Source organism: Oreochromis aureus, linkage group 5 (assembly GCF_013358895.1).
Source record: "Oreochromis aureus strain Israel breed Guangdong linkage group 5, ZZ_aureus, whole genome shotgun sequence".
Taxonomy (NCBI): Eukaryota; Metazoa; Chordata; class Actinopteri; order Cichliformes; family Cichlidae; genus Oreochromis; species Oreochromis aureus.
The window spans coordinates 9,952,895-10,075,023 of NC_052946.1; the positions used below are offsets into that span (position 1 = coordinate 9,952,895).

Consider the following 122,129-nt stretch of genomic DNA (forward strand, 5'->3'; position numbering starts at 1 on the left):
ATTGGTAAAGGGCAGAGAGCTCCAGTCCCACTCAGACGCCAGCAAGGTGGAGGTGGAGTACTGGTTTGGGCTGGTATCATCAAAGGTGAGCTTGTGGGGCCTTTTCGGGTTGAGGATGGCGTCAAGCTCAACTCCCAGTCCTACTGCAAGTTTCTGGAAGACACCTTCTTCAAGCAGTGGTACAGGAAGAAGTCTGCATCCTTCAAGAAAAACATGATTTTCATGCAGGACAATGCTCCATCACATGCGTCCAAGTACTCCACAGCGTGGCTGGCAAGAAAGGGTTTAAAAGAAGAAAAACTAATGACATGGCCTCCTTGTTCACCTGATCTGAACCCCATTGAGAACCTGTGGTCCATCATCAAATGTGAGATTTACAAGGAGGAAAACAGTACACCTCTCTGAACAGTGTCTGGGAGGCTGTGGTTGCTGCTGCACGCAATGTTGATGGTGAACAGATCAAAACACTGACAGAATCCATGGATGGCAGGCTTTTGAGTGTCCTTGCAAAGAAAGGTGGCTATATTGGTCGCTGATTTGTTTTGTTTTGTTTTTGAATGTCAGAAATGTATATTTGTGAATGTGGAGATGTTATATTGGTTTCACTGGTAAAAATAAATAATTGAAATGGGTATATATTTGTTTTTGTTAAGTTGCCTAATAATTATGCACAGTAATAGTCACCTGCACACACAGATATCCCCTAAAATAGCTAAAACTAAACACAAACTAAAAACTACTTCCGAAAACATTCAGCTTTGATATTAATGTGTTTTTGGGTTCATTGAGAACATGGTTGTTGTTCAATAATAAAATTATTCCTCAAAAATACAACTTGCCTAATAATTCTGCACTCCCTGTATGAGAGTAAGAAAGAAAAGTATATCTTTGTGTCCACCTTTCTCTGTTAATGCCCTACCTGGCCCCTGGCAAAAGCTTTGCTAGATCCGCCCCTGCACAGTTACCAGCTGTCAGCTAAATAAAAAAGGAGCTTGGTGTTTATTTCTCTCAGAAACAGTTCATAACTTCCCTTCAACTCATTCATGTCACCTAAAAAAAGGTAAACCTGTTTCTCCACCACCAGTTCAGCTCTGATGATTCAGTAAGGTCATCTCCTGGTTTCGACCAGCCGCTTCTACAGCTGTGGCTCCAGCAAACATCAGCTGATACTAGAAATTAAAATCAAATGAATTCTAACAACAGCTGATCAAGCTTAAACGTGCTGCTGTTGTTTAGCGCGATAAACAAACAAGAGAGAAAAGCCGATCATTGATCAGTTTCATGACTGAAGTTTGAACAGGCGAGAGAATGACAGGGGAGGCTGTCATAAAGTTCAACATCAGTAACTTAGCGGGCACACAGCTGTATAGAAACTCCATCGTGCTAGCTACCACGCAGTACGAGTTATTATAACTGATTGTAAAAAGTCAGCACAACGAAAATAAACTACACCTAAACTCGGTTTATATCTGACCCAAATAGAGTGCAGGTCATAACTTCTTACCTGAAATTCAGTTCACCTCACGCTCCGACCGGCAGCCGCCTGCTTCTCCTGCCTTCGGTTTCCTGATCCACGATCTACCACCGGTCGATCGGCGGTCGCTCGCCGCCTCGTTCCCCGCATGTTCTTTCTGACACACACGGTGGATAGCTGCCCTCGGTTGTAGCTCCGCGTCAGCGACTCACCAAACAACTCAGTTATTTTTTCCACATCGACCAGCATCTGGACAATCCACCGCCTTTCACTGTTTGTACCGTTACTAAAAAAAAAACCCTCATCGGCTCATAAAACGAAAAATAAGTCCAGCTATGACCCTGAGTCAAAAGACAGCCAGCTCGGGTTAGCTAGCTACCTGTCTAGCTCTTTGCAGGCACCGAAAACATCAGAGCTAATATGGGATGTCTTGGTAACACGAGCAGATATTTGAAGTTTACATCTGGCCAATCCACCACCTTTCACTGTTTATACCGTTACTAAAATGAATAAATAAATAAATCATCGGTCCATATAAACGAAAAATAAGTCCAGCTAAAACACATACTGTCGGCGAGCGACCGGTGCTGACACGAGTTTCACCCGCCTCAATATAAGCCAAGCCTGGGTGCTTTTTCACGAAGGGTCGCTAGCGGTGCTAGCTAACTATGCTAGCGGCGCTAGCTAGCTAGCCGCTATCAGCAACACATAAGAGAACTGCTGCTAAATAAACTACACCTAAACTCGGTTTATATCTGACCCAAATAGAGTGCAGGTCATAACTTCTTACCTGAAATTCAGTTCACCTCACGCCCTGCCTTCGCTTTCCCTGATCCACGATTGACCTCGCGTTAGCAAACACCTGTCGATCGGCGGTCGCGGCATGTCCTTTCTGTCATACACCGGTGGATAGCTGCCCACTGTTGTAGCTCCGCGTTATAGCACCACCAAACAACTCAGTTATTTTTTCCACATCCAGCTGTAACTCCGATTCTATGCGAGCATTTGCGAGAGACCGGGAGGTGAAACGACAGAGAGAGTCCCTCGCTATCCATTTGCAGCCAAGCGCGGCAGCTAGCTAGGTAGCCGGCTAGCTGTCAGGCAGGACCGATGTCGTCAGAGCACTGTCGCTAAATATGGGATGTCTTGATAAAACAAGCAGATATTTGAAGTTTACACACCTACATTCTCGCCTGAAAATATCTTAAAAGTTTATTTTGTGACCTAGAAACACGAATAAAAGACATATAAAACGAAGTGGTGGCCGCCATTGTTCACTCTGTAGAGGCGTGCTATGAATTGTGGGATATGGAGTTTTCAACACAAGGATAAAATCTTTTCGGCTGTACTACTCCCGGTATACCACTAGAGAGAGCCAAGACACCACAAATGAAGTCTGTTTCTATGGTGCCAAAAGCAGAATCTTTCTCAGGAGCCTAGAAATTGGCCTAAATTTGCACTAAAATCTAAATATTTCAAAAACTATAAAAGTTATAAACACCAAAAGTCACACCATACTAGCCCAGCTCCAGCCGCACAAAATGATGTAACATATGTACCCCTATTGTCAAAACTGTTTGGCAGAGGAGCTGGAAAATTTTCACTAAAATATTAATATTTAAAAACTATAATAGTCATAAACACCAAAAGTCATAGCACACCATTCCAGATCCAGCCGCACAAAATGAGGTAACATATATGAAGTTTTTCTCAAAACTGCGGGGCGTGATACGTGCCGAAATTTAGGCGGAAGATGGAGAATAATAATAATAATAATAACTAGAAAGCGAAAATTTCAGAAGAAATTTTATGTGTGCCTATGCCGCTGCTAATCACTGTAGTTTGCCATTCATACGGCTACAGAGAGCAAAACTCAGAAGAGCAGCCATTCTCCACCATGAACTATGGTAAAACAAACACCGCTCACGCTTCACAGATGACAGCTTACAGTTTTGTGTAAAGATGAAGTTACTTTGTACAGCGCCGATTTGCAGACGCTGTGCACACAGGTTCATGAGCAGAAGTCCCATTGTACCACGGCAGACCCGACAATGTTTGCATGAACACACTTTGAAGCATTACATTATAGACCACTTTTCACACATGCATTCACTTTTTGTTTTTGTTATTTTTACACAGTGTTCTGAATTATGAACAATGGTCTACAGCCAATCCTGTGTATTATTATACAAACTTTGGTTGTGAGATTCAGATAACTATTTAATAAAAGCTAAATATTTTATATGAGAGTAAGAAAGAAAAGTATATCTTTGTGTCCACCTTTCTCTGTTAATGCCCTAGCTTCCCCCTAAAAGCTTTGCTAGATCCGCCCCTGCACAGTTACCAGCTGTCAGCTACACAAAAAGGAGCTTGGTCTTTGTCTCTCAGAAACAACTCATAACTTCCTTCAACTCATTCATGTCACCTAAAGTGTAAACCTGTTTCTCCATCACCAGTTCAGCTCTGATGATTCAGTAAGGACATCTCCTGATTTCATCTTCATGCTCCAGCAAACATCAGCTGATACTAGAAATTAAAATCAAAAGAATTCTAACAACAGCTGATCAAGCTTAAACGTGCTGCTGTTGTTTAGCGCGATAAATAAGAGCGAACAGCCGATCATTGATCAGTTTCATGATTGACGTTTCAACACGCGAGAGAATGACAGGGAGGCTTCAGAACGACAGAATAAATCATAATGTTTTCTCTGAATGTGGGACGATTCCGTTTGTACGGCACGGCAACTCTATGAACTAACCCTAATGAATAAAATAAAGTCCAACGTCAGTAACTTAGTGCGCACACAGCTGTATATAAACCCGTGGCATTACGATTGTAAAAGGTCAACGAAAATAAATTACACCTAAACTCGGTTTATATCTGACCCAAATAGAGAGCGACCGGTGCTGACACGAGTTTCACCCGCCTCAATATAAGCCAAGCCTGGGTGCTTTTTCACGAAGGGTTGCTAGCGGTGCGAGCTAACTATGCTAGCGGCGCTAGCTAGCTAAGCCGACTATCAGCAACACATAAGAGAACTGCTGCTAAACAAACTACACCTAAACTCGGTTTATATCTGACCCAAATAGAGAGCGACCGGTGCTGACACGAGTTTCACCCGCCTCAATATAAGCCAAGCCTGGGTGCTTTTTCACGAAGGGTTGCTAGCGGCGCGAGCTAACTATGCTAGCGGCGCTAGCTAGCTAGCCGGCTATCAGCAACACATAAGAGAACTGCTGCTAAATAAACTACACCTAAACTCGGTTTATATCTGACCCAAATAGAGTGCAGTTCATAACTTCTTACCTGAAATTCAGTTCACCTCACGCCCTGCCTTTGCTTTCCTGATCCATGATTGACCACCGCGTTAGCAATCGCCTGCCCGGCCTCATATGTCTCGTTGGCGGCATGTCCTTTCTGTCACACACCGGTGGGTAGCTGCCCTCTGTTGTAGCTCCACCACCAAACAACTCAGTTATTTTTTCCACATCCAGCTGTAACTCCGATTCTATGCGAGCATTTGCGAGAGACCAGGAGGTGAAACGACAGAGAGAGTCCCTCGCTATCCATTTGCAGCCAAGTGCGGCAGCTAGCTAGGTAGCCAGCTAGGTAGCCGGCTAGCTGTCAGGCAGGACCGACGTAGTCAGAGCACTGTCGCTAAATATGGGATGTCTTGATAAAACAAGCAGATATTTGAAGTTTACACACCTACATTCTCGCCTGAAAATATCTTAAAAGCTTATTTTGTGACCTAGAAACACGAATAAAAGACATATAAAACGAAGTGGTGGCCGCCATTGTTCACTCTGTAGAGGCGTGCTATGAATTGTGGGATATTGAGTTTTCCACCAAGCATTACCGTAACTTTTGAATGATTTGCGCAACCTTAAAAATTCCAAGGGCTCCTGAAAGCAGCGACGCCAGCGCACCGCTGAAATTGTCATCATTACGGTAATCCAAATAAGGGTACACAGGCTGTACCACTCCCGGCATACCACTAGAGAGAGCCAACACACCACAAATGAAGTCTGTTTATTTGGCGCCAAAAGATGAATTGGCCTAAATTTGCACTAAAATATTAATATTAAAAAACTATAAAAGTTATAAACACCAAAAGTCATAACATAATAGTCCAGCTCCAGCCGCACAAAATGATCTAACATATGTAACCCTAATGTCAAAACTGTTTGGGCAGAGGAGCGAGCGGGAAAATTTTCACTAAAATATTAATATTTAAAAACTATAAAATTCATAAACACCAAAAGTCATAGCACACCATTCCAGATCCGCCGCACAAAATGAGGTAACATATATGAAGCTTGTCTCAAAACTGCGAGGCGAGATTCGCTGCAAAATTTCAGGCGGAAACTGGAGAATAATAATAATAATAACTAGAAAGGGAAAATTTCAGAAGAAATTTTATGTGTGCCTATGCCGCTGGTAATCAGTGTAGTTTGCCATTCATAAAGCTACAGAGAGCAAAACTCAGCAGAGCAGCCATTCTCCACCATGAATTATGATAAAACAAACACCGCTCGCGCCTCACAGATGACAGCTTACAGTTTTGGGTAAAGATGAAGTGACTTTGTACAGCCCGATTTGCAGACGCTGTGCACACAGGTTCATGAGCAGAAGTCCCATTGTACCACGGCAGATCCGACAATGTTTGCATGAACACGCTTTGAAGCATTACGTTATGGACCACTTTTCACACATGGTTGGTGTACCCAAACAGCCGGCTGTAGCTTTTCAACTCACAGCCCGACACACACCCAAAAACAGCCGAGAGAGCACAGACTACGCCTGAGAGGCGTGATTGCAGGTGCCGCTCAGGTGGGTCCACCTCCCTGCAGCGGCACTGCAGACCACGCCCGCCACACACATCAAACACGTAAAATAAATATTTATGCACTTTTGCATTCACTTTTTGTTTTTGTTATTTTTACACAGTGTTCTGAATGATGAACAATGGTCTACAGCCAATCTTGTGTATTATTATACAAACTTTGGTTGTAAGATTCAGATAACTATTTAATAAAAGCTAAATATTTTATATGAGAGTAAGAAAGAAAAGTATATCTTTATGTCCACCTTTCTCTGTTAATGCCCTACCTGGCCCTCTGGCAAAAGCTTTGCTAGATCCGCCCCTGCACAGTTACCAGCTGTCAGCTACACAAAAAAGGAGCTTGGTGTATATTTGTCTGTCAGAAACAGTTCATAACTTCCTTCAACTCATTCATGTCACCTAAGGGTAAACCTGTTTCTCCATCACCAGTTCAGCTCTGATGATTCAGTAAGGACATCTCCTGATTTCATCTTCATGCTCCAGCAAACATCAGCTGATACTAGAAATTAAAATCAAAAGAATTCTAACAACAGCTGATCAAGCTTTAAACGTGCTGCTGTTGTTTAGCGCGATAAACAAACAAGAGAGAAAAGCCGATCATTGATCAGTTTCATGACTGAAGTTTCAACAGGCGAGAGAATGACAGGGAGGCTGTCATAAAGTTCAACATCGGTAACATCGGTAACTTAGCGCGCACACAGCTGTATACAAACTCCGTAGTGCTAGCTAGCACGCAGTACGAGTTATTGTAAGTGATTGAAAAGTCAGCACAACGAAAATAAACTACACCTAAACTCGGTTTATATCTGACCCAAATAGAGTGCAGGTCATAACTTCTTACCTGAAATTCAGTTCACCTCACGCTCCTGCCTTCGCTTTCCCTGATCCACGATTGACCTCCGCGTTAGCAAACACCGGTCGATCGGCGGTACCCTCACCGCCTTGTATGTCTCGTTCGCGGCATGTCCTTTCTGTCACACACCGGTGGATAGCTGCCCTCTGTTGTAGCTCCACCACCAAACAACTCAGTTATTTTTTCCACATCGACCAGCATCATCGGCCCATATAAACGAAAAATAAGTCCAGCTAAGACACAGACCCTTGCCGAGCGATCGGGCGATTAAACAAATTTAGCCACCTCACTATCAGCCAAGCCTGGGTGGTTTTTCACGAAGGGTCGCTAGCCGCGCTAGCTAGCTAAGCTAGCGGCGCTAGCTAGCTAGCCAGCCGGCTATCAGCAACACGTAAGAGAACTGTTGCTAAATAAACTACACCTAAACTCGGTTTATATCTGACCCAAATAGAGTGCAGGTCATAACTTACCTGAAATTCAGTTCACCTCACGCTCCTGCCTTTGCTTTCCTGATCCACGATTGACCTCCGCGTTAGCAAACACCGGACGATCGGCGGTAGCCTCACCGCCTTGTATGTCTCGTTCGCGGCATGTCCTTTCTGTCACACACGGTGGATAGCTGCCCTCTGTTGTAGCTCCACCACCAAACAACTCAGTTATTTTTTCCACATCGACCAGCATCATCGGCCCATATAAACGAAAAATAAGTCCAGCTAAGACACAGACCCTTGCCGAGTGATCGGGCGATTAAACAAATTTTAGCCACCTCACTATCAGCCAAGCCTGGGTGGTTTTTCACGAAGGGTCGCTAGCCGCGCTAGCTAGCTAAGCTAGCGGCGCTAGCTAGCTAGCCAGCCGGCTATCAGCAACACGTAAGAGAACTGTTGCTAAATAAACTACACCTAAACTCGGTTTATATCTGACCCAAATAGAGTGCAGGTCATAACTTCTTACCTGAAATTCAGTTCACCTCACGCTCCTGCCTTCGCTTTCCCTGATCCACGATTGACCTCCGCGTTAGCAAACACCGGACGATCGGCGGTAGCCTCACCGCCTTGTATGTCTCGTTCGCGGCATGTCCTTTCTGTCACACATCGTGGATAGCTGCCCTCTGTTGTAGCTCCACCACCAAACAACTCAGTTATTTTTTCCACATCGACCAGCATCATCACCCCATATAAACGAAAAATAAGTCCAGCTAAGACACAGACCCTTGCCGAGCGATCAGGCGATTAAACACATTTTAGCCACCTCACTATCAGCCAAGCCTGGGTGGTTTTTCACGAAGGGGCGCTAGCTAGCTAAGCTAGCGGCGCTAGCTAGCTAGCCGGCTATCAGCAACACTTAAGAGAATTGTCGCTAATATGGGATGTCTTGATAAAACGAGCAGATATTTGAAGTTTACACACCTACATTCTCGCCTGAAAATATCTTAAAAGTGTATTTTGTGACCTAGAAACACGAATAAAAGACATATAAAAGCGAAGTGGTGTCCGCCATTGTTTAACTCGGCAGAGGGTGCTATGAATTATTGGATATGGAGTTTTGTAACAAGCATACAGATTTTCAGCCGTACTACTCCCGGTATACCACTAGAGAGAGCCAACCCACCACAAATAAAGTCTGTTTCTATGGAAATTGGCCCAAATTTGCACTAAAATCTAAATATTTCAAAAACTATAAAAGTCATGAACACCAAAAGTGTATACCATACTAGTCCAGCTCCAGCCGCACAAAATGATCTAACATATGTAACCCTATTTTCAAAACTGTTTGGCAGAGAAGCGCGGGAAAATTTTCACTAAAATATTAATATTTAAAAAACTATAATAGTTATAAACACCAAAAGTCATAGCACACCATTCCTGATCCAGCCGCACAAAATGAGGTAACATATATGAAGCTTGTCTCAAAACTGCGGGGCGAGTTTCGCTGCAAAATTTCAGGCGGAAACTGAAGAATAATAATAATAATAATAAATCCGACGAATAGTAATATGTGTGCCTCTTGTCATAGGCACACATAATAATAATAATAATAAATCCGAGGAATAGTAATATGTGTGCCTCTTGGCATAGGCACACATAATAAGAATAATAAATCCGACGAATAGTAATAATTTAGGCGGAAGATGGAGAATAATAATAATAATAATAATAAGAATAATAAATCCGACGAATAGTAATATGTGTGCCTCTTGGCATAGGCACACATAATAATAATAATAAATCCGACGAATAGTAATATGTGTGCCTCTTTCCATAGGCACACATAATGATTGAGTGGCGTGCAAAAGGCAGCTTGCACAAATATTTACTCATGTTCCACAGCATGAGAACACAGCTATAAACCAATAAATACTTAATTACACTATCTCATGCACACATCTAGTTAGAAATAAGAGCAATGGGGTGATGTCAGAGTTGTGGTCGATGTTGAGACTTTATAGTTTGATACAAAATATGCAGAGGAATCATTATACAGCAAAAGAATTAAAAGCAGCACTGCTGGATATGGGTTACTCTGCTACCCTTTTAGCCCCAAACTGTGTTTTTTATTTAAAGAATCCCTGGACCGGAAGCGCTTTACTTCGTCCAACCTGGCAAAGCTGTTTTGTGTAATTTGTAGCTAGCTAGCTAACATTAAGGCTAACTTAATGACTCTGTAATAAATTAGCTGCTAACAGACACACAGTTATGGTTGAAGACCGTGCACTCTCTGTCAGTTATAAGGTTTTGTGGAACAGAACTTGCCGGTAGGTCTTAGAATTAGGTAAATACGACCACAGGTGAAAAAGTTTATTAAGATTATGATGTCATTATTCATTAAAAACCAAGCCAAAATACATAAGCAGTGTGTGAAAAAGTAATTACACCCTGTAATTCAGTAGCTTGTAGAGTCATTTTTAGCAACAATAGCTTGAATTGTTTTTGATTTGATGCTGCATCAGTCTTTCACATCATTGTGGAGATATTTTTGGCCTCTGTTCTTCACAATGCTACTTTAGTTCATTCATTCATGCACACCTCTCTTTAGTCACCACCATAACATTACAATCAGAAGTCTGGACTTGAACACCTCGATGATTCTTTTCTTTTTCACACATTCTGTTGCAGATTTGCTGCATGAACCAGTTTGGGCCAAGCTTTAGCTCTCACACATGACCTCACATTTGACTCTACAATACTTTGGTATACAGAGGAGTTTGTATTCAACTCAATGACTCCAAGGTGTCCACGTTCAGTGAGTGTAAAAAAAACCCAAATCTGAATCTGAATCAATTCACAAAACTTTATTTAGCCCACAATAAGCAAATCAATTTGACAGTCCAACATTAGAACAGTAAGCAGTGAATAAAAAATAAAAAACAAATCATCATCCTTCCACCACTGTGCTTGACAGTTGGTATGACGTGTTTGTGCTGATGTGCTGCGTTTGGTGTTTGTCAAACATGCTGCAATGCATCATGGCCACATATGTCCACTTTGTCTCATCTAAATCTAAAGGACTTTGTTCCAGAAGTCTTGTGGTTTGTTCAGATACAACTTTGCAAACCAAAGCCACCCTGTCATGTTCTTTTTAGAGAGAGGAGCTTTTCTCTTGGCAACCCTTAAACAAGCCGTACTCAGTCATTCTTTTTCTAAATGTACTGACATGAACTTTAATATTTAACATGATAACTGAGGCCTGTAAAGATGTAGCTTTCAACTTTAAAATTGGGGTGAATTTGCTGGGACATCCACTCCTGAGCTGATTGGCAGCTGTCTTGAACGCTTTTCGCTTGTAATGATCTTTCTCACTGTAGAATTATATTTACCTTATAATAATCTTATAACCCTTCCCAGACTGATGGACATCAACATCTTTCTTTCGCATTGGGGTAACAAACGCCTGAATGCGCGAGACCGGCATATTGCCAAAACTTTAGTTTTATTGAGGTGCTCACACTCACTGATGATCAGTTAATAAAGTGCTTTTATTTAACAGCACCTGGCTGCTGTTTACCCTCTAAATTTCTATGGAAATAGTCAGGGTGTACTTAGTTTTTCACCAACCGCTTCTGCATTTTGGCTTAATTTTGTTAAATAAATAAAGACATGAGATAATATGTCATGTTTTACACTTAATCTGAGACTGGATTTATTTAATTTCAGGACCAGCTGGAGACCAAATTATTTTTATTATGTCTTGATATGTAAAATTGTAGAATCCAAAAAGAGGTGTGACAATTATGCTATTTTTATCCCATTTGACATTTCCAGTACTATATTTTATATCCGAAAGTGCTTTAGAGAATTGCAGGAATTCAACCAATGTAGAGTCTACTTGCATGCAGTTCCCAAACAAACTAATAGCATATGTCAAATGCTGATTGTTTGAAATGCTGCCTTCAATTGGAAGGAAGACACAAAAGAAAACAAAACTGGACTTTTCCTTCTCCACTGTTAAATCTCCATTAAAGCTAAAGGATTAACGCAAACATGAATGAGAATAGCCTACATGAGTTGTTCCAAATGTTTTTGCACTCATGTGGTGACACACAGCAAGAACATGTGCATCTGCAAAAGCTCTGCGCAGCACCAATCCAGAACTAATGCAGTACCAGCCCCTTAATCCACTGTCAGAAATAAGCACTTGAGCTCCCCTCTCATCAATGCCTCGCTCACCAAAAAGCACACTTTTCTTCTTCAGCGCCCAGCATCTGTGAGCTGTAGTGCCTGCACTTCTGTAGGTGTTCGTAATTTGAAGGTACTTTTTACTCACCTAATGCACTACGATGAAGAATATCTTTCTATCTCTGTCTTTCTTTTTCCTTTGGCTCACAAACCTGAAGCCCACAGTTGGGCCTTCTCACTTTTTCCAACTACTTATGCTGTTCCGGTGAAAAGCAGCATTTCTGATTCAAATCCACTGAGGTAAAAGACACTGGTGTGATGAGACGGAAGTTTGTTTTTTCCCTTTTTTGTGCGCCTGCTATTAGCACCAGAACCAGTTTAAAGTAGGGGGAGGTGAATCAAGAAGACATTGAGCCTGAGTCTTCAACGTCTGTGGAGTCATACTCATCAGCGGATTCAGTCAGGGCAGGATAGGGATGAGGCTGGTCAAGGTTGACGTAGGTGACATTCAGACTGATGTAGTGCTCTCCTTCCAGGCCAGACAGTATGGTGGAGACAGCTGACACCAGTGTAGCAAAGCTGGGCCTCAACTCTGGATCTGGGTCCCAGCACTGGAGCATAATGCTATACCTGGGGAAAAAATACAGGCACAATTAAAATACTGTGTAAGGAATTAGACATTTTCACGGAAATTTTACCAGGCCCTGAAAAATTTCAGACTTACAGCAGACTCACACAGAAGCACTGTGTATGTGTTAATAGCTGCAGCTGGTTAATCCTCTCCTGATGACTGCATGGCATGTAGGAACGATTTTGATTGGCATGCGTCTCATACACTTGTTTTATTGAACCAGGGTTTACAGGGCCGTGAAGCACAACAATTTGAGAAGATGGCATAGATTTGTATGCTGAGAGTTGGATAATGAGACTGATAGCTCTCCTGTGTCTGAACACTAAGCATATATCTGTACCCAGCAGCTCATTAGCACAAAGACTAGAGCGAGTGAAACAGCTTGCCAAGCTGTGTACAGCTGTAAAAGAATCCAGCGCCCAGGAAGCTCACATAGGCAACCAGATGAGATCCCAAGAGGTTCATGGTTCAAGCTGGCAAAAAATATTTTGAAAATATTTAATTAATGACATGTAAATTTTGTTACATTTGGGTCAAGCCAGATTAGGTTTGTTTCACCATCCCAAGAATTTAGCTTCTAAAAGTGAATGGACCACCAAGAAAGTGATTATATAATTAAAAAGTATTGTTCCTCTGATTTGCTCTGATCTAGGTGGTCCAGGTGACTCCCTTCCATGAGTCCTCAGACCACGTTGAATGTGTTGCCAGGCCTCAGTGGACACGGGGCATGCATGGTTACTTTTTAGTTGTTGAGCAAGAGATCACCACCTAAGCAGTTTATCATTGAAAGGCAAAAGTACGGTCACACTAGAGTGTGTGTGGGGGGGGAGATTGTCAGTTTTGTGTTAGTGTATCTGTGTGAGTGCGAAACACATAAACATTAACTCCAAGACAGTGTTGCATAACCATGTTAAAATACAAAGTAGTGGAGAATTTACAGGTATCACTCCACTTGAACATCTTGTCATTATTATCTGGACTTTGAGTCATGATTTTTTTTTTTTTTGTTCTCTTTTACCCTGCAGCTGTTAATTTGTACCAGAACTACTTAAGCATTGGTAGGATCCACATCAACACATACACAACAGTGTATTTTTGCAATAACTTTTGGAGTGAATCAGAAATTTTTAGCCATAAAATGACTTCATTCTTGCTACTTACAAAGGGTCAGGGCAGTACTGTGGCTGAGGAAGCCTCCTGCCCTTCAGTAAATAGTGCGTTATATCGTATGGGTCCACCTCTGGGTAGGGGCTTGCTCCTCTGGTCAGCATTTCCCACATCAGAACACCAAAGGACCACTGTATCCGAAGACACAAAAAATATACACGACATACCAGCAAATGTGTATAAAACACTCAAATACAACTTTTTAATGCAAACAGTGTAATGGAAATCAAGTAAAATACATTTTAAATGCAACTATTAATTTATTTTACTGCAGTAAATCTTTATATGCGTACCACGTCTGACTTGGAGGTAAATTTTTGTGTTTGCAGACTCTCGATGGCCATCCACTTGACAGGCAGTTTAGCCTTCCTGTGGTCCTGAACACTGTAATATTCCTTATCGAAAACATCTCTGGCCATGCCAAAGTCCGCCACCTTCACCGTGTACGACTCATCCAGCCTGAAGAAAGGAAAAGCCAACTGAAGGATTCTCTCGAAACCAAATGCTTTAAGTCTAACAGAGACACTGAAACATTTGCTAAATTCTCTGCATGTCTTGGAAACTCACATGCAGTTGCGTGCAGCGAGATCTCTGTGCACAAACTTCTTCTGGGCCAAATACTCCATCCCCTTGGCAACTTGCAGCCCAAAGCCAATCAGATCCTTTACAGTGGGGTTCTAAAGAAATCCCATAAACACACAACAAGACACACCTCATTAAACAAAAGGAAATGATAGTTCATTAGGTATTTAACAGATGGTTCCTCATAAACGAGGTGATGAATTTTCAATATTTTAATATAGTTATCACACCCTCTTCTCGCAGCGTATGAAATGCCGCAAGTCCCCGTGTTTCATGTATGGCAGAACCACAAGAGGGAGCCCTTCCTGTGGCAGGAGGACGCCCAACAGAGAAAGCACGTTGCTGTGATGGAAGCCCTTCATTATGATGCCTTCCTTCAGAAACTGCTCCACCTCTTCCACATCTGTTATTCCTGATGACACACACATGTAAAGATTTTTTTCTGATGGACTCTGAGAAGACAGTGGAATTACAGAGAGAACCTCTTCTGAAAGGTACTCATAGGACATCATAGATACTCTTAGCACTTTGTTCCACAGCAGAGACGCTCGGGTTCTATCGTCAAACATAAATCAAACCTCAAGAAGCAGACATTACTCAACTATTCAAAGACTTGACAGCACAGTGGATTTCTCTGTTGTTGGAGTCTGTGAAGTAGCCGTGATAGACGGTTCCAAAATGACCTGCAACAAAAATGAGAGACAGAATTACAGAGTTCCTTCAAAATATTATGTAATGCTTGGGTTCCATAGCAAGTTTTTTTGTTTCACGTGCACAATTCCTTACCTTTTCCGATAATCCGATGTTTCTGGACAACAAGCATCTCGGCAGGAATAAGAACATCTTTCACCTCTTCCAGCAGCTCTGGCCTAAAACTGGTGATAGGGATCTTTTCTGTAGGAAGGAGGGGAGTGAGGGTCGGATCTATGCGACCTCCAGCATAGGTCAGGCTGGGGAATGCTACCGGCCCAACCAAGGGGGTGGGAGGACTCAGCGATACTACTAGTAAAAGTTCACAGAGAAAGAAAAAGAGAGGCATGAAGCTATTAAGGTTATGAAGGTGTCTTTGTCAAAGGAAAATTAGCAATAATTAGAGTAAAGAATATTATATATGTGCTTAGATAGCCACCTCTTCTGTAGTCTCCAACAGGTGACATCTCCACATTATTTGTACCACAGCGGTTGGCGCTGTGGGTTAAATGTGACTCTACCATGGAGGCTGAAAAACATTTCACAATAGTGTTCAATCATCAACCCTAACAGCGGAACACATTTACATCCTATACAAAACCTGAGATGTTCTACTTGAAAGACTTTAGTAATTCATCACACTGACATCCGCTAGCAGTTGTATAAACATGACTCATCAAGGTCCACACATGAAAGTGGCGCTCACCTTTCTTCTTCTTCCTTAAGTGTTTCATGACAACAAAGGCCAGCACTGCCCCGGCCACCAGAGCTGCCAGGATCCCCAAAACAATGCCCACCATGTAATGGTTGCTGACCCTCACCACTGTGCCAACGTTGTGAACCTGTCCGTTGATGGAGATCTAAAATAATAAAGTCCATAAATCACAAGTTTAGTATTTCTGTAGATCTGGAGGAAACCATTCATTTATGTAAAAGTTTTTGCCACATATGCTCTAACCCATGTTAGTTAGTAAAAATCTAATTTTGTATGAGCTCAGCTGTAAAAAAAAAAAGAAAAGAAAGAAAGAAAGAAAGAACGAAAGAAAGAAAGAAAGAGAAAGAAAGAAATTAATAATAATATTAATTTGTACGTTAAATGTTGATTTTATGGTGGATGGCTCAACACTTTAAACAAACAGCATGCATCTCTAATAGATCCATAATTTTTCTATAGTATTCTGATTATACATTTTAGAGGATCTGCATGCCTGGTGGACAGCAAGAAGGAGGAGGACAGTGTTGGAGATATGGACACTACTTTTATCTTTAAGAGTCAAAGTGCATCCAAGACAGAAACAGCTGCTGACACAAATACTGCTAACGCTACATCAGCTCAGTACAAGCATCTGTGCTCACAGCATGCTGACGTTAATATTGAGTGCATACAACCCAGCAGCCAAAGCCTTCTGCAGGTGGCTGTGATGAGCATTCAGACATGTAGCATTGTAGCTTCTCTTTTATACCTGCACGTGTTTCTGCAGTAGAATCACTCCGATGATCACTTTTAACTTGCCTTGCTTTGTGTAGTGGTCTTTGTTCATGCGTTAAAAAGAAAGCCATCGTGTATGTCCTCATTAAAGTACTGATTTGTATCAGCGTGTGGAAATGCAGCCGAAGGTTAACATTGTTAACCAGTATTTATGTGGCAATGCATTTTAGGTCATGTTACATGAAAGTAACGAGTAGTGTAAGAAATTACTTTCTACGGGGAGTAATTAAATCACGTACTGCATTAATTTTAAGAAAAGAAGTGAGTAATGTGTGATGCATGAGTTTTTGTTTAGTATTGACCCCAACACTGTATACGACACATTGGTGCAAATTTAAAATGCAGACATTCAAATCCGTTGCCTACTTACAGAAAGATAAGTAATATATTACAGTCAACATATTATTTTAATATTATACTTAGGTTAACTGTTAATAAGCTAACACTAGCTTATTTTGGTGTCTTGACAGTCACTTAATATTTAGTAAGCTAAAAATAGGGTTAGCTTATTCTGAGCTAGCAAATTTAGCAAGTTCAGGGAATCATGAATTATCACAACTCATTATTCCATGTTGTTAATTTTTGTAATTTCTTTCATTTGAATTTCAAAAAAAGCACAGAAAGTGGTCTTTTATATAGATATGGGGTCAGAACCCATAGTTAGAATGCCACAATCAGTATGGTGGAGATGGGATCTGTGTTCATATAAAAAATATTGAATTTATCCAACAGTTACTTGTCTATCCTATCTTGTAGGTACACGAGACAGGACAGACAACTTAGTGATGTACAGTAACGGTTACTAATCAGTGGCCTAGACAGTAAAACCTAGGACCCCAAGTTCCATATTGAATCAATTTCATCAATTTATAACCATCTGACCGACCTTCACTGGTAGTCCCTCACTAGGAATGGTCATGTTTTTGGGGATCCTGCAGGTTATCTCATTATCCAGGACTTTAGCACCACAATCAACACCTGCCACCGTCATAATGATGGTCATGCAGGAGCTCACCAGGTTCAGCTTTTGGTGCTAAGAACAGAATCAAAACGTGTGATATTTAAAATTTCCAATACATTCCACACATTCGAATTGATTTAAGTAAGAATGAAGTTACACAACAGCTTACATGTAGTGACACCTCATCAAACCCAGGGTACAAATTTAGAACATGTCCTTCTGTTTCAAAAGGTATGGGCTCGCCGTAGGGGTGATAGGAGAACTCTTTGCTCCACAGGCTTGATGCTCCATCCATATCAAAAGATAGCGATCCTTCCACAGTTTCATCCCTGTGGAAAACAGGGGTCATGCATTCCATCCGTGTGGGTAAAGACTTGCCGAGGCACTCCTTAAACAAAACAGTGTAATAAAATTTTAATGCTTCTATACAATAAAGTATAAGCACATCACCCAGAGAGGCAATAGAGAAACTCTACAATTTAATACACTGCTTAAAAAAAAATACTAAAATCATATTGGATCTCAAAGGGAGAAAAATCATGTTTGATATTTATAATGACATGTACTGGGTAATGTGTTAGGAATGAAAGGATGTCGCCGCATTTTGTGGGCATGAAAATGATCAGAGTTAAAATACAGAGAGTTGAATTCAAAGACACCCTGAAAAAATGATGCAGCAAAATAGTCCTTTTTGCAAAAGAAATTTCATTGCAGCAACTCAAAATGTTCCTCAGTTGTTTGCGTGGGCCCCACATGCTTTTGCCACCCTGTAGGGTGCAGGGATCACCTCATTCTACTAGTAGTGACACTGAGCCTACCCAAATGGAAAATGAGTTAAAAAAAAAACAGTAAGAAAACCTCAGAAGGGAAAAATATCAGTGAACTCCAGCTGTAAAACCATTCCCGTTTTGATGGTTGCCTCATTGGTGCCATTAGTGCATCTGTTGTTAATTTTTTTGAGCACTGTATATTTACAATGATTGATGATGAAACTGTACCGTTGACACAGATTTCAGGTGGCTCTCATTGGGTTTAAAGTGGATGATGGTGCGGTAAACAGAATCCAAGTTCTCCCCTTCAATGACAATCTTTGAACCTCTGCAACAAAAAGACAGATGTTTAAATTCCATTTTTTTAATGAATCTGCCATTTCAGAAAAATGAGAAATACACAAAAGTGAAGTGCAAATGCAAAATGTTCTGATCATGCCCTCAAAGTATGTACACACAGCAGCTGTTTTTGTGCTGAGGTCTCTGTGGCCCACCTGTCAAAGCTACAGTCAGGCCGGACGTCTGTTATCTTTGGGTTTTCCTTGTAGTAAAACACCTTTGTTGTGAGAACAGGAGACTTGTCAATGAACACACTCAGAGGAACATCTCTCACCTCTGAGATTTCTTTGGACAAACAAATGATGGAAGACACGTTGCCTTTAGGCACTGTGACCCTGCAGAGAGACAAAGCTATGTGTGAGTGACACATCACAACAGACAAACTGGAGCAAATCGAAAGGCTTCATGCTCTAAAATATATTACTGTTATCATCAAGAACTGGAGCAGAAAATAGTTCACTTGTGAGTCAGTCTTTTAACACTTAGCCAGTACTTTTCCACATTGTTCTCCAAACAAGCCTGAACATGTTTACTTAAAACATCATGCCAGTAACAACACTGTCATTTTCTTAACCTCTGAAAACCAAGACAACTTTACGAGCTCTAAGACAAAACACTTGAGAAACTGAGTAAGTGATTGTGCTACAAGGCACGTAAGGTTTTGTATTTGTGTACCTTTTTATGTCGCAGGCCACATCGTTAAGAGTGACTCTCCTGGTCTTTCCAGCATCCAAGTGAGGCCCACTCACTGTGATAAGTGTGCCCCCAACACGAGGGCCATAGTTGGGCTGGATTTCTGTGATGTTGGGAACCTGAAGAAGTCAGTTTATTTTGATATTGTGGTAAAGCAAACCCTCTTCATAGACAAGGGGAAAATGAATTGCAAGATATTAACAAAGGTTACCACAAACGTGAATCCTGGCATTTCTGATTTCCCTTCAATAGAGTAGCGTCCCTCCACTTTGCCCTCATGCACTTCCACTGTAATGTTGACTGGTTTGAACAGCTCAGTGGCCCCAGAGCGAATCTTACACACCAAGCTGAGTATCAGAAGAAAACACTTGCATTAGACATTACCCACAAAACTACTAACAATTTAATTTCATGGTGAATTAAAACTGTCTGACTACAACAGGAGACAAAATTACCTTCGGTGACTTATCTTTGCTGTTTCCAAAGACCATTATAGAATAATGAGCAAGCATTAATATAAATAGGGCATATCACAGTGCAGCAAAGATATAAAAAAAATACTGATGGAATTGCTGATAATGATGACAACACAAACACCTTGTTCTTAGAACCAAAACAAGCCTTGCAAAGTTACTCACTGCGTGTTGTTGCTTTTGGCTGGAATCACAGTGCAGGACGTCTGTCCCAGTCGGATCTGGTGGGTTCTGGAGGTGATAGCGGGTCTCAAAGGCGACTGGAACTCCCACCCAGTCAGCGTTAGCTCTGTTTGACCATCAGGGGGAGCAGTCCGTGGAAAGAACTGTGTTAATAAAAGACAATGTATAGTTCACCATTGAAAATGAATGCTGTCATAGATGTAAATTTCTGATTCAGAGATTGTGGATTATTAGACTAAATCTCACTCCGGAGATCCCAGGTGGGCAGGACTCGTTTCTCCAGCGATTGTGGCACTCGCTCTCCCACGAGCACACTCCAGAGCACCAGCCACAGCCCATGAATTTTGGGGCAGTCAGGCACATGGCACAAGTCAGGAAGTGTTGACAGCCTGGTCCTCTTTGGGGCACCTGGATCATCTAAAACAAAGTAATAACCGTTTTCATCTCACACACTTATTGTTAGGGGAAAAAGAAATCTTCATTTTATTTTTCATATAATGAAGCCTATAACCAGCATAAGAAATGTTCTTTTCAAAACCAAATAATGATTTCTCACATTAAATATGAAAAGTATTCTGCCTGACATGTTTGTCTGCATTATAACTTGTTTCTTGTATTTAAACACCTGAATAGATCATCCCTTTCATAGCATGTTAGCAGGACACGTGTAAAAATCTTAAATGCAGGATTTAAACAAGATGTACGCGATAATGTAAATGAAATAGGTGTGCATAAAATGATGTTTAATCTTCAGTTTTTACACTGGCACTTTGGACACTGCTTATTTCATAAAACTACTGTAGACTACTGTAGAATCATTTTATTTGCTGGTTAATAATTGATCCTGTTCATGGAGAGAGACATGTAAGCTGATACTTGGTCTCAGTCAGCAACAGTCTGTTTAAGAGGTCAGCTGGACAGCTCCTAGTTCTGAAACGACTCTTATCTAGTGTCATTAAAATATTACAAACATGTTCAGAGGAGCTTCATTTTCTAAGGTCCCACGGGAGTGTCACGTGACCAGTTTGATTTACTGATTCAGTTTAAGGCTCTTACCCACTAATTGATTCTCATGATCACAAGGGTGACACCGTGTAGAAAGCGAAAGATATTCGCTGGCCCTAAGGCAAGAGAACACCCGGGCAGGTGCTCTAGATTGTCACAAAAAGACTGCTAAAATTACCCAGCTCTTTTGTAACTGTAATGTGACCAGGTCTCCGTGTCTTTCAATAGTGAGAGGACGATTTACCCATAGAGCCTGCTGAGCTTGGACTGGTATAAGATTGGTTTACTGTGCAAAGGGACTGCAGCTGTACCTTGTCTCCAACCACAAAGAGAAGATATTCTGAAGAATGCACAGCAGCAATGGAGGAGACCCTCTGGTTTTCTACCAAGGAGTAATTGGCAAAGATGACAGGGCTGGATCTTGTCAGCACAAGCTGCCAACACAAAATGAAGTGTTGATAATTAGTAGAGGAGCAAGTAAATGAAGACAAATGCTAAAGATGATAAATTATGGTATACCTGAAGCAGGCGTCCGGTTGAGGTACCAATGTGGGCCACGGTCTTGTTCTCTATAGTTGTGACCAGGAGAGATGTGAGCAGGACGTTTGTCATCTTCCTGTTGAACAGGTCCACTCTGTAGTAGGGCTTTGACACCATCGTAGGATGGTCTCTGCATGTGGCATTATTCTCCATGCTCTAGTACAAAGGTCGTAGACAGCAGAGGGCACAGACAACAGGAAACAGTGAGACAAAAAGCAGTTCAAGTGCAAGCTGCAGCTAAGCAGTATTACACATATATGTGGCAGCAGGGTATCAACAGGTTGTTCGACCTTTATGCTGGAAAAAGAGAGTATGATCTTGTGCAGTGTTGTGCTGTCAATGTGTTTCAGTTTATACTGAGCATTAAAATGATCACTTATTCTTGATATATCATATCACGCTGTGTTCAGCAGCAGATCGGCAGTCATGTAGGTTTAACTGTAGAAGAACTTCATTAAGTATACCCTGAGGTATATTTTCTAAAGTAAATTACTGTATTTGCAGGGATACGTTTAACTTAAAAGGCAGCATGAAACAAATCCATCTCTCTGTACAGTTCCTTGATCTAAAAACACAAGTGCACACTGCAGTAATTGTGTACCTTTATTATCTGTGCATCCTCTATACAGAAATAACAAAGTCAGTATGATAAGAGGGGTACTTTAACTTGTTCGTTACTGTTCTTACTGTCTTGGGGCAACTTTGACCACATAACTTCCTCTGGGATTAATAAAGTATTTCGATTCTGATTCTTTATGACAGTCTGAGAATGTCTGATCTGCTGTATGCTGTGTGATGAATGTTGGTCCTTGAGAATAAACTACTAAGCGGGACTTGCATTTGGACAAATCTGTTAAAGTCACTGTTTAATGGGAAATGTAAACAAATCTACACCATCAATCACATATAAAGGCTTTTTGATGTAAACAAGAACACAGCCATTGTAGTATGTTAAAGAAGATTTATTAGCTGTCCGACCGCATGGGAGCATAGAGTTTGTTTTACATGCCTTGAGCAGTTCCATATTATTAGATTGTAATATTTGATCTCTGGAAAATGTACAGTTGTGATTCGACAGACTGAGCTGCTTTCTTGTGAGATAAGTTGAGCTCGTCACCGAGGTGACAAAGAGAAACAAAGTATCTGGCACACCAGAAGCCCGAGGTGAATCGGTTGTGATAATATGATTATTTAATAATCTAAAGGCCTTGGATAGATGTTTATGCCTTGCATTACTGACAGGAGGACTGCCCTGGAGCTGTAGATACAGAGCAGAGAGGATCACTGTTTGATTTAAGGGAGTATTCTACCAAGGAACAAGAAGCACTATGAGAACACAAACCTCCACCAAGGCAGCAAACTCTGAGCAGCACTTACTTGTAATGGAATAATAGTACTGTCTTTTGTGAATATTCATTTTGGGGTTTTTTGTTCTTTTTAAACATACTTTACAAAGTTTGTTTTTTTTGTTTTTTTTATTTGACCTTTATTTAACCAGGAAGATCCCATTGAGATTAAAAAACCTCTTTTTCAAGGGAGACCTGGCCAAGTTTGTAGTGCAGTAAAAACAAGTGCAAAGTCGATCCTGTTAAAACCCATTTTAATATACTTGACATAATTTTAATTACACTTTTTGGGTGTAGAGCACGTGTGGCATGCATTTTATTTTTAGTAAAATTAATTTAAATGTTTTGCAATAAATATCAAGTGAAAAAATGTTTTGATCATAAGTGTTTTCAAAAGAAAAAATACCAATTCTGGAATATTATGACCTGTTATTATAATTTACATAACATTCATAATAAAATAATGTGATATTTAGAATCCCCATACATCACTGCCTATATGTCGTCAATACAAACAATGTCAGTAAGAATGTCAGTAAGTCATTAAGTTGACCTTGAAGAGCTTAGTGAATGTAGGGACATTTTCATGGATTGTTAACATGAGCCCACTCTGCACCCCTGCAAAGCTTTAATGGAATTTATTTAAAACCTTCCGAGCTGTCGTGTTTACAGACGGGCTTGAATTTGCCGTATTTTTCTAGTCAATGCGTTCTTAGTGTGAAGTCTCCTCCAGTTAACTGAAGGCTGACATTAGTGGCCTAGTGCCACTGGAAGCCATATATGTCTTTGTGTCACATTTCCTCTGTTTTGTTTTTTTTCTCATCACTGATATACGTTGATCCAAGTTTCATCTGTCCAAAACCTGCTTTTCCAGGGGCTATGTGCTGTTTTTAGGTATGTGGTAAAGTCTGATCTGGCCACTCTGAGACAGATCACTGGTTTAAACCCTGGTGTGAACCTCTGATAATGATATGCTTACCTCCTGGAGTTGTCCTAACTTAAATGTTGTGAACAGGTTTTTCTTTACCTTGGAAAGGATCCTGCAGACATCCACCTCTATTGTCTTCGGTAAACATCCAGGCCTTCTTATGTGTTATTTTTTTCACCGACTGTGCCACACTGTTTTCTTTCCTGCTATCTCTCTGACAGATTTGGTTTGTTTTTGAATCCTAAAAATGACCTGTTTCACTTGATGAAACAAGTGAAATGTCTTTACACCGAAGGTTACATTTGTTCACATTCAAATCCCACCCTTAAGTGAACCCATCCAGTTACATTTGAGACCATGCTAATAAGTACCAGTGCAAAAAATGGCAGTAATTTCTCTGTGGTTAATCCAATATACTTGTTCAGCTGCTCAGATTAGACCATATTAATCATATAACTAGATCTTAATTATGTTGTGATATACAGATAAACTAAAAATGAGTCAGTGTCTAAAAATATATGGACTGTATGTGACCTCAGAGCTTAAGAAAAAAACAAAAACAGCACTGCTATTGACTGAAGTCATCCACCTCCTAATCCCAGAGGAGTATAAAACAGTGGTTATGAATTGCTTTCCTAAAGCCTAAATCTCCATTACAGCTACTCTAAATACAAATCATAAATACAAATATAAAACTAATTATCTGAAAAGCTGTAAAAATGAAAACTGTAAGAGTATTATCAAACATTTTATCGTATGCCAGTCTAAAACAATAGTGCATTTGTCATCACAGAAATAGCTAAATAATTCAGTGACGTAGTAACAAGCCAAAAAGCGTGGTATGTATTAAACACAGATGATGTTTTGGCAGCAGTTTTGGCATGTATTGGTCTGCTGTGAAGTGGAAGAACCAAGGTTTCAGTCTACTGGACAGTCCCACTGTCACGTTACTCAATATTCAGACCAGCAGCCAAAAGCAACAACAGAAGATCCATTACAAGAACACTTCACTAGTCCAAGCAAAAAGTGTTCCTCCAAAGGCAGACGAAGGGACAACATAGCTCGAGTTCTGCCAAACTTTATGAAATCACTTTCTCCTGAAGTGCCATCATCTGGGATACCCAGCAGCTGAAATCATACTAATTAAACAGCTTTACCATATCACAGCAACATTACAGTAATAGCAACCAGTCCTTGTGCGAATTCTTATAGTTTCTCAAACTGGAATTTACTTAAAGTAACTGTGGTATCAGATGTCTTACCACAGCTCCCACTACCCAAAACCTACCCCAAAAGACAAAACTGAATAATTTAACACAAAAAAATATGAGAAATATGCATGGGATCTGGGAATAAACGGGCGTTTTCCCATGAGAAACCAGCAGCAACATATTCTACGACCTTTAAAATTAGACATCCTAATGCACACGCATGGCCTGAAAAGGCCACTGACTAAAGTCACACAAAAAGGGATCGGGGCAAACCTTTCCAGTCCCTTCTTGAGAACATTCAGCCTATAGAAAAAAAACTGACCCTCACTCCCACTTGGCTGCCATCCCGGTCCTTCTGGATAATGATGAGTGTGTAGCAAGACTTTTTCCATATCTATTAGCGATCCAAAAAGCTTTCTGCATCCCTGTTTTCTCTGATTTAACAGTGACGTCAATACAACTGACTGCTGATGCAAAAGCTTCTGCTCACATTCCTGATATGACTGAAATGGAAACCTCAATATTGCTTCACAGAAACCACAAAAATTTCCTTTTCATTGGTGTGTCATCTAGAGGAGGTGATACATGATGAATAAAGGATCATTTCTGGTTTAAGAGGAAAATAAATTCAACTGAATGACCATAAAAATTCATACAAAAAGGGTGAAGACAATAGACTGTATATAAAAGATGGTCATTACCACCCAGGCCTCTCCCATTGGTTTTATACTGTGTGCAATGAAGCCAGGAGTAGCCAGAAGTAGGAAAAGCTGGCCAAATATGCCGAGAATCCCAGCTGTGCACAAAACAGCCAGGCAATGATGCATTCAAGAACAACCAGATGTTCTGAAATTTCCAGTGTTTGTTTTCCTAACTGCACTGTCTGTAAATATCTCTCAAAACCATCTCAAAAAATGTGCTCCATTGAAGAGTGTCTGATGCAAAAACTGCAAATAAACCCCAAATCTTCATCCAGCAAACCTCTCGCCTGTGAGTGGAAAATCCCTGCTCAATATAAGGTACGTGTGATCTAGCCATAAAGCCAGGGAGATTTGCCTCGTCAGTGATGCTTTGGCTTGTGTGACAACACTGTGTGGTTGTGTCCGATCAACATTTTCTTGTAAACCTAGTGAAGGTTTTGTCAGAAATGTCATCGTTTACAGATGTGGTATAAGTGTGTATTTATCTAAGTTTTATTTGTCACTAAACCACAATGATTCAAAGACTTGACACCGTCTGACATCTCAAAGTTAAATATTCATAGAAAAGATGGAAGGAGGAACTATAATTCTGGCCAAAACCATTTTTGGTACCAGGCTGTAAATGGGCTTTTTAATTTAGGGTTTAACATGGGAGTCTTTTAGGGATTGATTCACTTTTGGAGCCTGCCACTACAAGAAAAACAATTTTTGGCTTCCCGTGATGGATCCGTTTTCAGCCCTGAGGCTGGCTGAAGATGAGAGACATATTTTAAAGCTCTGCACCCATGTGACAAGATTTTTATCAAGCCACCTGTGTTAGTCCATAAATTATCCAAGTTCAGATAATTTTCTGCTCATCTTATCTCCACATACTTTCCTTTTTGCCAGCTCAGACCAAGCAACTGTAGCATTTAGAAGAAGAAGTAGCATTTTCATAGTTGTGTATTTGCAGACTGATGCGCTCACCTCATGTGGACAGCTCTCACAGGGTTGGAAATGGCAGAGCCCTCTAGAGAGCTGCTCAGGTCCAGACTCACAGCAGTCATCCACCCCATCAGCAATTGCCTTGTTCACATTGTCCATGGGGAAGGCGCACAGGGCAGAGTCATGCTCCGTGACTCCGTTGTCATCAGTGACAGCAAAAACACCGTACAGGATGTCATCCTCCTCCTCCGCTCCTAACTCCTCTGCCAGCTCCCTGCCTGCTTTGCCAAAATGGGCTGCCTGGACCACGTTGTACACAATATCCTTATAAGGTTCACTGGCTACGTTCCTCCTCCTGCGCTTTGGTTCAAAGCGACACTCCAAGATCAACTCGCGATACCGCTTCATTTCCCATTCGTTCCTTGGGAGACGTCCCAGACGAGTCTGAAAAGGTGACGATTCCTGATCTGGGCTCTCTCTCTGGACTGAAAGGAAGTACACAAACTCCTGAGTGAAGAAGCTGTAGACATATTCAATATGGTACGTCTTCCGCAGGCTGGGAAGGACAGTCAGACCACGCACATCACTGAAGAAACCATCTTCTGTGGCCAGTGGTCGGCGAACTGATAAAGACTTCCTGCCATAACGCTGAGTGACACTGTCATTAACACTGGCCGCGACAAAGAAATAGACAGTCTGACCCTCCTCCACCATTGTGACTTTCGTACCAAGAGGGCTAGCCACACAGTCAGGACAGTTAGCAGCAGAGTTTGAGCCCTTTCTGAACAAACACTTTGAAAGAGAGGGTGGCTCTCCATTTGGGTTTAGCTGGTGGAAATAGCATACGCCGTACTGAGAACTTCCACAAGAATATAAATACATAAAGAGTGTATCCAACAGCAACACCTGATTGTCTGTGTCCTCTGGAAAGTTGTGATTCTTGTCAATCTCACACAAATTGCATATGTGACACTCTGAGCCCCCCACTGGCCCAGTGCGGAGCTCCCACACCTTCTCCAGGCTTCTGTTGACTGCTTCGATCACATTCTTAGAGGCCACGTACACTTCTTGGTAAAATGAGTTGTTGACTATGTTTTGGATGGGACCCCCAGCTTGGAAGAAAGGCATTGTGTACACAACAGAGAAGTTGACAGGGTTGGGGGCCAATGACGCACAGTTGGCCAGGGCAAAGGCCAGCACAGTCTGGAACCAGACGCATGCCCACCACTGTCCGGTCCAGTGGACCATCTCCAGTCCGGGTTCCAGGGGGCCAAGGGCACAGGCGATGTGTGGCTACCTCCAGGTCTGCTGCTGGGTCAAAACCATCCTTAAACCACCCTGTGACACCTGATAAAGCAAAAAGAGTAAAGTAACTCATTAAACCGATAAGAAATCATGAGCTGCAACTCAAGAATGACTAAAGCTTTGATATTTTCTTGCTTGAGAGTTAAATAACAAAGATGCCAGTTTAATGAGCTAGATGATCCAGGAAAGCTTCGCATAAAGATGTGAAAGAGAAAAGGGGATCTTAGCTGACTTGACTGCTTTCTCCTGCTTTAAACTAAATGTCCTCTAGGACCAACATTATACTAAATTGGACCTGTATAAGTGTTAGACAGATATTCTCATCTAGCTCAGGCCAAGAAATCAAGTGAGCATATAACTAGCAGTACTTATATTACCTTTATTCAAGGCTTTTAAATGCATATCGCCTATTTCTTATCTAAAGTTCCTTTAGCAGGAATGGATTTTGTTTAAAGAACCACCTTTTGAACAAACAAGGAGCTGCAATTCTGTTTGTATAAAGAGGTAAAAGCTGACAGAAGAGTTTTGTTGTGTCTGAAACCTACTAAAACTGCTCTAAGACCATAAAATGATAAACAGTGGCCTGTTGTTTCATGTTGTCATGATAAATGATGCCTCCTATGGGATTTGCTACTAATGAAAGTGAAAATCAATATAACAATATTTTATTATGTTTTACGTGGAACCCTAAAAGACCTGAGGTAACAATCATCATCACCATCTTGTCTGGGCCTGATAATAAAAGCACATGTGGTCATAAAAATAAAAGCTTTCTCTGACTCACCACAGACACTGACAGGAAATGTTTAGATCATCAGACACAGAGTTGTGGTGGTAGTAGATGTGGATCTAACTATTTTTACTGGGGCTTTGTACATAAGCCATTTATATCTGTCTGGTCATGTTTACTCTGGTTAATCACAGGCAGAGTTCTTCAAATGAATCATCTTCTTTTCTGCAAGGGAGTTGGTGGTAACAAACCAAGATAATGACCTTTGCTCAACATGAACCAACCAAATTTAGCAAATCTACATTTTTCCATTGCTCATCCACCCCAAGCTCTATACAGCATCCGAGCCCTGTCTTCATCCTGAACATACATAAGTGGGTGGATCATTAACTGGAGATACGGTATGACTGTTTTCAAGAAGCCTGGCCTCTCAATTATGCATTCCTGTCACAACCACTACGTGCCTTTCACGGGGAAAAGATGTCCACGGACTGATGGTCGTCAGACGTCGTGTAGCCTTTAAAACTACCAGGTGAGGGCAAAACTGCTCTTCGGCTCGTGTCAGAGAATTTAATCAATTTTGAACATTTTATTTAACAGTCTCAGAAACGGCAGTGTGAGCCAATTGATTTTAAGCACAAAGCACTTGTTTTTGCTAAAAGCAGTCATATGGAAAAGTTCAGAGTCTCAGGTCTTTGCATCAATAATTCATAGAACCCCGCTGATGCTGTTGTTACATTTTAACATTTGCAGCTCCTTGTAAAGCTGAGGTTAAGGTCTGAGGACATGGGTACACATAGTAATGGCACTGATTGACTTTCTCCTTGTTCATGGTTAATAAAGCAAACGGCTGAAACAGAGTTTCCATTCGCTTTGCTATTTTCAGGCCAACCAAGGCTTCATCACTGAACCGGCATGAGTTGCCAGTAAAGCACCTTGCTCACTGGCACTTTGGTGTCCTAATCAAGAGTAGAAGAAGATCGAAGACCTCTCTTATAATAATCAATGCACAGATATCCAGGGGGATTTGCAGAGTTGAGCTGCTGTTTGAACAATCAATAGTGAACACATATTGGACCCCAAGGACTCATTGACTCAGTAGAAGGAAATAATTTCCCAGGCAATACAGACTCACTAGAAATATCCAGTTTAAGGAGGAACTGCGTCTGCATTTCTTTGTTTTGAAAGATCTTTATTCTACTGTGTGATTTTATTCAAAACAATGTGAGATCAGAAATCAGTCCAATTATGAGTATGTTAACACAGAACAGCATAATTTCTTTTCATCCATCTGCCCTCTGCAGTTGATCGCTTGTATTTATGGGTTTGTTGTTGTTGTTGTTGGGGGGGGGGTTGGTGAAGTTTTTCCTTTTACTTTGTCTCCATATTCGTGGTTACAATCTGCCTTCTTTGGAAACACTCCAGTGTAATAGAGTGCACACTGGCTCCAGTCCACGGGTTAAAGATGTTATTTTGATTCCAAAACCCGAGTTTAGATAACGCAACACCGAGTTTATATTTCACAACCCCCACAATAAATATTAATCGCAAATATCTCGCTTTTTCTAAACATTTATAAATGGATGACACCGGCAACCCTTCCTCGCGTTATAAGTGCTGTGAGTGATAATATAAGGAGTGTTTCAGCACAACTTTCTGTACAATCTTTACACTGTAGCCGGTGCTGTAAGTCAAACTTTGGATCATAAACACATATTATTCTTTTTAAAGTCGTCTTCTAGCATTGCCTGTGTTCTGAAGACTAGTTGGTTTCTGTTTTGTATCTAAACATCAGAGCAGACGCTGCTGAAGGAAAGAGCGTGATGAAAAGCTTACCTGTACAGGTCAGTCACAGTCCGCTTGAGGGAAGCAGCCACTGCCAGCTCTGCCCTTACTGTAAAACAGCGCGCGGGGGATGACGGGTTTTTCCTCAGGTAGAGTTAATATCACACAATTAGCTTAACACACAAACACATATATATATTTATATATTTTAAATGTAAGCCCTTCTGTTTTCGTTAAGCGCCCGCTTCGTATTTAACTTTAACTCCCGGTTTGAATCGGTCCTCTGCACCTCAGCTGTCCTCGCTCCTCCCCTCACAGCTCCACACTGACACACACCGGCAGCACGAGCAGAAGCCAATTAGCCCAGCGTCTATAGATGGCCTCAGTCACTTTTTAATGCCATAAACGTTTCCTCTTCATCTCCCCCACCACTACCCTGCCTGTTTCACAGCACCATAAAACTTACTCCTTTTGTTGTGCAAGTGTGCTCCGCGTTTGTGAGACGGAAGTGCTGCTGCTACTGCCATCTACGAAGTGCCTACAGTGTGAGGGGAAAAGAATGACACATCAGCTTGCAGGTCGTTTCTTTATTTACATATAATTTTGCATGGGACTGCCATAAAGCATTACATATTTGTTATGCACAATAACAGTTAAGGCATGATTAGAGGAGGCAAATGTGGCAAAGCTGGATTCCTCAAGCATAGCAGGTTTCCAGGAAACTAAGCTTTAAGAGGCATGCAGAAACGTATCATCTGTTAATGTGAGTATTATGGGTGAAAAGAAACAGATGAACTGGAAAAACAATGGAGTTCATGTGGAATTCCTCTACAGTGGTGTTAAGAGAAGACGTGTTATTACAAACTACTGACAGCAGTAAACAGGTTACAGGCTTTCTGTTTCAGTGTCCGTTACATAAACAAAGTGCATAGAGGTAAAAGGGTGATGCTTCCAACAGGAATGCCGTTAACCCATATTTTGCCAACATGTCTTCTAATTTGAAAATACATTCTACTGCAGTTCGAGGAATTTCCAGTTTATTCTTAATTTCTAAGAACTGAGTTAATACCATAAAAAATACATTTTAAGTTGTGAGATGCATAATAGCCGTTACAGTAAAACCATCCTTCCATGAAAGATCTTTAACAACAGGTAAACACTGCAAGCTTCTGTGTTACCAAAAGTGCGGAGGCTTCTATCTGCTCTTCATTTTTTTTTAATTAAAAGTTATAAAAAATCTCGCCAGCTAAAATACAGCGTTAATTCAATTGCACAGCACACTTCATTACAAATCAGAGAATTAGAACAGAGCATTCCAAAAGCCAAAAAAAAGAAAATGCATAGGCTTTGACAATCATCACACTCTTAAAGACTACTGGTTCATCATGCGTAGCTGCTGTTAGCACCACTCCAGTCTGTGTTCACAATACTGCTTTACGTTTCAGGAGGCTCAGTATGTGAGAGGACTGAGGATGAAGAGGCGATCCTCCTCCTTCCTGATCCACTTCAGCAGTTTGTTGACAGCGGCGAACGCTGAGGCCTTGGTCACCAGCGGACTAAAGCAGAGGTAGAGCTCAAAGCCACTTGTCACCTGCAGAGGAAAGAAGGCACAACGAGACAAACGGGGCATGAAAACGCTGTGTGTAGTAGCAGGATATTTTTCTTCAGTTTCTGTGTGCAAACTCACAGGACCAAACTGACCTGCTGAATTGTTACCTGGAAACAATGAAAAAATGAAAACTGTTTAAACAGTTTTAGCCGTATACTACAAAGTGCACACCAGCAAATCAGTTCTGAATCGCTCATGCTGAGTTTGAAAGAATTACTAACTTTGTGGGGAATTTTATGATACTAATGTTTATGTTGCACTGTATTTGGAAAAAAAAAAAAAACCACAAACTCAAAATTTTAAATGTACTATTTTTCTGTTAAAGTAGTTCAGAAATGTGGTTCAATGAAAGAAATTATTACAGTTGGTAAAATTACTGTAGCTTACTGCATTTGAGATCAATGAAAAAAACTCCGTTGTCATCAGTGACAGCAAAAACACCGTACAGGATGTCATCCTCCTCCTCCGCTCCTAACTCCTCTGCCAGCTCCCTGCCTGCTTTGCCATCAACTACAAACGTTGTAGTTGATGGCAGGAGGTTGAAATCTTGCTTATAATGTGTAATGCCCATTTTTGCACATTACTGTTAATGTTGTGCAATTATCATTAATGGCACATTTAATCAAAAATTTGTAAGTGTTCTATGCACATCTGAAAATGTTACAAAACTAATTATGTAATGACAGCATTTTTTTTGTAACAATATTTGTAAAGCATTGCGCCACATTCAGAATTATGTCCCTTTTTTGATAAGTTTCTTTAAGATATATATTTAACCACACAACATGCGGTTAGAAAGGAAAAAAAAAAAAAAAAGAGTGGTCAACAACTTTCCAGAAGTGTCAATGCAAACATTACTTTTATTGTTATTTTATATGTATGTGATGGTAATGTGTCGACTTATTGCAAGGGTCTGCAAGAGCACAAAGCTGCTAATACAAAGCTGGTAATGAAGAACAAAGGTAATTGCAGTAAACAATAATTAAACTCGTTGTGGGGATAAAAAAAAACAAACAAAAAAAAAACTAACACACTAATTAAAATAGAAATTAAAAAACATAAGCTGGATCTTCCCTATCTTCTTTTAGCTGGAGGACGCAGCATTTTCCAAAAGGAATTATTTACCAGTATGGATCATGTTCACATATGGCTTTTTTACTGTATGATAGAGCTTCAACCTGCATTTGTGCGTGGCACAGTGAACTGGGTTCACGGGCAGTGACAGGAAGTGTTCCTGAGCCCATGCAGTGATTTCCATGACAGAATAATTGCTGTTCACAGCAGCCAATGCTGATTTTTGGCCTTGTCCTTTGTCCACCAAGATTTGTGTTTTGATCATATTAAGTACTACAGATGATGAGAAACTCAGTCTTCACATTTTTATATTGAAGAGTATTATTCTGAAAATTTCCAAGAATTTGTAGAGACTTTTTTCCCTGAAACAAACTCGGTCTCTCTTAGATGCTCTTTTTATACGTAGTCATGTTACTGACCTGTTGCCACCTAACCTATTTGATTGCAAAATGTTCATTCAGCTGTTGATAATACTGCATTATGAATGGAAAAACTGATGTAAAGATTATGCCAGCAATCAAAATTATGTATGACTTTATTAAATGGATTATTGTCCCTAATAAGGCAAATAGTCGTCGTCCCCCCCCCCCCTCCAAAGAAACCCAAAACAGTAAGCCAACTAAATGTGTATGAACAATGTCACCAATCCAGTGTCCAGTATTCATTTTGTACATAGTGGCAGAAAACCAAATGCTTTTAACAGCTGTCAGCTTAAAAGAAAAATTGGTCAAAAACAATAAACCATTTTAAGCACAACACCAGACTCACCTGTGCCAGCAAGTTTTCAGTTTCCCTGCAGCGGTAGTAGTAACGAAGAGGTCTGGTTGGATGGTGCAAGCAGCTGTGAAGTTCCTGATACAAGCTCAGCAGCCTTTCCTGCTCTTCATCAGACTGGTAGACCATCGGAAACTCCGGGCTGAAGGTGGAAAATATCCAAGAACAAGGATTTGCACTCATGACAAAAAAATGTATACATATAAGAATGCAAATCTTTGTATACTGATGATCATTTTACTGGCCCAGACAAAATACAAAATCAAGTGTCATCTGCTCTTATGAAGTTGTCATTTATGTCAATTTTTCATAATACCTAAAACATCTGAGTAGATGTGTATATACAGTGAAAGGAAAAAGTTCTTGAATTAACAGGATTAATGACTGTTAAATTACTCTGATCTTTATCTAAAAATCCCTAAATTTGACAAACACAGTCTAACCACTCACCTGGTGTACAGTCCGGAGCTCTTTGATTTATACAGGAAGTGCCTGAGCTCTGGGATGCCGACCTGCGCCACGGAGTAACTGGGACATTTCACCGCCTCCTTCAGGGCCTGGTAGGCACTACGCTTGCTCAGCCTTTCCATAAACTTCTGCTTGCAGTCGGACATGTTAAAAAAGTCCTCTCGATCAGTTGAGACCAGAATGAGACAGAGCTGGGACGCAGGCTCCAGGTAAGAAATGTGAGCGTGGAAAAATCCTGCGGTGTTGAACTTTGGCAGACAGATCGGCGTCCAGCCTTCACCTTCTCGGAAGGAAGAGGAGGAACCGACGAGGTTGAAGACCAGGTGCAAGTCTATGTGGTGCAGGAACTGGTCCTTCTTCCTGACCAGGGTGACCAGGCGATCGCCGGCCAACAATATGGAGAACACAAGGTTTTTGGATTTAGCAGCCTGTAGGCTCGATGACACTACGTCTCTGGAAGAGCTGGCCAGGGGCAGGCAGGTGACGGCACTGAGCAGCAGGCCGGGGTCTCGTTCCAGCCGGATCAACAGGTTGTCAGTGAGATACTCTGAGCCGGCCAGCAAACGCCGCAAGTCGTAGTTCTGCTTGTGTTGGAAGATGTGGTTGAGCTGGGTGAGGGTGAGCAGGCTGACTATCTGGTAGTAGATGTATTGCAGCTCCCGCAGCATCTCTTTGTCTGATTGACAGGTGCGTGACACTCCCACCAGGACCAGAGGACTCTTGGTGAGGAAAACCACTTTACAGCCATCTGACACAAACATATTAACAGCACTTACATTAAGGTACGACATAACTGTTTAGAGGATTAAATGTTGCCGCCAAAGTATAATCTGACCTGCATGGATGGAGCGGATGATGTTCTTCTCAGCCTCAACAAACGACACGAGAGCCATCATCACCCCCATGGTGCTCGACAGAGCTTCTTCCGTGCCGTAGCGAGTGTAGATTGGTTTCCCCGCCTCACTCAGCACAAACACATGTTTTTTGTGGCTCCGCCATGCCTCACTGGACACATCCTCTTCCTTAGTCCTGCTATCCGACAGGTCATTGCTGTGTTGTTCATCTATATTTTGTTCAGCAACAAGTGCCTTGAGCCCCTCTTCATGCTGCTCTTCTGATCTGCCTGAATCAGCCGTCCTCAGGGCTTCTTCTTCAGCCTCAGCAGTTAAATCCTCAAACGAGTGTGCATGGATGAACATGGCACTCTTCTGGCCAGCACCTGTATTAATATAAATGATGACAAACGTTGTCCATAAAAAGATTAAAAAAAAAAGCTAGAAAAAGCTCTATAAAAATATGAGCACACATTGGCAGACATTTCCGGACAGTTCCTTTGGAAAAAGCTCCAGGAAGTTTGAAAGCTACTTTCTAAAAGGACATAGGGCCACTGACCACATATACAACTGCCAAAGTAACCACCAAGTCCTCTTTTAGTGTTTTTCTCAGTTTGCAGCATTTATAGCGGTTTTCATAATCAAACATTTTTCCCATGTAGAAAAAAAAAAGTGGACTGTTAGTATCAGGCTCATTCTCACTACTGAAAATAATGTGTTTGGTTAAGTGATGGGGTAAGGGTGGAGCATGAAGGAGACAGAGACATGAACCCTATTTGCTCAGCGTGAATTCTTCATACTCTTACCTGCCAAACCAGGGGTCGGCAACCTGCGGCTCCGGAGCCGGCTCTTTAGTCCTTATAGTGCGGCTCCGCGTGGTTTGGGCAAATAAATTAGAAGTATTTAGCTGAAGTGTATTTTATTTATGTTAGTTCTTTTTAACTCGTAGTTCTAAAATGGAAGATTATTGTGATATTGAAATATAAAAATAAAATTATATTCTATTATTTTTTCATCGCTCAAAATAAGAGTCACACTCGCGGAAGCCGGTATACCCGCAGAAACGCCGTGCATTTATCGAGACTTTCAACCCCAGGTAGGCCAATTATGGATCTTCGGATCCACATTAAGTCAGCAGCTGTTCTCCACCGTGAACTATGTTAAAGACAAACACCGTTCATGCCTGACAGATGACAGCTTACAGTCCTGCGTAAACTGACTTCGTATAGCCCCGATTTGCGGACTCTGTGCGCAGAGGTTCAGGAGCAGAAGTCCCATTGTAAACAAATCACAGCAGACCCAACGATGTTTCCATGAGCATGCTTTTGAGCATCTCTTTATTGAGCACTTTTCACACACGGTTGCTGTACGCATACAGCCGGCTGTAGCTTTTCAGCTCACAGCCCGACATACACCACCAACAACACAACAGCACAGATAGCACAGACGTTAAGGCAGCGAGGCGTGATTGCGGGTGTCACTCAGGTGCGTCCGCCAAACCACGCCCCGCCGCACGCATTAACCAGGTAAAATACATATTTAGGCAGAATTTTGCAAATATCCATTTTTCAGCAGCATAGTGCTTTTTTCCAATTATTTTTTAAGAGTCAGGTCAAGGCTCCACCAGCCCAAAGGCGATATAAGGGTGGCGGCTGACAACAGTTTTTGTTTGCTACATGGATCATTTTAGTTCAGGTTGGTGTCTTTCCTTTTGTTATATTTCTTTAAGAGTTCAAAATGTGTTGATTACATAAATATAATTTAATTTTCTCTGTTGCACTGTATGGATTTCATAAGCAGCACACCTTAGTTGTTCACACAAAGCATAAAGATAAAAAACAATATATACAGTGTTATCTTCATTTTAGATGTCAAAAAGTATTTGCGGCTCCCAGTGTTTTCTTTTGCGTGGAAACCGGGTCCAAATGGCTCTTTGGGTGTAAAAGGTTGCAGACCTCTGTGCCAAACAATCAAACACACAGATTTTTTTTATGCTCTGAAGCAGGCCTTGTGTTTAATGTGCCCGTTTAATTTGCGTTCACACGTACAGCCAGGTAATGTCGAAATGTTGCTTAGCTCAAGGCAGATTCAACACAATGGAAAGTGGAGATATATACATAATTTAAAAGGTTTTCAGTTTGTGTTTCTACAAGAGAAAAAAAAAAAAAAAAAAAAAAAAAAAAAAGACTGCAACGAAAAAAAAAAATGGCTGGTTTGGAAAATGTGTTAAATTCCCCAACTTTGCTGGAGAACAAAACTGCTTTCCTGGGCATTCCTGTGGGAACCAACTAGCTGGAAAAGGCGTCCAAGACAGATGACAGAGATGAATTATCTACAGTTACAGGACAAGATTTTATCCTTTTATTTGAAAAACCTGATTCATTTTGAACGTGGTATGCAACTCTCGAACAATCCATAAAAAACAGAAGTTCAATTTAGTCTATTATCATATTAGTCACACATGTTTTGACTTCAGGTTATCACACTTCAGAGCTGTCGCAGTGAACAAAATGAACAGCCTCTGGCCAAAGCTTATCTAATTAGAAGAACAAGAATAAGGCAACTGTGATAGCGAAAGAGTATGCTAAGACTTCAAAATGTCCTGTTTATCTCCAGTTTGGTAAGAGCAAATCCATACAGTGTTACATCATCTCTCCTGTCATTGTTGGATTTATTTAAAGCAGGATGTGATGCAGCAGACGAAAGCAGCTGCAGCCAACTTTCATTGTGACAAACTGACATATTTTCCCCAGATTCTTTTCAGTCAACAGATGGTCATATCATTACATTCTCATGAGAAAACATGGCAGCATTTTCTCCATGAAGGCTACTCTTACAGTCTACAGTCACAGTCCACAAAACATACAATGCAAGATCCTTCTTCAGCATATGAAGGGAATATTGTGCAACTGTAACACAAGCTCTAAAACAGCAGACAACCTGTAAATATATTCACCATTTCTTACATAGACAGGATGTGCATATTCATGCTGTCTCTCACACACAGAGTACTCAGCATGCGTTCACCGGACACTGCACAGCTACAACAATGTGAAACAGAGAAGTCCAATTCATGGGAAAGTTTTCAGAAGTGTCACTACTGAAAGAGTGTTAATGTCTTTTCTTTGTGGTACAATCATAAAAAAGACAATATTCCAGGCAAAGATACTGCAGGGATTTTGTACTTGAAATAGAAAACAGTTGATAATTACTTCTCCCTGCCCTGCCCTGATATTTGTTTAGCCCAACTGGAAGCTTTTATGGTCTACTGTAAATGTTGTGATCATGTCCTGCAATGTTTTATAATACAATCCTATGAGGGATTGGCCACAAAGTAGCGTGGCACAATTCTATTCACCCACCAACTTCTTTAACACACCTAGACTTACCTGCAGTCTTTAAAATGAGAGCGCAGTCAGTAGTGTAATCCCATTGATAGTGGCTAAGTGACCTACCTGGAAAATATTTCTTGCATTAACATTACCTTAGACTGGAACAAATCCAAGAGGAACTTCACACATAATACACTTCCTTTATAATTGATGTTTTTTCACTACTATGCATTGGTTCCAGTTTTGCAGATGTATATTAAATATGTTTAAAATCATACTTGTCTCTGTGTGTTTACAGACAACCGGCACAACACTTACCTGGTTCAGTTCCCTCTACCAGACCAGGTATGGGGCTGTCCGCCCTGACTGAGCGAAGGCGGTCCACGGGAGCCAGAGTTCCACTTTCCCATGATGCAGTCGCCTTTTGGGCTTCACCTTCCATCACTGCTACTTAAGGCTGGGACACGCACCTGGAAAAATAGACAGACAAAGGGCTATAGGACCAAAGGTCAACAACTTCGTGACTGAGGCTTGGATTTATGGTTGTGTGCCATTATAGTGACATGACACGGTCACCACGAGTCGGTTCAACTGAAAGCAAATAAAGCCCTACAGTCAGGTCATGAAGACTTTAACTATTTATTCCAAGCGGGGGGAAAACAGAGCTAAATCGGAATGTCCTCCTTGCTCCAAGGAAGGCTGAAACCAACTATGGAAACAAAATGAGTCTCGAGAGAATAACATATTCACGTGCAGTATATTTACACTCACATCTTCTTTTTTCTTGCTTAGCACCCTGAATTATCACAGGCGTCACATATGTTCGACTTCAAAAGCTACTCTGATTGCTGACTTTAGCATGTAGTCAAACAAACGCTATCTCAGACACGTTTAATCGCCTTCGCTCTCAACCACAGCACTCAAGACAACTTCAAATACTTCAATAAGATTACCTTTCATTTCCACAGCTGTCTGCATCTGAATGTTATGCTCCCCAACTCGTTTGCCACAGTTGCTGCTAGCTAACTAGCAGAAACCGCACAGAAGAACTTCTTGAATCATGCCCTGGTTGGTTGCGGAAGTGCGAATTGTGGGATATGAAGTTCCCTGCCAGAGGGTTTATACACTCAATCGTTTCCCAGGAGTGATAAAAAGCCGAGTTCATCTGAATAAAATAAAATACGGAGAATTTGCTTTGAAATAGTTAAGAATTAATTTAATGGGTTAATTTTGAATATTACAGCATGCAAGTTCTATTGTTACTTATAGCACACTGCCATCTTTCATCTTGCTGGTGCGTTCAGGTCACGCAGGACATGAAACAACTGTGCCTGATTATTAAATTACACGATTGTCACGAGACTCAGATACTTAATTTATCACACAGAAAACATTGTATATCAAATATTAAATAATCTTTTTGTGCGAGCAAGGTTTGTGAATAAATTTGCAAACTATTTCAATGAGTGTGAAATAACATTTTTGTTGTTTTCACAGTGACTCTGCATATGTGAGGGATAAAAGCAAAAAAACAAGGGAAAAAAGTGTTGACACATTCGTTGAGTGACACTAAATTGTAACTTCTCCAGGGAAAACGTATTAATTGTTTTAAATATCAAACGTTTATAGCGACTGAGCTAAATTTTAATACAAAATACGTTGGCGTAGATTCTAACAGCTCATTTATGTTCCGTTTGTATACGAACGCGCCGTAAGGGGCGGAGCTTTGGTTTGAACGTGCAGCGGGGAAACTGGGCAGCAATGGAGTTACCATTGTGTTTGTGTTAGCTTGAAAGGCTCTTGTCTAAATTATCTCACTTTATGTGTGTACAATGAAAATTTTCATGTACAATTGGTGATGCTTCAGTTTATAACGAAGGATTATGCAGTAACTTGATATCTGTGTTTGGTAAGTATGACAACTCACGATAAGGCTACGGCTAACATTGGTTATCTACATGTAGCTGCTTAACGAGGCTTAACGAGGGTAGCGGAATAGTAAGGCCCACTGACATTAGCCAGTGCTAACTGTTTTAGCCTACAACTATTATGTAACGCTTATTATGATCAGGGAGTGAATATCACGATGTGTATTTCACTGTTTTTAACAATGTCGTACGCTGTTTCCAAAACAGGGTGATCGTTGTGCCGGTAAGATGCCTATTCGAGCATATTGCACTATTTGCTCGGATTTCTTCGATCACTCCAGAGATGTTGCTGCCATTCACTGCGGACACACTTTCCATTATGAATGGTAACTATGCACAAACTCATATCTGAACAAAACAACTTTTTTCAGTTCATGGCATCTTTTAACTTATTTTCTTTCCCCTCTTTTTCTTCTAGTCTTCTTCAGTGGTTTCAGACAGCCCCTACAAAAACCTGCCCACAGTGTAGGAAACAGGTACAGTAACGTTACATTGTCAAACTACCAGCACAGACCGTGGCAAGTTGAATTACAAAGGAAAGATCAATGACATTTTCATGTTTGTGTGTAGGTCAGCACCAGGCACATTATCAGCAAGCTCTTCTTTGACATTGGTGGAGAGGAGGAGAGCACGGCTGACCCGGAAAGCTTACAGGTGCCAATCCTACAGCAATATAAAACTCTTCATGCCTTCTGGCATCTAAAACAGAACCTACACGTGGTCTTTCCTATTGCGACTGTTTGGATTTGATTTAGGGCGTTATCTTTTTTCTGATTGTATTTCTTCTCTTTTTTGCAGAATGAGGTTGATAGAGTGAAGGCAATTCTGAGCTCTAAAGGTGAGAAATTAAATTCTGAGTACAGCTGTTACAAGGTTATGCTAGATTGTAAGGAAGCAGGCAGCACTAGATTGATCATCTGTCTGGTCAATTTGTAGAGCGAGACTTGCGGGACAAACAGAAGATGGTGGAGAGTTTAAAGGACTCCATGGACAAGCAGAGGCGAGACCTAGACAGTTTGCGGAAGGAGATTAAAGAAAAGGATATGCTTTGTTCTGCCCTCAAAGTATGAGCTCTCTGTTCTTCAGTGTTTAAAATCCGCAATATCCACACTGATTCACCGTCACTGCAACTAATATTATGTTCTAACGTCTCACAGACACAGATGTCATACTTGGAGACGCAACAAAATGAAGTTCAGGCTGCCAAGGAAGAAGTCCGGAGATTGAGGACCAAGTTGAAAACATTTGAAAGGTATCTGCAGCCCATTGTTATTATATTCAAGTTCCTGTGATTGTGGAGGAAAAGATAAAGATTGTTTAAGATGATCTTTGACAAGTGCGCAAACTTATACCAATGCATTTGGACAACTGCAAACCTGAATCTTATACTACAGCTCTAATGATATGAAATATGTGCATATGGTCCTGTGATTGTCTTCATTGTAGAAGAGCATCATATTCACTCTGCGCATTGTTTTCTCCTCAGCTTGGATGTGTTGTTACAGGGCCAGAGAGCAGAGGTTGAGTCCATGATCACAGATATGGGTATCAGCCAGGCAGCAGTGGAGCAGCTCTCTATCTACTGCATCTCTCTGAAAAAGTAAGTGTGATTTTATTTATTTATTTATTTATTTATTTAGAGTGGATGGCGTTTGTTGCTTATTCTGTTTTTTTGTTTGTTTGTTTGTTTGTTTGTTTGTTTGGGGGGGGGGGGTGTATATGTGTGAACACTGATGATGTCACTCAGGCTTGAAGTTTTCCCAACTTCAGTTAGTAAAACTCGAAACTACAAATCAGGTTAAAAAAATCTCAGCGTAGTTATGGACGCTGATCTGAATTTTAATAGTCATATAGAGACTATTACTAAATCGGCCGAGTACCATCTTAAAAATATTGCAAAAATTGTGGCAAAGAAAGATTTTGAAAAGCTTATTTGTGCATTTCTTTTCAGTAGACTAAAGTTTTACTGGTTGCTGCCAGAGTCCTGACCAGCACCAGGAAAATGGATCATATTACAGCAGTTTTGAAATCATTGCATGGCTTCCTGTGTGTAAAAGAAGGCTTCTAGACCTCTTAGGTCCTCAGGAACAGGCTTACTTTAATATTCCTAGGGCTAGAACCAAACAAGGTGAGGTAGCATTTAGTGTTGTGGAATAAACTCCCCTCACACCTCCAGTGTGCAGAATCCATTAGTTACTTCAAATCGGGATTAAAAACGGTTTTGTGTAGCTTTTACATGAAATATACATTTGATTGTAATTATTGTATTTTTCTTTTTGTTCGAAGGTTAAATTAGGCAGGTTAAATTATACTTAATAAGTTGTTTCAGGTTTACCCTTGGTGTTGACCCTTGCTGTCGAGGGCTTATTAGTTAATACTGAAATAGTTTTGCAGAGAGGAAGGGTTGAATATTTCTCTTAAAGTCTCTTGTGTTGCATCAGAAAATGTCTGTTAGGTGTTGTTTCTATAAGTCATTAAATTCAAGGGTTCTCTCACATTTTTGCTGCCTGTACTTTGAATAATTACTCAGTGTGTTCTATAAAGATGTGAAATATGGAGCTGTTTGTGGTGTTAGTTTAATCAGATTGTATGCTTGTCTATATTTGTGACCCAGATGAAGATCATACCACTTGTATGAATAATCAGAAATTCTGGAAATTCCAAAGGGTTTTCTAGCACTTTTTTTCCCTTTCTCCTGTAAATTTGAGCTTTTGTGAAATATGTTTCAGATGCATATGTGAAATATGTTCCAGAATCTTTTTATAAGTTGACCTAGAAGGACTACATTTGTGTGTTTGAAAGTACTTCTTTTGGAGCGGTTTGTTCAGGTATTTAGTTCTAATGACCACAGCATCTGCTCAGTATTTACTACTGATCTCCTTTCTTCCTTTCTCAGAGAGTACGATAACCTCAAAGGAACTTTGAAGGCTTCAAATGATATGTGTGAGAAGCTGAAGAGAGAAGTGCTGTCCTCAAACAACAAGGTAATTTGACATAAGCAGATCGCCTCACCAATAAGAAATGGGTCTTCAGTGCAGAATCTTTGGGTTCAAGTGCTCTTTGGTGTTTGTTATTTCAGTTACAAAAAGCTACAATAGAGGTGAATCAGACCAAAGAGGACATGAAGTCTCTGCAGAGCGATCTGGCCTGTGCTGACAAAGAAATCTCTGTAAGGCAGATCAAACAAATATGTGTTTATTTGTGTTTATATGTCGGATGTGCATGGTTGTGATTTCTGTGTGCAACCTGTCCACAGAGCCTGAAGAAGAAAGTGGAGTTTCTTCAGAAATCTCTGAGCACACCAACGAGGACAAACGAAGCCGTCAGTCGGCTCATCTTTGAAAGGTGCGTCTCCAGCTGTGGGACTTCAGTCTCCTCATGCTTTTGACAGGATGCTTAAGAATGCATTTGCTTTATGCGCTCACGCACTTGTTGCTGCCTTCCCGTCAGCCCTGCCCCACTGGAGCTGAAGCAGCCTCGCCTCCACCATCCAGCAGATAGCGAGGACATTGACCTCAACATGACCTACGACATCACTACGCCAGACGACGGGGCCAAGAGACCAATGCGGGTTCCCCTGAAGAAAATGCGTCTCGATCCACCCGTGTAAGAGTCGTGTCGCTCAGTGTGGAAATGTTTTCTTTTGTTTTTAGAGTAGTTTGAAATCCATCTGCTCTTTCCTCTTAAAATTGTGTTTTTGTGACAAAGTATAAACTGGAAGTGTTGATTTTTCAGAACGTCTGTATCCAAACACAGTGAGAAAACGTCAGCTTTAAGCAAGGTAGCCTTCTTCTAATAAATGCATCATTAAATAACTGATCTATATATAATTTGTTTTTATTTTTCAGTGAATTTATTTATTTTATTGTTTTATGTTTATTTATTTTTTGTTTCTCAGAATCGCGATGAAGATCTGGACCCTTTTTTAAGGAACTCCCTCCTCTTCAGGAAGAAAACCTTTGGCAGCATGTTGGAGCCTCAGAGGAAGCCTGGAGCTGTAAGCACAGCCGACTCTCTCAAACTGTTTCCATGTCCCATTTTGTCATCATCAGTGTTTTGTTGAAGGGGGAAAAATGTTTTTGTGTTTCAGGTCAGAACTGGTTATGACGGATTAGGAGGGCGAACTAAATTCATCCAGCCTGTATCCTTTTTGTCATTAGTGATTCTGCATATGTTACTTGTCTTCTAGCGTTTGAGGTTCACTGAAGAATGTTTGATGTGTGTGTTTGTATATATGTAAGAGCCAGGGAGCACTGTCTGGCTTCAGATGGATGTTATTTATAACCACGAGATAAATGTAGGTCGCATCGATCCTTAACCAAGCGCTCCACCTCCAGTCTCCTTTGTCACAGATTCGTCCACTGGTGAAAGCTAAAAGGAAAAAGGTAACACGGCCCCCATCCAAGACCGCCACTTGCCTGACCCTGGACGACTTCCTCGAGTAAATTTTGGTGTCAGAGGTCAAGACACTGACTTGTGTAAAGAAGCATGTTGGCGCTGCTCTAAAACAGAGAACCTGGCTGTGGGTTTTTTAAATTTGTTTGTTTTTGCCACTCAACACCAAAAAAGCATTTGCGAATGAACTTTTATCTAAAAGAAATGACAAATGCTGACATTTGGGTGAACAGCAAACCCTGCTGTACATTTATTTTTTGTGCTGATATGAATTTGTTTGTGTAGGCAGTGTCTTAGGTTTTGAAGCCTCGTAGTTCTGTGGGAGTGTGTATTTGTTTGTGAGAGAGAAACAGCTACTTGAGAAATTCGACTGTGAGGGTTGCGATGATTATGAAATTCTGGGTCAGTGTCTAATGCCATACTTTTTTTTTGTTGTTGTTATTTATTCCCCGTTTGCTTTTTCAGTGTGGCAAACAAAAATCTTTATCATTTAAAAAAAAAAGTCTTTGAAATGCTTTGCTATTTTTCACTGTTTTCCCTGACTAACCTACATGTGGAGTTACTGTAGGTATTTTTTCTTTTAGATTTAATTGTCGTGCTGGATGTAAACCAACTCAAATAATAAACAATATTTTTTATTAAGATTCTTTTGCAATCGACAATTTCCTCTCGACTTTTAATCACAAACATGTCAATGACCTGGACTGCCCTGCAGAGGGCAGTACAAACAAAATTTTCTCACATAAGGGTATGAACCTGTCAGCCGGCCTGCGTTGTGAGTGATACTGCCTGCATGTGAGGAATGCTGAATCCATTTATACTGAAGAAGCCAGAACAACAGGAAAAGGCTCAAGAAAAACATCGGTCAAAACCTGAGTTGTGCATCATGGTCAAGTAACAAAAAAAACAATACGCTGCAAATAATATACTTGCAAAAAAATAATAAAATAACATAAAATTGGGGCTTTTTGCTCATTCTGCCCCGTTTTCAATGTCAAATGAATTTTAATGTTTGCAGAAATGCAGAACTGGTTAAGATGGAGGACCTTTCATGGAACAACATCGAACGCAGCCAAAAGAGGTGAAGCTTGCTTGTGAAGTTCCCATGCATTAACATAAATGTAGCCTGTCTACAGCTTTGGCATGCAGCCCTTACAAACTGACCTTTATACAAGTTTGCTTGATATTTGGACAAACAATTTGGGGAAAATGCCAACCATTGTTTTCCACCGTGGAAAACTGAAAAGTAACAAGTACAAGATAATGCATCCTGTTCACAATCACTTGCATCCTTTGTGCACTCATGAACTCAGTTTCCAGAATAAAAGCAATCCATTCTCTGCCAAAATAATTGCAGTGATAAGACTAATTAAATGCTGTGTTTCCTTAGTGACTGGATATTGATTTAGCTGTGAGTGGTTATAGTTTTGTGGTTCGTTGTATCTAGCCTGGGGGGTCGTCATGACAGGACGTGGTGGGGCATTTTAAAAGTTACATCCTTCCAGTGCAAGCAGAAGAAAAGGTCACAACATCCCATATAAATAACATTCGTGTAAACGTAAAACACATAGCCCATGCAGCCTGTGAACAGCGATGTTTCATTGAGGTTTGACATAAGCATACATCTTACTGCTAAGCAAAGGTCTCCATTTAAGCTTAACATTGTTTTTAATTGTCTTCCATTTTCATGTCAACACATCTATATGTAGATCATTCTGAAGTCCGTTCAAAGTGGCTCTGCATCCTTTCCATACCCCTGCTAAGCTGTCAAACTCATGATGATGTAGAGTGAGCCTTTCAGGTTTCTTTTGCGCTTTCACTTTCTTGATTATCTAAATAAGTGTGAAAAGAAACATAATCCACAAATGTTTTTGCTGGTATTTCAATCCAAAATAAAAAGGGGGGATTCAAAAAAGAAACACACACAATCCAGCCAAAAAGCTTAATTAAATGCTATTTTTTCCCACTCTTTGCAAACCATTTCTTTGTTGCCTTCAGTTGTCATTTTGATTCCCGTCACTGTGACCTGTCAGGCTCGACCTTGGACTCTCCGTTCTGTTTGTCGTTCGACTTCAGGGACAGGTGCGTGGTCACGGTAGCCGCCTGAACCACGGCTTTAAAGCTGCGCTTTCTCTTTTGGACGTTCTGCTCCGGGTGGAAGATGATGACGTAGACTTTGGGGATATAGAGCATGCCCAAGGATACGGTGGCGCTCAGGCTCATGGACACGGTCAGAGTGGTGGTTTGGATGAACATCTGCAACAGAGACGTAAGAGTTCAGAAACATCCTTCCACACACACTTGTTTTTAACAGTGTGTTAAAAACAAGAAAATTATAGATTTTTTTGTTTTGTTTTGGTGCTTTTAGCCTTTATTTGACGGTTTGCAGGAAAGAGCGCCTCCTCAACCAGTAAGTTAAAGTAGTGCCCATAATGATTCATTAATTATGGAAAAAGTATTGGGAAAATCTCACATACTGAAATAAATAAAGGTATATTAGTTAGCACAGAATCGCAAGTCTGTGCATTGCTGGCTAACCAAACTTGCTAGCTGTAGCCGATACTACTTCACCTTCTCGTTCAAATACGATCAATTCTGGCACCAAAAAGCCCAACATGGTGTGGTCAAAACACAGAGTCCAGAAATCCATAGGTGAGCTTGCCATGGCTATATCCATCTGTTATATACAGTCTATGGTAATATATTTCCAGTACCGCAATATAATTTCTTTTAATAACCCAAAAAGTATTGTTGGGCACAATAATTTATACATAAACGCAAAACAACAAGATGTCTTATTGCATCTACTCGCATTTTCCAGTAGGTGAGCAAGAACTCTTTAAAATTTTATTTAATTTATTATATTTTGCCGTTCTGACCCACAAGAGGAAGCAAGGGGTCAAAGTTGAATGCCCAATGGAGGTGGTGTGTCCCAATTTCATGCATACTGGATGCAGCAGCAAGGATAGTTTAGAAGGCAGGGTACATGTAATCTCCGCTGTCACAATGCAGTCCTTTTCATCTCAAAGCAGGGAAGGCAGTGTTTTCCCCCTGATGAATGATTTATGATCTAGTATATGAAGTCAGGAAAAGAGCCTCTATTTATGGGCTTTGACCACATCTAGCTGCTCTTTCTCCTTTTTTCCTTTTTTCTTTTTTTGCATGCATCCGACAATAATCACAGTGAGCGACTTGTTCTGAGATCTGCCTTCAATAAATTATAAAAAAAAAAACCCTAATTATTCAAGAAAACTAAACAGGTCATAAATAAATAAAACCACATGTATCATAAATAAGAAATGTTTTGTGCCATAAATAGGTCGTAAGTTGCATAATATCCTCAGCAGCAACACATCCTGGCTCATGTCCATATAGTACAGCTCCTTTTATCATCTTTCACATGTTTTTGTCCCTGTAGTGACGTCTCCCTTTATGAAAGGAGCTGTTTACTGTTTAGGAGTGAAGTGGACTGTAGTTATGTGGCCCGAGCAGAAGGACTAGCTGAGAATCACTGTATGGTCCTTTCATAGGTAATTACAGTCATCACAGGTAGATCACCTCCTCCAACACGTGATGGGAGCATAACAGCCGCTACTTTCATGAGCCAGACAAAAGTTAAGGTCTATATTTAGCTCTTTTTCTAAGTGATGATTAATTGAATGGGATGGCTGAATTGGTCTAGGAGGGCTTCTTATCATCCCTCGGCACATCTGACCTCCTTTCCTTTTCTTAATTCACTTCATTTCCATTTGGAAGAGGTGAAAAGACTTTGAAAGCACCTCAGGCAGTAATTGTTTCAGCCTGACTGGTTCATAATACAGCTCTCTATTAGCCAAAGCACATCTCTATTTTTCAAATATCCCCCCAACTGTCTTGTACTTTGTGACGGCAGCAAATAGCCCACAAGCTAAATGAAACCCTCAGTACAGTGGGAGCAGGATGTCCTGCGAGTACAGCAGGAAGCAAATACGATATGACAGGCAACAAACTCAAATTTCACTTTCAGCATCTGAGGGATTCATTTACTTTCTTACAGTTAGTGTGTTACTGTGCATTACGTAACTCGATTCAGCATACTGTTTATTTTAACTGTAAGTGGAGCTCAGGGACTGCTTATGTAATGTAACGAGATTTAATTATGTTCTTGAAAAAGATCAAATTTGACTATGCAGAAGAATTTATTGACCTATCATTTAGTGGGTCAAATTATTTCTTTTAATCTCTTTTTGTCCCAACCCAACACAAAGAGCAGCCAGAAATAATTCAGCTATTCATTTGTCCTTTTAAAAAGTGACATTTTTACTAAACAGATTTATTTTTGAGCTGAAGCTATTATATCAGTCTCTGAAAATCATCATCTGAAAATTTCCTGCCATTCTATGTCTCATATAAAGGTTTTGTTTTTGTTTTTTCTTGCCTCCAAAAACTGTTGGCCTACTCCAAAGAGGTTGTTAAAATTCCCTGAAAACACAATCATCGGAACTGTAATCACTGTGTGTGTGTGTGTGTGTGTGTGTGTGTGTGTGTGTGTGTGTGTGTGTGTGTGTGTGTGTGTGTGTGTGTGTGTGTGTGTGTGTGTGTGTGTGTGTGTGTAACTATATTTAGGCTTACTTATAATTTTTCATCACTTGATTTTTGTGCTTACCTGTGAATCCATCATTTGCTTATTGATTGAACTACTGCGAAAACAACTTGAATTTTCAACCAATTGAACACAGCAAGAGAAAATTCTCACCAAATCATTTGGATTTGTATCATCAAATTAAAAAACCACAAGTTAATACTCCATTATAATTCATAACTTTACTTTAAGTAGATGTACAAAGTGATAGCAGCAACATAAATAAAATTTCACATCTAAAAATACTTGCTGGCCCCAGAAATTATGATATTACCTGTGATGCAGTTATGTGCTAGTAGGTTGTTGTACTCAATTTCAGGAAAACCTAATTGCGTCATGTTCATTATTTTTACTTTTCATATTTCAAAATCAATAAATAATGAAATAAAGGCAGACAAATAAAAGCACTGATGTTATAGGTACAATATTTTATCTAAATATCGTGGAGTTTTTAATCTCTTTTTTTATTCTCTAATAAATCACCAGATCATTTTCTCACCTAATTGATTTATATTGTTGGACCAAAATCCATATAAATTTGCAAGGATCTAAAAGGGAAAAAACAGGAAATTTTTCACCTTACATGCTTTACATAAAGTAAGCAGGTAACAATTCATTAACCAGTGATGTTAATTGAATACTCAGGTAATCAAAACTTCACTCTCAGGATATAAAACTTGTTGGCCTGTGGTGGATGTTTTAAGGCTGCAGTTAACCCTCCTGTAAAATTCACTTGTATTTCACTTATCAGTATTCTTCACGTCATTGTCATTTGGAAGTAAAATGCCCCCCCTCAAAGTTTATTTTCTCTCTGTGCCGGCCTGCTTTCCATTGCCAGACTTTCCCTGACGTTTGGTGGTGTATGCGCTCCACATTCACATTAGCCTTTCCTGTTTGTATGAACGTTTTCAGAATTTTGGAAACCCTGCACTGCCCTTGTTACATTTCCTACCTTCTCTGTAGACTGCGCTGTGCCAAAGAAGATGGGAACAAAGGCCAGCCAGATGATGCAGGTGGTGTACATGGTGAAGCCGATTGGTTTGGCCTCATTGAAGGTCTCAGGAACTCCTCTGCTTTTAATGGCATACACTGTGCAGGTGATCATCAGTACAATACTGTAGCTCAGACACAGTATGAGGGAAAGGTCGGACATGTCGCACTTGAGAATTCCACGGGCAAACTCTGGGTTTGGAGGCTTCTGCTCTTCATAGTCAATGATGGTGTGTGGGGGCATCACACCAAACCAGATGAACACCGCAAGTAACTGTAGAGGAAAGGAGCTTTAGACTGCTGCATGAGCTTTGACTTGTCTATGGCGGAGAAGCATTGATAAGCTTACCTGCACTGAGATGAGTATAAAAGTAATGATGAGCTGAGAGGTGGGGCTGATAAACTTAGGAGGTGTGACCGACTTCTTGCCCTGTTCAAAGATGCGGTAGATCCGGTTGGTCTTCGTCAGCATGGCGGCGTAGCTGATGCACATCCCGAGCCCCAAAAACAGGCGGCGGAAGGCGCATATTGCCACACTGGGCTCTGCAATCATGAAGAAGGTGATGAGGTAGATGAGGAAGATTCCTGTAAGCAACACATAGCTGAGCTCTCTCCCAGAAGCCCGGACAATGGGTGTGTCATTGAAGCGGATGAAGGTGACAATGACTCCGGTGGTTGCTAAGATGCCCAGGATGGCCAAGAAGACGGGGATGATGGCCCAGGGAGAGCTCCACTCCAGCTTGATGATTGGTGTAGGGCGGCATCCCGTGCGGTTCTCCAAGGGCCTCATGTCGAATGGGCACATGTCACAGGTGAATTCATCCAGCAGATACTGGTAGCCATCACAGAGCTCGCAGTGCCAGCAGCAGGGAACACCCTTGACCATCTTTTTCCTCTCGCCAGACTCGCAGGGAAAACTGCACACCGACTCTGGAATTTTACGGTCACCGCCCGACCACTGCATCTCCTCCGGCTGAAATGGACGCACAAACACAGTGTGTTACTACATTACAGCTGGCTGGGACTTAACAAAAGGCTAATAACTGTGAAACAAAACTCCTCAAGAAATGCTTCTTCCACGACCACTTAAAGCCTATTAAAGCCAGGTAAACTGGCATAAAAAGAATAAAATTGTTAACTTATTACCTTTCACAAATAAAAATTCCCTCACATGTCACCATATTTTTAGTTTTGGTCTACAAAGAAAATCAAATGCTACGCTATGCTAGGTAGGGAATCTTGGAAAAGATGCCTTTTTTCTGTCTGAAGCTATCTATTCTGTAGGTAGCTTTCAGCCATCTGGCAAAAAGCTTGTAGTAAAAGGAATCTTACAATGAAAGGATAGTTTGCAATTTTGAAAATTATACTTTCTTGCCACTTTCATATCTGTTGAATGCAAGGTTTAGCATAGAAACTGGAAAAGGCAAGTATCTATATCATCTAAAAAGAACAAAGTGTCGGGTTGTACTTTAGCAGAAACGTACAGCTTTTGCACTGAATAATTTCATGGTCATGGGAACTGGATGCTTGGCACCTTCAGTAATCAGCACTCAGAGAAGTCCAGATGAACAGAATTAACTTTCTGCAATTTTCTCTAGTTTTGCTTTGGACACAGCAATTCAATTTCAGTTCAGTTTCATTTATATAGTGTCAAATCACAACAATAGTTGCCTCAAGCTGCTTTATATTCTAAGGTGAAGACCGTACAATAATAGAGCAAAAACGCCAACATTTAGATGCCCCCCAATGAGCAAGCATTTGGCAACAGTGGGAAGGAAAAACTTCCTTTCAGCACGAAGAAACCTCCAGCAGAACCAGAATCACAGAGGGGCAGCCATCTGCCAAAGCCACTTGGGGGTGAGGGGAGGAAAACAGGACAACAAGACATATTGTTAAACTAGAGTTTAGTTTCCAGTTTTTATGCAAAACTAAGTTAATATCTCATCTTCTCATGTAGCTCTCAGGAAGAAATGAACTTCTGAATATCACTCTGTACCACAACTGTAGTAAAAATAGACATTTACATTGAGGCGAAGATGGTTTGTCCACTGGCCGATATTCTTGTAGCCAGGATTGCTGACATTGGACATCTGGTACTGGAAGATGTCATATCGACCCGGAGCATCTCCATTCTCATTGAACATCACTCCAGTTCCTGCGCTACCTGTTAGATGGAGACAGTCTAAATGACCTATGCGCTATCAAAAGAAAGCAAAAAGTCAGAAGGCATTCAAACTGCCAGAGAAAAACACCCCCATCTTTAGCGGCAGAGAGAACACCCACACACTGTTGAATGCAGCTTATTGCTTACTTCAGTCTTGTGCAATCATGTGAAAGCTGAGTGCAGGATGCTCTTTAGTGAAGGCTCTCCTCCACGAGTACAGTCTTTCAGTGCACTCTCCTCTGTTGCCCTAACGTGATTGAATGTTCCTCTCGGGTCCCTGCAGGCGCTCAATCAGAAAATCTTCCATACAAGCCAAGGTCATCCAGCAAGAGGAGCGCAATAAATAGGATGCTTTCACAGGACACTTTTTTTTTCCTTTTTCCAAACTGCAATATTTTTTATGAAAGATGAGGATGAAAAGCGGGTTCGTTGTGTATAGAGAAGAGCGAGGACGCAGCCCAAGGGAGGGGACGTGCTTTGAAGAAATGCGCCGTGTTCTGCAGCTAGGCACATTAGCAGAAACATCTCAAAGCTTCAGTTTTCAACACGACCTCCCTTCCGCTGCGTTCCCTTTTAAATTTGCTTCTTTTTTAAAACCTCTCCAGTGGCAGAGAGCGGTAGTTAGAAAAGCATGACTTTTGCTAACAAAAAGATCTCCTTGCAGCATTTCTCTCCCCAGCAGCAACGAAATGAAACTCTTTTATCTAAATAGCTAGACATATCATAAGGTAGGTGCGGAAAAACAGACTGAAAGTTGGAAGCTCACCATTGAAGTTTACAGAGCGAATGTACTGGAGGAGCATGCGTCCATCTACGGGGTCCATCTTTTCGCACACGCCCATGGAGCCAGCACAGAGGTCCAGGTGCATGCTGTGCAAGGCGTGGGCCATGGCGTACACAGCATCAATCACAAACTGCACCTTGCCCTCCTGTTCGTACTGAGAGTCTCGGCTGATTCTTTCTTCACCTGCCGGACAACAAAAATGACCAATACATAAGTCAGATAAGGTGACACTTTTTATTTTCGGTGCTGCTGCTCCCTGCTTACCTGTACATTTTCTTCTACCAGGATCGTATTTTATCCCAGGGCGAGTTAGTTTGCACTTGAAGTCATCCTCCCAGAATTCTGCAAACCAGATGTTTCTCCTGTTGTTCTCCAGCGACCTCGAAGTGAAGTACTGGTCGAACCCTGAATCGTTTTCGCATTTAATTTTAAAACAGTTAAAATAACAGGACTTGACATGTTGGAGCAGAGATAATGGTAAAAAAAAAAATCCTTTGAAATATGGCTCTAAGTCACTTTTCAGGATTTATACAGGCTGGAAATATCAGATCGGGATATATCAGACTTATCCATCGTTAATTTCCTTTATTTGGTGCATTGATATTAGACTCATCTATCAATGTCACAGGGTTCTGTGGGTACGCTTATTGGATCCAGCTGTTCAGAGTTAGATTTAAGGCTCATTTAATACATTTTCCTACCGTCAATGGAGGCTCTTTTAGGCAGGATGGTGACAGCACCCTCAGCCACCTCCTCCTGGTCTTCAATCGCAGAGTTTTTGGATCCCCAACTATCCGATCCAACAAATAGGAAGTGGCCTGTCAGGTTGGCCTTTTTGGCAGCCTGCAACACCCGTCTAAAAGATACAGTTATATATCATGATGAAATTTCTTCTTTCATTCTTTGCTCAGAGTGGTTAGAACAGGAGACTACATAGTTAAATGTAAAACAGCATCCTTGTGAGTATCTTGCAGACTTCATGTATCTAACACACCACGCAGAAGAGCATGACTCACTTGATGTCATCTTCATTGGCAAAGATGATAACCCCGCGAGCATTGGAGGTCTCCATCAGTCTCTTGATGATTTTATCAAACTCCCCTGGTCTGGGCTCTCGTGGTATCTTTATGGACTGTGCAATACACAGTCCTCCTGTGTCACAGACAAAAAAAATCACCCTTTTTGTGTTTGCAGTGTTAGCATGCCAACATTAGCTCAGTTGCAAAGGTAGCTAGGTTTTCCCACGACTCTGGAAGTTTTGTCCTTAGCTGGGTGTTGTTGTTTTTTTTGTCTGCTAATTATGCAGATTAATGAGCTTAGACCTATGTGTCAAAATAGCAATAATATCATAACATGAAAATCCTTATTGTAAGCACAATATTATGTGATCAAATCCTAGTAAATTCCAGAATGGGAAGAACACATTCAAACCGTTCTGCTGTACTGAGCCCAGCACCCACCACACAGTATCAGCTCTTTGTTTTGGGCTAGAGTTGGGTGGACCAATCCAAATATCAATATTAATGCTATTATTGGTATCAGATCAATACCAGCACCAGTAGATTGACAGCTTGTTTTTGTTCTCCAAGTTCAGTATGTATCTCACCGAATTGTGTTAAATACTGAAAAAGGTCTCCAAAAAACCCAGTTTCAAAATACATGAAACCTGAAAGGTATGTTATGTTGTATTAACTAATTATTTCAAAAAGCAATGGTCATTAACATGTGTTCTGAATTTGCATATAAATTATGATTAATCTCATAAATAATAATGCACTGCTTTCCCCTAAGCTCCCTTGGGTCGATAATCAGATTTTTTTTTTATACCTGCACTTCTGTGTCACACACACTTTAGAACTTATTGTCCCATCCTGGTTAAATTCTGTTATATCACTGCAACCACAGGCAGAATGATGTGTAGAGGGAGACAGAGGCCCTCACCTCCAGTGTTGCCTTCCTCTGTGCATCATTGTAAACATAACTGCATGTTGCTGAGATGCAAAATGATTCATTTTTGAATATTGAAAGATGGATTACCTGTTATTGCATGGCATTTCCTCTCTTTTACATTGCAAAGGTGAATTTCAAACAAAGGATGCATAAGACATTCAATTATTATTAATTATTATTTCACCGCCCAATAGAATGAAATGGTTGTAACCAGCCTGCACTCTGGCAGCTCTGTTACCTTGTGGTTTAATCTTGTTCTTCAGGGCAGCCATATCTCTAAATGCACGAGATGGTCTGTCTCCAGTTAAAATTATTATAAATGACTGAATTTTATCTAGATTCACCATTCAGATACAATGTATAAAATATTATGGCAAACCATCCAGAAGTCGAGATAGAGATATTTCCATCTGGATAAAGTAATGGACAGTAGACAAAGCTGTTAGAGTCTGTATACTGTCAATCACTGATGTATGTGAATTTGATCATATTAAATGTGATCACTAATACATTAGGACTAACAGGTCATCCCATCGTATAGATTTAAAAGCACAAATGATTTTATTAAAGCATTGCTCTTTCCTGTCTTTTAATGAGGGGGAATAACACAAATGAGTAATCCCTTATTGTCGTGACGGCAGATTCACGTCAGTGCAGTCAGACACACAACCTGCTTCTCTGGAGATCTGGAGGAAGGCATCCACTCCGCTCTCTCCGTAGTTGCCCTCAGATGCCAGCGTGGACACATAGTTCCAGCCCATGTTCTTGACTATGTCCACCATGGCCTGAGCCTGGTAGGAGTCAGGAGGCACCACACGGGAGAAGAACTCGTAGCGGCTGTTGTCGCTCAGCTCTGGGGCAGTCGACGCATAGCTGATCTGGGGGATCTGAGACACAGGGATGGGTCATTTGTGGTGAAAGTGTCGGGTCAAATGGAAAACATGAGCAGTGCTGATTATTAGGCCAATATGTGAATCCAAAGGTAAAAGGGATGACAAGAGGCAGTGAACCATGTCAGGAGCATGATGCACCACTTACTCACAGGCAAGCCCTTAAATGGATGCCTCCCACAGTAGTACTGGCAAGTCACAGTGCATTAAAATCCCAAAATTGGACTATCATAGAGGGTTCATCTCTTGAAAAGCCCAGAGCTGGTTTGCGCTAAGGATACAGCCAACGTCACAGTAGAGTACAGATGGTGGGAACCAGAGCAGTAAAGGGGGGAAAAAGGATGGGAAGCTTAATTTGTTGGTGTGCTACATCTTTAATGACACAGTTTATGTCGACAGTCTCAACCCTGAACCTGCTAATGCCAGTCCACCCAAACGTGGCTTAACATCCAGCCCTCTCTGGAGAGCACCGAGAGATAAAGGTATTCACAAGGGGCAGCAACAGGGAGAAGGAGAGAGGACCGAGAGAACCATTTCACAGATTATCTGCAAGGATTAGTGTGGTTTTAGTCAAATTACGTTAAGCACAGAGGGAGAGACAGAGATCAGGAGCCTAGAGAAAGGTTAGCATTTCTCAGCTGTAAGCCATACAATACATTTAATTCTAGTGGCCACATGCAGCTTGCATTTGCTGCTCTGCGTTAACCCCGTCAGTCTCAGATGTACTGATCAGCCTCTGTGGTCCAGACCACATCCTGAAATCAGGTTGGTGAACTTTCCTGTCCTCTCCTACCTCCTTGTAAGAGTGACTGGCATGTGACATCATCAGTGTCCAGAGGAGTCTGTATCATTGTCTGAAAAGTCACTCAGATGTTTGCATGCCAAATTATAATGCGCAAGACAAACACATAATCCTCTCCCGGATTAATCCCACAGAAGCATCTGCACCAATTCACTTGTTAAAATCAATAAGCCTTATCACTAACATAAGCGTCCTCTTATAGTCCAGTCTTGCTGAAATCTGCTTACAGTCACAAAACAAGTGAAGCTGAGAAAAAATTATCACTGTAATTTGAACAAACTAGACTGAATCATCAAGACACTGAGCTCGGGTATAGAATAAAGAGGCTGACAAACATGGATATAATTATGACCCTCTGGAATGAGTCAGTATAGAACATTTGCCTACAGGTGCATCTTAATGGGTTTGTGAAAGCTATATTAATGGGTTAGTTATTTTATACAACCTTGAATTATTAAGGGTTTAGACCTAAAATATTAACTGTCAATGAACATGTTACATTAATGAGTTAAATCAAATTCAAATTTCAAATTCAAATTTTTATTTGTCACATACACAGTCATACACAGTACGATATGCAGTGAAATGCTTACACAACTGCTCGTGACCTAAGGAAAAAAGAAAAGGCTATGAATAAGATAGGAAATAAAAATTAAAAAGGGTAAATTTAACTAGGAAGGAATAAAATAAAATATATATATGAATTTGTTGAAAATAAAATAACTGTACAACACAAATTAGAATGAAGGGTAAATTTAGCTGGGAAGGAATAAGATAAAATATATATGAATTAAAGTTTAAAATAAAATAACTGTACAGCAAAATACACAATACACAGTATAGAATTATATAAGAATGTATGAAGAAATATAAATATATATACAATAACAGCAGCATTTTACAAGTATTAAATGGAAATGGAGAAATATAATGTCCAGTGTTGTGCAAACCACATTGTAGGTGTCTTGTGCAGTGCAAATATGCTTAAAGTGATTAAGTGTAAACAAAGTCCAGACTGTCCAGTGTGTGTGTGTAAGAACCATATATGTGGGTCCGTTCTATGTGGTGGTGTGATGATTGAGAGACCGTATCGCCTGCGGAAGAAGCTCCTCCTCAGTCTCTCTGTGTTGGTCTTCAGGGAGCGGAATCGCTTTCCTGACCTCAACAGAGAGAACAGTCCGTTGTTGGGATGGCTGAGGTCCTTCACGATCTTCCTGGCCTTGGTCCAGCACCGCCTGCTGTAGATTGAGTGCAGGTCAGGGAGCTCGGAGCGGATGGTGCGCTCAGCTGATCGCACAACCCTCTGTAGAGCTCGTCTGTCCTGCATGGTGCTGTTCCCGAACCAGGTTAAGATGTTTCCGTCAGGATGCTCTCTATGGTGCACGTGTAGAAGTTCCTGAGCACCTTGGAGGGCAGTCGGAAGTCTCTCAAGCGTCTGAGGTGGTAGAGACGCTGTCGGGCCTTTTTCACTATGGTGTTGATGTGACAGGACCATGACAGGTCCTGCGTGATGTGAACTCCGAGGTATTTGAAGCTGTCCACTCTCCACTGGGCACTCGTTGATGACGGGGTCTGGTAGTTCCTCTCCTGCTTAGTACTGAAGTCCACTATCAACTCCTTTGTTTTACTGACGTTTAGAAGGAGGTTGTTCCTCTGGCACCAGGTCTCCAGATTCCTAACCTCCTTCAAGTAGGCCGTCTCGTTGTTATCAGAGATAAGGCCCACCACGACGGTGTCGTCAGCAAACTTGATGATGGTGGTGGAGCTGGTAGTGGCCACACAGTCATATGTGTACAAAGAGTACAGCAGGGGGCTCAGAACACACCCCTGGGGGGCTCCAGTGCTGAGAGTGGTGGAGGCTGAGACATGTCCGCCCATCCTTACTGCCTGTGGTCTGCCAGTTAGGAAGTTGGAGATCCACTGACACATAGATGAGCTGAGTCCCAGGTGCTCCAGTTTGGTGGTGAGTGTGGAGGGGATTATGGTATTAAATGCAGAGCTGTAGTCGATGAAGAGCATTTTAACATAATTCCCCCTTCTAGTGTCCAGGTGAGTGAGTGATGTGTGGAGGAGATGAGAGATGGCATCGTCTGTGGAACGATTTGGACGGTAAGCGAACTGTAGTGGGTCCAGTGTGTCTGGTAGTGAAGAAATGATGAAGTCTCTGACCAGGCGTTCAAAGCACTTCATCACTACTGAGGTGAGGGCTACAGGGCGATAGTCATTGAGAGAAGCAGGGTGGGGTTTCTTCGGGACAGGAACAATGATGGACTCCTTGAAGCATGTGGGGATCACCGACTGAGATAAAGAGATGTTGAATATCTCAGTGAACACAGGTGCTAGCTGGTATGCGCAGTCCCTGAGGATACGACCTGGGATGCCGTCTGGTCCTGCTGCTTTCCTGGTGTTCACTCTCTTGAAGGCTCTCCTCACGTCATGCTCAGAGATGACGAGCACGTTTCCGGTGTTGGCAGTATCTTCCTGTCTGCAGCCGTTAGCGCCGCTAGCGCTAGCATCGTTGTAGTCCTTAGCTGCAGCCTCGAAGCGAGCATAGAAAGTGTTCAGCTCGTCTGCCAGAGTCCCGTCCGCGTTCGTCAAACCGGTTGTTGGTGCTTTATAGTCCGTTATTGTCCTTAATCCCCGCCACAGGCTCCTAGAGTCACTCTGTTGGAGTTGTGACTCTAGTTTCCTCCCGTAGCGCTGCTTCGCCTCTTTCACCGCCTTCCGCACGTCATAAGACGCGGCTTTGTACGGGTCCATGTCCCCCGTCGCGAGTCCCGTGTTGTAGGCAGCGGTGCGGGATCTCAGAGCGTCGCGGATGGTTTTATCCACCCACGGCTTCTGGTTGGGAAACGTTGTGATGGTCTTTGTCTCCACGGTATCATCCGCTAGTTTCCCGATGAATCCCACCACCGCTTCCGTAATTGCTTCAGAGGTATTTGCAAAATTTATAAAAACTTCATTAAAGAAAACGCGATGAATGCAAGCTGTATGTATCATTTAAAAATAGTCTCATATAAGATACCTTACACAATTTATAATTTATGCTCACCTATTGCAAAAAGAAAAAAAAACTAAAATAAAGATGCATTTGGTGCAGGTTACAACAAAAAGTGTATTGGTTATGAGCAGATGTTGAATATGTAAAGAACGTCAGACTAGAAGCATTTGCGGTCTGGAAAGCAGCACATATGGACGGTAGGAGGAAACGCACTATTTAGCTAAATCTACTTCACACTGGTCACAAATTGCTGCTATCCTAGAACCACTGTCATCCTGTTACCCTGACACTCTATTTTGAGCCCAGGGTCCTGAGCTGCTGAGAGGGGCTTAGTGGAGTTGGTGAATTCTGTAGTTAATATCTGCCCTCTATCCAAGTTGTGGAGCAACTTGGATAGAGGGCAGATACTAACTGCAGAATTTACCAAAACAGAAACAACCAAACACATCAGCCTGGTTGTTACAATTTTTATGTATTACTGGCTTGCTTCAAATGTTAGATTTGCACAGACTCAGTGTTCCATCATTGCTATAAACAATGTGTAATCGCTGTAATCAGTGTTTAAAGGTCAATCACCTGTCAAAGAAAAAAAATTACCTGGATTAGCCTGCAGATTCCAACAATTACAATGGATTCACGACCCTGTAAAAGTGTCGTTCTGACAGGCAGCAATACACAGGTTCATTCAGGTCACATAGCTGTTTCAGTTACACTGCTTTATAATATCATCAAGAGGTGGGATGTTTATCTCTGTAGAGCAGCAGTAAGTTCTTTAGGTAAAAACATAAAGTGTCTCAATAATATTTTGGTATCAAACGTCCTCATCTATCATTTGTCCAACCCTTTCCTTAACTGCTAATCCAATTCAGGGGTTCTGGAAGTACTGGGGTGGCTACACCAAAGGCAGGGTGCAGGCTGGGCAGACAAACATCCACACTCATATTAACACTTACGGCCAATCAACCTAACATCCAATCAATTAACCTCACATTCATGTCTTTCTCTTTGAGTACCTGGAGCTCAGAGTACCCAGAGTATAAATTCCATCAGAATGTAATGATGACCAAGGTCCACATTATATTCTAAGGAGGGATTTAATCAATCTCAGATTTTAATAAAGAAGACCTAAATCTGCAGTGATCTAATCACAAATACTGTAACTCTACTAAGGCAGGAAATGAAGGTGCAGCTATATAAATTAACTTCACAAGTGCGAGCTCTCGCACATAGTACGTCTGTTTATTGGCCGCAGCTGGTCACTGATATCACTGCAAGCTGCTCAAACCTAAAATTAGGAATGTATTCCATATAGTTGCTCATTTTCTGGCACAGTGTCCTCGGACTTGATGTCTGTAAATCATTTTTTTAACATAGTGCTTCTGGTCCTTTTGTTGCTTCTGACTGGTTAAAATGTGGCGGTGCTGTTTGTGATCCTCAGTCACTTTCTGAGTGAAGATTTTAGATGCTTTAATACTTTCAAAGAGTCAAACTTTCACCTTTATTTTGCAAGTATCACAAAAGGAGAAACACTAAAACGGTAAATTTAAAAAAAAAAATGCCTTAAGATTCCAGTAGTTAATATTAAGCAAGACTGAAAGAAATGTTAGCTGATCACAGTTTGGTTAAACTTGTTTTCTTAAGACTAATTGTCATTGTCTCTCCTGACTTGAGAGTCCAAACCCAGTGAATGGGAACTACCGTGCTTCCTCTTTGTGAACAGATTCAGGAGAGATTGTGAGGGGATCATTTTATCAGCTTACATTCTCAAAACATTCCCTGTCCCAAATATTTTGCCCTTTCACTGATTAACAAAGCTAGGATGGTTAAAGGAATCTCACCGCAAACAGTCTGAGTACATTGGCCACCATGATGGACACCGAACTTCCAGACGCACCAATCACCCCGACCACCCTCTCCGGTTTTGGGATGATCGGAGGCTCTCCGTTTGAGCAGCGCACATCCGAGTTGTCCTTCTGGATGAGGGCCTGGACAAAGGTGAGCGACTGTTCCAGGGCATACGTGTCTCTGGAGCAGGTGTCGAGGATCCGAGCCCCAAGTGTGATGTTAGGCAGCAGCTCGGGATCGCTGTTGATCTGGTCCAAGGCATAGAGCATGGCCTCCAGTCGATGGATCCCCTTCTCTCTCTTGATCTCTCCGCAGGGTACCCCAGCCGGACCCCGAGAATGCACAGGGAAGAGGCCACCCAGGGTGATGTCGCCTTCGATTTTGATGGACTGAGGCTGGGTGCCCTGCTGGGCACGTGAGGCTGGACTGAAACCCACCAGTAGAACCCAAAGCAACCGAAGCCATGGTTTGTATCCATATGACGTACCAAACCAGGAGCACTGATGGGATGAGAGGACCTCTGATATCATGATGATGACCAGCAGAGGTACTGACAGCACTGGGCCACTCCCTCTACCTTTGACACCTGAGGGAGTTAAGAAAAGGGGTGTTAACATCTGGTTATTATTGAAGTTAGAGCATGTATAAGCTTCATACACTTTATCCTCTCCTGTTTACTTTATTAACTATTCTATTTATGGATCCACCACGTCCATGAAGCAGTCTGGGTTGAATATTTAAATAGAGCATCCGACTTGAAACGCATAAAAATGTCAAATTCTGTGTCCCGTGCATCATTTTATAAATATTTCTCTTTAATTCCTCATGGCAATTATGATATGTTTAAGGACGATAACTGCAGCGCTGCAGAGTCAATGCTAACAGTGATTCCCTTATTAGGTAACAAAGTGTAACGATGCAGAAAAAGCACCTACAGTCTAACATCGTTTCCTGTGCTTTGAATCAGAGCTGGGAAAACGTAGGAGAAAGAACAAAATATAAGCGATAGATGGAGGTGCACTTAAAAAAAAACCTGTGGCTGAAGAGCAGATTTTAGCCAAGATGCAGGATGACACAGAGTGGAAGCTTTTATCATGAAGAGCAAAGAGGCGATGATGGAAAACACTATAAATTTTGCAGAACAAAACATTGACTAAATCCTGACCGCATTTCATGCTTCAAAAGCCGGAGCAGGTTAATTATATCTGCATCAGGATCACTGCCAAAATCCACAATGATCAGTTGAGCCCGTTCCATTTAAAAAAATCACAATTATAATTTCACAAGGCTCTAAATAATAATTACAGGATAACTTCATTTTCTTAGAATGATAAAAACTCATATTTAAAATACCTCTGCTATACCGTGATTATAAAATAAAAAAATATATATATATACATGCAATCAATACAAGAATGATTTGAATTTCCACAAGCTGCATTAATCACATTTTTTTAACTCCTTCATAGAGAAGAAGGAAGAAGATAAGTCTTACCTGCCCATTCTTCATGGACCAGCCTTGATTTTGTCCATCACACAAACTCTTCCACGCAGGCCTCCATCCAGGGTCCAAAATGTGATTATTATATCTGGAAGCAAGGCTCTCCTCTCCTGACTGATCGTAAATCCTCTGTCATCTCAGTCAGTCTGTGTGCACTCTCAAAAATAACCAAAGACACTCTAAAAACAATGGTCCAACAAAAAAAATTGTTGTGGTTTAGTAAAACAAAATGAAAACACTGAGTTCTGGAGCTTTTTTTTTGGAGGGGGGGGTATAATATCATGTGAGAATCAGAGAAAAGTGCAACATTACAGCAGTGAGATTCTACAAATCACCGCCAAATCCCTTAAAAGCCCTCTCACACACACTCCCTCTCTCTCGTTCTTTTTCCCTTTGAGCGCGCCTCTGTCTGGGCACCCCCTCCCTCCCTCTCTCTCTCTCTCTCTCATGAACCCTCTCCTTGCTCGTTCTCTCTGCACTCTAATGGCCACAGATTGGGATTATCATGCAGGCGTCTGTGAAGAAAGCACTAGGTGGACTAGCCCTTTTTTTCATACAGCTGAACCAAATTCAGAACCCTCCCCCCTGCAACACACACACCAGGATGATGGACCTCCGTCACTTTGAGAGATTAGATGAGCAGCGATTTGATTCGTACTCTCCCTATACGCGAGCACACACACATGCACGCACACACACGCACTTGCCTTCACACACCTGTCAACACTGGCACAATGGTGGAGAATATGAGAGCGCAAAATAGGTTTCTGCACCACAGAATGCAGCTGGATTAGATTTATTATTGATTTGAGTTGATGCTCTGGGAAAAAAAATGCAGCTGCCAGATCAGTTTGCAGCTCACCTGTAAATTAGAAGACTGAATGTATCATTACTACCATCTACTGTATCAGTATGGACATCTCGAAGAGTGCATCAAGTCTTCATACAGTGAAAATTAAAGCTCACAACACAGCTTTTCTTTTACACGTCACTTTTAATTTCAGTTTTTATGACATTTAAAAAAAGCAAAACAGATTCTCCTCCTCACTTGCAGAGTCTGCAAACCCAAGACTCTGAAAGTCTGAGGTCTACTAGTACCTGTGTAAATAGGGGTTCTTTTCCCCCTTTAAAACTACCCTAAGAAAACAGATTTCTCCAAGCCATCCTCCACTTTGGTGTACTCCAGATGAGATTTGAAGTACTGGCTTTTGTATCTCGGGCTGTTTCGAACATACTCAAGGTAATCAGGGGTTCCAGGGCAGATGACGTTGTCTGCCAGCAAGATACTGCCTTTCCTTAGGAGGCCACAGTCCTGATTCAAAAAATAAGAAAGGCAAAATTGGAGTCATGGCAGAAAAAGCAAAGACTTTAATGAGTATAGGATGAGTCTAACCGACTTGCCTCTAGCAGCTTTGTGTCAGGAAGGTAGCGATCTTTCCAGTGATCCAAGAAAACCAAATCAAATGTTTTCACCCCGAACTGCTCCTTCATTTTGGGGATCCACTCACCAGATGGGCCTTCAACTAACTGGATCTATTAAAAAAAATAAGTAAATAGAAAATAAAAATTAAAAAGGGATATTGCAATCTGACCCTATGGAAATCAACTTCTTTTTAGAGCTCCTCATTACCTTATCCTCTAGTCCTGCCCAAGCAATAACCTGACGAGCAATTTTGGCATAGTCTGGGTTAAATTCAAGAGTGATGAGCTTGGCGTGTGGAGGAAGAAGGCTGGCGATGCGCACCGTAGAGTAACCACAGTAGGTTCCCAGCTCTAACACAGTGACTGGATTCACTTCAGACACCACTGAGTCAAGAATGCAGCCTATGACAAAACAAAAAGAAACAATATTAAAAATATATAGTTAGATCGAATAAGGAACTGATTTTACTCATTGAGCACATCATTAGAAAGTCAGTACCTTTCTCATCCCCGACATTCATGGCCCACTCCTTCTGTCTGCAGAAGTTGTCGATGGCTTTCACCACGCTGCGAGGGTCTCCTCTAGTGGCGTTCTTCTGTACTGCATGTAGGAGTCGCTGGAGTTAGATGCAGGGGGAGAAAAAGCACCACTTAATAAAACCTCAATAAGAGTTTATGAGCATCACTGAGTTATTAAATACTTATAACAGACAATACTTGGATTGGCACAGATATGGTTCAACTGACGGTTGAATTTTAAACACATATGGATATAGTTTTGTTAATCACTTCTCATGTTATGATTGTGGTTCCAGTGTTTCACACATTTCATAGATGTCCAACAAGAGAAAATTGTGGTCTGCACACTATAAATAAGAGCTAGATACTCATTTTTTCAACATGAGACAGAATCAAATGATATTTTCCCTCTTATGAAAATATTGTTAAAGGGGAAATTGTGCTTGTGTTGTTTCTTGTTATTACATTAAAACAGACTTCAGAAAGCCAGCTTAGGTTTTAGTCCAACCTAAGCAGGGTTTCTTCCCGCTGCACACCTGATCCCCATCAACCAATCACTCCCAGGAGCCGCTCCAGCCAGCACAGCTGTCTCACATTAGCTCATTAAGCTGTGCCGTATAGGCTGCACCCTTTCTAAGTCGCCTTACACTTTTATTAGAGCAAACACACAATATACTGGGCCATCAGAACCCTTAATACAGCTGTCTGCTAAAGAATGGAGAGTTACTTGCATATTTTTGGGCTTCAGCTCTAAAGCTCTGTAAAACACTGGACAATATTTTAGGTGCACCTGTTCAACTGCTTTTTAATGCAAATATCTAACCACCAAATTCCATAGCAGCAATTCAATACATTTAGGCATTTAGATCAAACTGACTGGGGAAGAAGGGTGATTTAAGTGACTTTACTGTGGCATAATTGTTGGTGACAGATGGGCTAGTCTGAGTGTTTCAGAAACTGTAGATCTGCTGGGATTTTCCACACACAAGCATATATAAAGTTTATAAAGAATGGTCAGAAAAAGAGAAAATATTCATTGAGTGGCAGTTTTGTGAGAGAAAATGCTTTGATGATACAGTACCAGTAGTAGGTCAGATGGCCAGACTGCTTTGAGCCAATAGGAAGACAACAGTGTGTCAACTTGCAGAGACTCATTCCCACAAGGTATGCATGAGAGCATTTCTGAACCCATATATCCAAACCTGAAGCAGATTGGCTACAATAACAGAAGACCACACCAGGCGCCACTCCTTTTGGGAAACTGAGGCTACAATTCACACAGGCTCACCAAAACTGGAAATAGAAGATTGTAAAAATGGTGACTGATCTAGTGAGTCTCAATTTTTGCTGCGACATTCAGATAGTGGGGCCAGAATTTAGTGTAAATAATACAGAAGTATAAGTCCATCCTTTCTTATATCAAGGGTTTAGGCAGCTGCTGGTGTAATCGTTTGGGCAATATTCTCTCTGGGCACACTTTTGCCCTTTCGTACCGAATAAGAATCTTTTAAACACCACAGTCTACAGGAATATTTTCATGGAGGCTGCAGTGTTCCAATCCTTTCAAACTGGTTTATTAAACTTGACAATGAATTTTCTATACTCAAACGGCCCACACTATCACCCGTTCCAATAGGACATCTTTAAGATTTATTTCCAAGCTCCTTAGTTGAACAGGAGATTGCATCATGGATGTGCGGCCAACAAATCTGCAGCAACTGTATAATCCTATCATGTGATCCTATCACCAATGCTCTTATGGATACCTTGCAGGAATGAGTCTCTGCATGTTGACACACTGTTGTCTTCCTATTGGCTCAACGCAGTCTGGCCATCTGACCTACTACTTTCTGACTATTATTTATAATACTTAATAAAGTATCCTTTGAGTCTATTGCATACACTAAGCCCAATACACAACTAAAAAATGATATTAAAAGTAATTGTGTCTTTAGGGTCATTTGGTTTTCATTAAATTATTAATTAGTGTGTTTTCACACCTTTGGTGTTTAATCCGTTTAAATCGAATCGTTTCGTTATCCCCTTTTCCGGTTTGTGTGGATGTATAGTATACAGTACTGTACAGAATATCGTAATCACACTCAGGTTTAGACCAAAACAACCACACCGAGACACATTGGTGTAGGTGGTCTCATGTGCAAATGTACTGGTGTTGCTCATTTAGGGTGTGAACGTGATCCAAGCCTTGATCCAAAACAAACCACCCACTTTAAACTGCAAGTTTAAACTAAAAAATTTACCGTAGCCATGTATACTTTGTATTCTGGGATGTGACAGGGTATTATAGATGTGCAAAGGTCTGTACAGACTAGCAACTAGCTGTGAAATAAATGTAAATTCTCTGTGTTCTCCAATTTGTAATAGTTCTCCAATTGTCCCTCCAAGGACACATCTGGCCAATAAGCAAACTGAACGCTCTCATGTGGTTTGTAGTGACACATTTAGGTTCACTTGTAGTTCACTTACATTTTTTCTGTGTGAAAACAAACCAAACCATGGGAAAAAACTCAAATTCATCAACTGATATGGACCAAACTATGGGTGTGAAAATGCCCTTGATTTTATGACAACACGTCCATTTTCAGGCAGTTTCTCATATTCTTCTTTGCAGAAGCTCACAAGCTGTATCAGGGTGGATGGGGAGTGTCAGTGCACAGCCATTTTCACATCTCTTTAGAGATGTTCAAGTCCAGGCTTTGGCTGGGTCACTCAAGGACTTTCACAGAGCAGTCCTGAAGCCACTCCTTTGTTATCTTGGCTATGTGCTCGTTGTCCTTCACCCAGTCCAAAGTCTGGGTGAAGGAAAACATCAGAGAAGCATAAGAAACTGGAACAAAGCACACAGGTAAGCTTTGACAATTTCAGTGAAAAGTAGTTTTTACTGTGTGGAACAAATGACTTTGCAGATTGCCTGACATTACTGTTTGTCTAGTAGATTTATTGCCATGAATCTGGTATGCTATATTCTTGGTGGGTGACACAGACTTTGCTAAAGTTATATTTTTACAGTTTATTGTTCACAATCATTTCTTCAGCCATTTGCTTTCCAGTTTTGGTGAGCCTGTATCCACTAACCTTCAGATTTCTGTCCTTACCTGACATGAATGGAGCCCAGTGTGAACCTTTGCTGTTGTAGCCTAACTGCGAGTGGTCACTATATTTTCCAAAATGTACAAGACATCAGACTTTAACATGTTTTGCTTTTTTCCCCCATCTTAGTTCTGCCATACCTTTTCTATACACTGTTAAACTAAATCACATCGACATAGTATGTGATGGTTGACACTGTGAGAGGTGAGTGTTTGTGGATGGTGCACCTGAGGACGTGTGGACTGGGTCAGTGTGTCCAGCATTCGCTCCACAATCATGTCGTGCCACAATAGCGCCAGTCCTCCATGATACTGAACAGCAGTGGGAATCAGCCATCTGTACAGAGCATACAGAAGAGCTGCTCCACCCGTGCAGCTGTAGAGAAGAGTCAGCCACATGCTGCAACCAGATTGTAAAAATATCAGTTCAGTGCAGGTATGGTGTATAGTGCTATATTATGGAAAAGGACAATGATAAATGAACCCCAGACGGGGTGCAATAACAGCAAATCTGCATGAGAAATCTCCTGTCTCCTCTCGCCCTACCTTTCCCTTTGTGTTGGGTTAATGAGATGGGTATTTATGCAGTGTACAGTTGCTCCTTCACTATCAGCTGCTGTTACCGCCGCTGCCGTGTCCAAGATGAACACCCACACGAAACTCAATATGATGATATCTCTGAAGGATATCATTTAATATCAACTCCAATAAATAGTTGAAAGCACACCACACAGTGCTTTGTGTGAACCTTCCTCCTCTCAGGAGCAATTAGTCTGTTTAGATTTCTCCAGCACAGATAAAATGGGTAAGAAAAGGGTGTGTGCGGGGAGGGGGAGCACAGCCAGAATTCTAAACAAGAGCTGCTTCTGTGGGAAAGCAGTGAAAAGCATGGCTGGAAACAACTCTACCTTGCACTAATAATGCAACTGTGAGAGACCATTGGCTGTTGAAGTAATTCCTTTTGATTTGGAGTTTTAGTTGCATGGCAACTGGCCGGGGGTTAAGAGCTGTGTCACAAAAGGCAGAGCTTTGGGACTTTAACCTTTACTTTGGCTTCTTCTGAACATGTAAGAACAGGCTCAGAAAATAAAATGGAATTTTAGAAAGGCTGCATAAACACACACATGCATGTTTATCATTGTGCAGATGAACAGCTGCATGAAGTTGCATGCTTTTCCTACTATCTACCTGAATTCAAACTCCACTGGAGCAAAAACAGAGAAGGCACAACAAAACTGGTAAAAGGGGAAGATGTGAAATGCTTTTTTGGTTTTGCATGGCTGAAACCCACGTCAGTTAAAGGAACTACCTTTGATGGCCCACAGTTTCACAACACTATTTCACAATACTATTTTGCAAACTCTTCAGTCCATAATATGAATTAAAACCAGACTGAGCAGTGGTTTTTCTTTAGCAACTGCAGGACTAATTCTTCTTAGGAAAAAAAAAACCCTGTTGCATTCTTAAAATCTTACTTTTTATTACAATCCCAGGGAATAGAAGAATAGAAGACTTACGTGTGCAGGCAGGCTCGCTCTCAGCTCTCTTCTCGCTTCCCCTGCCGCTAGAGGAAAATCTGTTGGTTTCCTAACAGGCGGACATATGCCTACGTTTACATGAGGCTAACTCCTCCCTCCTCTTCCATCCAACCCCCTACTCAGAGCTGTGCTGTGAGCATGCAAGGAATGTACAGCAGACCTAATCTCAACAGTCAGCACACTCACACTTGCTCAGTCTTGACAAAAACAGGGTGCACTGTTTGTTGTGCATAGCATTTCATCATTTATTAGGGTTAAATATGTGTGTTGATTAAATCACTTTTATCATTTGTAGGTGTTTGCCCTGATATTCTTAGTGGGTAATTATCTCATTTACATTTCATAAATGTCATAATTTTAATTTGATACATGAGCTGTGTGAAGATACCCCTTCTACACCTCAGACTTAAGTGGGATTTATGATCTAGCAGAGGTAGCATTTGTTGTCTACTCTGGTTCAGGGACTGCCCATCTGCCTGCAGAGAGCTCTGTTGCCAGATGGAGGCAGTATACAAATATGTGGTACAACTGGTCTGTGGGTCACTCTGTTGTTGTTTTTCCATCAACCAGCCACAGAGCTAAGCAAAGTTACAACATACAAAAAGGTGAAGTGAAACAGAGTAGTAAAAGCAATGAAACATGTCCACTGTAGCCACTCTCTGTGCTTTTCATTATGCATTTTTTGATCTTTGAAGTTTTTATCTCCTGTTCCTGGTGAACTCTGCTGTTGCTCCCTTCTCTTTTCCAGCCCACTTGTCAACCAATCAGCATTCAGCAGTTGCTTACATCATCTGCTTCCAGCGACGTGCAGTTAGGATCTTGGAGGACTGCACTGGAGCACATCTGGGGTGGGTGAAAACCCTTCTCCCCTCTCTGCCCAAATGGAAACGTGTACGCAGATGGACATATTTGCGAGACCATAAATCCTGATTTACACTGTTCCCATTTCAATACTTGGGTATAAAGAAGGGGGGTTCTTCATTTGCTTTTTTAGAAGAAAAAATAAAAACAAATCTTCTGTTCTGTTATCAAAACTTAAGGATATTGTACTCTTGGTTTGAGGCACTTTTCTTGTAGGACAAAATTGTACTTTGGTCATTGCCTAACTTAGACAGCTAACAAAAGACCAAACAACCCAAGTCAGGCTAATAAACATTATCAAAAGCTGTGCTCATGATGCCAGCACCAGGCTACTCCCACCGCTGACCAAATCCCATCACAGAGATAGTTCACTGGGTTCTAAATGTCACAAAGCCAGTGTGTCTACAAGGCAATCCAGGGGTGATTTAGACACTGGGCAGCTGTGGCTCTTTTCTCTGGCAGCAGTTCCAACATTGTCAAGAGAAAGGAACTGAACTGTAAAGCTTCCTCCCGTGGCCACTCATATTTGTCCAGCAAGATCTCAAACAGGCCCCATGGTTTCAGCTTTGAGATGTGTCGCAGATGTCCTGGAGAAAAGGAAAACGGACCAGAACACTTTTAGGACGGAAAAGATGAACTGCGTAAGAGAATTAATTAAATAGGTAAAACTTTCTGTGTCAGTCACCAAGAATGAAGGGACTTCATGATTATAAACTACAATAAAAAACAAACAAAGTGATCACACAATGACACAAAATTACCCTTAGAGTTGAAATATCGTTTGGAATTTCTCCCTGAGAGGGCAAACTGTGATGGAAGAGGTCCCAGTAGCTCAATGATGTGGGCAATGTGATCTGAAAGGACATGAGTACACACCGTACTATAAGCACATAAATCAAGGACAAAAGACATGTTGTGTACACCACAAACCTTCCTCGCGAGAAAATGTGGCTCCTGACTGTGGGTCGAACAAATAGTCCCCTGTGGCCAATTCAAAAGCCTACACAGAGAGGGACGAAAATAAAAATGGTTGTTGCAAATCTATGAATGTCAATGAGATGTGTGACCTTCATTTCTTTCTTCTTTTTTTTATTTTGCTTTTACACTTATATCCAGGTACTTAGCTCACCATGCAGGCAGTGCTCCAGATGTCAGCGGGTGTGCCATAGTCAGCACCAATCAGGACCTCCACAGAACGATACTGACACGTCTGGATGTCTTCAGTAAAGTGTTTGTGCTGTCAACAAGATAGATGAGCTGCATACAAGGCTGCACAAAATCTCTCTATATCAAATTAAAGACCTGTGACCCTTAATCTATATGCACATGGTTGTCTAAGCCACTGTTATGATGATGACGACAGACCAGATTATTTCAATAATTATGATAAATAACTATTCTTAGGAACAACTGGAATTTAATATATTAGCATGCTAACATTTACTGACTGGCATTGAACACAGAGTGAAACTGAGGTTGATGAGCATGTCTTTATTATTGTATTTTGTTATAAACATAATTTGATCAAATAATAGGAGTAAAAGTTCATGAATGACCCAAGTTATTAGAGTTCGTTCAAAGGGTAGAGAGGTTTTAGTACTGCTGATAACACTCAGCAGAAAAGTAGAAAAAGCAGACTGTTTTTTAAAGTCAGATTTTAATCTACTGTAGTGGAAAACTTTTTATTTTTCAACATTTTGTGCTGTTGAATTTTGAGAACATTTCATATTAAAGTCAAATGGCACAGCTAGTAAAATAGTTCTAAGTTGTTGTGTCTGAAGAAGAAAACCTGAAACTGAGAATATTGGACATGTTGATTTCTGACTAATCCTGGTTCGTGCCCTTTGGATCCATGCACCTGCAAGTGATCAGCTCACCTGTTCCTGAGTTTCTCTAACATTCACCCTGAACTTTGACATTTTTGTTTGTTTGTGCTGTAAATAAACTTGTTAAAACTTTTAGTCAAGAGGTCTGCGATTGAATCCAATCCGCCTGAGGCCCTGACAAATATCATTTAAAAAAATAGTCTTGTGACACTGTGGCTATATGTTTATATTCAGAACCCTTAAAGATTATAATTATTCTATAAACATTTCATTGACAGCAGGGATAAATACCATAATAGGCTTCAGAATTATTTTTATTTTAATTGCATGTTTTTAAAATGTTACCATAGAAAATAGCATCTTGATCTATTTTTCTGACTCTGACAAATAAAATGGAAACCATCAGTTGTAATGATCTGCACAAGATTGCTACATACGCCTCTCTTAAGCTACATGTCAGATCAGCCCACACAGTCTCACAAGCGACATATGGCAGCTGTGTTTTCACCACAGGGCACCGTAAATATGGCTATCATGCTGTGCACCTGCCGCATTGTATCATGATGATGACTAAGAAGCATTTTTAATGCACTCGTGTGGCCATTTTGAAACAAACTGCACACTGTTTCATAAGTTCTGAGTGTGTTTTGACTAAATGTGGGAATAATACTATAATATCAAATACTTAAAGGTTTAATAAAGCCAGCCCTGGGCAGTTGCAGCTGAATTTATGGTATGACATAGACCAACTCAACTCTAAACTCCTAAAGGCAACAACCGTGTGATCTGGAATTCAGATTTCTCTAGAAATCAAAAACAAACAGAAACATATTCCATAATAAAAATAAATTCACTCACCACCCAGCAGGCATTGCCTAGATCAGCAATCTTGATGAGGATTTTGTCAGCATTGTGAGGCTTCAGTAGGTCCAGAATAACATCTGAGTCACTGGTGCCTTAAGTACATAAAACAACATGACAGCTAAGAAAGTACTTTTACTACTTACGATCCATGAAGCCTTTCAGTTTATGTAAACACACAGCCCAAAGTACAGATTTGAGCCAAAATGCAAGTTTCCACAAAAAGAGGAACAAACTGTTGGCTTTAGAGTTACTTTCCCTCCAAGAAATCTTCTTAGACTCACCTTGTGGACATGATGGTGAAGGCAGAAGAGAATCTCTATCTGCAGTCTGATGTAATAACAATGATCTGGATCCAGAGACAGCAGCATCTGTGCTGAGGTCTGGACACGAGCAGAAGGAGTCTCTGAGGCTGTGCGCACCTAAATTCAATCTGTCTTCCAACAGCAGAGTCTGTCTTCTTACAGTGATGTTAGAACCTGTTAGCTTAGAGTGACAAGTGGAGCCATGGGTGCTAGAGGTAGCACCGACATCAGAAACGGACACGTCGGGCTTGCCTCGTCGGCTTCTGTCTTTCCTCGTCAGTCGCTTAATTGGACTTCTGGAAATCCTGCTGGACTGTAGGGCACAGTCATACATGGGAAACAATCAGCAGAGAGTATGGACTGAAGAAATTAATAAGAAATGTGCTTAGTGATTTATCACAAATCCATGTCTGCTTTGTGAGTTCCAGCAATAATGCAGAATAATGCAACTACAAGTGATGTTTCATATTCTATTAGTACTTTAGTGTGGAGACAACAGTGGACATATTTAGTATTGTTTTTATATTTCATACCTCAGCAGTGAATCATAAAGTTTTGACATTAATCCATATGATTTAGAGCAGGTTGCTGACAACAAGCTGTGGTGAAACCACAACAGCGGCTGTTGGAAGGACATCAAAATCACCAGTTGTCTCTGCTTACTGTTTCAGCATTGCTGATAGTCACAGTAAGTTGCTTACTGTAGAATATATACCATAAGTAATACACCATAGGAGCTGTACTCTCTAAATACATGATAACCTGCTCTTTACTTGTCTGTACTCCACTGCGTATAGGAGTTTACAAAGTTACTTTTTATAAATGCAGTACATATATTGCCAACTCCTCTTTCTAGCGTCTCTTTAGGATGCAAAAGGAAGAAAAATACAGTAGAATGAACACATATAACGTGCTCTCCGATCTCTACAAGAGATCTCTGCCCAAACTCTCTGTAAAAGTTACACACACCTGAGTGGGTAGTAAGAAAAAAATGCTGCAATATGAATGCCATAATTATTGATTATATGAATGTTACAAATGCAAAAATAGGCAGAGCATATTTTCTGACTGAGGTAAAGAGGCCACAACTGCTCAGCAACTCAGCAACTGCTGATAAAAAACAACATATATAACATAAATTTGAACATATCCAGTCACTGTGAATAGAAGTCTCAGTGTAGTGTGCTTGGACAGAAGACCGGTTGTTACACAGTTTGACAAAGATGTAGGTGCTTATACGATGCATCAGTATAAAAGCAAAACACCAACTCCATCTTACCCACTCCCCAAGAGTGTGGAAAACCCCAGTCAGCTTTCCGAGTAAGTTGGACGAACTCTAAGTAAGTCAAAGTATAAAAGTAAAGGTCATAATAAGATTAGAGCTGAATAAAAATCTATTAATAAGATAATAATATCAGAGGAATATATTTCATATTGCACACCTGTTTTTCTCTGGAAACTGTGTTCACTGGCAAATGGAAAAACATCAGGAGGGGACAAAGGCACAAATGTGAACAGCAGTTAAGGTACTTCCCGAGACACATTTATAACTGAGTCGTATGTAGGCTAATCTCAACCCGATGTGATTATTAGCACAGCATCGCTAACCTGAGGTGCTGGTGAATACAGGAGACGTGGGCATCTGCCACAGCTTGGTGTTGGCCGCGAGCTTTTGAACATAAACCTCATCCACTCTCAGAAGGATGTTTTCTGGCTTGATGTCTGTGTGAATGATCTTGCATTTAGTGTGCAAGTAATCTAAACCCTGAAGAACCTGTGAGAAGGAACCGTAATCAAATCACTGACATAGGCAAAAACAGAAGATCATCTGTTTACAGAAAAACCTCAAATAGTGGTCATAGACAGGGGACCATTTCAAAGGTTGGAATAAAGGATTGCACAAAACCTGTCTGAGGATGCTCTTAACGCAGGGAAGAGGGAGGCCTGTGTAGTTAGATTTGATGATCCACCTCAGCAGCTGGTGCCCAAGAACCTCCAGAACCATGCACACATCTGTTGAGCAATTAAGGACCTGCTTTTATACTGCAAACCCTGAATATTATACCCTGGGTAAGCCAGAATACACTTACAAGATCTGCACCACTCTAATGAAATACTACAAGTTGGGGAGCAGATAATTGTGATCGACCATCTTTATAAAGGATACGCTCTCCATTCACTCCAGTCACCCTGAAGTCATCAATGAGCTGGACTATGCTGTCTCGTTTAGGATCTTTGGGGTCACTGTCTCTTACCTGATGATTAAACAAGTATGTATTAAACAAAAAAAACTAAAAATGAAGAGGACACATGATTTCATAACGTGGTGACATTATTGTGACTCCACAGTGATGGAAATAATATAACAAAATAATTGCAGAAAACCTTTGCAGTTCATTGCACCATTAAACACGCTGATTACTAAGATTTCTGCTCGTGGCCAGACTAAGCCTAACCCTAAGCCAGTTGTGTTACACGAGTGTTTTAAGAGCACTCCAAAATGACTTGAATCTGACAGCAATGTGACCACACTGACGCATTTCAGAAGTTTGATCTCATCCAGTGCCGTCTCTGTGAATGTTTGAGCACTCTTCACCACCTTCAGAGCCACAAATTGCCCTTTCCTGCATGCAAACAATTATGTCAGTGAGTTACTGGATCATATTGATAATTGTTGTGTAAAAAGTCAAATGGGCCAAACCTGTACTTACACCATATCCCAGCAGAGCCACACAGTAGAGAAATGACCCCATCCCAACTTTTTAACAACTTGGTAACGGTCAACAAAAATGTCTCCAATCTCTACAGGGTAGTAACCACCTACAATGAAACATGCAGCAGATGTTAAAATTGAAGATCTCAACCAGCGGGGCTGGATTTCAGGGTCGGGGTCTTACCTACCTATGCAATAGTCAGCAGGATTCTCCTGTTGCTCATCGTAAATCCCCTGAGGCTCAGGTGAAACAGCATTCTTCTGTACAGTTTGAGGGCAGCAGTGGTCCTGGCTAGGCTTACGAGTCCGTGCTGTGTTAGAAGTGGTGTGGGTCCTGGTTTTGATGGGTGGATTAAAAGAGTTTGTTGTAATCAGCGCTGCTATTGTTGCAGCATACGATGAGGACATGTTTATCTGGAGCCTGATGAACTCGAGCCCAGCTGGAGTAGGGTCAAGAAGACAGCAGCACTCAGGAAGCTTATAACAAAAATGTATCTGCATACGTTCAAGAAGGAAGGAGGTCCTAAATCATTCCCCACATGTGTAAAGCAAGAGTTCACTGGCCTGGAGTCTGGCAGCTGGTTTGTATTGTTAGCTACTGACTGCAGTAGGTTGTTGCAATGACATTTTAAAAGAGCCAGTGAATGTGTATGATTATTTTTAGCTGGATGAATGGCATGTCAACGTAAATAGCTCGTGACACCAGCCAGCTGCAACTGAAATCTTACTGATATTGCATGAACTGCTGCAGTGCAGGAGCCACTGCTGTAAACAAGCGATGGCAAATTAGTCCATTTTACTTCACATTTGTATCACAGTTACAGCAAGACAGTAAAACAACTAGACACATGCAGGCTAGCCTAGACTGCTCTCATTGCATTCAATCAACAAATAGCTGAACGTTGTGTGTGTGGTTATAAAAGTTTCAAATGGTTGGCTGACACAAGAGGACATTTTTAAAAGTCACTTTAAAAATTACTCTTTTTTTATTTTGCTTTTTTTAGCAACTGAATGAAAAAAATCATCGGCTCACTGACAGGAAAGGAGCTTTAAACAGAGCTCCTTTCCTGTTTACGCCGCCTAGCTAAAGAGTCTCCTGCAGTGTGTGACATTCAATCTCTGTAATGCACAGGTGTCTTTTGTAAGGTATTTTGTATTGTACATATGCTAAATTTGCCATTTCTTCCTCGAAAAGCTTTATTCTGAAGGGTCTTTTTTCCCGTGGGAGACCAGAAGAAACGTCGAGAGTACATCAACTCAGGAACCGTTAACCCTCTGTAAATACCCAGCCACGTTCAAGGAAGAGGCAACTTACCGTTGTGTGCAATGTATCCACTTTTAGTATTTGTAACGCGGGAAATGAACGAGCCTGACACGAGGACACTCTCAGCCCTCTCTCCTCTGTGCGACTGGAAAAACACACCCAGCTCCAGGAATAGCAGCCTGCTCCTGCTACCAGGGGCGCATCCGGATTTCTTTTCATAGGGGTGGCACACCAGAAACACAATTTCCTGATTTATTATGTTGTTGTCAAATATAGGTTACTTGAAAAATATGGCAAAAAAGAGAGAAAGAAAAGAATTATATGCCTATTAATCTGCTGATATTAAAGTTGATATTACTAAAAATAGGTACAAATGAAAACCAAATAACATTTTGAAATCCATACTAATGTGTTTAAATGTATTGATTGACTGACTGGAAGTCCCAACCATTGCTTTAATGATTCATTAGCAGAGCCGAGCAGAAGCTTAAGATTCTGGGAGAGTGCTCCTGTCTGCATGTAGCAGACGTGCATTTCTGACAATATTACTGCTATCTAGCGACTAGCTCGATTTACAGAGGTGGTAAGGAGCTGGCTTTCTCATTGCTTTGTATTTGACTTTCTGACAAACAAATTTTCATTTTTAGAAGAATGCTACTCGATATGTTCCTGTAAAAAAAAAAAAAAAAAAAAAAAAAAAAAAAAAAATGCAGTAAGGTAACTGATGATTACAATCATTGCAGTGGAGCAACAGGAAATTAAAAAAATATATATATTACAATTGTGCTGTGCAAGAAAAAAAAAAAAAAAAAAAGGACCAGTATTGCAGATACTTTAACCTATAAAAGGCAGCTTTTGTAGGGGAGAGCAGTGCGCCATGATTTTGAACATATTTCAATGACCACTAAATCAGTGTGATTTTTACTTTCCACAATACTTCATTAAAACAACAAAATATTCTTTTCAGCTTTATTTTAAACTTTTTTTGAGACATTAAATGTAAATGTGCCTCCAAAGCATTTTGGGTCAGTTTTCATTTTTCACAGTGAATGTGTGTATATTTTTTCCATTTCCAAAAAGATAATTTAAGACATTTCAGTGGACTTTGAAAATAGAAAATCCTATCACACTAGCACAGATCAATTACCAAGAACAGCACTGGTGATGAGGTTATACCATTTTGATAAATCCACCTACCTGTTCATTATATACTCTGATTAATAGTTTAGAAGAGGTAGGTTTAGCACAGAGTACAACCACAGGTCATTTTCAGCACAACTTTGCTGCATATAGTACAAAAGCATCTGGCACATTTGAATTTTGATTTCAACATGACACTTTATTTAGATCTCATACATACAGAACAGAGCAGGCCTTGTTTAGCCTAACTTCATAGGCCTGGTTATAAAGAGAGAAGAAAAGAGAAAACAGCTGCACTTAAATATCTTTTCTTTTTTAAGAAATAAAGAAAATATAAAGTATAACCAAATATTAAACATATCACACGGCTTAATGAAATTTTAAACATACATTACTAATTCCTGCACTGATGAGAAAGGGCTACAGTAGATGGCTACAAAACGTTATAGGTTCATAAATATAATATAGTTTGAATACATTTGCTTTAGAGCTAAATTTATATTATTTCTTTTGAACTTAGAGTACATTATATGAAAAATACCTTTATGACCCCCAGTGCACAGCAGTTTGGTCTTTGATTTCAGTCTTTAACAAGCTGGAAGGAGCTCTATGAAGCAGGAAACAGAGGATGTGAACACATCAGACAGGCGTAGACACAAGGTTCATGTTCCACAGTGTGTTACAGTTCGTAACTGAGCAAAAACGTATCACAAGCACACACAAAAGAAAACTGCATTCAGATGAGTCTGAAGATCAAATACAGAAAAAAAAAGGCAAAATCATATTAAAACCATGAAAGAAACATGCTATGTTGTTACAACAATACAAATATTTTCAGTTTACTTCTTCTGGTTTCTGTAGTGTACATTGCAAAATGCTACCCAGGCTGATTGTGAAAACCATGTAATAATGCTACTGATATACAGTGATACATGACACAATGTTAAAAAAAACTCTTTATAAAAAGCAAACATGTCAAACAGATTCTTTACAAATACAAACAGCGTGTATTCTCACAAAGACATTTACTGGTATGAGACCTGCTCACACCACCATTCAGTACTGCAGCGGCTCTATTCTGGTCACATGGTCACCCTCAATTTTTATAACCAATTAAATAGTTCTCACTTGGGGGAAGTGGGGTTGAAGGAGTAGGGCATCTTATTTTGATTATACTTATTATGTGGTTAGTTTGGAAAATTACATTGTTAGTATGGGAATAGAACATTAGCTTGAGACTCATCAGTACAATCCACACTATGTACAGACCACCATCCAGACCTTCAGCAGATGTTTGAAGACCCAAAAGAAAAAGAAAAACCTTCTTACTGACTGTTATCTATCTCTGTGACAATTTCATAGGGGTTAAGGCTTAAGATGTTCATAAAGTGCTCTGTATGACAATCAAATCCTCCGCAAGTGAATGCAGAAAAAAAACTCATTTGATACGAGTCATTTCTTGTCACACAGTCAAGTGCTACTGCCATACAGAAGGTCTCACTACAGCCCTAAGGTTTGTCCTAAGGTCAGCACACAGAAGGCTACATTTATCAAAAAGCACTGAGCTGAAACCCCCAAAACACCAAAATACATATGACATCATTCCAAATACCCTAACTGAGTCACATTGTGATACACTTTAGTCTGATTTTTAAAAACTAAATCTCACACAGTCTTAAAACTAGCAACTTTAAAGTTTTCTAACCAAGGTTTAGTTTTGATATTAAACATTTAGGCACTCCTGTCTGCTACACCATAACGCTACAGTTCATGGCCCATTTCATTTTTATCAAATATGAAAAATACAAATGGCTGTGACGTTAACGGCAGATGAGGACTGAAGCATGTTTCTGCGGTTTATATAATTTACAAACACACGGTCACTGGCATGTAATACGTCTCAAATGATGTGAGCTCGTAACATCTTTGAATATAACACGGTTAATGAGCAATAAATTACCTCTTTAATATAACAGTTCTTTATATCTCAGAAGATACAAAATAGTACTTTACAGCTGTATATATTCTGTAAAAAAGTATATCTCGGCAGACTTTTCAGGATTAATGGAAAGGATCTTACTGCTCGCGTTGGACCAGAAATATTTATATGTGAAGTAGAGTATGATCATATTGGTATTAGATGCTCTGCAAGTCAGCACCCGTGTACAGCCACAAAACACTGGGGTTGACATTGAAATTGGCAAAAATCAGGTATAACACAGGGAGCTTGCCCAGGCGTTTTCCAGCTGTACAGCTACAGTTTGTCATTTACTTCAGTCTCTTTCTGCTGAGGTTGTCATGTTTTTCGATGCTGCTGAGGTCACATTATAATCAACTTGTGTGTGGAATTAAACTGCTCAAAAGAAATAAAGGGAACACTTGATCAATTTATAACATTGATTTTTGTTGTCATTTTGAATCCAGCCTTCAGAAGGCTGTTCCATTATTTTGTTCTCAACAAATTACACAGTGTGTGTCATAAAGACTTTCAGTTTGAATATTTAACTCATCGAGATACAGCATGTGATTTAAGTGTTCCCTTAATTTTTGGAGTAGTATATAGGAGTCCATGTGAAGCTACACTGTTTTTGCGTATGTAGTGCATTGATGTGTGCATGAGTGTCTGCTGCTGCTTCAGACCAAGGTGCCTGGGTCAGCACTGGGCTCCTTTGGAGTCACCTCTTGCATCTGTGGATCAGATGTCTCCTGATAGAGAGAGAACTCCATCGACCTGTGGGGGGAGGTAAAACAAGTCAATATTGCACTCCCCCCCAAAAAATAAGAGAGGAAACAAATAAACACCACAAGAAGCATGCAGTAAAACCACTAAGAAATTAATTTTCTTAGGGCCCACAAAAAAAAAGGGAAAAAAAGTGTGACTCATGGCAAGACTATAACAGAGCTTGGAGAGGCCCATCCTTGGAAGCAATCAGGAACAACAAAGAGTGTTGGCATGAGGCTGCCAGCAGCAGGCGATAATGCTGACCAAGCCCCAAAAAATAAATAATAAAAAGAAAATAACACAGTCTCAATTGTAAAAGAGGATGATAGATGGATTGGCTGGGGGGCAGAGTGAGTGTAACGGCGCCAGCATCTGTTGGAAGCATTGCTGCCAACATCTAAGAAGACAGACAAATCATCTGTAACACACAGATTTCAGTAATGCATCCATGCTGTACATAACCTTAAAATCCACTGAAAGCATGAAAACAACTGTGTCTTTAGGAAAAGTGCGAGTTTCTCTGAGTATCATGCAAAAAACGTATTGATCAATAACACCTGCAGTCAGCAGCAATCTGTGTGTTAGCTGTGAGCCTTTTGAAGCAATGGATAATCTTGACTGACCAGTGCTTTGGGATACTTCAGCCTCACTTATATATATGTATATATATAACAAGGCAGCAGTAATAATAATGGTACATTTTTCTGGTGTTAATGTAAACCAACAGAAAAATTGACTTTTATTAGGCTTGTGTTTCTGCAGTGTGTATGAAATCTAACTTGAAACATCAGCTAGTCAATCACATTTAAAAATACTGACCTTCCATGGAGAGGGTGACCATGGAAGCTGGCTGACTGGGGTATCTGAGGCCTTTGGGGGTTGGTTGGTTCACCTTGAACAGACTGGGCCTGGTGCACCAGTGGGTGTGGGTGTGAAAGACGAGAGATCCCTGCCTCGTGGCCCTTTGGAGCAGCAGTAGGATAGCCAAGAGCATTCCTCAGGTACCAGTCTCTAAGGCCCTCCAGAGCCAGGGCTTTATGCAGGCTTCTTGTTGAGTCTTCTGGAGTAGGAAGAGAAAACTGTGGGGGTCTGCGGGTGAAGGAGGGACCAGACAAATCAGTCTGGTAAGGGTGCAGGTTGGGAATGGACGATGTGGTGGTTCCAGAAATAGGAAGGGGGGACTCGTACGCTGATAGTAGAATTGCATCTTGGGGATGTTGCTGCAAAGGAATAAAAGGTCCACAAGATTTGGTTCTGGTGACCTTGACCCTGCGTAGTTCAGCTTGGGATCCTCTAAGGACCATGGGACTGTAGGGAGGTGCAGCACTGGGAAGGTGCACCTGGGAATGGGAAAATCCGTTGGCATGGGGAGGCACTGCTGCAGTGGATGAGCGAGGGGAGGACATGTCTTGCCAGATCCTTCCTGTGGACTGGTACAGATGGTGCTGCACTTGCATCCTCTGCTGTTTTCCCCAGATATAGTCCATCAAAAGTTCATTGTAGCCACCGCTTGCTCCCCTGCCACCCATAGACAGACGCATTTTGACTTGCTCAACAGAGCTGTCCACATGCCCCTCGGGGCTGCCCAAGTGAATATGCCGCAGTTTTCCATCTGTCAGCGTCTCCGAACTCTTGTAGGGCCCTCCCCTCTGCGGCATGCCGTTTCTAGGGCCTGGGTCGTCCGGAAGGCTCGATCTGTCCAGCAGGGCCTCAGAGCTGTTGCTGCGTCTGGCTCGGGAGCTGTACGGACAGCTGCGGCGGTCAGAGGAAGAGCCTTCTTGAGCCAGCGGAATCATATATGGCACATCCAGGCTGCCAGACCACTGTTTCAGCCCATTTCCACCCGATGCATCTGACCTAAGAAATGAGCAAAGCAAATGAGCACAGCAGCAGCACATAATAATCGGAGAGGAAACTAAAGAACTTTAGATACAGCAGAGTGAGTGACAGCAGCTTTAAGCTAAACCGTGTAACTGCATTTCACAGAAAAGTTACTTTTTAAAAAAGGAACAATTTTTATGCCTAAAGTCCAAAGAATTAAAAACCTTTGCTGGTGGCTGAATTTGACACTAATCGCTGTTACAACCTGAAGTCTGTGTCTTCATTCAGCTAAGTCATTAAGCCATTTCCAACCATACAGTTATCACAGCAGGAGGGAGCGGTGCAGCATCAGACAGAAGCAGCCCAGCATCACAGATTACCTGACGTGAACGCTGATGGGAGCAGTTCGGGCCAGCATAGGAGTTGCTGGAACACTTCTGCCTTCAACGTTAGAAGCACTTCTAGGTAAAGAGTGAGTTGGGCTGTGGAAGAAAACAAAAAAGGAAGAATCACAAGATGCATTTAGCATTTGTAACCCACACAATCCTGATGATTTACTTTTGTGTACTTATGCTGTGAATGTAACAGAGCAGGCAGGCTGCACAGGGTCACCTTAAGATACACACCTAACAGAGCTTGTGACAGAGTTGCGCCGTGTCCTCATCTCGTAATAAATCTCCACCGGGGATAGCTTCCTGCTGATTCTGTGGTCAGGGCTGCCTGCAGTAAGTCGTGGCTGAGACAGAGATCGCTGGTCAGCAGCCACGCTCGGTGAAGACTCTGTAGGAGGAAGAACAACAAATCATCTTTTGATGTAGTCAACTTTCAATAAAAGCCTTAAAAGTGAAAAACGTGTGCAATTTGTGGTGCAGAGTATTAATAACACTGCATATTCTCATGTTTTAAGAATGATGTTGGGTCAGAGGTTCAGTTATTTCTTTGGTGAATGTGGATACACACGGAGACCGTTGACTCACCATTGTCATGGGATGTTGAATCTGACATGGAGCTGGTACTCTCTGACATGACAGTGTCCTCTGAAACACAAAGGATATAGGTCATAGACAAAGCAGCATGACACCTGGTGGCTTAGGTAAACAAAAATGCAAAAGTGCAAAGAAGATGTTTTCAGCATCATGTTTTTATTATTATTGTGTAGCTTTTGGGGGGTTTTTGTTTGTTTTTTTAAGTGCGCAGGTATGGGATTAGTTGCCATGGTATTGTACCTGTATGACAGCCCCGATGGACCGTTCTTTTGCTATTTGGAACGTTTCGGTCTGATTCCGAGTGTCTGTACAGAGCACCCGTGAAGATGGCTTTCATCTGCTTTCTTTGGGCAGCCTCATCCTGCAGCCAGGGAAAGTCACCCATGTTAGACTGAGTATACACACACACACACACACACACACACACACATACAAAATGGTACAGCTACTGCGTAAACACAATTGATATTCAAGGTGTTGACTTACCTCTGCCTTGGCGATGGGCGCTAGGCCAGCTCTCCGCTGCACCAGTGGGGGTTTCTCTCCTGTCTCCAATGGGAAAGCACGTGGCAATTTCCCAGTCAGCTCCTGTAGAGGACATCGATTAGCCCCCAGTTACTAAAATCCTTCTCACTGGCAACTGAGATGCAAACTGTTTCATAAAGTGATAACCATTTAACGGATTACTTTAAGTCTCTTTAAAAACAAAAAAAATTCCTTAAATGGTCTAGTTATGGCCCGAGATATGCCAGCAATAATGTGGCTGCGTTTAGCATTTACCTCTAAAGCAGAACCATAACTCTGCAGATGAGAAGTGCTTCAGATGTCTAAGTAAGCTACACTGACAACAGAGCAGACAACTTCTGAATCCATAAATAGGCACACACAGATAGAATGAGTCACCATCCAGCTGAAAACAGGGACGTGTTGAACAGCTGTTAAAGAAAAGCTGAGGCAGCTGCGGATTCATTAACATGCACTGACAGGCACTCAGAAGCAATCAAGCAAAGATTTTGTCTGTGAGAAATATCCCATTTCCAAAAAGTTGTTAGCTGCATCTGAGCTCAGACGTTCACGTTTATTCTAATTTTTACAGAAGACTTAAATTTGCTGTTAAACCACACTGCAGCTATCCTCTCATCGCTTGAGGTGTACGGAGAAAGAATCTAAGCTGAGCTACGTTTCGAAGATGAAGCGAGATCGACTCACAGCTTCCTGCAAACAGACTTGTTTGAGCTCTCCCACTCTGGCGTTGAGGAGAGCCTCCAAGGCCTGCTTCCTCTCTTGCAGAGTTGCGATCCTCTCAGCCTGCAGCTTGCCATCCTGGCAGCCTTGAACATCTAGGAGGCACAACGCATGAAAGTCATTTTTACACACGGTGAAATTCAGATGTGGACTCAAACTGGCAGTGATTTCATTAAAAACGCAATCTTGTGGGTTATGTTTATACTGTATCACAGTGTCGTGTTTTTGAAGGTGTCTGTTCTCAGAGTGCTAAGATAAGATTATCTGGCAGCTGTAGTGGCAGTATGTGAACAAAAGGTCTTCACAAACACAGATGTTTTTTCAGCTGGCAGTTCCCTAGAGAAAAAACTGTCAGGAAAACAAGCAAGCTGATGGTTTCTCAAGCCTTTTCAGACATGTCCACAGACGGAAGTGTGAATCCTTACACTGTGAGAAGTCATCATTACTCACCAGGAGCCCCCAAACCCATGGATGTGATCAGATGTCCTTTGACCTCCATGTGATGTAATTCTGGGGACTTTACAATTCACGCTGTCAGCCACACCCTCACCTGAGAAAGAGAGATGAAGGTTTAAAATGTATCATTAGCCAGCTTTCTGTTATCTGGAGGTACAAGACAAGATATCTGCCAAAAACTTGTTTGAAATATACCCAAATGTGAGCCAGTACACTGGACTTATGTGAGAAGTTAAGTAAATCAAATGGGCTGATTCTTATATAGCGCTTTTCTACTCTCCTGGAGCATTTATACAACATGCCACATTCACCGATTCACACAAGCACTGTTTTCTATGCTTTTTAACTAACATTCATACTCCAGTGGATGCATCAGAGAGCAACTTGGGGTTAGTATCTTGCCCAAGGATATTTGGCATGCAGACTGGGGTAGCCAGGGATCAAACCACCAACCTTCCAATCAGTAGACTGACCTGCTCTACCCCCTGAGCTACAGCCACCACAAGCATTACATCCAACCACTAAAACTAATTTTTCTGTTCAAGTAACATGAAGTAACTGTAACTGAGCACTGAAAGTAGTAGCCACAGCACTGAAACCCTTAACAGGTGAAGTAAATAGCATTGATTGTTTTGTTATATCTTGACATGCGCTCATGCAGCACAACCTGCCAGGAGTGCACCATCAATTCAGGGCTGGTAACCTACACAATATTAATGAGGTTGTGGCTGGTGTGTGTGTTTCAAATAATATATATTATTTTTAAAAAAACTTTTTTAAAAAAAGCATTTGATCAGATGACACAAGGGTCCGTCAGGGGGCGCTGCTGTCCCTCTGCTCAGGTATTTAAAAACTGAATCACTAAATACAGGTTAGTTTCTGTAACGACAGACTTGTGGGAGAATATTTGACTCAGAAAGATAAAAGAAAAAAAAATGTCTTAGATCAGAAAAAACGACACCAGGTGATAGCAACAATTTAGATGAAACCACAATAAACCCCGTTATGACAGTATGCAAGATTATAAATGTAGGATTTAATGAGTTCTAGAGAACATTTTGAGAGTTCATCTAGAGTCCAAACATTACTTGCAGATTAGGCATTCTGAGAGTGAGTAATACTCTAAATACTCCAAAATTAGCCCTTGGATGCAATTAGTAGCCAATTAATTTGCAAAGGGAAGGAAAATGAGACGAGATAAGTAGCATTAATAATGTATGGACAGATACAGAGGGAGAAATCTAATCCCTGTGTGTTTCATGCCTCACAAGCTCAAAGCTACCATTACAAAAAAAAGCAAGAGTAACAGAGCCAGAAGCAAAGTGTTGGAATAAGTAACAAAGGCGGCGAAGAATGCAATCAGTGGCATTTCCTCCAAGCGACTGTCATAAATATCAAGGTTCACACAAAACTCACATCATTTTAAAACCTCTACATATAATCATCTATTTATCTGTTGAGAAGGAACAACAGATAATCGGGGAAACTAAGACATGTACTGTTTTTACTAAACTGTTGCAGGTGAGCCACGGTTCATATACTCTCTTCTACATAATGGAGGTTCATTACAAACAAAGCCTCTTCCGTAATGCCCAGTAGAGACTTGACATCCAAAAATAGCGATCGCGTTTTCTGCCAAAAGCCTCTCGCTCGGCGTTGCTCACAAATCGCTGCCGTAAATAAGCATCCTGCTGTCTTCTTGCCAGTCGAGTAAATCATAAAACGGCTCCATTCAGCCCACAAATCTAGATGGAAGGCCTCAAGGGCTGGATCAGAATTACCATTTCCAAAGATTGCTTCTGCCAGTGTCCCATCTTTCAAAAGGAAACATTTATCTATCAGTTAGTCTGAGCAGCTGTCTCAGAGCTCTGCTCAGCTTTTTGGGGGGTTTTCAGGCCAGAAACATCAGAGTTCTGTTTTCCTGCCTCAAACAACACAACACTCACTTTCTGTGAAGACATACTTGAAATACTTCCAGAGTTTGCGTTGGCTCCTGTTCTGGAAGTGAACCAGTAAGTGCTGTTTGCTCCCGTGCATGCGAAAACCCCCGGCATGCTTGACCTCCCATTGACAGACAAACAGGAGCCTTTCACACAAGCAAGTGGCAGACAAAAGCTCATCACATGAATCCTGTTACACAAAATCATGATGATTAAATTTTCAGTTAATCTAATACACCGAGTGGGATTTTCACCTGGGAGTGTACAAGGCAGTGTCATGTCTGTTCTTTGTTGAACAGCCGAACAGTAAACCCACAGAGAGAAGCAGTCGAGAGGAGACTGAGACATTTGGTATTCATCTGGACTGTCGCTGGGCAGCTGGAGCCAAAAGGCTGCCATGCCCCTAAGAATGGCTTTGTCTAGCAACCAAAACATTTCCAAGGAAATTCAGTGCAATCCCCCCCTTTTGTTTTTGTTAAACAAAACTAAATGTGCCCACTCTGTCATCATAAAAAACTAAAACCTCAGTGCAAATATCACTGGTTCATTTTTGCTACTATAACAATACATCTCACACTTCCTTTTTATAGTCTTACAATGAGCATCCTAGCAAGAAATAACACATTCTTCCTCTTACTTAGATAAAGTTTAATACCTTAGCAAGCTGCATTTAATTTATGTACTGAAGAAGGAATTCAGTGCCACATAAATTGGTGACACCAAATCATAAAATAGTGAGTGAAATAATCCGTTCTGTTTCTGTTATGCAGTTAAATAGTAGCTGAAATATGGTAGACACGTGTTTTGGCAGCGCATTATGATGACAAATTGAAGACCTCAATCAAAGTGACCGTAATGAAAATTGGTTTGAAAATTTCAATATCATTTTTTTGTGTAATTACTTCACAAATGGATAATTTTCTCTGTTATTTGTAATTGTTAATGTCGGGTTGTTTCTTCAGAGTAATGTCTTTGAATGAAAATTAAAATCATTCTGCAATGTGCCCTTTCTGTGTTTTGTGCTTGTATTTTGTAACTGTACCATTAGTTTCGTCCACAGAAAGCCACAAGCCAACTAATACATTTGCTTTACTTTGAAATAATAGGAATAACTGTACATTCCAGCTTATTACATTAGGGTGAAACCCACCTGATAGCCACCCTGACCTTCAGGTGTAGAAGGAATTTCTGCTATCAACCTCCAGTTATTTAGACTTGTCTTCTGGGTAAAAGCGGCCTATTATGGGAGGGTTAGCAGACATGGCTAACAAATACCTTTTAAAGACCTTTACTCACCATCCCTTACCCACCTAAATGACATGAAGTTTAAAAGTAGTTATCCATTTGTGAAGTATTCAAAAGAAAAAAAGAAAAGAAAAGCAAGTTTCAAGCCCATTTTACATTTGATTCATTTTCCATCCACCAATCCAAATTACTACTGCTTTTCAAACCTGCAGTCTTGAGTGAGAGGTGGGGGTCACCATCACATCCTATGCAGTTTTGAATCGCTGAGCTAAGCGGAAGGTTTGAACTTGGCACCATCACATCTCAGAAAGAAGTTTCTAATAGCACCACTGTGTCTCCCTTGATTCATTCTACTGATGCACACTGAGCAAGGAACTCCAAAGCATTACATCCTGCTCTTCATACCCCCCTTTAGGGCAATATATACCATCAGAATCTAAAGGCAAAGTCACAGCTATAAGTCATAGCATTGCAGCAATTCCTCAACAAAGACATCCAGACTACTCTAACGCGATTACGCCTCCTGTCGCTATGGGCCTCATGTGTATGACTAGCATTTTACTGCTTTCCATTATCCAAAATTTTCCTGCTGTTCAGCAGTAGTTGAACGTACAGTGCATCTTATTATAAAAGGGTTTATAACTACAGAAAGAGAATGGAAAGACACCACAATGGGGCTATGGTTAAAACACCATAGCAGTAATCACTGTGCAATAGCAGCTAGAGGAAAGGTGAAGACCAGTTGCAACAGATCCACCATGGCCACACTTAACAGATAACACACCTGAGGGGATCAGCTGCATCGCTACTTCAAGTTAAGTGCCAGCTTTGTAAGCACCTGCTGTGCAGAGGCACAGGTGTGACAATACAAGACTGCAACACACTTAAGAGGAAAGCATGAGTGAGATGGTAAATGCACTACTACATGAACCCTTTTCACTACATGACATACTTCTGATGCCTTTTTCCAGGACTTTCTATCACCCACAAAGGAGTACAGCATCTTGCCCAAAGACACTTTAACACGCAGACTGGAGTAGCTCAGAATTGAACCACAGATCTTCTGATTAACAGACGACAACGACCTCCTGAACCACAGCCGCCCTCACAGAATCTGAGGAGATATAGATTTTAAACACCACAGCTTCAAACACGTGTTGGCCGAGCATGCGTACGGGCTGTGGATGGTGGTACAGATAGCACTGAAGGAGCCGTGTAGATTAAAACATGAGCCGTGCAATGAGAGCGAGCTGCCCCAGTGCAGCTCGTATCACTCAAATGCAAATCGAGGAGGAGTTTAATATTCTAGACGGGCTAAACACTGAAGCCCGTACCGTAGCTCTGATCCTCCTGTGTCCACACAAGGAGCTATAATGCTCTCTCTTCAGCTTAGAAGTGATGCATATTAGCTTGAAATATTCACAGCAAAGCTACATTCCTACAGGCAACAGTTTTATGCGTCGTCTCCCTTGATAAACACGATGGCTCTTGGCTCTTAAACAGATTCACTCTCTCTCTACTGTCAGCTTTCATGTGGCCCAAGAGTCCTGGGAACAGGAAACACTATTATTGAGAATTTATAATACACATATTCAAGACTTAAAACTGCATGTCTTAATACGGTGCGGCAGGAGCTTTTGCAGCACCACCATATGCTGCACAGCAGGTTTATTGGTCTCTTTCAACAGGCAGCTGTGGTATAAAGGAGCAGCTGAAACCTCACCTCCAGCTAACTATGGGCAGGTGAGGCCAGCGGCCCTCATGTTGACCGCTGGTGTTGACACAGCTGCTGCTGTTGTCAACTTACACATGTGAACCAGAGGAGGGTTACGACTACACAGCTCCTGTTAGGCTAGCATGAGGATCCCACGCTGGTTCCTGAGAAGTTAATAGGCAGCAGACAGTTAAAAACTACAGTTTGCACCACTGTCTGTGTCAGTTGTTACAAAGTAGTACCTCACTGCTTTCATTGGTGTACCAGGACAGCATTTCTCCATGTCTAAAGCCATACTGATCTAATCTATAGGAGAACAGTAATGCAACTCCCAAACATTGACTATCAGACCCCAAGGACACTGTAGAGCCATTGGTGAGATTTGCTGGTGAGGATGGGAGTAGAAATGTAAGAAGGAGGAAGATGTAATTTATGATTCAACGAACAAGAGATTGGACAAGGTCAGACATACGGCTGATTCAGAGCTGCCTCCACCTGGGCAACCCCTACAACTGTGGATGGAGGGCTTATGCAGGGGTCAGGTGACCCTCCAACCAACCCCGCGCACCAATGTGATCTCTTCGTTTTGCTCTCTATATCCATGAAATACTGATTTATAATGCACTTATCAGCACAAGGCAGGGCAGCTTAGCCAAGGCTGACCAATCGTATAGCTCGTCCTCTCTCCCTCCCTGGGCCTTGATGCTCACCTTTCTACATTTGACACAACTACCACAGGCAAAACAAAGCAAAGCCCAGTGATTGCTATCCACCTGGATTCCGCTAAGCTGAGGTTGGAGGAGAGGAGGGTGGAGTAATAAAGAAAGGAATGTGACTCTAATGTCTGAGGGGATTATTGCTATACATTTTTCCTTTGCTCTGTAACACCTGGAGGGATTTCTGTATGTCCAAAGCTGTTTTTATGCTCTGTGGCTTGCTGTAATCCACTTTGCTGATTCTGGAAAGAGTTCAGTGCTTTTGTTTCGCTCAGACTTATGAAGTGCAGCCACGCCATTACATTCAATATTTACACACAAAAGGACCTTGATCTGATTGTTTTGTGTTTTGAAGAAAAGTAGGTGAATATGCTCCCCCATCTGTAGTACTACAGTCGCTTGATCAGACTTTATTCCCTGGTTGTAGCAACAAGATACTTTAGATGAAGCTAAATGTTTCTCATTGCAACTCTATGTCTTTGTGCTAGTAAGAAGTAGTGAAATGACTAGAATCAGATCAAGCAGCCAGTGTTTCTTTTCACACTGTACTTTACCTGCATGTTTTGTCATTCACCAACTACAGAACCACATGTTCAAATTTGTGTCAGCCCATGTCTTAAGGGGATCATTTAAAAAGAAGGAAAAAAATAGTGTAACCTTGATGCAACCAGTTAAAAAATGTAAGTATTAAAAAAATGCAACTGTGACAAAGCTATCTGGGTCAAAGTCCACTTCCATGGAATGTGACTGAACTGTACTGAAACACAACAGCCAAAGGGAGTGCTTTGTACTGTACGGGTGAACAGAAACACTAACATGACTGGTTTCATCCTAATCCCTGTGATCAAGAGGAAACTGAGCATGAGAATGGTCTCCCAGCACACCAACCCCTTTGCTTGTAAATGTCCTGGTGTTCCCAGCACTAACAACTGTAAATAAAATAGGAGCAATGAGCATAAGGCTTCAAAGGAAAACCCTCTAGTAAAAAACAGAGGTGTTTCCCAGAAACGCGAAAAGGTGGAGTACAGTGACTCACTGTAAAAGGCACCAACACAGTTTTACGAGCCCACCCCACCAAAAGGGATCCTGACGGACAGGCTCGCTCAGGGATCTGTTAATAATAGGAGCTTAACGCTGCTGCATGTGACCGAGCAGTATTAATAAATGAGAGGAGAGAAGCAATAAGGCCCAGGAGACGGCAGTAACAAGATGTTCGGGTCTGTTTTTTTGCTTCATAACAATGCAGCAACAGGGGAGAAGTTATGCATTCCCGGGAAGCTTGGCACACATTTTCACTCCTTTAAAAATTGAATTTGAGACGTTCTTGCAGTTCTGCCACCCCCTGCCTCCTGACGAGCGTGCCACACAAACGACCCGTTGCACTGTTTTCTGGCACAACGCGTACACAAACGCGAGGCTCTCACTTGATGCGGTCCTCGCATTCATCGTACGAACATGTGATTTGGCTCAGCATAAAGCACGCGTTCGCACATCCAGTCTGCGCTGATCCCCGCATCTGCATAGCCGTTGCAGACGGCGGCGCACCGGCTGATAATGAAACGCACCGGACTCATTATGGAAGCGATAACACATCGCAGGTGTGTCACAGCCCGCCACGATGACAAACGTCTTTTCACACGAGCTAAATGCGTGAACAGATGCGAGGACGTCTTGCGAACTCGCGTTTAGGCCGATGCATTTCATTTTATAGAGAAAATATATCATTATTTTGAAAAGCTGGTAGCTATTAATTAATACGCCCATTTAGGATGGAAAAGGACATCTTGGAGCAGAATCCCCTCTTACCAGAGAGCATGACTGATGCCTTGCGAGGTCTCCATGGTTCTCTGGAGCGAAAGCAGGGGGAGGAAAATCATTCCTGCTTGTTTTTATTGGCAAAATGTGCGGAGATCCACGGAAAAGAGCTGCCCGTTCATGATGCTTCACTATCCCAATTGTAATTCACCAGCAGCCTCGCGACCTCCGCTGCGTCGGAGCTCTGCGCATCTCAACAGACCTGCTTTCTGCACGGCATGAAAACGCTCTCTTTCACACAGCCAGCTGACTCCAACACGACCACAGCGACGATGCCCCTCCCCAGATGGTACATGCCTTCAATGTGCGCCACTCGATCCGCTAATACGAATATGACCCAGGTGTTGCACAGTAGCGTGGATTCATGTGCAGCATTCAAGGTAACCCTCCCCAAACCCCCAAGAGACTTTTTCCAGATTTAAAAACTGATACGTTCAACTCAAAAAACTAAAATAGTCGTTTTAGTTTTACTGCTTTCTATGTCAGAGTTAAATTGGACCGCACCATACAAAATTATAGCAGCCCAACATGGCTTTTTAAAGGGAAGTTAATTGCGTTCTTCCATCCTTAATTCAATAACTTCAATAGTAATAAACGTGTATTGGTATATGTATATTGGTGTAAAAAAACGCATTCAAATTCATTTAAAGTGCTGACTTTTTAATGTTTCGGATTGGATTAATATTGGACTAATTTCAGGGCTTCAAATGTTTTAAGAAAATTCACTGTAAGTATTAAGAAGTGTATCCGATACAGAAACGGCTTTATACAAATTAAAATATTTTTTAACACATCACCAAATAACGGGAGAAAAAAGTGGCTCCACACAAAAAAGGACTTTTTAAAGAGGGCAAGTTAAACACCTGTTACCAACCGACTGAAGCACACATTTCACTCTCTGAAGACAAAGTTAAAGGCGAGAGATTCTCAAACAACAGCTGCACTAAAGCCCTGGCAACACATCATAGAGGAGAAACTGAAAGTTGTGGTTAAAGGGCCAGTTTTACGTCAGAAAGTTCCTAAGTACAGCACTTTGATTCCTCCTTGATTATGTTGTTCAGTACAGGACAAGCTGGAGCATCTTTTTTTGAAAAGAGAATTCATAGCAAAGCTTTTGACCGCTCATGAGAACGATCAACAAAACCGACAAAGTGATAACTGCTTGTTAAAGGCACAGCTGAACTCTGAACATCACACTGTTGCAGTCAAGTCTGCTTCTTGTCAAATGTATATCAACTCTCTCTAGAGTCTGATTTATATTAACTGATCAAAGTATGTTTAAGACTTGCTTAGCTTTATAGGCTATATGTTTTCTTTAGGCTGTGTTCCACTGACTCAACCATAAAATCAATAATTAGCAGACAGCAACCACATAAATTGATGTTACTGCATATAAAGTTTAAGTCAATTAATTCTACTCAGTTGATGATTTGGACACATTTGATCAATTGTAAAATAATACAAAATATTCTAACATTATCACCAAACATTACATACTCAAAGACAAAAATGACCAGAAATGAGGAAAACCAGTGTCAGTTCTTCAAATATGTTTTAATTCAAAGACTAAATAACAATATTTTTTAAAGGAATAACCCACTGTTCCCAAATATTTCAACATATGCACAATTACTTGAGGAAAACAACATTTAAAAAAAAAAAAAATCACATCAAGAATGCATAAAATTTCACATTGTTAAAACTTGCAGGAGGTTGTTTGTAATGGGGGGTAAAAACTGAATTATTATACACTTAAAAAACAAAAACAAAACACATTATATGGCTGAAAATACAATTAAAGGCCAAGTGTTATACTACTCGAGAACAGAGACAGAAGAAGACTCATTAAGTGCTTATTATTATTTCAGATATTATTATTTCAGAGTCATCTGTACGATGATTGTTGCTACATCATCACTTTGACAAGAGCATGTTGTTCTAAAAACAACAAAAACCTCGAAAAACCGAAACTAAACCTTTAAGGAAAGTTTACTGTTCTCAGCTAACATGGTGCCAGTCACAACAACTGTAATCCTGTTGCTGGGTTTTAGCTTGAGATTTGTGAGGAATGTTTAACTACATTCATCTTCATCTGTTTTCTTTTGTTTTGTTTGAGATCTTAAAAGGTGTTACAATGTTTTTAGTGTCAAGTCTAAATACCGGGTCATTGAATAAAGTTTTCAGTAGATATAGTGTGAAATATTCTCACTAGACATCAAATTGGGCTAAAATTGAGAGAAATTACAAGTACAACAACCCCAACATAGGATTACACAAAGGTACCTTTTTTTAAGTGTTACTTATACTTACTTTGCATAACCATCCACACTGTCTCTTTATTTGGGGAATATTCAATTAAATATTTGACCAGTAATGTCACTGTATGTTCTGGAAAATCACTACTATCTCAGATGTCTTGGGTATTTTTTAAAACAGTGGCTTGCTCCTACTTATAGCTTGTGGGTTCTGCTCAAATGACTTTAGACTGTCATAGTAATGGGGTGAATACAAATTTAGCATAATATCCATACTAGGTCAGTTTGTGATGATATATTTCCCACTTTTCAGATATTTCTGATGCAATATGATAACAAAAACTCACCCTATGAAAGCAAAAAAGGAGGGTAGGTTAGGTTTACAAAAAAGCTGACCTACCCAACAGCTGTTTAAAAAAAAAAAAGTTTTGAGATTAAAGTTAGTTATTTATGAGAACAAACTTCAGAAGGTAATTGTACTTTTTTTCCTGTCATGGGACAACTTCAATGCATTTTTAAAGGTCGTATGAAATTCATCACACCACACATGCTGATGCTAGGAGCACATTCTTCCTTCAGTGGGAGAGCTAATCAAATGATAGTCTACTTTGCAATCAGATTAAGATATTTAAAAAATGCTTGTAATTTCAGCCCAGAATCAACATGTCATCATTACAATCCAGTATGAATGGTCATGAATTTGAAATAATCACATAATTCAATTTAAATAACTAGTTCTAATAGAAAGGTACCTTTGGCAGCTCCCTTATTTCCCAAGTGGTCGCCACATCAGATCGATCAACACATCTGATTTGCCACCGGGTACCCTTTCTAATTCCCTCACATTTTTCCAGCCTTAGTATCATCACTGGGAGCAAATGCAAAAATGCAAATAAATGGAGTGCTAATAAATGGAGTGTTAGTGACAACAGTGATGACACTAATGAATATATTATTAAATTAAAAAAGAAAGCAGTTGAGGTGCACACTTGTTTTTACCAAAACAAATCTTCTATTAACTTTGTTGTATATAGTATGAACGAACCCGGTAGCATGACAACAGTGTTAATGCTGGGAATCAAACACGTGGGCTAATTTTCTAGTAGTACAGTTGTCTGAAAGGGCTACTAAAATGTGTAATAGTGGTAAGGAGGGTGAGGGATATTCCTCAAGTAAGAGTGTGAATCAACCAACAGCACACTAACCACACAGAGGGCTGACTTCAGCACACTGCCAAAGCCAAGACACATAACAGTCAAGTAGAAAAGCCCTACACCTACATAATAAAACATCTGAGAAGAAACACGCCTGGATTATAATGTCACAACTCCTGAAATGCCTTTGGTGATTCTTAAAATAAACCATTTACAGTCCAGAGGTAAGTCTGTAAAGTTTTGATATACATCATCACCAAAAAATAAAATAAAATTGCACAAAGTGTCACTAGAAAACCAGTGGTCTCCACTCTGCTCACATTTATTTTCCATTTCTGTCTGTGATGATGTTAAAGTTGAAGTGCTCTGCAGTTATTACAAATGCCCACATTCTTCTTAACCAGGAAATCACATGTTGATGACCGTTCCAGTATGATGGGGTCTTTATAATGTGATGGTTCTTTGGGAGGCATCCCCTGGCACACAGAGTACTTCTCCAGACCCAAAAGCAAATTAACCACCTCAGTCACCGAGGTTAGACGTGCTGGGTAGCAGTCGTACAGCGGGTGGGTGGGGAGCAGCGGTTGCTTTTGGACGGTGACCTGATAGAAGAAGCCCGGGTCGATTAGCACCATGGTGTCGGTCATGCTGGACTGCTTAGAACACTGGATGAGCTGCAGCTGCGGGCCCTCCACCATTATAGCATACCACAATATGGGCAGTACAGAGGAGCGTAAAGAGTCTAGTAGTTTCATGAGGTGGTTTTCTGCATCTGCACCAGTCCCAACTGGGTTATCAGCCAAACTGAAGATCTGTGTAATCTGCAGACAACAAACGAATAAAAATACATACGCATATGATTGCCTGTGGGGGGCGGGGGTAGCCTCAGCAGGACACTTACCATGGGCAACTCATCTTCCTCTTCTTCAACAACTTGCTTTGTAGCTTCTCTGCCACTTTGTGCTCTCTCTGCATCCCATCTGTTTTGCTGCTCCTGTATTGACAAAGTTGGTCTCATGAGAGTGACGCCTTAGTCTTTAACTCACTGCAAAATTATAAATATTAAACTACACCCAGCCCACACCTGCACATTAAATTGTGTCAGAGTCCAACAACACAGTTTATTATTAATAAACTGAAACCATCTGTGGACAGAAATGAATCCTTTGTGGAAGTCTGCAGCTACAGGAAACCTCTGACGCTGCTAATGGAGATTATGTGAGGTATCGGGTAGCAGCCTCTGGGGAGCCCACAAAGAAACTCCGCACATTGTAGTTCCTCAAGTTGCTATTTGAGGCTGGCTCATAAAACAAGCGAGATCCCACAGAATCTCATGTTAAAACACCCAAATGTTAAAGTCTGGTTAAATAATTAAATAAATACCCCCCCCCCCCCAAAAAGAACCTCTATATCTAATTTTAGCTTTCATTACAACTGTATGTGGGTGAATTTTACATCATTTAACATTATTAAACTGTTACTTTGTACTACTTAGCAGCTAGCTGTGTCTGTTGTACACATCCATACAATTCATACACCATGCCAACACATCTTGCGAGGGCTAACTACAATTCAGCACTCTAACGTTTTGTCCAAATATGCTCACTTATGGCTAAAAGAAATTAAAAAAATAAATAAGAACAAACAAAGATATTGATGGTTGCGAAGCTAAATTTAAGAATTCAATTTGCTAAAAACTATTTGGTGCCATCTTTTATTTACAGTCTATTGTTTTAAAGGGGTTTTTTTAGCCTGTGTATTGAATTATTAAACACTGTGGTATATAAAGATGGTAAATGGTAAAATGGCCTGTATTTATATAGCGCTTTAATAGTCCCTAAGGACCCCAAAGCGCTTTACATATCCAGTCATCCACCCATTCACACACACATTCACACACTGGTGATGGCAAGCTACATTGTAGCCACAGCCACCCTGGGGCGCACTGACAGAGGCGAGGCTGCCGGCAACGGGTGAAGTGTCTTGCCCAAGGACACAACGACCGAGACTGTCCAAGCCGGGGCTCGAACCGGCAACCTTCCGATTACAAGGCGAACTCCCAACTCTTGAGCCACGATCGCCGACGATGTGCACAACTATGCTGTTACTTTAGCAAAATTGCGTTTGTCTATAATTATGACGTAGAAGAAGATCAGACCAGCTATGACAAATGCAGAAATTCTTTTTCTAGCAACTGTATCTGTATACACCCACACCACCTCTGGAAAACATCAAATAGCTTCAACGAAAACCATGAACAAAATGACGCATGTATGAAAAGGGCCACTTTTTTAACAATTGGTGAAGTGTCAAAAAAGGAAATCTACACTCTTCCCTACACATAGTTTAAATAAGGAAGGGCCAAACAAACGTTGACTGTTATCATATTTGAAACAGATCATGGAAAATCAGATATGTTTGTCCATAAACTGACTGGCAAAACAAGTGACCACAAGGACAAACTGAAGGACAGCCAAGAAGAGGGTGGTGACAAGTAGAGAGCACAAACAGCTTGGCAGCAAAATGCAGCCATTACATTACAACAGATCACATTAACTTTTGTGGGTGGCCTCGTGCCAAGTGTTTTAGACACAAACCGAATCATTGCAACATCTCTGGTTTATCCATTCATTTTGAAGGCATTGTTACATTTTGTAACCCTTCTGTCTTTCATGCTTCTATTGTGTAAAACTGCAATAAAGGCAAACTGCTCAAAAGCTTCATTTGAGTGATGCTGTCAAATATTGAAACAACAGCGAAGGACCACGAGAACTGTAACAAGAAGTAACAACCCTTACATTAAACACTTTACTGGTTCAGACTTCATTACCAAACAAAGGTTAAAAAGAACAAGACCACAGATTTAAGAAAACGGGGTTCCAGTAAGTAAGTGTTCATAATACGAAAGTGTAAATAGGATTCTGATGGCTTGTGATGAGTCAGGATCGTGCCATCGTTCGGCATTTGTCAGCAATAGCTTTTTACACAATCAGTCAGAAAAGTGCAACAGTTTACAACAGAGCTGTGGGACATTTAAAGCAAACCGCTCCAAAGAGCATGTGGATCCATTTGTGAGGATCAGAAAGAGCAACGCTTTTGTTTGTCCAAGTTAAACTTACTTGGTGGGGGTTGCTGTGGTTGCTGATGTGAGGGACGCCGTCTGACAGTCCATTCCGCACTCCAAACTCGGAATCATTCAACTGCTGAAAGACAGCATTACGTTGAAATCATGTTTCTGTTTGAGATGGGGGGCATTTATCAAAATATGTGTAGACTGAGATCTGATTTCAAACCTGCATAGATGATTGGTGGTTTCTCACATTCGTGTCAAAAAAGTTTTTGCTAGACTTCACTGGTGACAAGCTCCAACTAATCTACAACAGCAGAGCAAAACCAGGTCAGATTCACAATTAATGGGGTGATCGAGTCGTCGCTGCCAAATTACCTCAAAAATAATCATTATGAGCAAAGAGGAAACAAAATAAATGACCAAAGGCTTTGGGCACTCACTGGTTGTAAATTACTGTCATCATCTTCATTGTCGCTTAAATCATAGCCCATCTGAGACTCTTTGATTTTCTTTAAACCTAACTTGCGACTGTATGTGTAGTGAGGTCTAGGCCGGCCTGGCGGTAGTGGGCCATCTGGTCCGTAGTCACCTTGTCCCATCTGGAAGGGCAGCAAATGCCTCTGCCAGACAGAAGCAGAGGATTTTACTTAAATAAATACTGGAAGAATCAGTGTCATTGAAAAACTATTTTACAAAATTGCATCTGTCGGAGTCTTACCATTGCCTGCCTCTGACACTGCCGTAAACGACATTTCTGCCTTTTCTTGTTGCTGCCTCCGAACTTGGGCTTGTCTATACAGAAATCACACGTGCCACAGTCTTTCCTGCAGAGACAGGCCTTGCATTCTCCACAGGAACGTCGCTTCCGCTTTTTGTGCCACTGAAAACAAGAAAATTCACACAACTGGGTCAAAATAACAAGACGACAGTGAAGAAATCACTAATTTTGTCAAAGATGTGCGACAAGTAAGGGGTACTATGGGCAAAAGGTGTCTGAGGAATTACACAACTTCTATTTCCACGATAAATCTCCAAAATGTAAAAAAGGTTGTGTAAAATTCAGTGTTTACTGTCTCCCTTTTAAATGTCAAGAAACATTGTGGTTAATTAACTGGTTGAATAAAGAGAAAGCTAAAGACAAAAAAGACAGCAAGCAGAAAACCCCGGTGGAGGTGCATGTGCAGTTGACTTCGACATTAAATAGTCTTTAACCAACTAGTGCTGAGGTGTCAAAAATCATTAAGGGTACAGGGGAGGTTGTCTATATGGGAGAAAAGCTATTGTTTGCAATCAGCCTGAGTGAAACAGCAATCCCACTGATGTGGAACAATGTGGAGGCTGTAATTTTCCTGTAATTAATAAACAGCACAAACAGAAATGTCATTGTGTTTTCCCATATTGGCTTTCCATTCTTTGAGGTTCGGCTAGTGCTTCTTCTTCTGCAGTAGTTTAATGACACCAGTCTGCAGAATTGGTGCCCCCAACTGTTGTTCACAATCCACCTAAAGCCTAATATTTTTATAGCAGTTGTGAATAATGTTTGCATTTATTTACACATTCTGGAAATATTGCTAAAAATTGTACTAAACGTGGATGGAAACTTGGCCAATGAGTATATATTCCTAAAATGTGTTCACCTCTCTCCCACCCATCACAGCCTGAGAGGAGTCCTCACATCAGCTGGGAGTTGTTGCGTGTATTTTTAAGAAGTGTCCCTTTTTTAACATGAAAAGTTGTTACGTTGCAGTTCAGCATGATCTGTGCAGCATGAACAGAACTGTAACACTAACGAACTTTCACTCGACTCTACTTGAACTTGAAGTCTTCATTAGGTACAACTTTTTAGTACTGTGTTGCGCCCCCTTGTCCCTTGAGGACTGCCTTCATTCTTTGTGGCACAGATTCAACAAGGTGCTGGAAACATTCCTCAGAGATTTTGGTCCATATTGACATGATCTAGTCACACAGTTGCTGCAGATTTATTGACTGCACCTTCCTGATGTAAATGTCTCATCTCACCACATCTCAAAGGAGCCCTATCTGGACGTCATTTGGGTACGGTGAACTCAAGAAACCAGTTTCAGATGATATGAGCTTTGTGACATCGTGCATTATCCTCCTGGAAGCAGCCATCAGAAAATGGGTACAATGTGGTAATAATGGGATGGAAACAGTCAGCAAAAACACTGACAATATTTATATGGTGTTCAGTTGGTACTAAGGGGCCTAGAGTGTGCTCCGAAAATATTCCCCATAACACTTTAACACCACCTCCAACCTGAACCATTGATACAAGGCAGGATGGATCCATGCTTTCATGCTGTTTAAGCCAAATTCTGACCCTACTGTTTGAATGTTGTAGCAGAAATTATGAATCACTGGGGAGCCTCAGTTCTATGTTCCTGTTCTGAGAGGAGAGGCATGCAGTGTGGTTTTATGTTGCTGTAGGCCATCGACTTCAAGGACTGATGTGCTGTGGGATCCTTTTCTGAATACCTTGGTTGTCACAAGTGGTCATCGGAGTTACTGTTCCCTCTGTGCAGACTGCTTCCTTGCCTTCAGCTCAAGGCATCCCGGCCATTTTTCTCAACAAGGAAGTTTCACCCACAGAACTGTCGCATACTGGATAGTTCCTCTTTTTTTGGAACATTCTCTGTAAAATCTAGAGATGTGTGTTGTGTGGAGAAATCCCAGTAGATCAGCAGTTTTTGAAATACTCTGTTGAGCCCGTCTGGCTCCAACAACCACACCATGTTCAAAATCATTAATGTCACCTTTCGTCTCCATTCTCATGCTTGGTTTGAAATTCAGTCGGTCATCTTGACTATGTATACATGCCTAAATGAATTGCGTCACTACTGTGTGTCTGTGCATGTGTTTGTGCATGCGTCTGTGTGTGGTAAAGGTATATTCCTTTATGCAAATGTTAAAAAAGAAAAAAACCTAAAACACTCACATCATCATCGTCATCAGTTGACAATTCATCCTCATCATCAACATCCACATTGACTGAGAAGTTCTCCGTGTCACTGCTTTTGAGACTGGGGTGCTGTGTGAAGACGACATCAGTATGACTAAGGAAAATAACTGTTCAGCACGATGCTATAAATAACACATTTAGTAAGATCAGAAAAGTGTTACCTGTGAATCTGTAACTTCACCCTGCAAAATCAAATGAACATTTTAGAAAATACAGGAAACGAAGCCAATCAAAGTGTTAACAATTCAGACTATACAGATTTTGTACCTGGAAACTCATGCTGTCGTCAAATGTTTCCGAAACGTCACTGTAAGGCCTCTGCTGTATGAAGCCTCCACTTCCAGGGCCCTGGAAGAACATAACAAATGCATAAGAAAGCACTATTGATGCTAAAGTAATTTAAAAGTATATAAATAAATAAAAATCAGCGTGTAGCTGTTTACCTTGCGAATAGGACATATACATTTGCGTTTTCGGCATATGCGTCTCCGGGATTCTGGGCTCTGCAGCCCATGTTTGCAATTGGCACACTGCCCACAATTGACGGTGTTATGACATCCCACACACTGACCACAAGGAATCCACTACATGTGGCATGGACACAAGGAGAAAGACAGTTTGCTTATTTAATGACATTCATGAGAAATGTGGATTTTATAACACATGGCAACAGTTTTTATCAGAATTTTAAAGAAAAATGAAATGAATTTAAGAGCATTTCAATATTACTATGCGCCCTTCGAGCATTAGTCTGGCAGTTACAATGTGTGCACGCAGCACATTACCTTTCTGAAGCGAATCATTGGGTGTTCTTTTGTCTTTGACGCTGCTGGAAGTGGGGAAAAAATTGTAGTAATGTTACAAGGAGAATCCATATTTTACCCCATCTTCAGCCAACTGTTTCCCTTTGATGTCAGATATATATCTGATGCAGTTTTGCCTCTCACTTATAATTCTACACTCTTATGCACCAACGTACCCCAACAGGAGGGACAGCAGGGCCTCTTTCTTTGTTTGTCGTACCACGTGCCTGTGAAGGAAATGCCACATCTGGCACAGATCCTGCAGACACACATGATGACCCCCCCCCTCTCTCCAGTTATCACGAGAAGCTGACACTTGTAATTAAGGTGTTATGTTGCACGTAGTAACAGACTCACAGTATGCTGTCCTCTGACCCGATCTCTCCATTTATGGAAGGGAGCGGACGTGGCTGAGATGACGACGGACCAGGGAGTTTAATTTTATCCTCCGCAGGCGGATCCTCACTGTGAGACCCTTGATTGGGCGATCCCACTGTACTGTTCAAGGGGGCATTTGACTGATTGGAGTTGGCGTTTTTAGACCCGAGGCTTGGGGTTAGTCTGTGGTGGGAGTCAGGAGTGTCTGCCCCCTCTCCCCTCTCCATCCAGCTGGACTCCGAGGACGATCGCTCGCGGACCTTTCTCTAAAGGATGAGAGAGTGAGGATAGCAGACTCTAAGTCATGCAGTGCAAATCTTCAGTGCTTTCATGCTTAAAATACAAAGAAAAACACCAAGCGACACCTTTCTGCTTCGAATTTTTGGGAGCGGTGTTTCGCCATCGTAGAATTTGCCCGTCTTGTACTCAAAGTTAGACAAGTCCTGTCCTTCCAGCACTGAAATCAGCTCTACTCTGCTTCTCACTCGATCACCACGAGGACTGCAAAGGAGAAAAATAATTACAACCACAAAAAACCCCAAAATGTTCTTTTGATATTCAGTGCACGCTTCAGGAGGAGTATAAAAATTAGCACCATTAATATGTCAACAGCTGTACAGGTGGATTCTTTATTCCTACAAGGCCGTATTTACCTCAAGTAATATACATCCTTTTGGCCAATACTAGATCCTGAGCGCCGAACGACCTCTTTGCGCTTCCAGCCCTCCCCCAGTGCAGGGCATTCAACCCATCCCTCATCAGGGTGCGATCGTTTACGACGGGGTGCATGAAGCCTGAATTTAAAAGAAGACACACTCAAACATTTTGGAAATGTTTAGATCACATTGAGGGAAAAGAGACTGCACATACATCACCCTGAGAAACATGATGAGTCATAATAATAATATAATAAATAAAAATTCTTTTCACAGATAGAGGCAAAGTTGCATTGAAGTTTCAAATGAGCTCAAATGAATATGACATTTAAAGCCCTGTTTTCATCGGTAGCTCCTCTGAATATCTGAAAATACACTTATGCTGAAAATGGTCAGAAAGCTTGTGCAGCATCTTTGCACGCATGCATACCCACTGCCAGCCCTGCAGTAACAATGGTAAAAATGTGGACCCTGTGCTTGCTCACCAGCATAGCGTCTAAATTTAGTCCAAAAATACTTAAGATAATGCTGCTCATTATCAGATTACAGCAAAAGACCTAAACCCTTTCCCAAATTGCTGGCTTCATCAATCGGTTACACGGTGACACAGATATGTCGATCCTCTGAACCTCTTTCAGACCTACTCACAATAGGAAAGTAATCAATCAAGTAAAATAAAATGCAAGTTAGAGTTTTCTATAACATGGCAGGTATATTTTGGAAGTTATTTGTTACTAGTGGTTTGAGGAAACTGGACAAGCAGAAGACAAAAGATGTCTCAGCCTAAAAAAAAAATCATAAACAGAATCTGAAAATCATGTTCTCAAGAAACAGGAAAAATTTCAGCAAAGACCTGAAACAGGACCTGAGTGATGTTCGCTGAAGTCTTGTCAGACACACATAGATGGGCTGTCAAGACGCCATTCTTAAGGAAGGGAACGGTGGAAGCCAATTTACACAAGAAGTGGACCTTGAGTCTTATGGAGTGATGAATCCAAATTTGAAACTTTCGGTCAAACCAAATTGTAACTTTCAAGCTTGTTAGAATTTTACAAACTCTGTTTTAAAATACTGTATGTATATTTGCACATTTCACTAAATTCACTGCACCTAATTTCTATTTTCTTTTGTAAAATATCAAAAATGATCGTGGCTCAAGAATTCTGCACAATACTGTACATCTGTTAGGCAGTAATGTGACAGTCTGATCACCTGGACCTTGCTGTCTGGCAGGGGCATACCATGTTAGAGAAAAAGCAACTTTGTGAGTAAATATTACAACAGCATCCCATGACCACAAACCACAAAGGATAGTAAGAACAACATTATTCAACCTACTGATATATCTTTTTGAAGGTGCTCTCACTGCCACCCACACTCTCGCTCCTTTCACTTTCTCCTGCCAGACTCTCTTCCTCTGGATCATTTCTATCATTGCTTTCAGCATCGTCGTCATCATCTTCAAGTGGCTCAAACCAGTCAACAGGAGGCTCACCACCAGAAGACTTTGCCTCCTCTTTCTCCTCTGTTGCTTTTTCTTTCATGGGACCAGAGCTGGGGCTTCCTATTGCATTTACACCATCTGAGGATTCTGGGGCTGGTTCATATGTCTCATCTATGTCACTGCTCTTCTTCTCTGACCTTTGTCCTACATCCTCTTCTGCAGTGTCTCCTTTACAGCTGTTCTTCTCTGCGTTTTGTCCTGCATCTTCTTCCACAGTCTCTGTGCCCTGGATTGGGCTTTCAAGCGTTTCCTCATCCATTGATGCACAAGTTTAAGCTATCGGTCGTCTATAGTTCGTCTTGCATCCCATTTAAAGATGTGTATGTTCACACTGTCCCTGGATGTCCTGGCCTCTGAGGTTAAGGTGTGCAGCTGTGGTTGAAAGCTGGTCAATTTATCATGGCAAAGCCTGTGGTGAAGAAAAAAAGATAGAGGCTGATTATAAAAATGATCTAAGTACGCCTTATGACCTATACAGAATGTACAGTTAAAACAGCTAAATGGCTGAGAAATTGTAAAGTTAGTTTCGAAATAAAGCTATTCACAGTTAATTAGCTCGGACAATAATATAGCAATGTTAGCCAGCAAACAAAACGTTAGCACTAGCTAACATAAGCTGCTAAGTTTTGTTACTGTTTCAAGTTCTCTCATTCTTTGACATGCAGTACGGATATTTTGGTGACACTGAGATTAGCGAGACACTAAACAGCAGTGTAACATCAACGCTAGATTAGCTGAAGTGAAAGCAATATAAGCGAGAGCAACGTTAGCCTCCGTTAGCTATCGCATATCTCCATGGATGATTTCTAATCCGATAAACTGAAATAAATGTTTATAGAAGCTGTTTGTCGCTACCGGACTACAAAGGTTTGTGGCCACTTGGGTTTTTAAAAAAAAACACGCACCCACACACACCTTTAGGTAATATTCCTCAGATGTTTGGGACACTGATTTCAACACGTAGCTCTCCCCATTCACTTAGAGCTAACGTTGTTAGCTACCATGCACCTAGCACTACGGAAACGGTGGCATTGGACACAATCAAAGACGATGGAACACTCAAGATATAACTCCCCCTAGCTTGTGGGGGGAAGGACGGAACTGTTTGTTGGATGCGGTGAAAGTGTTCTGTGGGGTCTCCCCTTTGTGTGTGTGTGTGTGTATAAATTAGGTGCGGGACAAAAAGCGCTCATGAGTACATAACGTTATTTCACGCGTGTGTATGTGTTCACTGCCAACAGCAAGGCAAAAGCAACTAACTGGCACCACTCCGTCTTCTCTGAAGTGAACATAGTTTTTAGGCTTATATTTGCTTTTTTATATATAACTTAAAAAAAAAATGCTCACCTAAAAAATACCTTCGTATTTAAGAAACACTCGGTTCCATTTTTTTAATTAAATTTGTAACACCTAAGTGAAAAATGTACCCCATATTGGTGCCAAATCACCGCAGAGCAGTTTAAGATAGCTGTATATAGACTGCACCATGCTGTAATACCACCTACCACTTTTTACATTTGTTCACCGTTATTAAACTGTACCTTAGTTCAAGTATGACTCGCTCAAGCGCTATTGGACGGGTGGGGGGAGGGGGCGGGGTTAAATAGAGAACTGAACAAAAGACGGAAGGGAGGGAACCCTCTTATCCCGAAAGTGTCATTTTCGTAGCCATCGTCTTTTCCCTTTAACTGTGCTGCGTTTGAGACCGATTTGAAATCAGATTTTAAAAACCATTAAAATATTAAATATTAGGATTGTGACGTCTTTTTTGAGGCGCTACATAATCTTGGAGTTTTCAGGGAATTTACCAGAGCACATCTTAAAAATCATTAGTTAATTATTGTATGACAATATTCTATTTCTTTCTATCTTTAATTTTATTTATTGGCTATTTTATTGTCTATTTTATACATGCTTTACTATTAATCTTATTCATTTTTAACTTTTATCATTGTTCTTTGGAAAGTACTTTGGTCAATCATGTTCTTTTTAAAGTGCTCTATAAATAAAGTTGGATTGGATTTCAACATCTTCTGGCCTGAAGTAGGATTTTAGAAGGCAAACCTGAATGCAAAAACTTTGTAAAAGGAATTGTGCTATACACACAATCACAAAAAAATAGGGTATTCCCTTAAAAAAAATATACAACATAAAATGTGTACAATTACAAAACTGGTGCTTGTTTTTGTCCAGTGTGAAAAGGTTGGCACATGTAAAAAACTGAAGTGAGTCTTTAGTGTTTAAGTGTGAGTACTCTTCTTAAAGGACACAATCTGCATTGCAGTACCCTCAGTTTCAGTTCCCAGTGCAGTCTTTCTGCAGCTTTTATTTTTTCCTCTCATTATATCCATTTATTTATGTATGTATGTGTCACTTCACACTACATAAACATTCTCAGTGAAGCTGCATTAATATATCATTCTTATAAACTTTGATAGTCACATTTAGAAAGTATAGAAATGAAGGAACAAGTAACACATAACGCTTACACACACACCTCATACACAACAGGTTTCAGGTGTTTATTCAGGGTAAACATAAAAAAAGAGCAGTTTTCAATCAGCAGTAGTTCATCTACTACTATCAGGAAAATATATATTATCATACACACATTTTTAAAATAATTATCTAGTTAGAAAATCAGCCTCCATAAAATTGGTTGTTAATGTTTATACCCCTTACTTCTCAAAACTCATGTTATGTAAAGTACGGGTGCACCAACATGTTAATTCCAGCTGTTCTGCCTGGCAAATGACACATTTACTGATTGCGGTGGGTGATGTTTCTGTTTAAAATTTAAAGAAAAAGAAATCATGAAGATTTCTTTGTTTCCCTGAAACACATTATGGAATCAAACGTAAAAAAAAACAAGAAGTCCAAAATTTGACAATTGGTGCATCCCAAATATACAGTGATCCACAGATCCAACAGTAGCAGAGTTGACTACCTATCCTTGTTGCTACGGAGATCGGTCGTCAACGGGTCGTGCTGAATAGTTTGGTGCAACATCAGAGCGAGGAGACCAGCTCTGTTGGTCATAGCAGTCCTGACATTACGTTCCTGTTCAAAGAGCTCGTCCAGCTTGTACCACTGTGTGGGGGGAAGGAAAAGAAACAGACCAGTGTGGAAGAGCCAGTGTTAGTTATTTAAAATGACAAAGTCACAAAGAGATTTCCGTCTCCTGGGATTGAGCTGAGGATCTTCAACTTTTTACTGCTCTGCCTACTTTATGTCCTTTAATTTGCACAGGTGAATGTAAAGGCTGGGCGACCCCCCCACCCATTTCTACTACTCAGCTGAAAAAAGCTGCTGTAACCAAACCGTTTTTGGTCCATTACCTGCATTCCCCAGGAAGCTGCCCAACATCTCACCTGATCTGACACATTACTTTCTTTGACTTTGGAAAGCTTGCACAGTTCAAACAAACTACTGCATCAATCGTGAAGTTGGACTCACCACCCTGACACGCTCCAAGTCCACCTCGGCTCTCCTGAGCTTTTCCCAGTTGTAATGTTTGTTGCACTTCCTTTTGGAGACTCTGCAATATTCTCCTGTCAGCTCAAACACATTCTTCACTAGAGGGCACCCACACACCTCATCCACAGGCACCTGTGGATCGATCAAAAGAAAGACAGATTAAAGTCTTCACATTGACTGGACTTTACGCTTAGTGGCTTCCCCCCGCCACTTCTTTGCTTTTACACCAAGAAAGCTGTTTTTCTGACCTTTGGATCTCTGGAATGCTCTGGACACAAAACCTGAAGCCTCTTGCAATATGTCTTGCTTTGTGGGTTGTACACATCACAGAAGAGCCTGGTTGCGCTGCAAGACAAACGTCATCTTAGTAAATCATCCAACTACAGAAACATTCAAAAAACTTAAAGGCAGCAATGAACTTCACTAACCCTTCTATCCTTGTAGGGTACATTGACCCGAAGGAGGTCTGGCTCTCATACTGTTAAATAATCAGAAAAATAAGTGTTTAGGTAAAGAATGTGCTTGCAGCAGTATCAAGAGAAATGAAAGAAATGATCACCTTTGCATAGCATCTCTCCATATGTCTGAGTGCCACTTTTGGATTGATCGGGTGACTACAAGACACGCAGAAGATCTGCAGATCTGTGTCCTCGCTGTCGCCTTCATTTACCTGCAAGCAGGAACCAAACCAAATCTAGGTGTTCCCTCTGTTCTTCATCTGCAGTTTCAAATTAACAATCAATGCCTGAGATGTGCGCTCACCTCCTCGTCCTGCTGAACCGCCTGCTGCTTCGCTTTGGCGATGATGCCCTCCAGTTCGTGGAAGCGTCGCTCCATCTCGGTGAGGCGGAGCCGGGCGTTCTGCTGTTCCCGGCGTATCCGCTCCAGCTGCTTCTTACCGTGTTCCTCGGCAATGCAGGGGCTCTGCTGCCACTGCTGGATACGCTGAGGGAGGATCTCATAGATCCGGCTGACAAGAACAAAGATTTTAAAACTTTAAAAAAGTGAAGTAAAAATGTGAAAGAAAATTCCAAACGCTTTTCCAGTAAGTTAAGAGAAAAAAACAAAAGCAAAAAGAAAGTCTTACTTGGCGGCCAACTTCATGCCGCAGTCCTCAGAGCAGTATTTGGAGTTGGGTCTTGCTCCCTCCACACAGTTCGGTCCCAGGCACTGACGCTGACCTCCGCTATCTCGCAAATCCCCCCTCTCGCTGTGCCTGCTTCTGTCTTTGTGCTTCTGCTTCTGCTTGTGGCGACGTGACTCCTTCTGAATGTTGTTGTGTTTTGTTTTTTTTTTCAAAAACAGATGTTACTATTTTAACACGCGGCAGCTCTTAAAATATCAACATTTTCTATGAGAAAACCAGCCTTACTTTCTTCTCAAACTTCTTTTCTCGTCTCTTGACATGCTTCACCTTTATAGCTTTCTTACGCATGACAGGACTGAAGGGCACCTCGTCTTCGTCCTCACTGGCCCACGCCTGCATAAGAGGAGTGATTGACTGAGTGCATGTAAAAGCAGTGGATTTATATAAGTGAGTTTTTCCTTCCCACTGTCGCCAAGTGCTCGCTCATATGGGGCTATCTAACTGTTGGGGTTTTCTCTTTAATATTTACCTTACAGTATGAAGCGCCTTGAGGCAACTATTGTTGTGCTTTGGCACTATATAAATAAAATGGCGTTGAACTGAACTGAATATGCAACAGCGTAATGTGAATCGTTCTCCTACCATGCTGTCGTCCAGTCCTGCCGTCTTGTACTGCTGGTAGAGTTCTGCCTCGCTGTCGTAGTCCTCAGAGTACCGCCTCCGTCTGTGGTGGGAATTGTCCCTCCTTTCTCTCAGAGAGAATTCCTCATCCTTCACACGCAGCATTTTCTGAACACAAGATTGATAGGAATTTAGAAAAACATACAAACAAACAAACAAAAAAAAACAACCTTTTGATTTACACCCTACTTTTGATGTCCCTTGCACGTTAATGTATAATTACTATACTATTACAATATATGAGGCACTGTTAACACATTATGGAGCTAAAGGGACTTACCCTGGCTCGCACTTCACATTGCCTGAACCTGCACTTCTGTCTGATTTTGTTGGGGCCTCCAAACTTCTTCATGTCCTTGCAGAAATCACACTGAGCACAGTCTTCAGTCCTCCTGCAAGGCTCACATTCCCCGCACATCCTCACTGAACGCTTTACCTGGGGGAAATTAACAAGAGGCAATATGAGTCAGGACATCCTGGAAAATAAAAAATGAAACTCAAAGCAAAAAATGTACCGACTTTACAAAATTATCCATCACTCCATAAGGATGCGAGGAAGATCAGCTAACCCCAGCCATGCATGTAGCGAATCCATCTCTGCTTATAATGATCACAATAATACAACTTACTTTGGATCCACGCCGCCTTTCACTTCTATAATCTGGAGTACTTGGAGTGCTGTACTGTCTTTCACCTCTGTCAGAGTCGGGATCCTTGTCACGATTTTTCTTTGATCTGTATTTTACTTCCAACAAGGGGTTTTCTTCTGGTGATCACAAATACAAGGAAAAGGAATCTTGTTAATTTCCAGGCAAATAAAGAAACAGATTGTTTTTTGTTTTTTTTAAAAAGGAAAAAAAAAATAAAAAAAATAATTATCATCACCTCTGCATCTCATGCAGTACCATTCCTGGATTGCCTTCGCCATTTTCTCAGTGATGTTAATGCAGTGGCCATGGAACCACTCATTACAGTTGTCACAGCCACTGTCACAGAGAAAAAAATGCATTTAATGTATGAAATACTTCTTCTGTGCCATATTAAACATGACAATACAGGTATAAATTTTGAGGTGACATAAAAATGTCATATCATGTATGAGACCAAGACAAATTTGGATCTAAAAAGACAATGTTCAAGATAGCAACACACACACAAAAAAAACATAAGAAAACTTTTTCCAATAAAAGTGGAAACAACAAACATGTTTTCACCGCTTAAGAGCAAAAAGAACCCACATCACAACAAGGCTATGGAGGAGGAGATACTAGCAGCTGGTGGTGTGTGGCCCAGATGTAAAGAAATTACTCCCCCCAGGCCTCACTCACGCACTCACTAGTTGTGTACCGACTGACAGGAACAGGAAAGAGTGGTTGGAAATTACCGTTGGTGTTACATGAGGGTAAAGAAGGGCTTTAAGCACCTGGGTAAAAACTAGGGATGGACCAATCCAATATTACGTATTGGTCCAATACTGACCTAAATTACTGGATTGGATATCGGAGAGAAATAAAAAATGTAACCCAATCCATTAAATATCACAAAAGCATCTCACAAAACTTGCAACATGGCGTAACCCAGCTCCTGACCTTAGCACGTCGGAGGAGTATGCGTCACGTGATAGAGCGGCTGTGATGTGCGAGACCTGTCGGCGGTCTGGTTGAGCATTTGGAGCCGCTATGTGCTTCCAAAGCGGCATTTCATCTCCGAGAAAGCTATCCCAGAGAAGTAAAGCAAGTGTGTAAGTTCATTTCTGAATGTTTGTATAGCATTCCCACGCTAAGCTTAACAAGCGATATATGGAGCGACCGCCTCTTCTTCTCTCCCTCCCTCTCCTGTTGTTACTTGAAATCATAAAACTGATCAATGATCGGCTAATCGGCTTTTCTGTTGCAAACTCCTGCAAACATCCCACTCCTGACATCACTTTGGGGTTTCCGTAGTGTAGTGGTTGTCACGTTCGCCTCACAGGCGAAAGGTCCCCGGGCGGAAACATGGGTCTTCGGGGCAGGGATAGCTCAGTAGGTAAAGTTTTGGCCCCCGTGATTGGAAGGTCAGGGGTTCGATTCCCCTGAACGGCTACCCTGAGGTACCCCTAAGCAAGGTACCGTCCCTACACACTGCTCAATGGCAGCCCACTGCTTCACTGAGTGAATGGGTTAAATGCAGAGAGGAATTTCCCCACGGGGATCAATAAAGTATACATTATTATCATTGTTATTATTATTATTACTAAATCCCATCTCTCTTGTTTGTTTATCGCCCACTTTGCGCCAGAAAGAAGAAACCAATGGCAGGTAGGCTATAGTCCTTTTTTCTTTGGGAAAGTACCATCTGTGCAGTCTGCAATTCTGCTGAGGAAAGATGTCGAATCTATTTAATTATTGTGGAAATATAATTGATGTCTGTGCATTTGTTTTACACGTGCATTAAATTAAAGTTGATTAAGCATTATGAGGTGGAGGGTGGGGGGTGGTTCCCTATGTTTTTTGCTGCGAATTGGCAACCCTTTTAGATAGGGGAAATATTAAACAACCTAAGTACTCTTTAAAAGACCAGAATAGGGAGGATGGTGTAGGTTTAAGTTTATTAGATTGATTAGTATTGCTGAACTATGAAATATTTTGGGTGCGGTGTATTTTTTGCATGCAGGTATAACAGAATAGCTTTAATGTTTTGTTTTTTAAAACTTGAGTACGAGTTTTATTGATTATAAAATACACTATATGAGATTCATATTGGTATCGGCAGATATCCAAATTTATGATATGGGTATCGGTCATAAAAAAGTGGTATCGTGCCATCTCTAGTAAAAACTGGACCCATGATGAAACAGTACAACAAGTACAAAATATTCTTCAGTTTTAATATGTGACCATACTGTGCAGACTGCTGATGAGTTACACCGTTACATTTCATTAATCATTGTTAAACTAAAGTGTTAAGCAGTTACTTTATCCTTTCACTTAAAATTTCCAGGAAAAACACTAACTTGGCTACTTTTGTGGTTATATTTGATATATGCTGGTTCACTACTTTTGCACTATAATGCTGCTGCTGACACCTTGGTTCACACTGACAATTAGAAAAAAGCTGATGGGAAAAGAAGGATGGAAAATGCCTGGAATTTAGTTACACTTGCAAATACTGCTGCCTCCAAACTGCAAGCATCAATAAAATGTTACGGTATTGTTTTCTATATCTGTGGATATCATTATTGGTAGTTTTCTTGAAATAGAAGATCTTCATTAAAAAAAAAAAAATCGCTGATAACATTGATGAAGCTAGCGCCCAGCCCTACTGCACGTACTGCAAATATAAAACTGATATATACTTACATCATGAAGCAGTTGATGTCTGGTTTCCGACAAATACAGTAAAGAGGTGCGTTCTCCCCCTCCATACCAGTGTTCTCAGGCACTGGTACATGGTCAGTGTCAGACACTTCACTGTCCTACAACATACCACATAGAACCACATTAGAAATGACATATATGTAGACATGCTAATTATACCTGGCTAAATGGATGCAGTAACAAAATGTTACTCAGCTACTCTAGTTATTAGTTTCCAGTTGTGTGCAGTTGCTCCAGTCTTAGTGACAGTATACTGTTTCAAACACCAGTGCCAACATTTTAGTTTTTAAATCTTAGTACGCTTCTGGACCAAGACTTGTGGCCTATTGTCTGACTACATTAACTGCAGTTCATAAACATCATTCATTTTCTCCTACTTATTTTATTCAGGGTGCATTCCAGCTGTCATAGGGCAAAAGTACACCCTGGACAGGTCGCCAGTCTGTCGGAGGATTATTAGAAAGACGCAGACAACCACTCACACCTACAGCCAACTAACCTAACCCCGTGCATGTCTTTGGAGGAGTTCAACACCAGTCTGGCCGAACAGTGGCGGTCCTAGCCTGTTTGGCGCCCTGGGCGAACACTCCCTCTGGCGCCCCCCACACACACACAAAACATGTTAAGGATTGTACATTAACATAAAACTGTTGTCCACACACACATATGAGAGAGAGAGAGTATGCATAGTATGCAAACGGCTACCAAACAGCCATCATAACTCGTCATATAATGAGAACAGGACAAATCAACAACTGACAATGACTAATTAATATTAAAATCTGTAACATAATGTATTGTTTGGAGTTTAGTCTGTTACTGTTGCTATTTTTACCATTTCTTCTTGGGGCAACTGTAACCCACATTATTTCCTTAGGGATTAATAAAGTATTCTGATTCTGATTGTTTCAGGATGACCTGCCATAATCCAGTGACACATCTGCTTACCTGTATCTTTTGCTCGTTTCTCCTCCTCTTCTTTTCTATTTTTTCTAAACTGAGCACCTGATGGCTTTCAACTTTTCTTGTCCATCTTCCATTGGTTTTAATTTTGCACTCCAGTATGAACACCCATCCCTCAACCAGAGGATCACCACAACATATCCTAACAGACCTACACCTTAGTTCACAGATTCACTTTGTCTAGGGTTTATTTCTGGGATTTCACACAACCCAGGATTCAAATCATGAATACATAATGGGCTTGGATTTACAACATTATGAATGAAATGTGCTCTCTTTGAAGCAGCCGGCCCCCTCCCTTTCGACGGGTTATGTGTGGACTTTAAATCATCAAACTGTAAATTATAAATTTTAAATTGTTATTGATCCCGTTACCCCGAGTCCTAAAGTGTATATTTATTTTCTTACTCTACTATATTTATTGTTCGTTTATTTGCACTGCTGTAACTGGAGCCTCGTCGTCTCGTCTCTCTATATACTGGACTGTATGTAGCGGAGATGACAATAAAGTTTACTTTGACTTCAGCAGCGAGCAGGCGCACCGAGGGCTCTTGCGCTCAGTTTTCGTGTATAGAATTTCGAAAAAACATCGGTGCAAATTATAAGTCTGTATCATAATGTCCGGTGTTTTCGTGTTTGTTGGTTTGTTTTTATTTTGTTTTATTTTGCGAGTTGGTTATTAGATGCTGCTCCAGCCAGCCAGAGAATCCCCCGCCGCCCCGCCCTCTCCTCCCTGTGCCGCAAGCAGCAGGCGCACCTCGCAAACGGAGGGCGCCCTTACTCCCAGCAAATGGGCGATAGAAAACCGATTGGTGCCTATGACATTCCCAATATGCGCTGGCTGCCGTCGGGGCAGCATGAGTACGAGCATTTTTTTTTTGCCGATGCCCGTGATGCCGCCCCCCATCACGATGCCGCCCAGGGCAACCGCCCGTGTCGCCCGTATCTAAAACCGCTACTGTGGCCGAATCACAGATAAGCAGGGTGTCTGGACTGCAGAGCACAGCTGTGTCAGAGACTCTCTACATCAGGGGTGCCCAATCCCGGTCCTCGAGAGCTACCGTCCTGCAGCTTTTAGATGCATCCTTGTTCCCACACACCTGAATCAAATGAATGGCTTGTTATCAGGCCTTTGCCAAACATGATGGCATGCTGAAGAGGTCATCAAACCATTTGATTCAGCTGTGTTGGAGTAGGGATGCATCTAAAAGCTGCAGGACGGTAGCTCTCGAGGACCGGGATTGGGCACCCCTGCTCTACATCAATGTAGCGTTAAGGATGAGGGTCAGGACGCGGAGCGATGGGTGCACTAACACAATGTAAATATTAGAGTTCTCGCCATTGTCAATATGCTGTTGCGCTCTTATTCGTATTATTGCAACCATATCCCTATTCTAGCTTACCCTAAAATTTTGGAGAGAATTGGTCTGTTAATGAACGCGATCAATTGTTTGGGACTGGTCTAGGAACCACGTCGCATAAAATACTCTACTTTCGTTGGGAAAACTAATTAAGGGTAAAGTCGCACTAATAACACCTACCACTCACGTTCATATGCGTACACTATGATCACTTCCACGCACTAACGTTGTAATAAATATAATCCCCGGTAAAGTCAGTTAGCGAACACTACTGGCATGTAATGCCAATGACGACCATTTCACAAACTGTAGAAAATGCTTAAAATGTTGTCGGCACCAAAAGTGAAGGGCTGATAGTTGCGTTTATATACGAACCGTAAGCGCTAATGTTGGTTAGCATCAGCTAAAGCGAGGAAGTTTGACACTTGCAGAGGCTGTGAACGCAGAGAGAGCTTAAAAATGCATTGTGTTTTTTTGTTTAGTTTTTGTTTTGTTGCTTTGATTTGTTTTTTTGTTGTTGTTTTTTTGCATTAAGATGTTGCACACAAAATTAAAGATATAACGGTGACTTAGCTGCCTGTTGGATAAACCCATGGACCTTAGAAAAGATCAACACTACTCGGATGTAAGCACCCGTGTATAACACAATAGGCAAAATTACGCTCGCTAGCCTTTCCACATCATAGGCTTCACATTATATAAATATTTTTTTCAAAATACTCACCATGATCTGAGACCGTTTAAATATGTTGTTACTCTGAAAATATGGCTGTATGAAGCTAAAGTTTTAGCTTGACGGCTAACGCAATGCTAAGATTTACACGGAAACGATCAGCGGAAATCGTTAAAGTACTATTGGTCTACATTCTTCTTCTATGGTAGCAGCCTGGGCAGAGTAACACCCAACTTTAAACTGCCGCCATCTGTTGGCACCAATGACCGTAGAAAACATTATTGCGACAACACGTTTTTGGGGGAAAATAACAGAGATTGAAACTTTACTGATAATTTGTCCAAGTTGAAAAATGCCCTCCTCCAAAAATATCATGTGACAACCTCATTGCCTTACAGAATCATGACGTCACACACATGTAGAATCTTACCACCACTTTGATCCTTTGGTCCTTTGATCCTTAAAACCCATAAATAGCGGTGAAACGCAATGACTTTTAGTCCGTTTCTCGCAGCAATCTTTGCAGCATTGAACCGTTCGCCAGAAAAGCCTTTTGAAATATTTGGATCCTTTGCATAGTCACTGTTTCCAGACTCAACATGTCTCAAACAGAAGATCCAAAGGGACAAGAAGTTGACCCCTACGCTCTTCCCTGGGATCAGCCACTAGACCCTTACCTCTCCTCTCTTCCTTGGTGTGACCAAGTAGAAATAGAGGAAAAGCGCTTGGAAGAAATGGAGGATGAAATGCTCACGAACGCAGAGAAGGTTAAGTTATTGATGGAGGAAAATGAGAGAAACAGGGCTGAATTAAAAAGTTGTCCTACCAGCTTCAAGAAAAGGAAGCTATTATTGAGGAGAAACAACAGGATCTCCGGGACATGGACAAAAAGAACCAGGAGCTTCAAGGAAAGCTTGATCAAGCTCTGCGACAAAATAAAAAACTCGTCCAAGAGAAGAAACATGAGGACATGAAGAAGAGAGGGATGGACCGCAATCTCCTAGACGTGGAGTTAATGTACAGTATAGAGAAAAAAAGGCTTGATGACACACTGCAAGCAAATGAAAAGCTTCTACAAGAGAAAAGGCAACAGGAGATCAAACAAAAAGAAATGGATCGGAAGCTTCAGAGCATCAAGCAACACAATGAAAGCTTGCAAGGAAAGCTTGATGAAGCTCTGCGACAAAATAAAAAACTTGTCCAAGGGAAGAAACATGAGGACATGAAGAAGAGAGGGATGGACCGCAATCTCCTAGACATGGAGTTAATGTACAGTATCGAGAAAAAAAGGCTTGGTGACACACTGCAAGCAAATGAGAAGCTTCTTCAAGAGAAAAGGGAACAAGAGATCAAACAAAAGGAAATGGATTGCAAGCTTCAGAGCATCGAGCAACAAAATGAAAGCTTGCAAGGAAAGCTTGATGAAGCTCTGCGACAAAATAAAGAAATCCTCCAAGAGAAAAAGCAGCTGGACAGAAAGCAGGGAGACATGGAGTGCCAACTCCAGCACATGGAGGAAAAGACAGGATGCTGCAGGTAAAGTTCGATGAGACACTGCAGAAGTATCAAGAGCTGCAAGAACTTCATAACAAAATGAAGTACAAAGTAACTGAGCTGGAAGGAGAAAATGAAAAACTGCAAAAACAGGAGGCAACATCTAAAGTACTGAAAGAAAGGTTGGAAGACAAACAAGCTGAATTAGAAGAAGTGGAGAAAAAATGCAATAAACTGGAGCAGCAAAATACCGAAACAATCGAGGAGTTGAAAATCCTCATCCTCGAGAAAAAAGTGCTCATAGAAAAGCATCTGGAGAAGAAGAAAAGACGCTTCTTCCGCTTCTTCCGGAGGAGGGACACTCCTTCTTTCACTGCTGCCGATGTCACCTCGTCTTCCTCCACCTCCGTTCCAACTTAATCCCCCTCCCCTTTAATTACTAACACCTCTCCCCTTTTTCACACTCATCCCCAACCAGTCCCGACAGTTGACTGCCCCCTCTAGAGCCTGGTTCTGTCATAGGTTTCTTCCTTTAAAGGGAGTTTTTCCTATCCACTGTCGCCTAGTGCTTGCTCAGAGGGGATTGTTGGGGTTTTCTCTCCTCTATCTCTTTACCTCCTTTCTTCCCCTTTACTCCTTTCTCCCCCCACCACCCCCACCTTTTTTTTTCTTAATAATATAACAATAAAAACAATTGGCTGCATTTTAAATGTGTCACATCAATGTCTTTATTCAAGAATACAAGAAATGGGTAATAGCTGCATGTGTGTTTGTGTGTGTGCATAATATGCATACTTTACTTGTTGGATCCAAATCCCACAAGGAATTAAATAAAACAAGAAGACAAACAAAACAAAACAAAATATATTTCTCTCCTTCCAAGGTCAGGAATCAGAGGAGGAAGAAATTAGGTCAGATCAGTGCAGGTTTTCACACTGCTGACATTGAAAAATGTACGGCGAGATTTCCAAAATACATTTGCAATCAAATAACTTTGACAACATAAGTTTTTTAAATCAGAGGGCGGAGCTGGAAAGACAGCTTAGCTCAACAGGTTACAGGAGATCAGATGCCCCCTACTTTTCATGACAATCTTTGTGGCATAAATCTCCCCTTTGATCATTGATCAGTAAATCACTGCATATAAATTCATCTAACCGTTATAATTTCATGAGTAAAGATTCTCAGATGATTGAATTGCGGTTTTAGTGAATGTTGAACTTTATCGCGATTTCTGTTTTTAGAATCAATAGTCCACATTTTGATTTAGTTTTGCAAGTTGCTGATTTCACACAGATCCACTGCTGAAATGTGCCCTTTGAGTTTTTCATCATTTAACAAGAATAGGCTCAGGCAATCATTGTGTAATTAGGCTTAGCATATGTGACAGTACATGGCACAAAATAAACAAGAGGTTTCCATGCATCTAAATCCAGATTTTAGTCCCAATTTTTGTTGACTATAATGAAAATATATACTCTTTAGTATATATTAACCACTGGATGCAAAGTAATATATACAAAGGAAAACTTTCTGAATCACATTTAGTGTTACATTTCAGATCACCACAATAGGATATCCACAATTTAGGATTCAGGCATTTGTTTTAGTTCGATATCGCAATCATTCTATGTTTGAGTAGTTTACAGAACCAGCAGTTAGCAGCAGTAACTTCTGCTGCTTCAATTCAAGCATTGCAAGCATTCCTTTATACACAGCATTTCAGTCAGATTGAGGTCTGGGCTTCCATGCTGTAGATTTGCTGCTGTATTTGGGGTCATTATCCTGTTGCATGGCCTAATTTAGGAGAAGCTTTAGCTGTCGGACAGACGGCCTCACATTTGACTCTAGAAAACTTTGGCATACAGAGGAGTTTGTCAGCTGCAAGGTGACTATCTCTTGTGGCTGCAGAACAAGCTCAAATCACCACCCTTAAACCAGCATGCTTGACAGTTGGTTTGAGCCTCCAATATGTTTTATAGACGACTGTAGACACTCACTGCTGTAGCGCTCTCCTGACCTCCTCTGCATATGATGATGATGATTTAGACTAAATTTGGAGTCATCACTCCATCAAACCTTTTGCCCCTGACTTTTTGTCCAGTACCTGAGTAAGTTGGCATACTTCAGCTTCTTCTTTTCCTTGTTTGCATTCCTTAACACGATCCCTGCTAATGATAACATGTTCCAGCAGTGTGTCTTTTCCTATCAAGTGTTAAACTTTGAGTTTTTGTTCTTTCTTTTGAGATATATATGTATTCAGTCATTGGTTGACACACCATTTAGTCACTGATAGGCTGACACAATAATATGGCTTCACAATTTCTTGTTAAGATGTGCTTATTAATAGTAAATGTAGGCACTACAGTAGTATAAAAGTACCACTAATATTAGGTAGGACGTAAAAAGTTATTTACAAAAGCAAATATATTACATTTTCGGTCCGTCTCACCGACTCACCCGACACAAACACACTCACAGAGAGGGAAAGAGAGAGAGAGAGAGAGAGAGAGAGAGAGAGATCGTGCACGACCATGGCAGCAGTTACACCTCCACCACTGAGAGATGTGATTAAGGCTGCGTATTGGATTGTCCTCTACAAAATGCTGTGAAATGTAAGTATGCCTTGTTTCCTATGAAGCTAATAAGGAGAGATAAACTGGACAGACTTTGTAGATGCTGATATATTTCCAAAGCACAGTGTTCAAGTATTTATGGCTTGTGACTACAAACCTTCAAATTTATTAAATATGCCGAATCTAAATATGTTACTTTTGGTACTACATTGTTTTTGATTTATTCTCGCGCCCCCTTA

The 122,129-nt window shown here is 41.1% G+C and overlaps 9 protein-coding genes across 22 annotated transcripts; 1 reads left to right on the forward strand and 8 right to left on the reverse strand.

Annotated features, from left to right (window-relative positions):
* Positions 1 to 10,444: 10,444 nt before the first annotated feature.
* mst1rb (macrophage stimulating 1 receptor b) lies at positions 10,445 to 30,770 on the reverse strand. Of its 4 annotated transcripts, none has more exons than XM_039612166.1 (22): positions 30,709 to 30,770; positions 30,294 to 30,351; positions 26,465 to 27,769; positions 21,292 to 21,468; positions 21,084 to 21,206; positions 20,014 to 20,184; positions 19,750 to 19,910; positions 19,323 to 19,458; positions 19,094 to 19,230; positions 18,574 to 18,753; positions 18,308 to 18,407; positions 17,479 to 17,697; positions 17,235 to 17,381; positions 15,566 to 15,719; positions 15,299 to 15,388; positions 14,956 to 15,171; positions 14,772 to 14,852; positions 14,400 to 14,581; positions 14,155 to 14,264; positions 13,881 to 14,046; positions 13,582 to 13,718; positions 12,188 to 12,419 (listed from the first exon to the last, which is right to left on the reverse strand). In XM_039612166.1, exons 3-22 carry the CDS (start codon positions 27,668 to 27,670, stop codon positions 12,188 to 12,190), a joined length of 4,125 nt encoding a protein of 1,374 aa, XP_039468100.1. In that variant the 5' UTR covers positions 27,671 to 27,769; positions 30,294 to 30,351; positions 30,709 to 30,770. The 4 variants fall into 4 exon arrangements, with proteins under 4 accessions (XP_039468101.1, XP_031588927.1, XP_039468100.1 ...); XM_039612165.1 differs by having other exon boundaries at positions 30,294 to 30,386; positions 30,709 to 30,761; XM_039612167.1 differs by having other exon boundaries at positions 10,445 to 12,419; positions 14,956 to 15,168; positions 30,294 to 30,748.
* A 44-nt stretch (positions 30,771 to 30,814) lies between these two features.
* On the reverse strand, positions 30,815 to 39,611 carry mon1a (MON1 secretory trafficking family member A). Its single transcript, XM_031733007.2, has 7 exons — positions 39,596 to 39,611; positions 39,286 to 39,497; positions 38,651 to 38,802; positions 35,003 to 35,386; positions 34,150 to 34,915; positions 33,694 to 33,841; positions 30,815 to 31,833 (listed from the first exon to the last, which is right to left on the reverse strand). The coding sequence occupies exons 3-7, from the start codon at positions 38,772 to 38,774 to the stop codon at positions 31,693 to 31,695; spliced, it is 1,563 nt and encodes a 520-aa protein (XP_031588867.1). The 5' UTR covers positions 38,775 to 38,802; positions 39,286 to 39,497; positions 39,596 to 39,611; the 3' UTR covers positions 30,815 to 31,692.
* A 440-nt stretch (positions 39,612 to 40,051) lies between these two features.
* On the forward strand, positions 40,052 to 45,299 carry LOC116314873 (TRAF-interacting protein). The gene is made up of 16 exons (XM_031733008.2): positions 40,052 to 40,241; positions 40,468 to 40,586; positions 40,679 to 40,736; positions 40,831 to 40,914; positions 41,059 to 41,098; positions 41,197 to 41,324; positions 41,418 to 41,512; positions 41,747 to 41,860; positions 43,157 to 43,244; positions 43,340 to 43,429; positions 43,517 to 43,605; positions 43,711 to 43,866; positions 43,996 to 44,041; positions 44,159 to 44,257; positions 44,351 to 44,401; positions 44,598 to 45,299. The coding sequence occupies exons 2-16, from the start codon at positions 40,489 to 40,491 to the stop codon at positions 44,703 to 44,705; spliced, it is 1,344 nt and encodes a 447-aa protein (XP_031588868.1). The 5' UTR covers positions 40,052 to 40,241; positions 40,468 to 40,488; the 3' UTR covers positions 44,706 to 45,299.
* On the reverse strand, positions 45,275 to 63,303 carry grm6b (glutamate receptor, metabotropic 6b). 4 transcript variants are annotated; one of them, XM_039612169.1, is made up of 11 exons: positions 63,198 to 63,303; positions 61,696 to 62,288; positions 55,835 to 56,051; positions 54,231 to 54,366; positions 53,916 to 54,070; positions 53,479 to 53,619; positions 53,197 to 53,397; positions 52,291 to 52,430; positions 50,616 to 51,239; positions 50,229 to 50,540; positions 45,275 to 46,911 (listed from the first exon to the last, which is right to left on the reverse strand). In XM_039612169.1, exons 2-11 carry the CDS (start codon positions 62,230 to 62,232, stop codon positions 46,672 to 46,674), a joined length of 2,703 nt encoding a protein of 900 aa, XP_039468103.1. In that variant the 5' UTR covers positions 62,233 to 62,288; positions 63,198 to 63,303; the 3' UTR covers positions 45,275 to 46,671. The 4 variants fall into 4 exon arrangements, 3 of the variants coding, with proteins under 3 accessions (XP_039468103.1, XP_039468102.1, XP_039468104.1); XM_039612168.1 differs by lacking the exon at positions 63,198 to 63,303 and having other exon boundaries at positions 61,696 to 62,501; XM_039612170.1 differs by lacking the exons at positions 61,696 to 62,288; positions 63,198 to 63,303 and adding an exon at positions 60,455 to 60,522.
* An 874-nt stretch (positions 63,304 to 64,177) lies between these two features.
* On the reverse strand, positions 64,178 to 69,898 carry comtb (catechol-O-methyltransferase b). The gene is made up of 6 exons (XM_031733011.2): positions 69,772 to 69,898; positions 68,483 to 68,654; positions 65,125 to 65,242; positions 64,834 to 65,027; positions 64,605 to 64,736; positions 64,178 to 64,515 (listed from the first exon to the last, which is right to left on the reverse strand). Exons 2-6 carry the CDS (start codon positions 68,651 to 68,653, stop codon positions 64,336 to 64,338), a joined length of 795 nt encoding a protein of 264 aa, XP_031588871.1. The 5' UTR covers position 68,654; positions 69,772 to 69,898; the 3' UTR covers positions 64,178 to 64,335.
* Positions 69,899 to 70,012: 114 nt separating this feature from the next.
* LOC116314874 (SRSF protein kinase 3-like) lies at positions 70,013 to 77,843 on the reverse strand. The gene is made up of 15 exons (XM_031733009.2): positions 77,674 to 77,843; positions 76,547 to 76,798; positions 76,357 to 76,465; positions 76,182 to 76,269; positions 75,813 to 75,900; positions 75,552 to 75,658; positions 75,254 to 75,419; positions 75,088 to 75,113; positions 74,925 to 74,981; positions 73,625 to 73,958; positions 73,338 to 73,435; positions 71,783 to 71,890; positions 71,584 to 71,653; positions 71,415 to 71,507; positions 70,013 to 71,240 (listed from the first exon to the last, which is right to left on the reverse strand). The coding sequence occupies exons 2-15, from the start codon at positions 76,764 to 76,766 to the stop codon at positions 71,056 to 71,058; spliced, it is 1,749 nt and encodes a 582-aa protein (XP_031588869.1). The 5' UTR covers positions 76,767 to 76,798; positions 77,674 to 77,843; the 3' UTR covers positions 70,013 to 71,055.
* Positions 77,844 to 78,940: 1,097 nt separating this feature from the next.
* On the reverse strand, positions 78,941 to 93,701 carry ccdc120b (coiled-coil domain containing 120b). Its single transcript, XM_031733072.2, has 10 exons — positions 93,414 to 93,701; positions 85,987 to 86,086; positions 85,501 to 85,631; positions 84,778 to 84,879; positions 84,532 to 84,652; positions 84,283 to 84,342; positions 83,932 to 84,085; positions 83,686 to 83,787; positions 82,304 to 83,341; positions 78,941 to 81,493 (listed from the first exon to the last, which is right to left on the reverse strand). Exons 2-10 carry the CDS (start codon positions 86,033 to 86,035, stop codon positions 81,397 to 81,399), a joined length of 1,854 nt encoding a protein of 617 aa, XP_031588932.1. The 5' UTR covers positions 86,036 to 86,086; positions 93,414 to 93,701; the 3' UTR covers positions 78,941 to 81,396.
* Positions 93,702 to 94,957: 1,256 nt separating this feature from the next.
* mbd1b (methyl-CpG binding domain protein 1b) lies at positions 94,958 to 107,682 on the reverse strand. 7 transcript variants are annotated; one of them, XM_039612715.1, is made up of 17 exons: positions 107,570 to 107,682; positions 106,057 to 106,631; positions 104,716 to 104,856; positions 104,428 to 104,563; positions 104,042 to 104,328; positions 103,861 to 103,943; positions 103,667 to 103,710; positions 103,325 to 103,465; positions 103,149 to 103,229; positions 103,043 to 103,063; positions 102,858 to 102,950; positions 100,620 to 100,781; positions 100,342 to 100,521; positions 100,125 to 100,205; positions 99,951 to 100,034; positions 97,733 to 97,825; positions 94,958 to 97,652 (listed from the first exon to the last, which is right to left on the reverse strand). In XM_039612715.1, exons 2-17 carry the CDS (start codon positions 106,479 to 106,481, stop codon positions 97,182 to 97,184), a joined length of 2,523 nt encoding a protein of 840 aa, XP_039468649.1. In that variant the 5' UTR covers positions 106,482 to 106,631; positions 107,570 to 107,682; the 3' UTR covers positions 94,958 to 97,181. The 7 variants fall into 7 exon arrangements, with proteins under 7 accessions (XP_039468649.1, XP_039468652.1, XP_039468651.1 ...); XM_039612718.1 differs by lacking the exon at positions 107,570 to 107,682 and adding an exon at positions 107,138 to 107,264 and having other exon boundaries at positions 103,667 to 103,707; XM_039612717.1 differs by lacking the exon at positions 107,570 to 107,682 and adding an exon at positions 107,138 to 107,264 and having other exon boundaries at positions 102,858 to 102,955; positions 103,048 to 103,063.
* A 1,038-nt stretch (positions 107,683 to 108,720) lies between these two features.
* cxxc1b (CXXC finger protein 1b) lies at positions 108,721 to 118,109 on the reverse strand. 2 transcript variants are annotated; one of them, XM_039612719.1, is made up of 14 exons: positions 117,872 to 118,109; positions 114,806 to 114,921; positions 112,353 to 112,453; positions 112,097 to 112,233; positions 111,748 to 111,903; positions 111,429 to 111,575; positions 111,072 to 111,179; positions 110,787 to 110,965; positions 110,462 to 110,669; positions 110,259 to 110,369; positions 110,128 to 110,177; positions 109,948 to 110,044; positions 109,679 to 109,831; positions 108,721 to 109,312 (listed from the first exon to the last, which is right to left on the reverse strand). In XM_039612719.1, the coding sequence occupies exons 1-14, from the start codon at positions 117,872 to 117,874 to the stop codon at positions 109,166 to 109,168; spliced, it is 1,713 nt and encodes a 570-aa protein (XP_039468653.1). In that variant the 5' UTR covers positions 117,875 to 118,109; the 3' UTR covers positions 108,721 to 109,165. The 2 variants fall into 2 exon arrangements, with proteins under 2 accessions (XP_039468653.1, XP_039468654.1); XM_039612720.1 differs by lacking the exon at positions 117,872 to 118,109 and adding an exon at positions 115,772 to 115,826.
* Positions 118,110 to 122,129: the final 4,020 nt, after the last annotated feature.

Coding starts and splice junctions, on each gene's coding strand:
- LOC116314873 (XM_031733008.2), top strand. CDS start 40,489: ATGCCTATTCGAGCATATTGCACTATTTGCTCGGATTTCTTCGATCAC. Junction 41,861..43,156: donor TACTGCATCTCTCTGAAAAA/GTAAGTGTGATT, acceptor TTCCTTTCTCAG/AGAGTACGATAACCTCAAAG. Junction 43,245..43,339: donor TGCTGTCCTCAAACAACAAG/GTAATTTGACAT, acceptor TTGTTATTTCAG/TTACAAAAAGCTACAATAGA.
- ccdc120b (XM_031733072.2), bottom strand. CDS start 86,035: ATGGAGGTCAAAGGACATCTGATCACATCCATGGGTTTGGGGGCTCCT. Junction 84,880..85,500: donor AAGTCTGTTTGCAGGAAGCT/GTGAGTCGATCT, acceptor TGTCCTCTACAG/GAGCTGACTGGGAAATTGCC. Junction 84,086..84,282: donor TTCAACATCCCATGACAATG/GTGAGTCAACGG, acceptor TTCCTCCTACAG/AGTCTTCACCGAGCGTGGCT.
- comtb (XM_031733011.2), bottom strand. CDS start 68,653: ATGTGGCTGACTCTTCTCTACAGCTGCACGGGTGGAGCAGCTCTTCTG. Junction 65,028..65,124: donor GAATGTCGGGGATGAGAAAG/GTACTGACTTTC, acceptor GTTTTGTCATAG/GCTGCATTCTTGACTCAGTG. Junction 64,516..64,604: donor CTGACACAAAGCTGCTAGAG/GCAAGTCGGTTA, acceptor TTTTTGAATCAG/GACTGTGGCCTCCTAAGGAA.
- mon1a (XM_031733007.2), bottom strand. CDS start 38,774: ATGGAAGGTGAAGCCCAAAAGGCGACTGCATCATGGGAAAGTGGAACT. Junction 35,387..38,650: donor GGTAGAGGGAACTGAACCAG/GTAAGTGTTGTG, acceptor ATATTAATACAG/GTGCTGGCCAGAAGAGTGCC. Junction 31,834..33,693: donor CTGAAAACTTGCTGGCACAG/GTGAGTCTGGTG, acceptor TTTCCTCTGCAG/GTGACAAGTGGCTTTGAGCT.
- mst1rb (XM_031733067.2), bottom strand. CDS start 27,670: ATGGTCCACTGGACCGGACAGTGGTGGGCATGCGTCTGGTTCCAGACT. Junction 21,207..21,291: donor CAACCGGACGCCTGCTTCAG/GTATACCATAAT, acceptor TTGTGTTGGCAG/CTTGTGCTGACAAGATCCAG. Junction 12,420..13,581: donor CAGTACTGCCCTGACCCTTT/GTAAGTAGCAAG, acceptor TTTTTTCCCCAG/GTATAGCATTATGCTCCAGT.
- cxxc1b (XM_039612719.1), bottom strand. Junction 111,180..111,428: donor CAGGACTGGACGACAGCATG/GTAGGAGAACGA, acceptor CCTCTTATGCAG/GCGTGGGCCAGTGAGGACGA. Junction 110,178..110,258: donor TGGAGAGATGCTATGCAAAG/GTGATCATTTCT, acceptor ATTATTTAACAG/TATGAGAGCCAGACCTCCTT.
- mbd1b (XM_039612715.1), bottom strand. CDS start 106,481: ATGGATGAGGAAACGCTTGAAAGCCCAATCCAGGGCACAGAGACTGTG. Junction 104,857..106,056: donor ACCTTCAAAAAGATATATCA/GTAGGTTGAATA, acceptor TTTTAAATTCAG/GCTTCATGCACCCCGTCGTA. Junction 100,782..102,857: donor CAACTGATGACGATGATGAT/GTGAGTGTTTTA, acceptor TCTTGTTTTCAG/TGGCACAAAAAGCGGAAGCG.
- grm6b (XM_039612168.1), bottom strand. CDS start 62,319: ATGTTAACACCCCTTTTCTTAACTCCCTCAGGTGTCAAAGGTAGAGGG. Junction 56,052..61,695: donor ATGTACTCAGACTGTTTGCG/GTGAGATTCCTT, acceptor CCTGTGTCTCAG/ATCCCCCAGATCAGCTATGC. Junction 53,620..53,915: donor TAAAAGAGCCTCCATTGACG/GTAGGAAAATGT, acceptor AAAACGATTCAG/GGTTCGACCAGTACTTCACT.
- LOC116314874 (XM_031733009.2), bottom strand. CDS start 76,766: ATGTCCTCATCGTATGCTGCAACAATAGCAGCGCTGATTACAACAAAC. Junction 73,436..73,624: donor TTCACCATCATGTCCACAAG/GTGAGTCTAAGA, acceptor TATGTACTTAAG/GCACCAGTGACTCAGATGTT. Junction 71,508..71,583: donor CACATTTTCTCGCGAGGAAG/GTTTGTGGTGTA, acceptor ATGTCCTTTCAG/ATCACATTGCCCACATCATT.